Here is a 144,179-nt window from a genome sequence, read left to right on the forward strand (position 1 = left end):
GATCATTTCTTCAGATATGGCTCTTGTCAACTATACAGGAAGCTGTCCACATCTTCCTTGAATTCCATATTTATCAAGCACTCTGTCTCTTTAAAGTGTTTCTCTAATTTTCAGGGGCTTATGGTAGGATAATTGTGCTATGAGGGTAAGAATTTGGTCTCAAGAAAAAAGAAAATACACTAAAGTTCACATCTGAATTCAATGTACAGAGTTGTGTGTGTTGGGGCATGGGAGACTATGTGTTAAGGAGATTAAATGATATTGAAAAATACATCCTGGTTAATTAAGGGTGAAGATGGGTGTGTTCAAGGATGGAGATCAGGATTGGTAAGATGGAGGTCAGGTGAGTTAGGGAGGGAGCTTGGGATGGACAGGAGTAGAGGTCAGTAAAGGCTAGGATGGTGATCAGAGGTGGCCAGAGGTAGAGATCTGTGCTGGCCAACGGTGGAGATCAGGGGTGGCCAAGAAGGAGGACAGTGTGGCTAGGGGTGGAGGCCTGCGCTGGTCAGGATGGAGGTCAGGGTGGCTTTAAGAGGCTGACAATGCATAGAGGTCAGTGTTGCTAAGGACACCTTAGCTAGTTGTGATCTGCCATCACATCTTAGTTGTCTTCTTGCTTCCTTCAAATACTATCTTTTGTAAAACTTTTTCCTTTTTTTTTTTTTTTGCCAGTCCTGGGCTTGAGCTCAGGGCCTGAGCACTGTCCTTGGACTTTCTCAAGGTTAGAGCTCTACCACTTGAGCCTCAGCACCACTTCCAGCTTTTTTTCTATGCATGTGGTACTGAGGAATCAAACCCGGGTCTTCGTGCATGCTAGGCAAGCATGGTACCACTAGGCCAAACTCCCGGCCCACTTTTTCCTTTTTTTTTTTTTTTTTTGCCTAGTACTGCCATTGTACTGGGGTCTGACCCTTGGGCCAAGGGAAAAGGGAACACCTTTCTTTGGACCTCTGAGTTTGAGTGGTAGAGCGCTAACAGGATGGGATAGTTTCCTTCAGACTTGAGGGGTCTAGGATCCTACAAGGGACCTCTGGAGTATTCCACAAAGGAGTACATTACCCCAAGTGCAGTGCTACTTGGCTTGATTGCCTGATTTAAGCCCAGTTGTCAAAGCTTATTCCCTACTTAGGACACTGCTTCTCCTATGCTTTGTCTCTTTTGTACTTCGGCACTCGGCTTGCATTGTTTTGACCTCTTAGTCTCATCCTTTCAGGAGCAGTTACGGGCATGCATGTTTTAGAAGTCCTCACCTGCAATTTTGATGGACTTAAAAAAAATCCATGTCTAGCATTTGTTGATATTTTCTCTGTCCCAACACTGTTTAAGTCTCTGCTTTATGATGTTAATCCTCACTATAGTTCAATAGTAGTTGGCACTATCATTTCTATTTAAGAGAATGTAGGTCTGAGAGATTCAATAGTTTAACCTACATCAAATGGCCAGACATAACAAATGAAGATTTGAACTCGTTATGTTCAGTGAGCCTGCCAGACTCTTGTGTTTGTAACCAAGCGGAAGGTGGGTATTTGGCTCATATTCCACATTTTCCAGATGGGCTTTAATATCAGAAAGCTCGACTTTGCATCCTTGGTCTTCTACTTTCTGTGATGAATCATCAGGCCCCTGTTTCCTTGGTTCTATAATGGGGGCATTTACAGCTGAACTAAATTTTTGCAGGAATTACATGCTAGCAATAGGTTGGTGGAATGAATTGAAAGTGCCACTAGTCAATTTTTACATGGAAACATTTTTTAAAGCATTTATAGAGCTCATCTACAAAAAAGGACTTTGGGTTGGCAGGGGCTGTGTTTGATGGTGGGCAGGGGTGAAATGTCTGATGGAAGGCGAGTGGCAAGCCTTGGGTTGTTTCTATTTCTCAGATGATGCTGTAGAGAAAAAGGCCAATGAAAGACTCTTCTGTCTCATGCTCCATTTTTACTTCTGTCCCACGGGCAAGTCTCTATCACATCTAAACAGCCTGCTTGATAGCCACAAAAGTTAGAAGCTCACTGGATTCATTGCTACTAAGGGACAGGGTAAATCTTTGGATGGTTTATCATACCATGGCTCTGCTACTCTGATTATAGATTGCTAAATTCATCAGTAAACTCTCTGAGAAGACAAGGTGGAGGTACCCATTTTGACAAATCATACCATGTCTCCCTGTTCTTGAGACTATCTCACTCCTCCATCTAGAAACATCAGAATAGGCTATCATGAGGCTTCTATTGGCCTCAAAGATCCAATATACAGAGCATATTTCTTGGCAGGATTATAGTTTTGTTTCATACTCTGAAGGGTTGGAAAAGTCTATGGATCATGTATTTGCCAAGTGTGTGGGTGGGCAAAGGACACATGCCTGCAATCTCCAGACCTTCACAAACTGTTGATGGGAGAGGTCTATGTAGATCTGCCTTTTTTACAATGGTACTCGATCTTAGCAAATGGCATTTACTCATCAAAGTGTCCATATCAATGGGCAGGCAATGAATGTTAAGTCACAATAATTAAGTTTAATGAGAATTAATGGGCTGTCTTACAGAGTGGCCTCGTTCCCTGGGTTGCCTCCTTACCTGTTGACAAGGCATTGCCTGGCTGGTCCCATTCATGTCAATCCCCTGTTTATGGGATCACCTGGGTTTGTCCTTTCTCCATTGCACATTGTCCTTCCCATCTGTCCTTAATATAAAGGTAGTTTCCTGCCTATGTCTTTTCCTGATATATTTGCCTGTCTTACTTTTATCCCTTCATCCTTCTCTCTTCCACATTTTTCACTTCCTTTCTCTTTCTCCACGCTTTTCTTTCCCAACCTTCTTGGCCCAGAGTCTTTGATGACAGTTTTGCTTTAAGAAATGCCGGATCCCTAGACTTGGCCTGGCACAGTGTCATTATTTGCACTGTTGTTCTATGAGGGAGCCATTTAGTTCTCAAAGACAAGAAGCCAGGAAAGCAAGAATGTTATAAACAGAATATATATCTTAACCCCTTATTTTGAAAACTTTAAAACAAAAACAACTTTTGTTTAAGGGAGTAGAATGGGTTAATTGTCTGTTTTATGAAGCACAACCCAATCTATCACTCCAGACTATTGAATATAATTCTAGGTATAAAACAGAGTGAGAGCTTAGAGTATGATCATTTTTTTGGTATTTGGTAATAGCTTTCTCTCTGATCTTTTTGTATGGAACAAACCCGGGAAGCTATCTTTTTTTGTTTTAGAGGGTTTTCAAAATGTTCAAAACATTTATCTCATAACTCCTGCCCCCTACCCCCAATTCTTCTTTTGCAGTCAGAATCATGATTCTGCCATAGGGAAAAAATATGGCAGTTACTAGTAGCTAGTGTATGTGTTTCAGAAGATGGAGGAAGTTGTTCTAAGGTGATGATGATAAGAGGAGAAAAAAAATGCCAATGATCCTGACGTATTCTCATGTTGGCTAAATCTCCTTTTGGATACCACAGACTCTATCTTACACAGAACACTGAGGAAGAGAGGCGACACCCTCTATGCTAGAGGGCAGACATGCAGCTCTTCCACACTCAGGCCTATGTGCGGGGATTTCTAATCCCACCTTCCCACACAGGCGGAACAATAATCCATGCTGGAGTCCCCAAGGATGGTAGAATGTCTTCAGTGGAGGCAGACTGTATTTAAATGCAATTCGCCTCTCTTTAGGGGGTCTAAGAAAAGCCACCCTTAGATTCATTTGCTGGGAAACACTGTCTGTGGGACTGAAGCTGCAGACACAGAGGTCGTGGTCTTGCCAAAGGCTGACTTCCTTTGGTGCTCTGTATGCTGTCCTGAATGGCAGCCGCTTCTGTGGGCAAATAGGATGGTCATCTCTGAGTTTGCTTCAGGCTGGGACCCTTTGTGGGTGACTGGCTGTTCGTGCTTTCCAGAGGCAGGATGGGAGGTATAGCGTTTGGTGGGAGGAGGGCTGTAATTCTGAAATCTCACGGTTTTAACTTGCTGCAAGAGAAAGGAGAGCAAAGAAATATGGGTGAGGCATAGACTTCAGGGTCTGGGTTTGTGTTGTTTTGTCTAAATGTATCCCCAAACTCAATAGGCTTCACGTGTGTGGCAGCCATTCTGCACATGTCTGTATGTCCTCTTAGCTGTTAGCAAGAATCCAAGTATGAAGAGAACCATCATGGTCAAGAGAAAAACGAAAACAAGAACTATGATGGGGGCAAGTCTTAGATGCTGAGGATGTGGAAGCACATTTATTCCAGCTGGGAAGGGGAAGTCAGAAGAGGTTCCCTAGAGGGCCTGAACTGAAGACCAATTAGAAATTGTCTGGGAGAAACTGGGTAAGTCAAAGCTCGTGAAAAATGCCTAAGGTGAAAGAGTATGGATATGATCTCTTCTAGAAAATACAAGTGTGCCTTCTCCATTTCCCCTCTGCCTTCCTTAAAATCTCTTTCAAGGCCTAGCTCTTCCTGTAGCTTCTCCCCAAGAGTTCCTTAACAGATTTCCATAATGATCTTCTAAGTCAATGTGTAGCTTGCTTCCTGGAAACCTGCTGGCTCAAAATCTTTTTGTTTTTGGGTGTATGTGTGTGGGGTGCTAGGTTTTGACCTTGGGGCCAATGCAGTCTCTACTAGCTTTTTCATTCAAGGCTGGCATTCTACCACTTGAGCCACATATCCATTCTCAGATTTTTTTCCCTGATTAATTGGATATAAAAGTCTCATTGACTTTTTTTTTTCCCCCAGACTGGTTTCAAATTTCAGTTCTCATATCTCAGTCTCCAGAGTAGCAAGGGATTTTTGACGAGTTTATTTCTCTATACATTTAGACTGGGAGACTGCATTTAAAAAGCCCAGGATTTCATATGTCTCTTTAGAAATTCCAAGATAAAGGATTAGTCAGAGTTCTGCATTCCTGTTATACCAGCACTCTGGTAGGACAAAAGTTTAAGGCTTTAAGGCTAGTGAGGGTTAGATAGAAAGGTCAAAGGTAGCCTGCATTACACAGAAGACCTTGTCTCACTGAAACACCTATGCCCATGATGGCAGCACCTGGCTCACACAATTCCTCCTTGAGACTGGTAGTTCCCAATGTGCTTGAAGCCCCATTTTATCCTCCTTCCTTTCATTTGCCTAGCCTGTAATTTATATGCCTGGTAATTAAAGTATAGGTTCTGGCCAATCCATGTCTTACGACTTAATAATGAAGTGTTCTGTGGTATTGCCTGGGAATTCTTTCTCTTTTTTTTCTCTCTCTCTCTCTCTTTCTTTCTTTCCTTCCTTCTTTTTTTTCCCATGAAATTTAATCCTTGTGTTTCCAATTGAGAACCCAAATTTCATTTTTCTTTTCTTTTTCTTTTTTTTTGCCAGTCCTGGGGCTTGGACTGAGGGGCACTGTCCCTGGGCTTTTCTTAAGGTTAGTGCTCTGTCGCTTGCGTCACAGCACCACTTCTGCCTTTTTCTATGTATATGGGGTACCAAGGAATCAAACCTGGGTCATCATGCATGCTAGGCAAGCACTCTACCACTAGGCCAAACTCCCGGCCCCAATTTCTTACTTTTTGATTCTTAAGCTACCAAGGTTCTGAGGGGTTACAAAATATGGTCTAAAGGTTTTATATAATAATTTGAGTTATTAGATAATGAGGTACAAGAAAACTGTAAATTTTTTCAATACCATCAGGCAGAATTAGAACTTCCAACTTTTATATTAGTCAGCGCTAACTTGTGTCAAATCCCTTTCCCTGTAAGCTTAGAGTACGTCCTTGAGAGCATCAGTTTTTATATCAGATTCTATGCCAGGCTCTTACGTATATGGGGAAGTGTTCTTTAACTCCCCATGCTTTTTAATGGCACACAGCTGTAATTTAAGCACTTAGGAAGCCGAGATGGGAAGATTATGAATTTGAGACTGCCCTGATCTATGTCTCAAGATTCTGGCAAAAATCATGTCCCTCATAAATGAAGATTAAAAGTAATGCCTACTTCAGAGGGTGGTTGTCAGAATTAAATGAGCCAGGACATGTGAAGTACTTAGTACAGTAGATGCCAGGTTATTAGTATTGAGAAAATGCTTAACAAAGAAGAGGAACCTATACTCCCTTTCCATTTTGAGGGGAGAGGGATGTGGGATGGTCGTGTGGGGTGATGGTGGTAGTGATGTTGCTGAATTTAGCAACTAAAACACAGCAAGAGTATCGCTTGCTTTCCTTCACATTACCAATCTGATTCTATCATCCCTCTTGCTTCAGGATGTTATAAAAACCCATGTCACTGGGTGCTGGTGGCTCACGCCTGCCATCCTAGCTACTCAGGAGGCTGAGATCTGTGGATTGTGGTTCAAAACCAGCCTGGGCAGGAAAGACTATGAGACTTTTATCTCCAATTAATCACAGAAAAATCTGGAATGGTGCTGTGGTGCTGTGGTGCTATGGCTCAAGTGGTAGAGTGCTGGCCTTGAGCAAAAGTTGCTTAGGGACAGCGTCCAGACCCAGAGTTCAAGGCTCAGGACCAGTATCCCCCCAAAACAACCCCCCTCGTGTCTTCCAATGTAAGAAGCTCTGGACTAGAAATGAACAGATCTGATCTCTAACTTAGAGGTCATAATAAGGAATTACCATTCTGGGTCATGCTTATGTCACTTAAATCCCCTTATATCTCAATCACCTCTTTTATCTGATGAATAATTATGCATCAAGTCTTGTGGATTCTTACCTCCATTTTATATATTAGGAGAGGGGGAAAAAAAAAAGAGTTCTAGAAGGGTGAAGTGTTTTGAACAAAACCACCCAAGCCAAGTTCTAGAATTCAAATCAAGATCTGTCTGATACCAAAGTCAAGTTTTGTTTTGCTGTCTTTTCCAGGGCACCTCTGGGCCTCAAAAGAAGCCTGTGTTCCACACCTGGGCACCTAAAGGAGGAAGGTGTGGGAGGTGTGAGGGTCAGAGTGGTTGAGTGTGGGGATTCTTCCAAAACTGCCGTTTTGAGTCTTTGTGCACCAATGCTAAAATCTCAGGAGCTCGTGTGTGTGTGTGTGTGTGTGTGTGTGTGTGTGTGCGCGCGCGCGCGCGCGCGCGTGCACAGAGTTACTCTTACCTTTTCAGTGCCATTTCTTGAATTTTCTGGCTTCACCAGGATTGATGGTGGGGCGGATGCGGGTGGTTTGTGTAGAGGCTCATTCCTGATGGGGATTTCTTTGCCTTCCAGGATGAGGGAACCGGCTGCCGAGTGGATCCTGCTGTCACAGCCTTTGCCGATGCAAGTGTGCGCAGGCTCCCCCGTGGCGGGGGGCTTGGGTCCCATGGCCAACAGCATTGCTGAGGGGGGCGTGGAGGCCCCCTGCGGTGGGTAGAATTGGAACTGTGGAGGTCGGACCAGCACAGAGGGGCTGCGCCGGAGGGACCCCACCACGAGGGTGGGGATCCCGGACTGCATGGGTCTCTGCAGCGAGCCATCTGGGGGGATAGGACAGGGATTAGCCACAGGGCAGCAGGTGAGCTGCTATGTCCCCATATCCCAGAAGAGCTAAGGGCTTTCCTAATTTGACTGGGTTCCCATTCTCCCTGGGTCTTTCAAAGGTGACCTTGGGGTGTGTGTGTGTGTGTGTGTGTGTGTGTGTGTGTGTGGTGTCAGATGGTTTATGACTTCCATTTGACTTATCACACATCACACACACACACACACACACACACACACACACACACACACACACACACACACCTACTCTTTCCCTCAAGCCCTTTAAGGAGGAGAGGGAGGCACAAATGTAGCTTCACAGTGAGACAAAAGTTGGAGACAAGGAGACCAAAAAGAGAGAGCAGGAGACAGAGAGATGGCTGGGGTTCGAATGATGGGGGAGAATGATGCATTGTATCCACAAATTGATATGTTGTGTTGAAACCCCTTTGTACAACCACATAAGGATAATAAAAAAAAATCACAGGATGTAATTAATGTAAGGTTCTATCTAATCAAAGGGTTCAATAATATTAACAAAAGAGGAAGACAGAGACAAGGGATGAAGAAACAGGCAACTGAAAAGAATATGAGGAAGAGAAAAGGAGAGGAGAGGGACTCCAAGCAGCTATTTCCTGTAGAAAGTTCTAGAAGCTTTAGACATGGGGTGGTGGGGACAGTCCTTGGGGGTGTGTTGCAGGGGGAAAGGTGACTGGCAATAACAGTTCATGTGTGTGCTAAGCAGAGCCCCCACACAGAGGTAAATTTGGAGACCTCTTACACCAGTTTGGTAAAATGTGAATGTGCTTTGCCAAGTGTCATGACATCCTGCCAGAGAATCTGGCACAAATCCTATTAGCTACCTGAGACTCAGCTCCTCATTGGCAAGCTGGAGATTAAAACAGTCCACCAAAGGGCAGATTACATCTTCTGAGCACTCAGTGTACCCAGCGTGTCATGTATTTGTTAGCTATCATTTCTGGTAAAAAAAAAAAAAAGGCTAGCAAAAAGTCCAAGAGTTTGGTTTTGCCAATTTCTCAGCACCTTGTTTTTTCCTTTTTTTTTTTTTAAAAAAAAAATTGACAGTCTTCCCTCAGTGAAAAGATTCCATTCCTTCCCTTGAAATTCTCTAAAGAATTTCAAATGATCCTCATTCCTTTAACATATGTCTTGTAGATGGCCTAAAGAATTGAGGGTTCACTACCTTCTGGAGGCAAGTGAGAGATATCCCTAAGAAGCAGTGTGGGCCATTTCTGAATAGACTCCCCCAGCGTTTCCAGAGCTGTAGGGTAAGGTCCCAGCTGGAGATGCTCATCTTTCCTGACAGTCCCTGGATGCATGTTTGGATCACAGTGGTCTGTATCTAGCTCAGAGGGCCTGTGCAGCCTCCCTGTGGCTCTTCAGCCTGATCTGAACATGAAAAACAGAACCCTCACTAACCACAGTCAGCATTCGCAGTTGCAGCAAAGCAAGCCAGACACATTCACACAAGCCTGACCTTTCTATTTAGACATTTGTTGTGACACTGACAGCCCCGTGAGCTGTATATAGTCAACTCTCCTGTCATTTCTCTCTGCTTTGGGGAGATGGATAGCTTGACTAGTCTCACCTTGGGAAAGGAGGGAAAGGAAAAGCCTTCAGGACTTGGGATGTCAAAGCAACACAGGCAGGCATGTCCTTAGGCTCCTGGAAACTGAAGACTGAAGAGGTGAGTGGCTTGTGCAGAGTGGCTACAGGTTACTTATCTGGGGTATGTTGAGAGGCAGGGTGGAAGAAGGAATGGGAGGCGAAGGCAGGGGTGAGTGAGTTGGGTGAGTGAAATAGCCACAGCCATTTCACTGGTGTGTGAGGTCTGAGGAAGCCGTCAGGTAAAGACATGACATAGGATATTGGCTTTCTAGTTTTGCAGAGGAATTTTCCAGGCTAGTCATTTGTTCAGATCACAAGAACAATCCTTTGTTTAAACTGCAGAGCCCAGTTTAAATCAGGGAACAGAAAAGAAATCATATTCACCACACTTAATTTGTAACAGATGAAGAACACCTTGATTTTTTTAGAAAAGGATTTTGAACCCTTCCTAGAATTTCCCAAAGTGAAACATTACATAGGAGTTCAACATATTAAAAGATCAAAACTATGAGTTACTTGATCAATGAGCTATACCATTGGAAACCTCCCCTGTATATATCAGTGCATATCTGCATATTGCCTTGTATAAATTTATATATACTTTTGTAATTTCAATCTACACATGGGAGACAACATGTACCCTTTTTCCCTTGAGTCAGACTTATTTCACTTAATGTACTTTTTCCCAGATCAAGGGAAGGTGGGTAGTTGAATGGAGAGAGAGGAAAGGCAGATGCCTGCATACTACTCAATGCATATATGTGAGAATGGAACTGGGTAGATTGACGTGAGGGGTGAGATTGGTAGACACAGGAAACAACACCATTATTTGAGATGCGTTGTGCTAATAAATGGACATGTTGAATTGAAACCCCTATGTACAACTACTGAAGAATAATAAAGAAGTAAATAACGAAAGGGATAGAAGTGACAGTTCTGTACGGATTGTCATAGGTTCAGGCAGGCATCACATAGGAAACAAGATCCTGATAGTCCTTGGAGAAGCACAGAGCCAATGGCATGGTTTCTCTTTAGCAAAACCCCTTCTTAGCTGTGTTGCCCTTCTATGTTGGCACTCAGGTTGCTTTCTTCCCACCAGAGCTATTGTGCCCTTCAGTAGGTCTGGCTTCAGCCAGTAAAGCAACCCAGTACACTTGGGATTCACTTTGCAGAGTGCCATCTTAAGGGTAAGACTCAGTTGTGGTGAAAAGCCCGACGTGTCACTCACCTTTCCCCATCACTTAGCGCTAGGCACGTACCTCTCTGCCACCACTTACTCTTTCTCATGCTGCTCCGCCCCTTCCGAAGAGACCCTTGTCCTAACGTTCCAGGGCTGGCTGTGTTCTTCACAGGGTTGACTACCGCGGTAGGTACAAAGACGGATTTAAAAGAACGGCTTTGGCGGGGATCACCTTCTGAAAAGCTGCCTTGTGAAGACACAGAGGAGGTGGATAATGTCCATGTGGTGTAGAGACCAGGCCTCCGGGAGTCTGGAAAACTAGAGGTCTTTCTGATTGTTGCATGTATGTTTTTGGAAGAGAAAGAAATGGAGAGAAAACCAAAAAGTGTTCAGTTGAGAGTCCTAGTTAAAAAGAAAAAATCAGCTCCAAACCATGTATCAAAGACGGCCATCCTCACCTCCTGCCTGACATTCACACTGATTGTCAACTGCAGGGAAGTGGGCGCCACCTCCCACTGTGTGTGTGTGTGTGTGTGTGTGTGTGTGTGTGTGTGTGTGTGTGCACGAGTGCATTCACACCAAAGGCAAGATCCACACTCATCCCGGCTGAACTTTATCTTTCACTGTGGCTCTTCTCACTCCTCTCCCTACATCCCTTCAGAGCATAAAATCTTACACGTCTTCATTTTACTTCATAGTAAACTCTTTTATTGACTCGCTGGCCTTCCTATTAGATTCCGAACTCTTGAAAGGGAGATTGATGTGGCTTGTTTTATAGCAGGTGATGACTATTACATGCCTGCTCAATGGCTATCATGATTCTTTCAGCACCCGTGTCAGTTATTTAGGCTAACAAAAATGGAGAGCCAACTGTGTGCCAGGTGCTGGCCAAGTGCTTTGTTCATATTATTAATATATGTTCTATATGAGAGCTTTCTGAGTAATATTACCAGTGTCCCAATTTTATAAACTAAAACAATTACAGAAGCTAACAATGATTTGCCCACATCATTTCTAAGCTGGTCCTCTGCCCTTACCACTCACTGAGTTATACCACCTCCTGGCTAGAGTATTGTTTATTGCTAGAAGGAACATCATTTTATTCTCCCTGAAGAAAATGAACTTGGGAAGCTGGTGGCTTGTGGGTTCTACACAGGCCTTCACAGGGCCCTCATTCTTGAGCCTTCACTGCGATTTCAAGAACAGTTTGTGTGTGTGTGTGTGTGTGTGTGTGTGTGTGTGTGTGTGTGTTGGTACTAGAACTTGAACTTAGGACTTCACACTATTGTTTAGTTTTTTTTTTTCTACTCAAGGCTGGTACTGTACCACGTGAGCCACACTGCATCTGGTTTTTGTTGTTGTTGTTGTTGTTGACATAAGAGTCTTAAGAATAGCATTAACGTGTGATAAAACAAGTCTCCTGGCCATTGTCGCTAGCCCGCAATTTCCTGAGCTGCATTAGCTGTGGTTCACAGTCCGTGCCTTTCTTTTCCTTCTACCAATTCAACTCCAACACCACCTCTTCTCCCAAGTAATCCATAACCGCTGTGTTGGTGAAGTAGGCCTCTGCTAACTTCTCTGGGAGTAAGGAATGTCAGCAAGGCTCTAGCACAGAGCTGTCCTCTTGGTTCCCCTCATTTTTCCTTCTGCTTATTAAAAAGTGATTAATAACTTCCATTTTATTCAAAAGTAGTTTAGCAGTGAGCAAGTGTTAGAGGAAGGTAATTGGTTAATTGTGGCCAATGCTATCAGAAAAACCATTTTTTTTTTTGCAGTCAATTTCTTTCTAAATGAATGCATGGACTGAGAGCATGCCTGCTACAGTGCCCAGCCTGTTCTAGTCCCTGTGCTGGTAGGGGTCAGGGAAGAGATGTAGAGCTGTCCACCAGTGAGAAACCACATTGTTTTCTGGAGATACAGCTGAGGTAGTGGAGAGGAAAGCCCTGCATGGAATCCCAAGCCCCTTCTCTGGGTACTGCAAAATACATTAACTAGAAGAAAGACTAGATGCTGGGGCCATTGGCTCATGCCTGGCATCCTGGCTATTCAGGAGGCTGAGATCTGAAGAGCACAATTTGAATCCAGCCTGGGCAGACAAATCTATGAGATTTATCTCCATTTAAATAGTAAAAGTTGTTCAGTGGAGCTGTGGCAGAGCTCAAGTGGTAGAGCACTAGACTTGAATGAAAAAGCTAAGGGATAGGTCCTAGCCTCTAGGTTCAAGCCCGGCACAAAAAGGAGAAGGAAGAGGAGGAGGAAGAGAAGGAGGAGGAAGAGGAGGAGAAGATAGGAGAAGGAGGAGGGGGAAGAAAGAGGAGGAGAAAAGAAGGAGGAGGAGGAGAAGAGAAGGAGGAGGAGAAGAGGAGGAAGGAGGAAAAGGAGGAGGAGAAAGATGATGAAGAGGAAAGTTTGGCTTCAAAATTATTTTCAGCAATAACAGCTGCAGCAAGAACATAACAGATAATTAGAACCAAGCAAGCCTTATCTCACCGTCTCTTCATTGAATGATTGTTTATGGACCAAAGTATTACCTCATTTTGCTGAGCTCAGCACTGGGCCAGATTCCAGGAACTCCTAACTCCTAAGTGTCCCATTCAACACTGTGACTAGGATTTTTGGGAAAAAGCTTAGCACTTACCTAGTACTTTCTTCCAACATCAAAGCATTTTGCTAACATGTTACTTAATTAGTCCCCATGAAACCCTAGACCTGAAGATGTTATGATTCTGGGTTTTCCCAGAGGAAACAGAAAGACATTGTGGGTTTATGTGGGAGAAGTGGATGTTGCTTTTGATTTGCTCCACTGAGCAGGTCCTTGTGTCCTCTTCTTGGTGTGAGACATTAGCTCTTAAATAACTTTTCTGCTATACAGAAGGGGCATTAGAAATAATGACTCTGCTGGGCTCACCATGGCAACAGCCTCCTGGTAAGGAGAAAGTTTGACTTTGACCACCTTTGTAGAATCTGTGTAGAGTTTAAGGCCATGGAGTGGATACCCTCCTTGCTTTCCTCCACCTACAAGGCAGCAGGCTGGTGTGTGTGCCCAGGAAGGCTGCATGAAGGAGAGCTATCCTGGCTAATTGGGAAAAAGGGAATTGATGGGGGGGGGGCGGACAGGATGGGAAGGAAAGGACTTGGAAACAGGATCCAAGGAGGCAGCAGAGGGCCCAGCAGAGGGTTCTGCACTGGAATTGCCAGGCGGATGCTGCTAGTCGAGCTGTCACCATGAATGACCTTCAAGCTTCCTGCATCCTGTCCTTGCTCATCTTTCAGAGTTCCCAGTAGGAACACAGCCTGGTTAAGCCAGGGCTCTGGCTATGAGGTGGACTGAGAAGAAAAAGGGGGAGATTCAAACCGAACACCAGAAAGCATTTGGATGGCTGGCAGGTGAGAGCTTGCCTGTTCCTGTGTGTCCCTTGAGCCCAGAGATATTCTTTAGGATTTCATGATGGTAGATATTTAATTGTTGTCAACAAAAGCTGGAAGGGTTATTGTCACTATCTTGTCTGAATCAAGCATGTTTGATACTTACAGATGCTTACTTATAGCTGGGTGTCAGTGGCACATACCTGTAATCCTAGCTACTCAGGAGTCTGAGATCTGAGGATACGGTTTGAGGTCCGTGATCAGAAAAGGCTGAAAGTGTGTCTGTGGCTCAAATGGTAGAGTGGTAGCCTTGAGCAAAAAGAAGCTCAGGGACAGTGCCTAGGCTCAAGAGTTCAAGACCTAGGACTGGCTAAAAAAAAAAAAAAGCTCACTTGTTGTATCTTAAATTTAAACCCTGGCATTTTGCATTTTGGTCATTTCCTGTTCGTAGTTAATCCTCAAACCCTGACTGGTTCAGTCCATTATAGGATGATTCTAATAAAAGTGAAGGTTTCAATGATCAGGAGTCCCCACATTTTAAACCTTGGCTGAGAACTGCACTGTGTACCACAGGCAAAGTACAGAACCATCACTCCTAATAGAAAACAAACTCAAGGGATGGGAAACAAAAGCTGTCAAAGAGCTGAGAGGAGCCCTGGACATGTAGCCCAGCCTACTAGTTTCTCACACAAAGGACAATATTTGTCAGCCCTGAGAAGTGGGAGAAGGAAACTTCCCACGGTGGAAAGGGTGATTAGAATGAGGGATAGCTGCACCCAGAGAGACAAGCTGAGCACCTGTCATTGTGACCAAGATTAGTGGAGATGAAACTTCCTTTGTCTCAGAAGGGAAAGACACACCGAACTCTGCAATCCTCTGTCATCTAATAACCTCCAGTTAGTTCCTGTCAGGGACTTTTTCCTGGGAGTATTGCTTCTTTGTAAGGAAAACTGTGCATCAACCTTAGTAATCTCTTCAGAAATGCCTGTGTTCCGCTTTCTTTCTTTCTTTCTTTCTTTCTTTCTTTCTTTCTTTCTTTCTTTCTTTCTTTCTTTTTTCTGTCTTCTTTCTGTCTCTCTTCTTCTCTTTCTTTCTTTCTTTCTTTCTTTCTTTCTTTCTTTCTTTCTTTCTTTCTTTCTTTCTTTCTTTCTTTCTTTCTTTCTTTCTTTCTTTCTTTCTTTCTTTCGGCAGTGGGGCTTGAACTCTGAGCCCAGGCACTGTCTCTGAGCTCTTCAGATCAAGGCTACTGCCCTAATCCTTGAGCCACAGCCCCACTTCTTGGTTTTCCAGTGGTTAATTGGAGTTAAGAGTCTCCTGGACTTTAGTGCCAGGGCTGGCTTTCCGATCCTCAGATCTCAGCCTCCTGAGTAGCTAAGATTAGGCATGAGCTACCTTGCCTGGCTGTGTTCAGATTTCTGTGAGCTGAGAGGAAGAGATGGGCCAGTGGTTGTGATTCTGATATTCTTTCTTCTGTCTGATATGCCACCATCATCAAGAGAAGGCTCTCATGCCAGCCCCAGGCCATGATCCCGAAGGGATCACTAAAGCAGGAGAATTGTAAACCACGGATGGAATTCCACATGCATTCTGGTTGGGGTAACTATATGTTATGATTTTCCCAGGGAAGTCCTCAGTGTCTGCCTGTTCAGAAATGCCTTCATTTTCATGATAAAATATATGATTAAACCACGTACCAGCGGCACACGCTATGGTAATCCAAGATATTCAGGAGGCTGAGATCTGAGCATCACAATTTGAAGCCAGACTGGGAAGAAAAGTCCCTGTGAGAATCATCTCCAATTAACCACTGAAAAACTGGAAGTGGCACTGTGGCTCAAGTGGTAGAGTGCTAGCCTTGAGCAAAAAGTGGCTGAGATAGTGCCACACACACACACACACACTATAATATAAATTGTGTATATATGTAATATAATAAAATATTGTTATAAAATAATATAGATAGTATTGTATATTTATAATATCTATATCTGTAGTATCCAAGCCTGAGTTTAAGCCCCATATTATTCAGAACTAGAGCTTGTGTGTATGTGTATATATATATATATGTGTATATTCTATGCTATATAATATATATTGATATCACACTGGAGTACACTGAGATATATGATATATATGTATATTCAGTATATATGAATAACTCTTACTCTCATGGTTCTTGACGGCATAATGAATATTTTGGGCTAAAGTCTAAAGTATGAACCCAGGCCATGGGTTGGGCTGTGGACAGTACATGTTCTATCTCAGGGAACAAACACTTAGAATAGTCATCTCCTTGCCACAGTTATGAGATCATTCCCCATCCTCTCCAACCCTTCCCAGCTTTGCACCTGCCCCCTTAATTCGTTGCAGTGATTATTTACCCTCTGTTCTATCCCTTCCCTCTTTAAAGATTTTAGAATGATTTTAGATTATTCTACCACAATGATCTCATCTAATGTTAGGGCTTGAAATGCTATCTCACTACGCAACTCTCTTTCAAATGTTAGACTAGCACACTCAACTGCTTACCAACATTTTTACCTAGATAACTAATCAACATCTCAGATTCCACCTACTGTGGACTAACCTTCTGCTTCCCCTAGGCCTCAAAACTTGCTCATCTATACTTTGCATCGTTGCCTTCCCAGGGAAAGGAAACTCTACCTTACTCATGTGTACACACATGCCTGTACCGAGGCTTGAAGTTAGGGCCTCACATTCTCCCTTGGCCTTTTCACTCAAAGCTGGCCAACTCCACCACTCGAGCCACCTTCCACTTAAGACTTTTGCTAGTTAATTGGAGACAAGAGTCTCATACACTTTTCTGCTTGGGCTGGCTTCAAATCACATTCCTCAGATCTCAGCCTTCTATGTAGCTAGGATAACAGATTGTAAGCCACTCTCAACCTGAGTAAAGAGCCTGGACTCAACCTGAAGTCCTCCATTCCTTCACATCTGCTATTTGCTCTCTTAGAAATCCTGCCTATTTCTAACTCCAGGATTTTTCCTAAACTCTAAGCATTTAATGATCTCTCTGGTGGTAATTATCCTGATTCACTTCACTGTCACCGCTCCTCATCCTCTCCACTAGTTTTCTGCTTCCATCTCAAAGACTATGGTTAAATACTAGTTAGATCCCATCACTCTTCTGCTCAAAACTCTACAGTAAGAGTTAAAACTAAATTCCTCATTGTGACCTAAAATATTCTAGATGACCTGGCCCCACTTTACCACCTTGACTTGGCTACCGCTAATCTCGTGCTCATTTGCCTTCATGTTAGGCAAATTCCTAGCCACCAGGCCTTTGTATTTGCTGTTCCTTTGGCCTGGAATATACTTTTCTCAAAGATCCACCGGAACCGTCTTCTCATTGTCTTGATTCTTAACTTTCAGCATGGCAATCCTTACTCAGTCTAAAATTGTAGCCCTCCCCCACAAATTCTATCCCTCATTCCTGATTTTTCTTCTTAGATCTTATTAACACACTGCATATATTACTTACTTGTTACCTATTTATTTTATCTTCCCCACTTGACTATAAGCTTCTGTGGGCAGGCATTTTCTGCATTTTGTTGACTGATATTTCCTCAGTTCCTGGAAAGTTACCTCTCACACATTTAGCCTCTGTAAGTATTTGTAAAGTAAGAAAATAAAGTATAAGTTACTGAAAATTTCCCCCCTCAAGGCTAGTGCTCTACCACTGGAGCTACAGCTCTACTTTTAGCTTTTTGATGAACAGCAGGAGATAAGCATGTCATGGATTTTTCTGCCTGGGCTGGCTTCGAACTACAATGCTCAGCTCTCAGTAGCTAGGATTACAGGTAAGATCCACCAGCACTTGGCTTATTGACATTCTTAAGCTTTCCTAAAAAACAAATCCAAAGAAACTTCCATGGAAACAGATAACTATGATCTTCAATCCTATCTTCTATTTCGTTGAGAAATGTTTTTATATTACTCTGGGTCTATAAGGACAGATTTTGCCCGTATTCTTCCTAACATGGAAATCCTCTAACTCACCAGCCAGCCTGGCTGGAAAAATCAATGGCTCAGAAAATGTAAGTATATCCTTTGGTCTATTTCAGTGCCTTCTTCTACAGTTAAACGGCCTCCTTGTGCCTTACGGTTTATTAAGATCCCTCCATCTCGGTCTCCTAAACCAGCTGAGGTTTTTCTGTCCATTTCTGTCTGCTGCCCTCAGCTTTTTCTTACCATCCTTGCTGCCCTCCTCAGGCCACTGCCCCACCTAGATGAAGGTTTCCCATACTAGATAAGTGATGTTAGCTCTGACCACACATCCTGTCATTTTCCTTGAAGTTGTGACTCTCTTCTATGTCATAAAGACAGAGTTTGATGTATGGTGTCTCACTGCCTCCTGGTTTTGCCTGGACTGTGTGTGTGGGGGGGGGGTAGAGGAGAGATGAGTTGTGAGTAGCTTTAGGGTCCGTGTAGATTTATGGCTAGTTTGAGGTGGCAGGACAAACTGTGAGTTACTGCAATGAACAGGAACTTCAGGAGAGAAGAGTTTGGTTGGGTGGCGTTTCTGCAGTCTAGCTGGTGTTTGATCTGGGGTATGGATAGGCAAAGGTCTGAGTTCATGGAATCTCTGCCTAATGGTCTTGCCTTGTCTTCCAGTAAGGTTCTCTGACAGACCACTGGAGAGGTCATTTGACCACATTTTCTCATCATTCCACTAGATCGAGTATGGGGGGGGGGAAGATGTGCTGTGGGAATCCCAGGATTGATACAATCAAGTTCTCCATGAGTTACTTAGTTTTGCATTTCAGTACCCTCATCTATACACTAGGTAAAATACATAATATGCATACTATATAAATAAGAACATATAAATACGTAATATATAGAAATATCTATAGTGTAGATTCTGAGGCTTGGCCAATGAGTAGAAAGTAGAATGAGGTGAAAATGCTTGTCAACTCTAAGAGCTATAACAAAGATACTTTTTTTTTTACTATGTACTTTTTATATATAAAGATTTAAAATGCAGAACCAGAGGTTCAAGTAATAGGGCTCAAGTAATAGATCCCCAGCACTGAGTGGAAAAAGCTAAGCAAGAGTGCTGGCCCAGAAAATAGGGGGCTGTGAATGTCAAAGCCATCTCCTGGTCTATCCCTTGGGAAGCACTGAGTCCTCTATCCACTCAGCCCAGAGAGGGTCTCTGGTAGGAGGAAGATCTGAACTCCTGCCCAGTGCCTGAGATTGGAGGGGATGCACTTGAAGATGGGAATGACATAGCTGCTTGGGGAAGATGCCGACTAGACCAGTCAAGGCGAGATGCCCTGCTGCCAGCCATCCTGGTTCTTCCCCCCAAACCTGATGCCTTCTCCCTTCTGCAGGTCCAGTTTACCAGGGCTGGGCACTGAGTATGAGTGCAGGGCTACAAACCTGGAGACTCAGGGAACTGGTGAGGGAGGAGGGTGACTGTGTCTGTGTTGGGCACAGACTAGTGAGTGGCAGCGGGAGACAGACTCTCAGATCCATCAGCACACATGGAACTGGGTGCCAGTGACTCTCACCTGTAATCTTAGCTACTCAGGAGGCCAGGAGGCTGAAACCTGATGGTCCAGCCTGAGCAGGAAAGCCTAAGAGACTCTTATCTCCAATTAATTACCAATAAATAAATAAATAAGAAGCTGACAATGGAGCTGGGGCTAGCTTTGAGCAAAGAGTGCTAGGCTTGAGCAATAAAAACTTAGGGATAGTGCTCAGAAGCACCACACACACACACACACACACACACACACACACACACACACACACACACACACACACGCTGCAACTTGGATATGTAGGGCAGATACAATTGGAACAGCCTAGCTGAAATGGTGCCGGAGGGAGCAGATTTCACTCTCCTTACCTCCCCACTCCTCCAGAGAGCATCACACAGGCACTTGAACTGGCTTCAGATGGAGGATGGGCTTGGTAGCTAGAAATTACTAGCAGAAAGGAGGGTATCTCATCCTGCGAGTTGTGATGATCAGGGTGCTTTGGTATTCCTCCCAAGAAAATAGTTACCACCAGCAACCCTTGGAGACATGAGTGATGTGCACAGAAGCCTCTTGGATCCACTCCTGGGACTGAGAATGAGGACATGTTTGAAACCCAGGATTGGCTGGAGGAGCTAGCTGAAAATATGTTAGGAATTAGGAGACAGAAGCCAATTTTGATTTCTTGGCATACAGTGTGTTTGTTCACCGGATACATGATGAGATGAACAGGAGTAGACATTCCAGTAGAGATAGGAAATTCTATAAACCACACAGGAATCAATTGGGTACTGTCGAGGTATGACTTGAGAGTAAGGATGATAGGATATAGTGAGGCTAAGGAGCCATAACTAAGTGACCAAGGCATTAAAAGATTTGCTATGCCTTTTTAGATGCAGGGGTCATCAAGATATGGCCACAGGCTAGATATTAGCAAGTCCTTCCAGGTCTTCAGGACTGCAGAGGTTTTTTTTTTTTTATAGAGGTTTAGGAGTGTGTGTTCATATTCAAGTTTGTTTTCTGTCCCCAGTGCTGTATTTGTTTTACAACAAGCAACAAGTGGTTGTGATCTAACATTCGGCATCTGAAGAAAGACAACAGAGCTTGTGCCACGCTCCATCTTGCACCCTGCTTGTGGTTTATGACCTGGCAGTTTCTTTCTGCTTTTGTAAAACAATGAGCAAAGATGCCATCGTTTTTTCTAATTTGTGTATGTGTTTGGCATGATTTCCTTTGGAAGTAGTAAAAGAATTTGGGGGATGGGGAGGCCTTTTTCCCTCTAAATGGGATGATCCAGGAGTGGGGTGGTTCGGTGGCAGGAAGCTGGTAAAGATGACCTCTTTGTGGTAGCACCCAGCTTGGGGGATGGGGTGGGATTTTTACTCACAGGTTAGCTGAGAGGTGTTGCTGGGAGCTGGGCATGCTGACCATGGCTGTCGCGTGTCCTGGGGAGGCTGGCACAGAATGGTAAGTGTTGACCTACACAGACAGAAAAGATAGCAAGCAGAACTGGTAAGTCTCTTAGGGCAGGTGGCAGCGGTAGCAAGCATGGCTGCCACCAAAGGGCTTGACACAGCTAAAAACTCCAGAGTCGTGACCATAATAATTTCCCTGTGGGTTGTGGGTAGAGTGAGGTGGAACAGACTATTTTATAGCCTGAGCAAGTGGCACGCCAGAGCCACAGGAAGATAGCGAAGACAATGCAGGGCAATTACAGGCCCTGCCTGACTCTTCGTTTTAGCCCTGCCCTGCCCTGCCCCAGTCATCTCCTGGTCTACTCTTCTCTCTCTGGGAAAACCTGCTCTAAAAAAATAACAGGACAGCTAATGTTGATTCAGAACTTAGTTACTTACCAGGCAGTTTTGAGTGCTTTGTAAGTATCAGCAAATTTAATCCGTAGTAAAGTTAGCTTATTAATCACCATTTTGGATAAGAAACTGAGGCCCAGAAGGGAAGAAAGGTATCAACTTGCAAAAAAATAAAGTTTAAAATCGACAAGTAGGGTGCAGTAGCTCACGCATGGAAGCGTGATCTCAGGAAGCTGAGATCTGAAGATCAAGATTTAAATCCAGTCCTGGTAAGAAAGGCTGTGAGAGTCTTCTCTTTAATTGACCAGCAAAAAGGCAAAGTGGAGTTGTGGTCCAAGTGGTAGAGCACTAGCCTTGAGCACAAAAGCTCAAGGACAGCATGAAGGCCCTGAGATCAAGCCCCAGGACCAGTACCAAAAAATAAAAAGGTAAAAAAATAAAATCAAATAGTCTCAGATCTGAGCCAACACACATACAGACACATAGTCAGTCACACACAGACACAGAGGAACACATACAGACACATACACAGAATACACAGACAGACAGATATGCACACATACAGATGTCAGCTTATCCAGTGGCTTACAGAAGAATAATGGGAGTCCCTTTCATTTCTTCAGGATAAATGAAGAATACAGTGGAGGTATTTAGGCTATTACCTAACCTGATGCGGTGTTTACTCCTTTGTCTGAACACCTCAGAGATCAATGGTTTCCTTGTTCGTTTACTGGACTTTAGAGATTATGTCAGTATCAGTTGTCATGCTATGTCTTGTGTGGTCCCTATGAGCTTGTAGCTTGAAGACTGTTCTGGGGCCCTGAGGATGAATGAAACCTAACCATTACAACACATATGTCTACCTTTCAGGATGTCCACCTTTCAGGACTACTAGAGAATACTGAGGTGTCACTTGACACTGATTTTTTTTTCTGGTGTCCTTTTTTTTTAAAAAAATGGTTACAGAGGAGTTACAGTTTCATAAGTCAGGTAATGAGTATCTTTTTTTTATGGACAATGCCACCTCTTCCTTCACTTTCTCCCAGTTTTTCCCTTCCATCACCACCTACAAGTTGTATAACTCATTTCCCATAGAACGTCTAGTGAGTACCACTGCTGCATTTGACACTGACTGCTGCATTTGCTGTGTGTATTTGTGTCAATGATTGTGTAAGTGTTTTGGGGGTTGTGTATATAGGTAGTAACACTCTGAGGATCTAGTTTTAGGATTAGAAAGCCATTTCTGTCAGATAGTACTAAGTGCTGACAGGAAGCAGGATAATTGAAACTCACATACAGAACTGGTGGAAATGTAAAAATGGTGCAACCTCATTACAAAACAGCCTGGCAGCTCCTCAAATGACTAAATATAGCTACAGTAGGTCTACTCCTCATTCATCCAAGAGAAATATAAAACATAAATCTAGGAGACCGGGAGTTAGTGGCTTAGTCCTGTTATACTAGCTATTCAGGAGGCTGAGATCTGAGGATCATGGTTTGAAGCAAGCCAGAGAAGGAAAGCCTGTGAGATTCTTTTTATTTATTTAATTTTTGTTTTATTTTTTATTGTCCGAGTAATACATAGAGGGGTTATAGTTACATTCACAGATGGTAGTAGCTTTACTTCTCACACATTGATGCCCCTTCTTCGTTGTCCCCATTTCCCTCCCCTACCTGCTCCCAATCATCTTGTTTTCCTCCCTTCTTCAATTAATCACCCAGAAGTCAGAAGTGGATCTGTGGCTCAAATTAGTAGAGCACTGGTCTTGAACAAAATAGTTCTGAAACAGTGCCCAGGCTCCAAGTTCAAACCCCACAACTGACACAAAAATAAATAAATATGATGCCATAAAATGTATACACATACGATTACAAAATCGTTATTCACAATAACTAACAAGCTATCTAAGTGTCCACCAGTGATGAATGGATAAACGAAATATGGTATATTCATTCAGTGAAATCTTATTAGGTTATGAAAAAGAGTGAAGCATTGATGCATGGTGAGGCCATTGGTAAACCTTGAACACTTTATACTGAATGAAGAGTCAGACATAAAAGACTATATATTTATATGAAATATCCAGAAAGGAAAAATCTAGAGATGACTAGATTTGTGGTTGCCAGGGTATGGGGGCTAAGGAACCATGAGAATAATACAGCATAGGATTTCTTTTTGTGGTAGTAAAATGTTCTAAATTGTGTTCAAAGTGATCAACAGCATCTGCAGATAGACTAAAAATAGGTGGATATACTGAGGTTGGCTATTTCTAATGAAGCTGCATATATACCACACTTCTCAGCGATCTTACAGGTGAGAGTGAAAACACACAACCACACAAGACTTAAATATGAACGCTCCTAGCATCTTCATTTTGCCCCAAACTGTAAACAAACTAATACCAACCAACTGCTGAATTAATAAACTGTGATAAAAGCACAGAGGAATATTCCTTGATGACATAGGCTATGGGAATATGAAAAATAGATTATGAATGTGCAATATATACTTATATATAATCATATATGACACATATAATTATATATAACCATATAATATCCATTATGTTTTATATAATTCGATTTATAATACATAAAATATATGGTTATATATTTATGGTTAAACTTTATGCATGTAGAGACACATGGAATATGGTTAATATAACCATATAGTTAATGAACCATATCTGTTCACATAATGAACAGTGCGTGTTGTGTGGGTGGCAGGACATATCCAAGAGGCTTTAACTTGGCTTAGCCCTGCTCTTGAGTTGGCCAGGGAAGGAGATGTGGGCTTTGGGCAGTTAGCAAGCAACCCTCATGATATGGGTACCTCAGTGGGAGAGAAACAGAGTGTAAGCCTATGGATGTGGGCTCAGCCAGTAAGCAAACTGCAGGCAGTGAATGAATGATGGGAGAGGCAGGAGAAAGACCTTGAAGGAGAAAGGCAGGGAAGGGAGACAGCATAGAAAGTAGGCCCACTGGATGAATGAAGACACCGGATAGACTGCCCACTTGTGAGGAGTGGTGTCTGCTCCTGTCAGTGTGATGGGAGGCAGCAGGCAGAAGGCCTAAGCTTCCTGTGAGAACAGGCCTGGCACATGGTTCCTCTCCTTGGGGTCCATTGTGACCTTAGAGGCCCATGTCACAGGGTGGATTGAGGCTCAGCGTGAGGTCCTATAGAACTTGCCTGTGTGCATCAGCTCTTCCAGTTTAGTGAGGGTAGCAGCCAGGGGAGGGGGCCGGACCCCCACCCCATTTCCTTACAATGATGACATTTCTCTTGTCAAGTTCTTATGAAGATCTACAGAAATAATCATGGAGTGACCTAGCAAAGGCTTGGCATATTATAAGTGCTTAGAAATGTTATTTAGAAGTTGGGTGCTGGTGGCTCACTCCTGCAACCCCAGCTACTCAGGAGGCTGAGATCTGAGGATTGTAGCTCAAACTCTGTCCCAGCAAGAAAGTCTATGAGACTTAGCCCCAATTAACTACCGAAAAGCCAGAAGTAGAGCTATGGCTTAAGTGGTAGGCCACTAGCCTTGAGCACCAAAGCTTAGACACAGTAAGCTCCTGAGTTCAAGCCTCAGGACCTGCATGTGTGATATACGTGTGCACTGTCCCCCCACCTCCAAAATATTACATTGAGTAGCAAAGATATCAGTTACTGTGTAGGGTAGAGATGGACCATTGTGTGTGTGTGTGTGTGTGTGTGTGTGTGTGTGTGTGTGTGTGTGTGTGGTGTATGAGACAGTCCTGGGGGTTGAACTCCAGGCCTGGGTCCTGTCCCTGGGCTTTTGTACTCAAGGTTAGTGTCATTTCAATGTCATTTCATTGGGTAGTTAACTGGAGATAAAGAATCTCACAAACTTCCCTGCTTTGAACTGTGATCCTCAAATCTAGAGAGGCTAGTTGCTATGCTCATGTGTGAGCCACCAATGCTCAACAGAACAACCCTACAAGGGCTTGCATGGGGTTCATGACCCAAGAACATGTGGATGTCAGCAAGTATTTGTGGTAACCATTCTCCTCTGTTCTAGAGGAAATGTTCCCCTGCTTTCCAAAACCTGAAGGTGGCTGTCTCCATTCCCATCCCTGCGGTGACACCCAGCTGTTTCCTCCAGGGCTTTTTTTGCCTTTTGGTAAATTTATGGACCTGGTGATTTCCCCAGGGAATCTACTTCAAGTTGTACATTTAGAATTCCCAGTCACTCACTGGGGCTTGGAACACATGGAATGCTTGCTCATGGTTTTGAGAATGGCTGTATTTTAGACAAAGATAAATGGGGTGATGGTTGATAGTTTATGTACCAACCACTGGGAAGGAACTGGAGTTGATGATCTGCCTATAAAGTGAAAAGTGAATCCCTTCTGTAGATCTTTTTTTTTTAAAGAAAAGTCTTGGGCACCATCTTTAGTCACTGTGACATGGGGACTTTATTGAGATTGGGCACTGTCATAGGGTCTGTGGTAACTCTAATGAATAAGACACACATTCCTAGGCAGAGCTCTTCTGGAAGTGGTTAAGTTCGCTATTACATAAGCACAGTGCTTATTGGGATGGGAGAAACTCAACATACTCTGGAGAGCAGGAGAGCTTTGCCTTGACTTGCCTTCCAAGGACTGCTTTTCTCACATGCCTTATGAGAGAATCCTTACCTACAGGTTCTCTTATCACTACCCTAGTTTTATAGGAGATAAAACTACAACAGACAATTCTGTGATTTCCTGGAGATAGCCAGAAAAATGAATAATCAAGCTGGGACAGAAGAAAAGACTCTAGACTGAGAGCATAAAGGTGATCCTCAGAAACAGTGCAGAGAGAAGCACTCACATTCAGACCTCCGTGGGTAACAGGGTTGTGTATGTGTGGAGTGACACATGTGCCACCCACAAAACACAATCCCAGAAATCTCACCCTTGTGTTGTTTATCTTCATGGACGTGGGGGCCACCTTCCCTGTCCTGTGTCTTCTTGAACTATAGATCTGACAGCAAGTGTCAGGGTGGCTCAATTTTAGTATGTTTTTCATTCCTCTTCCTGGCAGAGTTGAAGTGCTCATAGCACCAGAGCTTGTGCTGCCCGACTCTTCATGGCTTTTCTTCATCAAAGCTTGCGACCTACCCTGTTCTGTATGGCCAAGGAACAGTCACGTAGTGTTATTTATTGGTTCTAAGAGTAAAGGCACTGTCTGTGGGAGAGAACTCACTGATGAGCTCTCAGTCGGCTCCTTTAAGTCCAACTCGACTCTACACCAAAGTACGTGGATAGGTCAACACAGGTGAGATTGGAGAACACTGTGAAACTACCAGACTTACAGCTTCCATGAAGCCATCAAAGCTTAGCATTGTCCCTGTGATCTGTCTCCTGCTTTCCTTTCCAACCTCTGCTCCCTTCACTCCCACCTCCCTTCCCTTCAGCCATGAGTTATTTCCTAAGCTTGACATGAAAGGGAATCAAAACAACATGACCCTCTTAACTTGTGTGTATGTGTATTGGTACTGGGGCTTGAATTCAAGACTCTGGGCTCTCTCTTAGCCTTTTCATTCAGGCCTGGGACTCCACCATTTGAGTCACACCTCTATTTTTGTTCTTTTGCTTATTAATTGGAAATAAGAGCCTTATGAACTTTTCTGCCTGGATGGGCTACAGACTTCTTCCTTCATTAATTTTCACCCCATTAATTTCACTTCTCCTCTGTTTCTTTCCTTTGTTACTAAAATCTTTACTTATAGACATTATACATAAAATAAGTACATAGTTCATGCATCAGTTAAATAGCAATAACAACAACAGTAAAGCCAACCTTTGTAGCTAGAAGGCATATAGAGGCTTTCTGTCTGTTGTTTATAGTTTCCTTACCCCAGAGGTAATTATAAGACTAAAATTTATGTTCTTTATTCCAGTGCTTTTCTATGGCATTTTTACCCTTTTGCTCTACATTCTTAAACATGGTATAAGTTTTACCTGGTTTTGAACATTGTATGAATGAACTCACAATGTATACAGTCTTGCATCTTTTGGCTTAAGTTTTTCTGTGCATTTGTGGCTAATTTTCAAAGATTTCTCATATTTCAGGGTAATATACCAACATTTAATCACTCTGTTATTTATTTTTCATTTATTTATTTGGACTTTTTTAGTCTAGAGAAGTTATGTGCAATGTGCTATGAAATTCTTGTGCACATCCCCTGTGCCCATATCAATAGCACCTTTAGGTCACATATCTGGGAGTGGAAGTGACAAGCCAGAGGGTATGGCCTGCTCAGTTTTATTAGGTAATAACAACTAGTTTCTCAGTGTGGCTGTAACAATGTATACTACCACCAGGAACAAATAACTCAGGTTATTTTACAGTTTGGGCAATATGTGGTAATACCCAGCTTTTTATTTATTTATTTATTTTTATTTATTTATTTATTTATTTATTTATTTATTTATTTACCAGTCCTGGGCTTGAGCTCAGGGCCTGAGCACTGTCCTTGGACTTTCTCAAGGCTAGAGCTCTACCACTTGAGCCTCAGCACCACTTCCAGCTTTTTTCTATGTATGTGGTACCAAGGAATCGAACCCGGGTCTTCATGCATGCTAGGCAAGCACTTTAACCACTAGGCCAAACTCCCGGCCCAATACCCAGCTTTTTAATATCTGCTGATCTGGTTGGTATGAAATGTGGTTTAAGCTCCTGTGGTTTTGTGTTATTGTGGTTTTCAATTCATTTCTCTGAGTGCCAATGAGCTTGAGGGTTTTGTCCCCCTTTGAACTGAGGCTTAAAATTATGGCTTACGTATTGTCCCTTAGCCTTTTCACTCAAGAGTGGCACTCTATCATTTGAACCCCCATCTCTACTTTCAGTTTTTTTGGTGGTTAATAGGAGATAAGAATCTCATGGACTTTCTTGCCCTGGGCTGGCTTTGAATCTCACCCTTCTGAGTAGCTAGAATAACAGGCATGAGCTACCAGTGTCTGGTGAACTTGACTATTTTTCTATGGACCATTCTTGATATATGAAATGCCTGTCCATGATCTTTGTCTCCCCTAACCCCTTGAGTTATTTACTCATTTCTTATTAAACTGGACTTGGAATATTTTGGATATAAATTCTTTATATATATATTTTATTGTAATTAATAGAGGAGTTACATTATGTTCAGCAGATAGAAGGTGCATTACTTCACAAAAATTGATACCCTTTCTCATGTCTTGGACCCCATTTCCCTCCTCACACCCCTGTTCCTCATCTTGTTTTTCCCCCTTCCTTATCCTATCTCAAATAACCAAATAAACATACATACAATATATCAGATAACAAGGTGAAATACTGTAACCATATGAGATAACCCAGGGACAGCAAAAGAAATGAGAGATAACATAGTACATTAAGGACAACAATCACTCATTATATGGCTTTTGTTTGGATATGAATTCTTTGCAGCTTATATAGTTTTTATTCTGTGATGTCTTTGGATGAGCTGAGGTTGTTATTCTTAATATAATGAAATTTATAATACATTCCCTTATGGTCCATACTTCTGGAGAACCTTGAATAAAAGTATTTTTTTTAATCTCAAGGTCATAAAGATATACTTCAAGATTGTCTTCTAAAAGTTTTATAGTTTTGCCCTTCATATTTAAGTCTTTATTCTATCTGGAATTGATTTTTGACATGGGAGGAATCCAATTTCATCTTTTTCCACATGGGTACTCAATTAGCCCTGTGCCACAGCTCATCCCTCCTTTGGTTTGCAAAGCCTTCTGTGCCATAAATCAGGTCTCTGTGCTACATGTCTGTTTCTGGGTTCTCCACAATGTTCTGCTAGTTAATAGAAGCTCTAAGCTAAAGCCATCCTGCCTTAATTACTATAGCTCTAAAATAAAATTGAATGTCTGCTGAGGGAGGTCTTACTCTTCACAGATTCCATGTTTTCTTCCTTCATTAGACATATTGTGATATCTTGACCCTTGATATTTTGTTCCTCCATTGGAATTTTAAAGTCACTTATTGAATTCCAGAAAAACAAACTAGCAAATAAACTCCTGGGAATTTATGAATATATTTGAGGGAGAATAATCAACTTTCAAGTAGTCTTCTTAAACAAAAGCATGGCATAAATTTCCATTACTGTGTGTCTTCTTTAATGCCTTTCAATGGCGTTACATATCTTTTTCTTCCCTCCCTCCCTCCTTCCCTTCTTCCCTTCTTCCTCCCTTCCTTCCTTCCTCTCTTTATTATACTCTGGGCTGGATTTGAATATGATCCTTCTGCTGGAATTTTAGGCATGTCCCCATGCCTAACTTGGTTCCACCTCTTTAATGGTCAGAATATTATTCTAGAGGCTTTCCAGGAGTTGTCTACCAGGTGTAAAATGCTTTTGACAAAACTCTATCTGTTAGAGATAATTTTCAGAAGGAGCATTTTTCCCCCTAGGATCGTCTGCTGAGATAAAATGTGAAATCTGGAATATGTGCACAAGAATCTTGAAAACCCGAGTGACATGGCCCCTTCAACCATCACTTGTAAGTCCTTGAAGAACTCTGGAACCTTCATCTTACTCATGGAGAACCCTTGGATACTGTGTCTGATGAGGCAGACCTTATGGGTACCAGTCTCTCATGAGGTGGACTTTTGCAGCTCCGTAGGACAGTATACAGCATGACAAGGAGAATGTCTGTCTGACCTAGGCTGGAGTTTTGGCATTTAACTTACTGGCTGTGTGGGGCTCAAGCCACAATTCCTCAGTCGTCAGTTTCCACAGGGCTACAACAGTAGTAGTTAGATCACGAGATCCTTGTGAGGACTCAATCAGAAGTCTCTGTGAGGTGCTCTGAAGTTTGTGGGCTCCTATGAAATATCTGGTAAGTGGTTATCACTGTGCCTACCATGAGATACAGAGGCGGAAGATGGGGCTGCCATGGCAAATGTATAAAGGGAAGGAGAGATGCCTTTCCCAGTAAAGCTGGATTTAAAAAGGAAAGGTTCGAAATTGCCCAGATTCCCTGTGAGGGTATGGTAGTGATGTGTAGCTGAGCTCTTGTGTGGAAACCATGTATTTATGGCCTTTCTTTTCCAGTGGGAGACTGGGGTATTCTCAAGCATTTTGAGACTTTCATGAGAGAGTAGAGTCTGGTTCTTTTCTGAGGCTGTGTTCCGTGGTTGTATCTCGGGATAGAGCAGAAAATCAAGCCCAAACCACCAAGATGAAAAGCTCCCCCCTGAGCTGGATCCTTTGGTTGGGCAGAGGATGTGCTCTGCCCTTCCACACCAACTGCCATTGTCTTCCTCATGCTATCCTGAGTCCAAGGGCCTGCTACCTTCACAGCAGGGTCTGATGGTACTGGTATTGGTAGCATATCCTTGAAATGCCAAATCTTAATTACAGCACTTGTCTTCCTATCCAGAATGGTCCACCTGATCATTGGGCAATAGTTACAAATCAGTCTTCTTATGGGGTGGGTCTCATGAAAGTCTGTAAAAATTTAAATAAGCCAAGTTTTTCATGGTGTTAAGCTTGTTTTGGGTCCAAATTCACAGAAGATGCCTACCATGCATCTACCTGGCACCAAGCAACCATGCCAAGCCTGCTATCTCTTTTAAGCTATGCGTAGTTGCACATGCCTGCAACCCAAACTACTTGGGAGGCTGAGATTTGAAGAACTGAAGTTCAAGGCTAGCTCTCAAGCAAGAAGTTTGTGAGATCACATCTCAATCAATAAAAAGCTGAATGTGATGGTGTGTGGCTGTCCTGCTATTCGGGAAGCTTAGACAGTAGGACTGAAGTCCAGGCTCTTCCTTGGTGAGCGGGGGAGGGGGGAAGGGGGAGGGAGGCGGGGAGGGGGAAGCAACACCCTATCCAAAAAAATAAGAAGAGGAAAGGGCTGGGGTGGCATAGCTAAAGTAGTAGAGCACCCATCTAGAATGTGGAATGCCGCGAGTTCAAACCCCAGTATGGCACACACACACACAAATCCCTTCTAAGAAGTTCAGAGAGCCAGGAATACTTCAATAGCATCAAGTTCATCTTAGCAATCTTCACCAAATTTACTTCTTGCAATATTGTCTCTTAATTAAAAAATTTCAAAATGTATCATAAAATGATAACTATTTTTGAAGAAAAGAGCAAAAGTAGTCCCACTCTTCATGTTATCAAAGTTGTTGTCTCTGTTTCTTGTAAGCAAATTGAGTTCCTTCAGTAAACAAAGGATTTACAGTCTTAAAAAGTCTCTCTCTCTCTCTCTCTCTCTCTCTCTCTCTCTCTCTCTCTCTCTCTCTCTCTCTCTCTCTCTCTCTCTCTCTCTCACTTTTGCCAGGCCTGGGACTTGAACTCAGGGCTCCGAGCACTGTCCTTAGACACTTTTTGCTCAAGGCTAGCACTCTTCCACTTGAGCCACAGCACCACTTCTGGCTTTTTTTTTTTTTTTTTTTTGGTATGTGGTACCTAGGAATCGGACCAGGGTCTTCGTGCATGCTAGGCAAGCACTCTACCACTAGGCTTAACTCCCAGCCCCAAGTCTGACTCTTTTGTAGTATCTTGGTATCTAATACTTCATCAGAAAATCTACCTTTCCCTTTCACGTATTTCATGGGAAACCATTAGAAAACACCTTCCACTTAGGCTGAAATCTTGAAAGATCATATAATAAATATTCCATCTTTACAAGGTTAATAAAACATGGATGTAAAATCCACCAAAATCCAAATTTCCTTTCTAGAGACAGACTCAGGAGCTTATAACAAGTGACATTGCCAAAGCCATCACCTTGGCCCTTTCTGGATAGAATATTGTTGGCTTTCTGTGATTCTATAGAACCCAGGAGAAGCTTGTCTCTCATTTGACTTAAGCAATTTGGATTGGTGACTATCACACGGCTCATCTCCCTTCCTGCCTAGAAGGCCCAGCTTGTGTGTTGTGAAGACATTGGGCCGTCCTGTATAGACAATAGTATAAGCTCCCAGAGCATTGCACTTGATGGGATAGGAAGGGAGAAGAAAACCTTCCAGATCATCTGTTTCTATATGTTCTCATATGTTTATCTCACTGGGCTAACATATAATGAAGACATACATTAAGAAGGAGAAAAATCACTGGGTACCAGTGACTTGTGCCTGTAATTTTAGCTTTTCAGGAAGGCTATAATTTGAGGATAGTGGTTGGAAGTCAGCTCACGCAGCAAAGTTTGTGAACATCTTAGGTCTAGTTAACCACTAAAAGGCCAGATGTAGACTCAAGTGGCAGAGCACCAGCTTTAAGTGAGTGTTCAGGCCCTCGGTTCAAGCCCTGATAAAGGTGTGCGTGTGCACATCTGCACGTTGCCCAACCCCATTTGGGCACATTCTTAGAACAAATGTAAATTTATGATCACCTCCCTGCTATAAAAATAATATTGCCCTCAACAAGAGTGTGTTGAGACTACTAAGGTCAGAGTTTAAATTAGGATGTAAAAGAACAATCTCATAAGAAGACCTTGGTAGCACAAACAATTGGGGCGTAGGGCCAGGTTATTTATTATTTTTTTTCCTGGACATTTCTTAACTCTGCTTCTTTTCCCAGTTGATGACTTCCCACAAAAATCTTTTTTTTTTTTTTTTTTTTTTTTTTTTTTTTTTTTTAGTTTTCTCAAAAGACAGCTAAGGGGCCTGTGCTTACAGATTGTGATTTGGGAATGTCTAGTCCCTTCTGGGGTTCTGTGATACTGGTAGCAAGTGTTCTGAGTGTCTCAGTTCTGAATGAGGCAATATAAAAGTGAGAAAATATAGTTCTTGTTTTTATTTTGGGGTGGCAATTGGGGTTTGACCTCAGGGCCTTGTGTTTGCTGAGCCCTAACCCAGCCTTATTTCCCTGCTTTTAAAGAACTGTGTGATCTCACTGATTACAGCCAAGATGGTAAAAATCCACCATATTTCTAAAATCCCCACCACTACATGAGTTCATGTCTACAGAATACTTGCTCGGGGCTACCCGTTCCTGTGTATTTCCTGTTCTCATGCAATCTTCATAAGAGACCAAAGGATTAAGTATATCATCATCAACTTCATTATCATTTTATAAGATGAGAATGTCAAGGCAAAAACATCATCAAATAACTTGCCCCAGACTAGAGAGCCAGGGGGTAGGTTGAGCTGGGATCTAAACTCTAACAGTCCCACTCGAGATTTAGTCTCTCAGTGCTGTTTACAACACCCCTGGCAGCCCTACTTGCAACACCACTACAGTTTGGAGGTAGAATCCAAGGATGCTGGCTGAAATGGCTGGCAGGCTTTCAGACAGCAGGGAGATGAGCTTTTCTAGTTGTCCTTCCTTTGCTTGGCTGAGTTGGGGTAGATTTGCCAGCTGCTGGGAACCCTGTGAAGATGCCTGAGAAATCAGACAGTGGTTATTCCTCTCCTAGAGGTTTGATGAACACATAATGACTTTCACAAGGCATGGGTACCTGAGTTTCAGGCTGAGTTTGGTTCTAAGTAGAGGCTTGTCAGAGCCTGAGAGAGAGTGGTGGCAAAATTTGGCTTGGTTCATACACAATGTGTAAACTGCTCTTGGACAAAACAGAGAGGTCACAGGTCAGGAAAAACAGGCACACCCTGTATAATGGCCAAGTATGATTTCTAAGTATTCATTAGATGAATCTTGAATTATCCAAAGCCCCTGGCTTTTGAGTCCCGGTATGTGAGGGCAGAAGGGAAATTAAAGACCATCTATTTTCATTCCTGAGCTTAAGGTCACTGAAGGTCACTGGTGGGGCCAGTCTGTTAGCCTAGATCTACCATTGGACAGCAATAGAGTCCTGGCAGTTGGTTGGTTTGCTTGTTATGTTTTCCAGGTTAGGTTGCAGCCATTTCCAACAAGTATTTATGTGTGTGCGCGAGCGCGCGTGTGTGTGTGTGTGTGTGTGTGTGTGTGTGTGTGTGTGTGTGTGTGTGTGTGGTGTAAGAGAGAGGAGAGATAAAGTGAGAAATACCAGGCCCATAGTTCAAACTCCAGTATACTCTATCTCTTGAGCCACAGCTCCAATTTTAACTTTTTGGTGGTTAATTGGAAATAAGAGACTCAACCAACTTTCCTGGCCCTGCTGCCTTCAAACTGTAATCTTCAGGTCTCAGTCCCCTGAATAGTTAGGATTATAGTTATGAGCCACTAGTGCATGGATCCAACAAATATTTATTGAACTTTCCATGCCTGGCTCTGTCCTCATGGATCTTAAATAATAGTGAGAGAACAGGCAGAGAACACACACACACACACACACACACACACACACACACACACACACACACACACACACACACACCAAGTGAGGAAACACTGAATAAAATACATTTTGTAAGGAAGCAGAAAATCAGGGATAACCATTGTGATTGCTTATGATTCTGTCTTTTTATCTGGTTAGAATGACCTAGGCCTTGAAGTTTATCTAAAACTAAAACTATTGTTCTTGGGACCCTCAGCTTTGAGGCATGTCTCCACCTGTAGCAGGTGGAGAGAAGGGACTGAGGTTACCTCAGCCAAAGGTAGTTTTTTCTTTATTCTGTAGGCTATAGTCTTGGAAGCATGGTGCATTGGCCTCAATTCTTGGGTGTAGGCAATTAATTCTGTCCTTCTGAAAGAGCCCAGATCTAAAATAGTCATGCCTGGATACACCCTCAGCAAGGGAGAACATTGATTAAGCTGGAAATCCCCAGGGGTGGCAGGGCAAGAACAAACAAGGCAAAATGACTCGATGAGCTGAACTTGGCATTGACATCAAGTTTTCTGCTGTATGAAGCATCTGTAGAGACCCCAAAGATTGCATTCACTTGTCACTCACCCACCCCTTCCAGACCTTCATTGACTGACATACTTATTTGCTTATTCAGTTCCACATCATTAAAAGGATCATCTCATAGACACATTCACACTAAACCCAGCCTTCCCTCCTTCCTTCCCTCCTTTCTTTCCTTCCTTCTCTTATTATGTTGAATGACTTATATATACAGGTATACATACATGCATAGGTTTTCACTCTGTCAGTCACAGATTCAACTCTGTTGGTTAAAGCCTTTTCCCAACTAGGCTTCTAGGCTTCACACGGGAACTATCAGGGATACATATGAATGAAGAGCAGTAAGGCAGCACTTAAGTAAACTCCACAACAAGGTGGGAAGGGAAAGGCAGCCCCCGAGGCATAGCTCATTTGTGGAGGGCTCACCAGGTGCCTTCCCAGATATCCTGTGTTGCTTCTCTTCTCCACAAAGCCAGAAGCAGGCAGACGTAGATCCTCATAGGGTATTTTGAAGAAAGAGAAAAAGAATATCTGAGCCCAGGGCTTCACAAACAGTTTTCTGGAAAGGTCAGAGACTATCATTGGCTTTCATTCAGTCCATATCACAATGACCTGGCTCTGCTGGTGTGGGCCCAAATCAGCCATGGGCAATACTTTCAGAGAGCCCAGTCCAGGTATTGGGGAAACTCCATCACTAATTAACCAGCAAAAAGCTGGGCTTGGGGCATGGCTCAAGTGGTAGAGGGCCCTCTTAGTAAACAACCCAAGTGAGAGTTATTATTAAATAACAACAACAACAAAATGAACCTGGGACTGGGATATGGCTCTAGTGGTCAAGCACCCACCTAGCAAGTGCCAAGTCGCTGAGCTCCAACCTTAGTAGTACAAAAATAAGCTCCCAAACAATGAAACCTAGCTGAGTACCAATAAACCTTTATTTTTTGGACACTGAAAGTGGACTTTCATATAATTTTGATTTGTCATGAGGATTGCTCTTCTGATATATTTTCTCCCAAGCCATAAAAACCATTCTTAATTTGCAGGCTGCATTTGGCCCTAGGCTATAGTTTACCAATCCTGTTTTAGATCAAAGAAATGAAAGACCTGTGCATATCTCCAGGTGCCAATAGCAGAACTGGTTTGCAGTGGGTGCTGCTTACAATGCTTGCTTTCTCTGCTTGTGCAGAGAGGTGAGGGTAGAAAGGGCCTACACTGGGCACAGGGAAGCAGAATGAGTATAACAATTGCATTTTCTATCCTCACTAGTTTTCTGCCCCTTGAAAGAAAGGCAGGCGGACCACTAAACTAATGGACGACCTGGGATTCAGCATATGACTGGTTCCAAGCTAGTTAGGATATGCTTCCAGAGCGCACGCGCAAGGCCTGGCTCATTACAAGAGCACAGTAAGTGGAAACCGAATGAATGGATGACTGGCCTTGTAGGCCTGCTGTAATTTTGGACAGAAGCACAACAGCAGTGGATCTCTCTGTGCAGTGTGACCTCAGGCGGATGCAGGCAGTGGAGAGAGAGGCAGGAGCTCAGTTAATGGCTTGCATTAAGCCCTCTGTCCTCAGAGTTGTCCTTTCCAGCATGGGAAGACAGGCTTTCCTAACTGAAGTGTGTTGGAAGCAGACAAACAGGTGTCTGCAATATTCTTGACTATGTAGGCAGGTTTTATGATACATGCAGTTGTGCAATTTTCCACCCCAGCTTGATTGTCTTAAGGGTGAGAAGACAGAGAAAGATGGATTAGTATATCTCTCATAGCTTGTACCTTAAAACACAACCAACTATTTTTGTTTTAAATGAAAGAAAATGGCCCACTGTCTTGAGATTTCCTCTTTTATTTATTTGTTTATTTTAGAACATTGTGACTCACTAAAATTAAAATTCCTAGGCCTTCACAATTGAAATGTTATGCTACTCTTGTGGTCCTGTAGAAGCTCCCACTGAGAAAGAAGGTCTGGTTTTCCAGCTTACATCTAGAGAGGGTAGGCTACATAGTAGCTTGTTTGATAAACAAAACTGAATTATTTGCTTAAAAAAATGGATGTATGTTCAACCCAGCTAGGGACACAGAATCACTGAATCTTAGATAATGGGCCTTAGTGAGAATAGCAATTATATGGCACATGTGCTCCTCTTCCTACTCTTGAGCTCTTGATAGACACTGCTAATCAATCCCATTATTCTTTCCCATTGTGTTGACTGGTGCATAGGTCTCTACTAAGTTATGCCTGTGGACAGCTGAGACGCACGCACACTTATTGTTGGGTGGGTGGGAAAAGAGAATGGGTTTGGAAAACAGTCAGAACTTGAGTCTGAATTAAATCCCTAAGTATACTTGCTGAGGAACTTAAAGCTACTTCCTTAGCTTCCCTAGGTCTCAGTTCCTCCACCTAAAGTGGAAATAAGAGCTGGATGTGATAGTAGACACTAGTAATTCCATCTATAACAGAAATGGATCTAGAACGTCTTGATTTAAGGCTAGCTTGGGCAAAAAGTTAGGAGATCTTCTCTCAAGAACATCTTCTCTCAAGCTAGGATTACAGAATCCTAGCTATACAGGAGGCTGTGGTAGAAAAATCATAGTCCTAAGGCTGGCCTTGCTCAAAAAGTCTGATCCTACTTGAAAAGTAGTCGAACCAAAACGGGCTATTGGAGTGACTCTATTGTTATTGCCTAATGTGCAAAAGGCTCTGAGTTCAACTCTCATCCTTCAAAAAAAAAACAAAAAAGAAAGAATAATGTGTATGAACAATTTTCAGAGGTTGGGCACCAGGTCTGCATCCCTGAACTGAGCCTGAGTGGAGACTGGATCTGTTAGCAATCCACTTAGTCCCAGGTCTCTTCAATGATTGCAGCAGGCCTATGGAAAGCCGTATTCATGCTCACAGACAGAGACTGGATACTGGCAAACCACACCTTTGGAAAGCTCCAGGCTTCTCTAAAGCTCACACTTTCTTCTCACACGTTTGATACAAAAGGTCTGTTCATAGGCCTTGCCTTAGCTGCTACTAACTCTACATCTACCATATTCTTGATCCAGTGATGTTCAACTGGTAATGTTTTTGAGCTCAGGGGATATTTTCAATGTCTGGAGATATTTTTTATTGACTACCCATGGCGGGGGGAGGGGGTGGTGTCTATAGACAGCTAATGGCTGGAGGACAGTGATGACCTCAAAAACTCTACAATGCACCAACAGCCAGCACAGCCAGGAATCATGTGGCGTGGGTGTGAATGGTGCTAAGGTTGAAAGACCTTTTGTGTGCGCATAGATTATTCAATACCAACTGGTTGGTCTAAGTAGAAGAAACTACTAGCTTCTCAAATATTGTCCTATCACATAATCAGCATCATCATCATTAATTTTAGATACTGGGATTTGAATTTAGGACTTCAAGCTTGCTTGTTCTTGCTCAGTTGGCACTCTGCCACTTAAACCACACCTCCAGTTCAGCTTTTTTTTTTTAAAGTGATGGAGTCTTGAAGATATTTCTGTCCAGATTTGACCATTTTCCTCCTGATCTCAGCATCCTGAATGGCTGGGATTACAGGTGTGAGTCACTGGCGCCCAGCTAATTTCCTTAATTTTAGGTGATGAAAGTGCAGTCTTTTGGCTGGGATCGCTCTGCCATGTAAGTCCCGTCAGTGCTGTGCACATGTCCCTAAGTGATCTTCCTGGCCCCCAGTTCACTGCCACCACACTACTTTTCATTTTCTTGACCTTCCATTTCGCTTTGTGTTACCTGTTTTTCCTCCCTGCTAAGTTTCCAGTGCTCTAGGTTCCAGAGCTAAGTCATCTGAGACACAAGCTGGGCCTTGCTCTCTTTCACCCAGGCAGGGCTGGGTCTGTCTCCTTGGTGGCTTACCTGCCTGGATTAATTGGGCAAAACAATGATGTAAAGTTGAACCTCTCCTTGCAGAAATGCTGAATCAAAGAAGCAAGCAAGATTAATTACTAACCCTGCTTAGTCACCAGAAACCAGAGAAGAACCTTTTCCTCCCCCCACTTCCCCTGCCCTCCCTGCAGGATCCTCAGCAGGGCTGAAGATCTAACTTCTGCATTAGCAACCAGAGGCCTGGCACAACTTGGCACGATGCCAGTGTTTTGCACACTTGGAACCTTGTAACGAGTAGTTCAATATTTTATGGGTTCAACATGGTATGTGTCTCCCTGGCCAACTTGGAGGGCCTCAAAGTGCAGTGGCCATGTCTATCTTGTTACCCTTGTCACCTGTGCAGCTCCGTGTTTGTTCCATCCTTTTTGCTGACTGGTCACATGATGCACTGGGAGGGGCTTTGGAAACCATGCTTAGGGCCTGCTACAAGCTCTGGGCCCTTGGTAGATAAGGATAGGAAGAGCTAGAAGGTACTTACACAGCAGAGTGGGCAAAGCACTGGCTGGGGCTTAGTCTACCACTTGGCCTCTTTTGTCCCATGTCTTTTTTTTTTTTTTAATCTACATTCACTTATGGCTTTCCTCATGTAGCTTCCCAAGGGATTAGAGCTGAGAATCTAAACTAAGTGACATTTCCCTATGGGCCTTCTGGATACTGGTCAAAAGCCCTACTTTCTTCCAGACTTCTGAAATTATTCCTACTCACTGGGAAAACAAAGGAGTTTTTGGAAGCTTGTGTTCTCTGGGGCTTGCTCTAGCATCCTCACAAGTGGGTGGCTGGAGCTTCCATCTCAGCAAGAGGACCGTGGGGCTGAGGGATGGTTTAACCCAATAACAGTGAGTGATTTAGTGCCCTTTTACTGGGCCTGTCACCACTGTCGAATTATTATCTCATATACAAGCACTGCTCAGCCACTCAGAGCTATCATCAGTGTCACTCCACAAATTTAAAAACTGAAGCTCTGAGAAATTAAATAACTTGCCTGTGGTTCTAACAGTGAGTCTGTTCCCAGATCTTCATGATCCTAAAGATCATAATCTGCAAAGCTCTTGGTTTCAGGGAAGGACCTTGCCCTACACCTTCTGGGAAGGTAAGATACCTCTGGAATAGCTGGAAAATACAAGCCAGGTCAGTCAGGTGAATATGTGCTTGAGTCAAAGACGAGAAGAATCCCTACAAGAGCACCATTAATTAAACAAGAAGAGCACTTCTCCCATTATGTATCTTTAGAGGGTGCTGTTAACTAATTAAACCACCCAATACTCTGCCAGATCAATTCTGTCATTCCTATTAGCAAATGAGAACATGGCGGCTCAGACAGGACAGGAAGCTGAGACTCTCTTAGGCCTCACTGGTGATGTGTCCAGCACATTTCCTCTTGTGTTGATCATTAGTACAAACACTGGTCACTGCACCTGAGACTCCTGCTCCAGGATGAGGCAGGAGGTTGGATATTATAAGTTCCTTCAGTCTGTTTTCTATTGTGATTAGTTTACTTGATTTGGGGAAGACTTGATCTGGGAAGGATGTGAAGTTCCATCTCTGACTCTTCTGAAAACTACTTTCTTGGCAATCCTGAGTAGAAGGCTCATGTAGATTTTTTTTTTTAGAAGACATTTGTCTCCTTCCCTTAAAGTCAGGGGTTGTCCCAGTCAGGAACGATGGCATTCCAAATACTCTGCTTAGAGAAAAATGGGGAACACAAAAGCAATGGTTGTTAAACTATTGCTGCTCCTTGCAAAGATCCTGCACGGAAAGACACGGCCTATTTTATAGATGGAGACAACGGGGCAAAATAGGCACCATGCTTGTTCCAATGCCATTTAGTTATTTGGTACCAAAGTCTCCACATAAAGCTTTTGGAAGTAGAGCTGTGGCTCAAGAAGTACAGCAGCAGCCTTGAGCAAAAAAAGCTAAGGGATAGAGCCCATGCCCTGAGTTCAAGCCCTAAAACCAGCATATGAAGGAGGAGGAAGAAGAGGAGGAAAGGAAGGAGGAGGAGGAGGAAGAGGAGGAGGAGAAAGAGGCTGGTAATCCTAGCTACTCAGGAGGCTGAGATCTGAGAATTGAGGTTCAAAGCCAGCCAGGGCATCAAAGTCTGTGAGCCTGTTATCTCCAATTAACTACCACAAAACTGGAAGTGGCTCTGTGGCTCAAAATGTAGAGAGCTAGCCTTGAGCCAAAGAGCTCAGGGATAGCACTCAGGCCCAGAGTTCAAGCCCCAGAACTGAAAAGAGGAGGAAGAAGAAGGAGGAGGAGGAGGAGGAGGAGAGGCAGCAGCAAGAGAAAGAAAAAGCAACAGCCGCTTGCTTCACTCAGTCATTTGATTTACATTTTTAGCTTCCATTTTGTACAGAAGAAAATGAGACTCAAACCAAAGCACAACAATAATAAGAACAGACTACCCAGGTGCCTTTGGCCTTTCCTGTATTAAGTTTCTACTAGTCTGTGTGATAGCAGAGATTTCTCATTGCACTTTTACCAATCCGGTAGTATTTCTCTTTCGTGCCTTTCATTTTCCCAGCACAGGAGCTTACCACTAGTATGTAAACCCACATTTGGAAAACTAAAGTCATTGCTTAATCACACATCAGCTTTGAAGCCATTTCTTTTTCAAGCTGAACAAATTCGGGCCTTTTTTTTTTCCTCCTGTTCTTGGCCCAAGACTGGAAGTCAGGCCTCAGGAAGGATGAGGGAGTGAGCATGTGGCAAAGAAGCTAGGACATGGAGGCCAGCCCCAGAGTAGTGATAAGGATGTAAACAAGGAGACTGGCACGGGCAGGCAGAGGAAGATCAGTCCAGCTGGCAGTGGCCAGTGGAAAAAGGGTTAGCAGCTAAGTTATGGCAAACATGCCAGGCAGAGCTGTATGACTAATGAGTACTGTCTTTGAGCTAGAGGGGTAGTCAGGCACAAAGGAGGGAAGGACGAACTGACAGAAAGAGGTGGGGAGAGGTAGACTCCCTGACTTATGTGTAGGAGTGGGATTCCAGTGAGATAACTTAAAGAGAGCTCATTAGCCAGACACCGTGGCTCATGCCTGAATCCTAGCTCCTCAGGAGGTTGAGATCTGACAATCACAGTTCACAGCCATCTTGGGCAGGAAAGAATGAGAGACTCTTATTTCCAGTTAACCACCAAAAAGAAGCCAGAAGTGGAGCTGTGGCTCAAGTGGTAGAATGCTAGTCTTGAGTGATAAAGCTAAGGGACAGTGTCCAGGGCCCGAGTGCAAGCCCCAGTACTGGCACGCATTTTTTCAAAAGCTTACTGTGTAGCAACATGCTAATACTGAGCTCCCAGAAAGCAGTACCCAGTATATAGATGCGGTGCAGCTTAAAGTAAATTTAAAAGTGATGACTGACTTGGAAAGTCATTTCACCATCCAGCATGAAATAATGTTCAGCTCATTAGGAGAAAGGTTGATGGGAAACTTGGTAGTGGATGGAACAGACTAAGAACAGTTCCGTTTGAATAAATATCAATAAGCAAAGAGAATCAATTAGTCATTTGGTACCTCCTGAGGTGTTATCATATGTACTTAATCCTTAACAGGTGTCAGGATTAAAAGCAACAACAAAAAAATGGGAAGTAATAGATGTTTCTTTCCATTCTGAGGATTGAGACGAATGGATATCTACATGCAAAAGAATGAATCTGGATCCCTAACCTGACAGTATGTCCAAGTATCAACTCTAGCTGGATCATAAATTTAAATGTAGAAGATAAAACTATAATGAGATGGGTTTGGTAACTTTTTGTTTGGATTAGCCTTGAAGCAGAGATTGCTTCCCAATCAGCTGGATTACAGGCATGAACCACTTCTCTCTCTCTCCCTGCCTCCCTCCTCCCCACCCTATTATGGTTTGAATTCAGGGCCTTGTGCTTGCTGGGCCCTGAGACCAAACTCTCAGCCTTATCTGCTTTTGTTACTTTTCCCAATCGGGTCTTGATTTTTTCTACCCAGACCACTTTAAGACTTCAATCAATTATTTATACACTCAGTGTAATTGGTATCTATCACTGCACCTAGCTTTTTCAGATGGGCCTTGTTAACTTTTTGCTGGGCTGGCTTCAAACTGCAATCTTCTGGATTTCTGCCTCCTGAGTAGCTAGGATTGCAGACATGAGCTACTATACCTGGCTCCCAATAGAAATCTTTGAAAACAGACTAGTTCTATTATCCAAATAATAGAACTAAAAATTAATCAAAAATTAATCCATTAATGAATGGATTGAAGTTTTCAAAGGAAATATAAGTGGCTAATAAATACATGAAGAAATATTTCATATCCTTAGTCATGAAGAGAGTAGAAATAAAAATGATACCCAGATATCAAAAAATGATATTCATCTCAACTCAAGGATCAAGATGTGGGGACAAAGGAACCTTTGTACTGCTGGAGGAAATGCATATTAGTGCAGCCACTATGGAAATAAGTATGGAAATTCCTCAGGAAACTTAAGATAGGACTGGCTATGACCCCCACCATAAACTCTTGGGCATGTATCTAAAGGAATGAAAGTCAACATATAAGAGAGACACTTGCACATCCATGTTTATTATAGCACTGTTCAATTGCCAGGCTATGGAATTACCTTAGTTGCCCTAAACCTGATGGAAACATAAAATATATGTAATATATACAAATGTATACCAGTATACATAATAGGTACCTAATGGAATATCATTTATCCATAAAGAACAATGAAATTATGTCATTTGTAGGAAAATGGATGGAACTGGAGATGATCATATTTAGTGAGGTAGCCAAACTCAAGAGAAACCAGTATTTCATGCTTTCACTCATATAAAATCTAGACAGAAAAATGATAGTGAGAATAATGTGACATGAATTTAAAAGAAAGACTGATGGGAGGAAAATCAGTGAGTGGGAGAATGGAGAGGATGATGGGGTAAATATGATTGAAGTACATTATAGATATGTATAAAACTAGCATAATAAAACTTTAAAAAGAGGGAGGAAGGAGGCTAAAAAAGAGTAATGTACTATTCTTGCTTCAATTGCTGCTAGCTACTCAGGAGGCTGAGATCTGAAGATCGAGATTCAAAGTCGGCCTGGATGGGAAAGTCTGTGAGACTCTTATTTCCAATTAACCACAGAAAAAGCCAGAAGTGGTTCTGTAGCTCAAGTGGTAGAGTACTAGTCTTGAGCAAAAGGAACTTAGGGACAGCACTCAGGCCCAGAGTTCAAGGACCAGGATCGGCAAAAAATAAAAATAAAAATAATATACGTGACATTAATTTGGTCCAAGTACATTATATATATGTATGGAAATATCATAAATTACTTTATACAATTAGTATAGGCCATAAAAATGTTAAAGTCATGGCATTTTACGCTTAAAAATAAAAAGGAGTATTTAGTAGTGGGAAGTATGCTTGCCCAAATAATAAAACCTGAAGTGGATCAAGCCACTAGATGTAACTACCAGTTCTCAGGAAATAAAGGAGGAAGGAACATACTAAATAACACTTCAAGGATGCAAGATCAGTATCTAGAATGTGGAGCTTTCAACAAGACAAATGGACATTACCAGGGATAAGGGGAGTATTTAATGTACAGAATAAAAGAGACTTTAGAAATGAATTAATCTGGGATGGATTTATGGCTCCAGTGGTAGAACATCTGCTTACCAAGTACCAAGCCATAAGTTCAAACCCAAGTACACATAAGAAGGAAAAGGAAAACAGAAAAATAAGTGAAAAACAAACAAAAACAGAGTCGTGTGCTGCTTGCTCATGTCTGTAACTGGATCAGAGGCTGAAACTTGAAGATCCAGTTCAAAGGCAGCCTGGGCACAAAAACTTAGGACTCTTTTTTTTTTCCTCCTAACTAGAAAAAGCCAAAAGTGAAGGTGTGGGATGTATGACTCAAGTGTTAGTGTGCTGGCCTTAAGCAAAAAAGATAAGGAAGAGCTTGAGGTACTGAGTTCAAGTCCCAGGAATGGCATGTATCCACACATGTGCAGGCACATGCACACACAAAACAAAACATGAAGTGTCTACCTTATTTAGATCATATTTGAACAAACCAACTATAAGGCAAATGTAGAAATTTGAATATGAACACTTAAGGTCTTCAAGACATTTGTGTTCATTTACAGATTTTGATAGAGGTATGATGTTTTAAATATATGAAGCGGGGCGATTGTGGTTTGAACTCAGGGCTTCATGCTTGCTTGGCAGGTGCTCTATTACTTAAACTACATCCCCAGCCCATGTTAAAATACTTTTATTTTCACATATTAAGTGAAGTAAGCCAGACTCAAAGGAACATAGGCTCAATGGTTTCCCTCATTTGGCATAATCAGTAGAAACCTTGGGATCTCCTAGCAGAGGTTTGCAATAGAACAAAATCTAGATACATAAGGCCATATAGAATGAAGCTAAATGAAAGGACCTCCAGGATATAGAAACAAAAGCCATGTAACCAGTGATTGTTGTCCTAATGTACTATGTTATCTGTCGTCTCTTTTGCTGTCCCTTGATTATCTCATATTGTTACAGTATTTCACCTGGTTATCTGATATATTGTATATATGTGTAGTTGGTTATTTGAAGTAGGATAGGGAAGGGGGGACAACAAGATGAGGGGTGGGGGTGGGAGAAGGAAATGGGGACCAAGACAGGAGAAAGGGTATCAATGTTTGTGAAGTAATGAACCTTCTATCTGCTGAATATAATGTAACCCTTGTATTAATTACAATAAAAATATGAAAAAAACTTTTATTTTTATTTTTTTGCCAGTTGTGGGGCTTGAACTCAGGGCTGCTCAAGGCTAGAGCTCTACCACTTGAGCCACAGCACCACTTCCAGCTTTTTCCTATGTATGTAGTATGGAGGAATCAAGTCTAGGTCTTTGTGCATGCTAGGTAAGCACTCTACCACTAGGCCACACTCCTGGCCCCTTAAATACTTTTAAAGAAACATTTACTGAAATGTTTATGAATCGAAGTATATGATATCATGGCCTGGTTTTAAAATAACACCAGTGGGGAGCACGTGAATATAGAGAAACCTAGAATGTAGCAACAGTAAAAGTGTCAAAGTAGCAGTCAGTACCACTTTGCATCTGGTGATTCCTCAGTGGCCCTGTGAAACTGAAGTCCAGAGTTGTCACTGGTTCATCCAGAGTGCCACCCCTAGGATGGGAAAGGGCTGTCAGGAAGCAAAGCCATGATTTGTTTTTCCACACAAAATGGATTTCCTTCCTTCCTTCCTTCCTTCCTTCCTTCCTTCCTTCCTTCCTTCCTTCCTTCCTTCCTTCCTCCCTCCCTCCCTCCCTCCCTCCTTCCTTTTCTTTTCTGCCAATCCTGAAGCTTGAACCCAGGGCCTGGGCACTGTCCTTGGGCTTTCTCAAGACTAATGCTCTACCACTTGAGCCACAGCACCACATCCAGCTTTTTCTGTGTGTATGGTAACCAAGGAATTGAACCCGGGTCTTTGTGTATGCTAGGTGAGCACTCTACCACTAGGCCACACTCTTGGCCCACAAAACTAATTTCTAGGTGGCTCGCAACAGGTCCTTACCCAGAGGCTCTAAAGTAGAGGCAGGAAGGGATGTTTTGGTCTTGTGTTGCTTTCTGATGCCTGCCAGCATTAACTGAGATTTTATGAGAGTTGCTTAAGGATTGGTCTTCATCCAAGGGGAATATTATTGAAAATTGAATAAAAACATTTCAAATACTTTGAGACCCTATTGAAGGTACTATGGGGACAGATAGTCATGTGTGGCCTGAGGGGAGAACCATCCTTTTAACAGCTCCTTCCCCTTTTCTACCATGACTCTGAGACTACCGGGTTCTAGTACTCTGAAAATATCATTGTCTAGGAGGGATTTGTTAAGTGAGAAATGTGAAATGAAAGACATTTCATAGCAGTATCAGAATATCCACACAGGATTCATTTATCTCTGCAAATTATCTCAGAGGGAGGACTACCCAAGAATCTGAAACATCACTTTATACTGAGAGGGGGTCCAAGGGAAAAAGAATTATTATTATTATTATTATTATTATTATTATTATTATTACTACCAGTCCTGGGGCTTGAACTCAGGGACTGAGCACTGTCCTTGGGCTTTCTCAAAGCTAGAGCTCTACCACTTGAAACACAGCACTCTGGCTTTTTTTTTTAAATGTATGTGGTACTGAGGAATCGAACCTGGGTCTTCGCCAATACTAGGTGAGCACTCTACCACTAGACCAAACTCCCAGTCCCAAGAATTATCTTAATACTAAGTAAAGGCCATTGCTCTAGGTGCTCTGAGCACTATCAAGTGAGGCTAAAAACATCCCTATGGAAGATAGAAAGAAAGGAACCACTGAAGAGGGTCTCAGCTATACTAGTTCAAGCTTCCAGAATACTGCAGACATGGAATTAAAAATGAGCTAGGAGACCGGGAGTTTGGCCTAGTGGTTAAAGTGCTTGCCTAGCATGCATGAAGACCCGGGTTCGATTCCCCGGTACCACATATATAGAAAAAAGCCGGAAGTGGTGCTGAGGCTCAAGTGGTAGAGCTCTAGCCTTGAGAAAGTCCAAGGACAGTGCTCAGGCCCTGAGCTCAAGCCCAGGACTGGCAAAAAAAAAAAAAAATGAGCTAGGATTGTAGATTTCAGAATGCCAGAGGAACATGATAGTTCCTCTTCCTAGGAGCTGTGAGAAGAGCCTGGAGCTACCATGCCACGCTAGCATGGGATGGAAGAAGGCAGAGAGGGAACCACATTTTTTATACCAAGTTGCTGCTTGTTTGTTTGTTTATTTAGCAGTACTGGGGTTTGCACTCAAGGCCAAATGCTTACAAGGCACGTGTCTTACAACTGAGTCCCACCTCCTATGGATTTTTTTATTATTTTATTTTTGTTGTTGTTGTTGCCAGTCCTGGGGCTTGAACTCTGGGCCTAGGCACTGTCCTTGGGTATTCCTCAAGGATAGTCTCTACCACTTGAGCCACAGCACCGCTTCTGGCTTTTTCTAAGTATGTGATACTGAGGAATTGAACCCGGGTCTTTGTGTATGCTAGATAAGCACTCTGCCATTAGGCCAAACTCTTGGCCGAACAATGGTTATTATTTTTGAGATAGGACCTTGCTTCCTGCCCAGGTGCACACGTGAGCCACAGTTCTGCCTATTGTAACTAGGTTGCTATGTGTGTCTCCATGCATGGCGCTTGGTCAAGAAGGGGTCTTCTAATCTTTTCTGCTTGGGCTGACCTTGAACCTGGATCCTTAGCTTCTTGAGAAGCTAGGATTACAGGTATGAGCCATTGGTGAGCAGCTATGACTTTCCCTTTTCTTCTCTTAGCTTCTGTTTTATTTTGGAGGGTGGTGGTGGTAATCAGAAGCAAAAAAGATGTTGGCTGAGTGAGACAGCAATAGAAATGAACAAAACAAGCATTCCTGTTGTGAAGAAGTTTTCAATCCGGTGAACCTGGCAATAAGATATATACAGGACATGAAAATAAAGAGGACATTTTATATATTCTATCATCATATTGGTCATAACACAAATAGGAAAAAAATGTACTGGGAACACAGGGGAGAGACATTAGTTCTATAGAAGTCAGATGGCAAGAGTTTTATTCAGGAAAAAGTGTGTGGTCAGGGCTCAGGCTATGGATATAATTGCAATAGGGGAATGTGCCAAAAATAAATTCTAGTATAAATAGCATTTATTTGTTCAACAAAAATCTGCTCACTGCCCAGGATAATGTAAGCACTGTGTTGGGTACAAAAGCAATGAGGTAATCTCAGATACGCTACCTTTAGGAATGTCGAGTAGATCACTGTAATTTTTGTGCATGTGTGTGCATGCATGTGCATACATAGATGTGAATGGATGTAGAGCTAGGGTTCTGGAAAGTGGACTGTAATCAGGTTGTATATGCCCTAGAGTGCTGTATTAAGAACTGCTTTAGGGGTCAGGTGCTTTGACACTTTTCTCTTTTTTCCTTACAGCAGGTGACTTGACTAGTTTGACCAGCATCAGTCTAAGACCTTCTTGAAGCACCATGGGACAATAAACAAGGGATCCCTTTTCAACATTTTATCAGTCTATCATTTGTCATGTTAATTTTGGAGTCTCTATTTCACTTAAGTTCGAGAGTGGAGTCTTCTACTTTAGCCAGTCCCAACTCCACTATAGCTAGCCATTACTTATTTTTTTAATGTCTCAGACTGTGAATTTCTTGATAACAGCAATTTAATCTTGATGTCTTCAGCACTATCTATTATGAACCTTTATACCCAGTTGGTAGTTCAAGTGAAAGCTTTCTTCGGAAGCCAAAGACATAGGACACATTTCTTTACTGAAAGGCGTAACAGGAGAGATGACAGAAAGCCTTAAAGTAAAAAAAGATGAGACAGGCCAGGCCTAGTGGGAGAGTGCTTGCCTATATGCATGAAGACCTGGATTCAAGTCCTCGGTACCACATACACAGGAAAAGCTGAAAGTGGTGTTGTGGCTTAAGTGGTAGAGCACTATCCTTGAGAAAAACCCAAGGACAGTACCCAGGCCAAAAAAAAAAAAAAGAAAATAAGAAGAGACAGAGGCTGGAGAGAGTCTTAGTATAAGCCACATTTGTATAAGGTGTTGCTTAGTGCAGTGCAGTACGAAGAGCTTATGCTTAAGAATTAAGAATTAGACAGTTATGGGGCCAGGAGTTTAGCCTAGTGATAGGGTGCTTGCCTAGCATGCACGACAACCCAGGTTCGATTCCTTAGTACCACATACATAGAAAAAAAAAAGCTGGAAGTGGTGCTGAGGCTCAAGTGGTAGAGCTCTAGCCTTGAGAAAGTCCAAGGACAGTGTTCAGGCCCTGAGCTCAAGCCCAGGACTGGCAACAAAAAAAGAATTAGACAGTTATAACATCAATCCAGACTACATAAATTTGACCAAATTGTTTTTCTTTTGTGGCTTTACAAAATAAAAATATGACTGTTTATCTTGCTGTAAGGTGCCTTTCCTACAGAGCTCCTACCTCTTATTGGGAATGATGTCTGCTCACGAGAGACTGGAGCAAGATATCTGTCTATCTATCTATCTTATTATTACTATTACTATTATTTCTGTCTTATTTTGGTAGTTGAACATCTGGCACTTAGTGTGGTTATTAGAATGTTGTATATTCAATGGATATTTACTAGTCAAAAAGACTTATCTGATCTGGCTGTTTCTACAGGAACTTAATTCTTCCTTCAGTTTTCCTACCTGCATGTCTCCACCTGCCCAGATATTTAAGTCAAATGTCTTGATTCCTGGACCAATTGAGCACCTGGTATGGTTCAGACAATGTGGAGTGTAGGTGGTTCCTGCTGTGTGGGAATTCAAGGAGTTAGACCAAACCACAGCTCTCAAGTGTGTTAGAGAAAAACAAAACAATACAAAAACAAAAGGAGAACTTGTCATTTGTTCGACTTTCTGTTCATTTTGTGAGTTTAGTTCCTTCATGGGGTGTGTGAGTACGTTCTGACAACACCCAGACAAACACGGAGAAATTCTTAATCATCCAGAACCTGCCAACGCCTCCCAGAGCCCCTGAGAATAGGCCATATGGATCCTTCAGAATTCTCACTTGTGTGCAAACTCAGAAAGGCTAAGATTGTGTTACATTGTTTTGAATCCCTCTAGGCTTCTTCCCTGCATCCTCTCTGTATGTATGGTAAATGAAGAGGAATAATAATTTAAAAGGCTCTTGGTGAGATCTTTTTGGTGAGCAGACTCACAACTGAGTGAACTAGATTATTGCCGAGTGTGGGTTGTACTTTTATACATCTAAGTATCTAAATCCAGGAAGACTTTGAAAACTTAGGTGATTCTTTGGCTTTACATGAATTATTGAAGCCCTGTTTTAAAGTGTGTGCGTTATAAGAACAACTTTTGTCACAGTGCATGTATGTTCTTGTAAAATGTATTCAGAAAGGGTGGTTAGGAAGTTATTCTTATGATTGCTAGGGGAGTATAATGGAGAACATGTGTGCGTGTGTATGTGTGCATGTGTATGTGTGTGAGTGTGTTCAGGTGGGCAGGATTATCGTAGGCAGCTGAACAGTGCAATAAAACACCAAGTGTTGTAATAGGAGATTGTTTTCCTCTTAGACCAGCACACAGGTCTTTGAAGAGCCCTTGACTCTCTCCTTCTTCCTTGTCTTGTTAAAAAGGGATTAGAGTCCAATTAAGCCATTTAAACCCAAGGTAGAAATTCATGTTTAGAAACAAGATCTACAGCTTTGTTACAAAAAAAATACATGAGGGCAAGTTGAAGTTGTTCTTTCAAGTTGCCACCTGCATGGTTCCAGAGAGTATTTTCATCTGAACACCCAACACATAGTCCTTCTTAATTACTTTACCTCATACCTCCACTCCTTTTCAAGTGCCCTTCAAGATTAAATAGCCTCATGCTGTTAGAAGGACTTCGGCCTCTCGATTGCCACAACACACTTGAGCGCATCTCTCCTTAGTTGGCAATCCGGTGGCCAGGGTTAATCATGAAAGTAGCATTAAGAATTGATGCTTATTGAGAACTGTGCTTTGCCTGGCATCTTATGTGCTCAACACTTAGGACCAGGAGCTCATTAGGCGCTCCAGAGGAAAACACATGGGCTGGCTTCCTGGCTGTGGGGATTGGAGAGCCACTCCGGCCATCACTTGCTTTCTTGCTTTGCAAGATGGCTACATTGTTGCCTTCATGACATTGTAATAATTTCTGAGCAAGGGGTGTGCATCCTTTTTTGGAACTGGGCCTCCTAAATGATGATGCAGTCCTTGCTGAGAACACTCAATAACCTGATTCCATTCGCTCTCCTTCGGTGTGGTACCTTAGTGGCTGGTGATGACAAAATCTACTCTGGAAAATGGATGGTGTTCCTAAAGAGACAGGAATCATGCCATAGCACAGCACGAACAAGAAAATGAATGAAATGACACTATTAACACTCTTTGTGGGAGTGCAACTCGTTCAACCACTATGGAAAGCAGTATGGCAGTTCCTCAAAAGACTAAACATAAAACTCCCCTATGACCCAGCAATTCCACTACTTGGCATTTACCCAATCGTCCAAAAACAAGGACATACTAAATCCACTAGCACAGTGATGTTCATTGCAGCACTATTTACCATAGCAAAAATATGGAACCAACCCAGATGTCCCTCAGTTGATGAGTGGATCAACAAGATGTGGTATTTATACACAATGGAATTCTACGCTGCTGTCGCCCCATTTGTAAGGAAGTGGAAAGACTTAGAAAAAATCATATTAAGTGAAGTAAGCCAGACTCAAAGGAACATAGGCTCAATGATTTCCCTCATTTGGCATAATCAGTAGAAACCTTGGACTCTCCTAGCAGAGATTTACAATAGAACAAAACCTAGATACATAAGGCCATATAGTATGACGCTAAATGAAAGGACCTCCAGGATATAGAAACAAAAGCCATGTAACCAGTGATTGTTGTCCTAATGTATTATGCTATCTCTCATCTCTTTTGCTGTCCCTTGGTTATCTCATATTGTTACAGTATTTCACCTTGTTATCTGATATATATATATATATATATATATATGTGTGTGTGTGTGTGTGTGTGTGTGTAGTTGATTATTTGAAAACAAGATGAGGGGCGGGGGTGTGGGGAGGGAAATGGGGAAAAAGACATGAGAAAGAGTATCAATGTTTGTGAAGTAATGCATCTTCTATCTGCTGAATATAATGTAACCCTTCTATTATTTACAATAAAAAATATATGGAAAAGGAAAAAAATGAATGAAATGAATGAAACTGAATGAATGAAATTGAATGAATGAAATGAAATCCAGTTCCTATAGGCAGTACATGTGACGTTAGTCATATTTATGCAGAGCAAGAACACACTATGCATATTTTTTACTTTAGCAAGTATGAAAATATCAACTATGCAACATTTTGGAGGCTGTGGTACTGGCCCGTAGCCTCCTGCAACCCAGGAATCTGTCCTTACCTGCCCGGCAGAACTGATGGGGCCATCTGCCTTCTCTGTGTGTTGGGTGGTCATGGAGGGGTTGCTGGAGCTGATAAGCACTGGGGTGCTGATCTCGGACACATGGCGCCCCGAGGGAGAATGGACCATTCGATTGAGCGTGTTCAAGGCAGTAGTGATGGAGAACTGGCCGGTGCCCTTTCTCCTGGATCCAGAGCCTCTTCGGAGGGTGGCTGAGGTTGGGGCTTTGTCTTTGGGAGCTGAAGACGCCAGGGAGAGGTTTTTCGTGCGGGATGACTGATGCCCTTTGTACTTCTCTAATAGGTGTCTTGCAGCGAGGTTGGGCTGAAAAGACAGAAATTCCTATGAGAAGTTATACTTGCTAGTGTCAAGCCAGCAGCTGAGCTTTCCTCCATGCCAACCAAAAGCCTGATCACATGCCACTTCCTTTGGTCACTGGCAGATGGCCACTTCCTGGTGGGTATAACAACTTCCTTTATTTATTTATTTATTTTTATCAATTTCAAGTTCAAGTAAGAAACACAATATATATTTTAGGCTTGAGACGGATTGCCAACACACTCAGGATCCTGAGTCTTTATGGTACAGTCTTTTATCTTTTAATCATGGTCTTCTTTTTTTTCTCCCTTGTTTATGCCTTTTAGTCAGTAGTATGCTAGTAATAAAAAAATAAAGGGTAGCTCTATTTGTAATGTTTCCAGTGTACCAAAACCCCTAATACTTTTAGTATAGAATTGGCAAGCTCCACTCCACTGCTGTATTATAGTCTGTTTTCTCTATTAGCTTGGCCCCATAATGGTCCCTGTGGTTCTTTTTGTTTGGAAATCTAAAATACATTGGCAAAACAAAAGCTCATACAAACTAACTCTTCAATTTCAGGAGGATTACTTAAATTTCCATTATTATAATTGTCATCAATTGTTCTCTAAAACCCCATCTTCCTCTAAAAATTCAACTATAGAAGTTAGAAAGAAATATTCCTACTTAAAAGTATTTTAAATGCCAACATGCAAAGGATTTAAATAGGCAAGATAAAAATATTTTAAAAGAAGAACTAATGTTTCTTCCTGCCTCTGGTTTTGTCATGTGGAGAAAAACTCAAGTGGGGAATGGGTTTCATTAAGTTCCACTTTAAAGACAAATAAGTTGAGACCCAGGAGTGATATAAATGAAAGAGCTAGCAGGCAAATGACTAAACAAGGAACTCTCAGATAGTGATGGGTGTTCTAACATGGTAGATGGGTGGAAGTGGCTATTTTAGGTTGAAGGTCTAGGAAGACTCTCAAAGGTGACATTTAAATGGAGATAACAGATAATAAGGAGAAATGGCAAGTAGGACAGTTATAAGCTGCAGGAAGTCTCGTGGAATGAGCTCATCCTATTTGAGTAAAAGGACAGAAGAAAGAAATGGAGAGGGATGGGTCAAAATAGATTAGCAGAACACAGTAAGACAAGAGGAGAGAGAGAAAGGGGGGAGAGAAAGGGAGAGAGAGAAAGAGAGAGGGAGAGAGAGGGAGAGAGAGGGAGAGCAGCAAGGGCAGGCTAGATCCCATAAGGGCCTGGGAAGATTTTACATTTATTTTCAGTGTAATAAGAAGCCCTTGGCCAGGTTTAGGTGGAGGAGTGACAGGATCTGATTTACGTTTTGAAGAGCTCATGTTACAAGTTGGCAGTTTCTTAGAGTTAAACACATACTTAGCATCTGACCCAGCAATCCCACTCTTATGTAATTACTCAAGAGAAATAAAAACTTAGACTCATTCACTGTAAATGCTCTTCTTTTTCTTTTCCTTTTTCTTTGAGAAAGAGTCTCATCACATTGCCCAAGCTAGCCAAGTAATCTCAGGGTTCCATATAGTTGTGAACAATGGGAAATAACCCTAAATGTCTTTCTGCTATAAGGAAGGAAAGCCTCTGTGGTTCATCCATGCAATGGGATGCTACTCAGTGATGTAACAACGAATACACAAAACCATCTGGTTACATCACTGTTTGACTACGAATATTAAAGAAGTTCCATTGGGTGTGATCCCATTTTAGGACCAGGAAAGTCATACGGACAGAAAATGGATCATTTGTTTCCAGATAATGAGGTTCAGAGAAGAACTATCAGGAATAATGGGGATTGAGATAGTGGGGACTGAAATTAGTCTGTATCTTATGGTGTGTGCTTATACAACTGGATGCATTTATCAAAACTTAGAGAACTGGATTTCACAACTCCCCCATTTATACACACACACACACACACACATAAACACACACACACATTTTTTGTCTTTGTATATGAATAAAAAGCTTATTGTGGTTGTTAATCAGAAGTGCCAGGAGAAATAGGAAGACCAATAAGGAAGATATTGGAATTTTTCAGGCGGGTTCTGATATCTGCCTGGACTGGCAACAGTGCTTTATGTTTCTCTACAACACCTGTCCCTTTACAGTTCACCTTATAAGATAGCAACACATTCTTTTCTGTTTCTTTGTGTGTGCCAATACTGGGGCTTGAACTGGAAGCCTGGGTGCTTTCCCTTAGCCTTTTATTTTAAGGCTGGTGCTCTACCACTTGAGTCACAGCTCCACTTTTGGCTTTTTTGTGTGGCTAATTGGAGATAAGAATCTTATAGACTTTCCTGCTTGGGTTGGCTTTGAACCACAACCCTCAGACCTCAGTTTTCTGAGTAGCTAGGATTACAGACATGAGTCACTCACTGGTGCCCAGCATAACACACTCTATTGAATGCATGTGTCTCATAGATATTCACAGCTATAATGAAATAAATTCTTTTTTCCTTTTTCCTTTTTTTGCTTTGACCTCATTGCTCTGACCCTGTGAGCCTCACTATTGGGCCTTTCTGGGAATGACCTTGACAGAAGACCCCTGTGACTGTTTGCCTGTCCTCTCAGTGTGGTTACTTCTCTGTAGGGAGGAGGCTTGCAGGTGTCTGGAAGCAAGATCCTTGAGGTTCAGGGGTCTCAGCAGGCCCCGATGGAAATGTGCCTGCAAGAATGGGCAGCAACTTGATGTGTGTTTCATTGCCTCTTATGCAGGAGCAATTTAAGAAATCAAATGATACTTTACTAGACTAATTCTATTTATGAAATAGTACCCTATCCCCTTCATAAGAAAGCCTTCCTTCGGTGACATTCATCAAGATGCTATTGTACATGTAAATGGATTGGTTGAATTGAAACTCCTTTGTACAACTACTTAAAGATAATACAAAAATGAATAAATAAGAGAATGGATGCAGAAAAAGAAAGAAAGCCTTTCTTTTCTTCTAGTTGCTTCGCATGGCACTGGTAATTCCAGACTTATTTAATGAGTTTTCAGCAAGTCCTAGTCTTAATAAAATTACTGGAGTCAAAATTTAAGTGCTGCTTGAAAAAGCTCAATTTAGATTTCAAGTAATTTTTGAAAATCAGGCTCCCAGATTAGAGCAAGCACTTGATTATCTTTTCCCCCTCATAGAAATTAGGAGAACAAACGAAGCAATGGCTAGTTTGATGATAATTTGGAGGGTGCTTTAATCACTAATTTTGGAGGTAAAGTGGTAGACAGAGTATCCAAATGAATAATCATTAAATTAGAAGTTTTGGTTTTTTTTTAAAAAAAAGTTTCAGAAATGAGTAATAAATTCAGTGGTGTCATTTCCCCTATAGCTGTAAGAAGGACTGCAAAATAAAGTAGAAGATCAGGCAAAAATTCTCTCTTTTTTGTAAGGACTCCAATGAGGTGCTATTGTATCTGATCTCTGTCTTAGGAGAGGGCCATATCTCCCAGTCATCATCATTGTTCCTCAGGTTTTCAGACCCAGAAAATGGCCACACCACTGATACAGGATGTGAGTTATCCTCTTTGAATATTTCTTATCCTCTGTCTTCCACTCCTGCAATTTCCTGTGAAGTCTTTGAAAATGTCCTTTGTTATCTACCTCTTAACCAAAGCCACTAACACTGAATTGAGCCATGCGTTAAGTAGCTACTCTTGCTTTTGTTTTTTTTTATTTTTTTATTTTATTTATTTATTTATTTTGCCAGTCCTGGGCTTGAGCTCAGGGCCTGAGCACTGTCCTTGGATTTTCTCAAGGCTAGAGCTCTACCACTTGAGCCTCAGCACCACTTCTGACTTTTTTTCAATGTATGTGGTACTGAGAATTGAACCCGGGTCTTCATGCATGCTAGGCATGCACTCTACCACTAGGCCAAACTCTCAGCCCTTTCCTTCTCTTTTTTATGAGTATTTTTTTTTTCATCAAAGCCAGATGTGGCAATGCATTCCTAGCCCTTTGGTTGGGGGCGGGGGGAGTTCTTTTGGTCCATGCAAACTACATTGTCTTCTCCTGCAAGATGCCTGTACATGCTGCCTCTGCTCTGAAATAGTCCTTCTGCTCCCACCTGTCTAACTCTAAGCATGTCTCCTGGCTCAAGTGTCATCTACTGAGTTGATCAAGGTAAGCCGTCCATCATCCCTCTAATAGTTCTCTGTACTCCAGTATGCATCATTCACCACATCTGTAATTACTTCAATATCTGAGTCTATAGTCTTAAAAGGCCAAAAACATCGCCATCTTGAATCTTTACTTACTGCATGGCTCAATACCTGTCAGTGGCTTAGATTAAGAAACAGAAAACAAAGGACATTTCCAAAGATTCCATAGGAAATCTCAGGAGTGGAGGACAGGGGACAAGAAGGACACCTCATGGTCTGATACACGTGCCTTGATCAATGGTGTGGCAATTTTCAATCGTGATCTAGGATCTTTAGAAACTCAGCAGAGGACCTGATTCAGGAGGCACTCAGTGAGAAATTACTTGAGTACAAACTCAATTTTCTGACTACATATTTAGAACAGTTTACACTGAATGCTTTCCTCCTCCTCCTCTTCCTCCTCCCCCCCCTCCTCCTCCTCCTCCTCCTCCACCTCCTTCTCCTCCTCCTCCTCCTCTTCTTCCTCCACATCATCTTAAGTATTGGTAATTAAAACCAAGGCTGATGCATGCTAGGCAAGCACTCTACCATTACAGCCTTGTGTCCAAGTATTTTACTTGTTTTGTTTTTGACATAAGGTCTCACTAACTGCCCTGATTGACCTGAAATTCATGAGCATCTGTGATTCCAGGTCTGAACCATCTTGCCTAGTTTAATAATTGAGAAAGGTCTTACTGATGTCTTACTAACATTTTGTCCAGTCTATCCTTGAACAGTGATTCGCCTAATGTCTGCCTCTGAACTAAATGAGACTATAGGCATGTGTGACTATACTCAGTTGGGATCTAAAATTTCTCTGACAATTTTTAAATTGCATTTGATTTATTCACTTGTTACACTATTTGTTTGACTTTATTTATTTTGCTGGTGATTCAACCCAGATTTATATACATGTGAGGTAAGCCTTTATTATTAAATGAAGCTCTTATTTGTTAGCTAGCTTATGAACTACAACAAACACATGATAAGGTGCAGGGAGAAGAAAGAAAAATCATGAGTGTTCAGCTAGTTGTAGAAATATATATATATATATATATATGCCATACTGGGGTATGAATTCAGAATTCAGGATTAGGTGCTCTGCCATTGAGCACTGTCTAGATATACGTGGATAACATGTGCCATCTTTCCTTGAGTTTTGGGTTAGAGCTGAAACAAGCCTTATGTCAAACAGGAATTTCTGTTAGGCATCACTGGGATATGTAGATATTTCAAGGTAAGGGAAAGAAAAAACAACCCTCACATACCTCCACAAACAAGATAGGGAAAATGCCCACTTTGTCTCCTAGCTTGCCCTCTGCCCAGTTCTCGTCCACTCTGCTGAGCACAGTGATGATGTCATCCTAAAAGAGAAGGTCACGTGGTCAGCCTTTGTCTTCAGCTTCCAGGTGGTGAAAATGTCCAGTGACAATCAGTCTGGAGTAAGGTACAAGCCATGTAGCCCTTGAATGAACTGTCTAGGATATCTATTAACTAAAACGAACTTTCTTCATAACCAGAAATAGGTCATTAGGACTATAAGAGAAGTAGAACTCATTTGGAGGCTCAATGAACTCTGGTAGGAAAACTTAGAAATGTTCATAATTTCAGTCACCAGCAGATTCCCAGATTCTCCTTAAAATTCATCTGGAGAAATTAAAAGTGAAACCATCAAGGAGATACATTTGAGCTCAACAAAGAGAAAAATGAACTTCAGTTTTGAGGACTTTTCCAGAACCTATTCAATTTCATGTTATCAAACATACAGCAGAATTTATTCAACTTTTTAAATTACAAAAGATCATATGTAAATTTGTAGAAATACCTGGAACTATAGATAAGCAAAATAAGGGGAAAAATTTTTTATCTACAGCAATAGAGAGACAACTATCATTCACAGCTCCGTTAACACATTTCCCCTAGATTTCTGAAATATCAAGATAAAAGATAATATATACATATATATGTAAGTATTGATTTTTATTTTTCTTCAAAAACATTCATGCATACATTAAAGTGCATAGATTTTTTAGGTGTGAAGCTAAAGGAATTTTGATTATAACCATAAAATCCCCATCCAACTCAAGGTCCTGAGTCCAGGGTCCAGGGGTTTGCTTTGTGTCTTTTCCTATCCCTAAGCAAAATAGTACAATTACTTTCACTTCTTATACTTGCTTGTTTTTGTACTTCCTAAAAATGAAGTCACTGTACAGATGCAATGACTTCCTACTTAATACTTTTTCCTGTTAGGGACACCTTTCCACGTCCATACATGCTCATCAGGTCCTGTCTGTATCCTTGTCCACAAAAGACTTTCTGGGGATATAAAACCTCCCATCTCATGCTCCTAAGTCATGTATATCAATCTTAATCTAAAACCACTCCTATATTAGGCATTTGAACTTTCCTTTGTCTTAGTATAATTTGCAAAGTTGTATTTATAGTTGATGATGTCTTTCCATTCTATAAAACCATAAACTTCATGTGTACAAGACCAGTGTCTGTGTGGCCCACTTAACATTGTAGTACTCCTTCAGTGGATATGCAATGAATATTTCTGGAATTATATTGATGCATGAATGAGGAACGGCACACATGAATAAATGTAAGAGTAATAGAAACAGAAAGCACTAGGCAAAGAGCTACTTTGGCTGGGGGATCTTGCGTGTCCTTTGGATATGCTCAGTGAGTTTAAGACAACCACAGATTTCCTAGTGAAGCCTCAGCATTCCACAGCCCTCAAAATTAGCCACATTCTCTCTTCTAGTCCTTTTGTCATAATTTGCCATTGATGTATCTGTTTCTTCTATCAGACTGCTCCATGATGCTAGGGACATTGGCTTGTCACTTTATTCCCAGTGGCCGACCTGACACTCAAGGAGTGGATGTATGGAGTGTCCCAATTTGCAAATTGCTGGTAAAGGTCAAAGAAGCAGATAGTGTTTCCTGCTATGTCTCCAAAGCCCAGTGTTTAATGTCTGGCACAAATAATGTATAAATATATGCTTATATGTATGTATAAGTGTATGTGGAGTTGAAGCATCCCTCTACCTGTAGCCTAAGTATAAATTTATAGTTTGGTCTATAGAAAGATTTTCCTTAGGAGTCCTATTCTGAATCATGTTATTAATTATTTTGGAATAGGTAGAACAATAAATTTATCAAATTTGAAGGAATATGAACTAAATCGCATTTCTGATAGTGTTATAAGACAAAAGGTATTTCTTGGGCTATTGTAACAGCTCTTGCACTATATTAGTCTTCTTATCATAAGTAGTAAAGAATGCAAGTAACTCTAGCCTTATTTTCTGTGGCAGAATTTGAACATATGGAATAACTAATTCTGAATGCCCAAGGCTTAAGATAGTTTAGATTTTTTAGGACTATCCTGTAAGCAGTGAAGAATTGTGCAATAAAAACAAGAGGTCAAAAAAATCTTAGAGTGATGAATGTGCTTGTATACTATTATCTTGTAAGTGATTATGTGTAAAGTTAGGATTATGTTATTATATAGTGAATACTATGATTACAACAAAATAAAATGTCACAGATGAGTGGAATTATGTGAGAAGATTAATCAGCAAAAATATCCTTAATAATAAAAGTAAGGGAAGGGGTGGGTTGGGAGGGGTGACCAAGAATGATAAAAGTGGTGACGTTAATGAAGACATCTTGTATTCATAAACTGCTTGGGTGAATGACAACTCCTTTGTACAACCACTTCAAGATAATAAAAAAGAATATCCTTATGTGTCAAAGAGATAAAGATTAGAGTTTTGCATACTACATCATTAAACTTTGCTTTAGTTTCTGTCTATATATTTGTTTCTGCTATTACTCTCCTAGGAGGGCAGGAAATGAGGCTTGTTCCTTTTGTATCCCCAGTGCCTTCAACGAATATGTGACCCAAATGAGATTGTAGAACAAACGAATGAATGAAAGTATGGATACTTACTTTTGTAATTAAAATAGGAAAAGCTTAGAGATTTCCACTGAAGTTAGAACTGTACACACACAGTAGTTAGTTGTATATGCACACACACACACACACACACACACACACACACATACACACACGAGTGTTACCTTGAGGAAGGTCAGGCAATCCTGGTTCTCACCCTTGCCTTTGTCTCGTAGGTCAAAGTTGTAGAGGGCTCTGCAGAGAGGGGGCGGCTGGGGCAGCTGCTTGATGATTTCCACGGAGCTGACTGGGAAGATTCCACTGAGCCCATTGATCTCCCCCTGGTACCAATGCTCATCCAGTTGTTTCCGAAGGAGAATAATGTCTCCCTTATTAAACCTCAGGTCACCAGGATTCTGCCCTCTGTAGTTGCATAAGGCTTTGGCTCGAGGCACCTGCCGAGGCATAGACCAATAAAATACAAACTTAGCTTTGAGGCTGGAGAAGGAAAGGTATACTATTAAGAGTGAATTATGAAGGTCATTCTATGTACTAATTGTGTGTGTGTGTGTGTGTGTGTGTGTGTGTGTGTGTGTGTGTGTGTGATCATCTATTTTAATGTAGGTAGGCACTCATCCCCATTTATCAGAGTGACTGACCAAAACACAGAGTTGTTTAGGTACTTGGAGGAGGTGACAGTCCGGAAATAGCAGGTTTGGGTTCTGAACTGAAGCTTCCAGGTGCTATATCTCCATTCTCATTCACCATGCCAAGAATCAGCATTCGGGATTGACTCTGTGAGCCTGGGTGGGTGGGTGAATCTGGATCTGCACTGACTTGAAATTTTGGCTCCACTGTTTCAAACTTATGTCATTATGGTTGTTTAATCTTTCTTAAACTTGTAATCATTTATAAAATGGGATTTTAATGGCATACCTAACCTATTGAGGTTTTTGTGAGGAATAAATATTCATAATGCAGTTGCCACCTTTCCTTGCATATAGTATATGCTCAATAAATATCATCCCTTGTTGTCATCATTTGTAATGGAGGGCTAATGACACTGGTTCTGCCTACTCGTTAGTACTGATGGGAAGAAAATGGAGATGCAAACCACCTGAAAATATCAAGTGCTGCCTAAGACTGTGGTTTGTCTGCAGCCTTTTCTAGAAATTGTAAATCTCAGAGAGTTTAGATCATTAGGAAGTTCAACTGAGAGAAAGAACAATTAGTTAGAAATCAATCATTGATTAAAAAAATCTCATAAATCTTCACTTTTGTCAAATTGGTTGTCTCTTGGAATAATTAATTCAATCAAATGCATTTTTTTCTAGTCGAAACTGGTTTTCTTACTCAGAAATGGTCTCATGCTGGTTTTGTTTGAAATCAGTGTAGCAATCTGAAAATTCCCCCAATCGGAATGGAACCCAAAGCCTCTCTGTCTGCTGGGACTGTATTTTATGTGGGCTCTCTGAGCATAACGTGGTTTCCTCTCATGGTGGCAAGCTTGCATAATGGCATTTAGGTCTTCAAGGATCTTTGAGTCCACAAGGCTCTTTTGAAAAGAGAGTTCCACTCATGAGAGGTAGAGACAAGACCTAATATCCTTTCTCTTCTAGGGGTGGAGCTGGGGATGCAGTGAGGAGACTGAGGGGCTAGAAAACCATAGGAATAAAGTCCAGATCCTGGGGAAACCGGTGCACAGACAACAAGTCACGTGGAGTTGGTTGATAATGTATTCATATAATGGGAAACTGTAGTCTTTGCTAATACTTATCTATGACCGTAGCCATGTCACTTATAATGTATTGTTCCATGTAATAGAAGTTCAGAGCACTCACATTTGCCAGGTGCTATTGGCTTATACTTATAATCTTAGCTATTCAGGATACTGAGATCTAAGAATTGTGGTTTGAACCAGCCCAAGCAGGAAAGTCTATGGGATTCTCATCTCTAATTAACCAGGGAAAAGCTGGAAGTAGAGCATACACATACAAACACACACACACACACACACGCACACACACACACACACACACACACACACACACACACACACACACACACTTACCTAAGCACTAAGGAATATGCTAGACGCTTGAAACAAAACATTGAGTAGTTACTTCCAAACAGTGAGATTTTTGAATAATTAAAAAAATGACTCTTAAGTGTTCAGTTGTGTTTTATCACGTTTCTATGACATAATACTCACATCATCTATTAGACAATGATCAAGACATATTGTAAGCATAAACTAACACATTGAGACTGATTTTTATCTTTCTTCATCCTGTTGTGTGGAAAGTAGCTTTGGCTGCCATCTTGAATATTTAGCCTGAAGATCACCTCTGAATAGGAGAGGAAGAAGCCAGTAGAAATGCCATAACCACCTTGGACTACACAGCTTCCAGATTTTTGTCTGTAATTTATGCTTGTGGACTATCATTTTGGATTCGTTAAGGAAAAGAAAAAGAAGGGAAAAAAATGAAAGAATCCAAGGCCCTTTGGCTTTGCCTAATTGTGAATATACCTATTGTTGATAATTTTTGATTCATCTTATCAGAAACTAGCATCTTTCCCAATTTAATCATTATACTTTGAAATGTGGATTTATTCTAAATTCTAAAGATTAGGAAACTGGGGATCAGAAATATTAATGATTGCTCAAGTTAACATAGCTAGAAGGTGATAGACTTAGGATATGAACTCAGGACCGTTCTCAAACCCAAGTTCTTTAACCACTAAATCAGGGTTTTTCTAAAAGAAATTTGTCATTGATCTGTACCAGAATGCTGAGAGATTCTAAAAGTACAAATCCCCTAACTCTTTTCCTGATCTAGATGATCAGAATCTGTAAAAGTGGGATTTTTTTAATAATATTTTTTATTGTAATTAATAAAAGGGTTACATTATCTTCACCAGATAGATGGTGCACTAATTCACATACATTGATACCCTTTCACATGTCTTGGTCCCCATTACCCTCCTCCCTACCCCCCATCTTGGTTTTCCCCCCTTCCCTATCCAATTTCAAATAACCAAATACAAATATATCCAATATATCAGATAACAAAGTGAGATACTGTAACAATATGATATAACCAAGGGACAGCAAAGGAGATGAAAGATAACACAGTATATTAAGGACAACAATCATTCATTATATGGCTTTTGTTTCAATATCCTGGAGGTCCTTTCAATTAGCTTCATACTATATGGCCTTATGTATCAAGGATTTGCTCTATTGCAAATCTCTGCTACTAGAGCCCAAGGTTTCTACTTATTATGACAAATGAGGGAAACCATTGAGCCTATGTTCCTTTGAGTCTGGCTTACTTCACTTAATAGGATTTTTTCTAAATCTTTCCATTTTCTAACAAATGGGTCGATGTCGTTCTTTCTGACAGCAGCATAGAATTCCATTGTGTACAAATACCACATCTTGTTGATCCACTCATCAACTGAGGGACATCTAGGTTGGTTCCATATCTTTACTATGGTAAATAGTGCTGCAATGAACATTGTTGTGCTAGTGGATTTAGTATGCCCTAGTTTCTGGATGGTTGGATAAATGCCAAGTAGTGGAATTGCTGGGTCATAGGGGAGCTCTATGTTTAGCCTTTTGAAGCACTGCCATACTGCTTTCCATAGTGGTTGAACGAGTTTGCACTCCCACCAACAGTGTAGTAGTGTTCCCTCCTGGCCACATCCCCTCCAGCATCTGTTGTTATTAGTTTTCCTGATTCTGGTCATTCTAACTGGAGCGAGGTGGAATCTTAGCATTGTTTTGATTTGCATTTCTTTTGTGACCAGAGATGTTGAGCATTTTTTCATGTGTTTATAGGCCATTTTTGTTTCTTCTTCAGAGAAGACGCTCTTTAAATCTTTGGTCCATTTTTTAATGAGATGGTTGTTACTTTGGAGATTAGTTTTGGAGTGATTCAATTTTTTGAGCTGTTGATATATTTTAGATATGAGGCCTTTGTCTGTTGTATGGTTGGTAAAGATCTTCTCCCACTCTGTAGGCTTCCTAATTAATTTACTAGCTATGTCCTTTGCCATACAAAAGCTCTGCAGTTTAATGCAGTCCCACTTATCCAGCCTTTCTCTGATTTGTTGTGATTCTTGGTCTTTATTAAGAAAGTTTCGACCTGTGCCAAGGAGGCCTAGTGTATCTCCTATTCCTTCTTGTAAAGTTTCAAAGTGGGATTTTTATAGTGCCAATTCAGTTGCTATGATTAAGTTTCTCCAATACCCAAGATTGATGCTACTGGCTTAAGTTACACCACATTTTAACTCAAATGAGTTAATGCAATGGAGTTTTGATGTAAACTTTGAAAATTGATAGTCTACTTTCTTCTGTTCCTTCCCATAAGATGTTGACAATGCAAGTGACTTACATATCTTTTTTTGGGAGGGGGTCAAGGGGCTTGAACTAAGCCCGGGCACTATCCCTGAGCTCTTAAGCTCAAGACTACCACCCTACCTTGAGCCAAGCCCCACTTCCCGTTTTCTAGAAGTTAATTGGAGATAAGAGTCTCAGATCCTTTTGTGCCCAGGCTGGGTTTGAACCTTGATCCTCAGATCTCAGCCTCCTGAGTAGCTAGGATTACAGGTGTGAGCCACTGTGCCCTGCTTGACTTACATATCTTAATGACTAGTGAGAGAAAGTATTAGACCAAAATTGTATGAAGTTCTTAATTTGCTCTGAAGAGCAGGTCTAGCTGCCTGCTTTCTTCGTTGTCTTCTCCCCATCAGCACAGGCAAGTATTGGGGGGCAAAATGATAAATTCTATATGTAATATGAAGATGATTCTTTTCATCATCTCTTCATTTTGGATGATGAAGCCCTTGGCATTCTCAGTTCTGTATTCATACTTATAGGAAATAAGTGCTTCCAAGTGCAGACAAGGGTGAAGAGAAGAAAGGAGGACAGAAAAAGGCAGAAGGACAGAAGGGAGATGAGCGAGAGAGAGACAGAGAGAGAGAGACAAAGAGAGAGAGAGAGAGACAGAGAGAGAGACAGAGACAGACAGAGACAGAGACAGACAGAGAGAGACAGAGATAGAGACTCTGTGTGTGTGTGTGTGTGTGTGTGTGTGTGTGTGTGTGTGTGTGTGTGTGTGTGCGCGCGCAAGAGAGTGAATGACTCTGAAGATAGAAGTCCACAATTATGGGTATTCTGCCAGACTATTGAAAATGTTTTAGCATTGTATGAGCTCCAGATTTTATGCATTATCTATAACTTAAAACCCCTTTAAAGTATCCCAGGTGGTATTTTCACCTGGGATTGTTCACCACTAGGCCAAACTTCTGGCCCTCAGGAAACAAGTTCTGAGATGGTTGAATGTCATCTAACAAGGTCAACAGTGTATGGCAGGCCCAAGGTTGGACTTAGTCTTATTTGACCTTAAAGCCCCAGTGCATCTGTCAAGCTCATTGTCTTCCACCCAGAGAAAGTCACCTAGTATGTTTTTTTCATCATGAAATTCATTGAGGGCTGTTTTGTAATCAAAATCTGAATAGAGTGTGAATGCAATTTGCTTGCTGCTGGCTACATTAGCATGAATTATTGAACTCTAGAGCTCTCACATGAAAGTTAAGCACCTGAAGAGACTCAGCTGGTTGATTCTATCTGGTCCTCAACTGTTCTCTCCAGGGAAAAGGATTCCACATTCCATATCAGCTATTACCCATTATTGATGGTAGCAGTTTTTAGCACTTATTTATGTTTTCTGCCTCTGCAGGTACAGGGGTGAGGAAGGGCTGGGAATGTGGCTTAATGGTAGAGTGCTTGCCTAGCATGGATGAAGTCTTGGGTTCAATTCCTCAGTACTCTATACACAGAAAAAGCAGCAAGTGGTGCTGTGGCTCAAGTGGTAGAGTGCTAACCTTGTGCACGGAGAGGCTCAGGGAGAGCCCAGGCATTGAGTTCAAGACCCAGGACTGGCAAAAACTAAAAGTAAAAAGTAAAAGAATTTAAAAAAGTGCTGTGGAGGGGCCGGGAGTTTGGCCTAGTGGTAGAGTGCTTGCCTGGCAGGCATGAGGACCTGGGTTCGATTCCTCCGTACCACATACATAGAAAAAAAAAGCCAGAAGTGGTGCTGAGGCTCAAGTGGTAGAGCTCTAGCCTTGAGAAAGTCCAAGGACAGTGTTCAGGCCCTGAGCTCAAGCCCAGGACTGGAAAAAAAAAAGTGGTGTGGAGCCAGGCATGGTGGTTCAATCCTGTAATACTAGCTACTCAGGAGGCTCATATTGGAGGATCAAGGTTCAAAGCCAGCCCGGGCACAAAATAACCTGAGACTCTTATCTCTAATTAACCTCTAGAAAATGGGAAGTGGGGCTTGGCTCAAGGCTAGGGCAGTTGCCTTGAGTTGAAGAGCTCAGGGACAGTGCTCAGGCTCAGGGGCAGGGCGGTAGCCTTGAGCTGAAGAGCAGAGGGACAGTGCCCAGGCCGAGTTCAAGCCCCATGACACACACAAAAAAAGTGGTGTGGACTCGTGGTTAGATTATTACCAACCTTTATTCTTGGTTTGCAGAAAGACAAGTGGAAGCTTGTGTGTGACTAAAAGGCTCTGTCCCTCCCTTCTTTCTCTTCTTCCCTTCCTCCCTTCCTCCCTTCCTTATCTTCCTTCCTCAATCACTCCCTCCTTCCCTTTTCTTTCCTTCCTTCCTTCCTTCCTTTCTTCCTTCCTTCCTTCCCTCTCTCCCTTCTCCCTCCCTCCCTTCCTTTTCTTTCATATTCAAAAATCTTAGGGTATATCAGTACAGTATGGAAATTGTTTAAAAAACTAGAAATAGAGATATTGTATATCATGCTGCTATACTATTACTGGGTATATATTTAGTAGAAGAAGTGTTAGTCAGTACGCAACAGCGATCCTGCACACCCATGTTTATAGCAACTCTGCTCACAATAGTCAAGTCAAGGTGTCCAGTGGCTCATCAGCAATGGAATATCCAATGGAGTATTATTTAGTCATAAAGAAGAATAAAATTCATTTTCAGGAAAATAGATGGAGCTAGAGATTGGCAAAACACATGGCTGAATGCCAGGGGCTCACACCTGTAATCCTAACTACGTGAGGTTGAGATCTGATGATTGTAGTTCAAAGCCAGCCCAAGCAGGAAAGTCTAGAAGACTCTTATTTCTGATAAACTACCAAAAAGCCAGAAGTGGAGCTGTGGCTCACTAGACTAGAGCACTAGTATTGAACAAAATACCCTCAAAGACAGTATCCAGGTCCTAAGTTCAATCCCCAAGACCAGAACACACATAAAAATACAGTATCCAGGGTCCACAGTAGTAAAGTTATGTGTTTGCTTTGCAAACAATCCCTTTTCATCTTCCCATAGATGCTCACAACACACAGGGTTCTATGCCCTAGGCCAGACTAAGAGAATTCAAATGCTCCTGGCATAGTGATTTGTTATGAACAGTTGTAAAAACGCTGTAGGCCAATGGGTATCTTCCTTCAGTTGCTGAGAAGGCATAATTGATTTATTAGTTTTGACTCATGAGTCTTAAACCTGTACTTTGCTCTCTTTGTACAACTACTTAAGAATAAAAATTTTAAAACCATTGTAGGCCTTGGACTTCTAGGACAAAATGTAGTGATTTTGGTGACATTTCTCAACTAGTAGACACACCTCATTGAGAAAAGCTGCACACATCATCAGATCTAAAAATAAAGTACAATAGTTGTCTTAACCTGTTTTCTGTCGCTTTGACTGAATACCACACACTGAGTAATTTATAAAGAAAAGGAACGTGTGTGTCTCATGGTTTGTGAGGAATGGAAGCATGGGGCTGGCATCTGGAAAGGGCCTTCTTGCTGAGCATGGACTTAGATACAGGAACCCCTGGTTAGAGCGAGCAAGCTAGAGAATGCTCCTTTGGTAACAAAGCCACTTCTGAAACAATCCATTAATCCACAGATCCATTAATCCACCCCAAAGGGCAGAGCCACCATGAGGCAACCACTTCTTAAATGTCCTACGTGGTTCCAGCTGCTGCAACTGCACAATGGGGATTATATGTCAGTGTGAATTTGGTAAGGTCATTCTAGCCATGATAATGAATAATGAGGTAGCTAGAGCCATGATGACAAAATTTGAATCCCTGAATGTAGTTATTCTGAAGGATATACAGTTAAATGAAATCATATCCAAGTTATTGTTTCGGACTTAAACAACTTGGAATCATTTTTTGGCACAAAACTCAACAATTTTTAAGGAGCCATGCCAATAGGTATATCTTGTCTTTTTTCTTCTCTTCTTTTTTTTAAACTTCTAAGACGTTTATATCAGGCAAGCCGAGGTATTTATTTTATTTTATTTTTAAATTATCTTTAGAGTGGGCGTGGTGGTTCACACCTGTAATCCTAGCTACTCACGAGGCTGAGATCTGAGGATCAAGGTTCAAATCCACCCTGGGCACAAAAGAACCTGAGACTCTTATCTTAAATTGACCCCTAGAAAATGGTAAGTGGGGCTTGACTCCAGGGTAGGGCGGTAGCTTTGAGGTGAAGAGCTCAGGGACAACACCCAGGCCAAGTTCAAGCCCCACGACCCACAAAAAAAGAAAAAAAAAATTACCTTTATGGGTCAGGAGTTTGGCCTAGTGGTAGAGTACTTGCCTAACATGCACGAAGACCCGGGTTTGCTTCCTTGGTATCACAGACACAGAAAAAGCCAGAAGTGGTGCAGTGTGGTAGAGCACTAACCTTGAGAAAGCCCAAGGACAGTGCTCAGGCCCTGAGTTCAAGTCCCAGGACTGGCACCAAAAAATTATCTTTAAATAGTTGTACTAAGGGATTTCCAGTCAACATCTTATTGAGTACAATGTGTCTGGATCAACATTGCCTCTTACCTCATTCATTCTTCCCACCTGTCCCACCTCACCCATCCCTCCTTACCTGGCTGCACCATTACACATGCCCATTGAACATCACTCCTCTCTCCAATCCATTAATCCTGTGTTTCTTTTTTTATTCCTTTTTCTTTCCCACCACTTGGCCACAAAGGTAGACTTAGTCACAGAAAGTGTGCAGATGAGAGAGGAAACTCACACTCTGGCTTTCAAGCCACAGGGCCAGGAAGAAGGTGTCTAGACATTGGTCATGGTTTTGTGTCCACTCTGACCAATGAGGTGTGAGGGGAAAAGGTTCCAGGGGGCAGAAGTTCCCTCAGCCAGGTCTTTTAGTGAGAAGGTTGTGGAATGCCTGAACATCCCAAGGCACTGTGCAACACGAGCATGCATGCCATCAGTTGTTCTTTGAAGTTATTAATAAAATAAAAATAAGCTGGGCACCATGGCTCACGTTTGTAATCCTAGCTTCTTAGGAGGCTGAGATATGAAGGTTGTGATTTGATGCTAGTCCCAATAGGAGTGTCTATGAGACTCCTACCTACAGTTACCCAGCAAAAAGCCAGAAGTGAAGATGTACTCAAGTGGTAGACCATCATTTTGAGTGTGCACGCGCGCACGCACACACACACACACACACACACACACACACACACACACACACACAGAGCTGGGGGACAGTGCCTACCTTCTGAGTTCAAAGCCTAGGACCACTCCCATACAAGTAAAAACAAAAACAAAGTAACAATTCCTAAGACCTATTCAAATCCAGAAACAACAAAACTCTACAATAATGAAATATACAAATAGTAGAACTCATACACAGGAGGAGATCCCACTGCCAGGAGCCAGTGAGCTCATTTCCATTGTAAAAGAACCCAGGGTGTGGATCAATAAGCCTGTAAGGAAGGGAGTAGGGCTTGGAAGCACAGCAGAATCAGCATAGTGACAGGGGAAAGGTGTGTGAGAACCTGACCTGTGGCTCTGCAGAGTGTGCTTTGCTGTGTATGGGGACTTTCCCATCAATAGGTTGGTTTTCTACTCTTGGCATCAGGGTGGGGCCCAAATCAACCTGCTGAGTGAACGGCTGACCTTCTGAGCTCTTGAGTCACTGGAGAATGGAGCTCTTACCTTGGTATTCACTAGGCTATGGATTCTCTGCAGCTGGAGAATTCAGGTTTGAGGTCTGAAGCACCTCTTTACCTCTGAGCCTTGGATACAGGCAGCTGTTTAATGAATGCTTGACAAATGAATGAATAAATGAATTGGTGAATGACTCAAGAAACATCTAAGAATTGCTGTTCCTGGAGGAGAAGGATGCATGTAAATGCAATATTAATGATCATGGCTGGTGATAATTATCTGAAAGCAAGATGTATTGGTTGAACTGGAAAAATAAATGCTCGTTTTTCAGTCATATTTTCCAAACCATTTCCAGTTTATAAAATCTGGTTTCTCTCTGAGGAGGGATCTCTACTTCACTGTTGGTGGGAGTGCAAACTCATTCAACCACTGTGGAAAGAAGTATGATGATTCCTCAAAAGACTAAACATAGAGCTTCCTTACAACCCAGCAATTCCACTACTTGGCATTTACCCAATCGTCCAGAAACAAGGACATATTAAATCCACTAGCACAATGATGTTCATTGCAGCACTATTTGCCATAGCAAAGATATGGAACCAACCCAGATGCCCCTCAGTTGATGAGTGGATCAACAAGATGTGGTATTTATACACAATGGAATTCTATGCTGCTGTCAGAAAGAATGACATCGCTCCATTTGTAAGGAAATGGAAAGACTTAGAAAAAATCATATTAAGTGAAGTAAGCCAGGCTCAAAGGAACATAGGCTCAATGGTTTCCCTCATTTGTCATAATCAGTAGAAACCTTGGGAGTTCCTAGCAGAGATTTACAATAGAGAAAAACCTACATACATAAGGCCATGTAGGATGACACTAAATGAAAGGACCTCCAGGATATAGAAACAAAAGCCATATAATGAATGATTGTTGTCCTTAATGTACAATGTTAACTCTTATCCCTTTTGCAGTTCCTTAGTTATCTCATATTTTTACATTATTTCATCCTGTTATCTGATATATTGTATATATTCATAGTTGGTTATTTGAAGTAGGATAGGCAAGGGGGGAAAACAAGATGAGGGGAGGGGGTGCGGGGAGGGAAATGGGGACCAAGACATGAGAAAGGGTATCAATGTTTGTGAAGTAATGCACCATCTATCTGGTGAAGATAATGTAACCCTTTTTATTAATTACAATAAAAATATATGGTAGGAAGACACTATTCACTTAAAAAATCTGGTTTCTCTCTCTCCCCCTCCTCTCTGTCTCTCTCTCTCTGTCTCTCTCTGTCTCTGTCTCTCTGTCTCTCTGTCTCTCTCTCTTTCTCTTTCTCTTTTTCCACCCACCCACCCATACACACCACGCACGTGTACCCCAAGAGTTGTTGTATACTCACACATGCTTAGGAAATACAGTGTTAAAATCAGAAGGTCACATTAGGTGGTTTTTTTTATCCCCTGATCTGGCTTTTCAGAAGTTGTTCTTCTGCTTCTGTGATTTGTGTTTTGCATCCAGATTGCCAAACAAGGTTAGCAGACTACACCCAAGAATGCTGAGTAAGCCCATCATAATTTCATTCTCTTAGTGAGGTCAACAAGTTGTCCTGGATCCTAATTTCCTAGCTGACACTTAACCAGCAAATCTACTCTGCCTCTCACACTCAGTGTGTGTTGAAGCAATGGTGTGTGTGTGTGTGTGTGTGTGTGTGTGTGTGTGTGTGTGTATCTATATCATATATATCATATATATCTGATATATGATACATTGTAAATATATATATATATATACTATATATTACATATACACTTTATATAGTCTGGTCTGCAGTTGAATGTGGAGACACCACATGTCTCCCTTTCCTTCTTTACCTATCTCCTGCTACTTCACTAGCACATATGACATTCCTTTCTTCCTCTTCACCAAGACATAAACCACTCAGGATATGCTAATCACTTTCACTGCTGACTTCTGCAGCAGGAAAAGGCAGAGGAAATGGGAATTTATAGCATGTAAGTGGCAGAGGAAGGCAGCTCTTAACTGTCAAGGCCTTCTCAGAGATGCCATTAGCATACCTTCATATTTTTCTCTTAGGTGAGTGCCAAGTTCCAAAGATATTCAGTGAGATAGTACTGAACTCCCGGGAACCAAAGCATTCCTGTTGATCTTTCTTTCTGGGAGGTAGGGGAGGATACAGGGCACTGAGGCAGAAGGCAGAAGGGCGGGAGGTGTGTAGGAGCTCGGTCACTCAGCCTGGGAGATAATTCTATTTCCTCCTGTTATTTCTGTTTAAGGAATGAACTTTTCCAATAGGTGTGGTGTGTAGTGGATGAGTCTTTTTCCAGGTGGTTTGAAAAATGGATCAAATCCTCTAGACAGAGAGGAAAAATGGCCTCTATCGTAGCTTAGGAAAAAAAAAAAAGGTTGGAGAAGCAGCTCAGCCGGCAGAGTGCTAACCAACGAGCGAAAGCATCAGGTATTGAGTTCAAGTCTTCACCTCTGACCAAAAGAAAGAAAGAAACAAAGAAATTTTGTTGCTCTAATCTAGTTTTCTCCCCTTTTCACCTGCAAGTGAAAGATTCTGGAGCTGATGGAGGTAATGGCTAATGACAATATGATCCTGATAAATCACGAGTTATTTCTGAGGCTTTAACTCAGGGCCCGGTTGCTGCTGATGTCCCTGATCATTTTTCTTTCTCAAGGCTAACACTCTAGTACTCGAGCCACAGCTCTACCTTCTGTTTTTTTTGGTAGTTCATTGGAGGTAAGAGTCTGTGATCCTTAGATCTTAGCCTCCTGAGTAGCTAGGCATGAGTCTCTGGTGCCTGGCTGAACAAAGCTTTGTTAAGGTGAAAGACTGATGCTTCAGAAAAATCTTTAAAATACTTCCCAAATAAAGAGAGTCAAGTAGATAAAACCACACTGGCAAAATCATGGCAACTATTGAATTTGAGTCATAAATAGAAGTAAGCTCCTTATGCTACTCTCTCTACTTTTCTGCATATGGTTCTCCTTAGCATTTCCAGCAGGACAGGAATGCCCCCTGGAAAAGATGACTTTGAACAGAGCTAGTGAAGTCAGGATTTCCCTCTCCTGTCAACAAGTTACGTAGTGATTTCAAATAGTTTACTTATTTGTACTATAATTTTGTGATCCCAGAGGAAAAAGCCTGGTTTCCCTCGTGGGAAACACCAAGCCCAGAAAGTGAGAGTTCTTCCCTTTCAGTTTAACTTTGTTGAATCCAGGATTTCTCACCACCAGAAATCTGTAAATCTGTACTTTTGACTCCTCCAAATAAAAATTCAGAATGTTCTAGCCAGGTGTGCTGATAGCTTATGCCTGTAATCTTAGCTACTCATGAAGCTGAGATCTGAGGATTGTGATTCGAAGTCAGCCTGGAAAGCCAGAAGTGGAGCTGTAACTCAAATGGTAGAATGTTGGCCTTGAGCAAGAAAACCTCAGGGACATTGACTAGGCTCTGAGTTCAAACCCTCAGGGTTGCACAAAAATAAAATAAAATAAAATTGTGAGCATTTATAATTTCTACCAAATGGAGCAGACATGACTTCAGAGAAGCAGCTTCCTGTCTATGTTCTGAGTTGAGCTGCACAGAGCCAGTTAACACCTGTATACTGAAGGGAGGCTACTACTTTGCTCTGGGCAACATCAGACCAAATTTTGGGAAACCCTTTGAGAATCAGGGAAATGGAAAGTATCCATGATTATTAAGCTATACAGATATTCTAGTAAAAAAAAGAGAGTCATAGTGGAGGAGAAATACCAGTTACATGGTGAATTTGCTCATAGCACATATCACATTGAAACCCCTCACTTTGCACATGAACTGTTCACCAATAGTAAATGAATAAAACATGTTAAAGAGGTCTGTCAGCTTTCATCAGAGGTCACACTTCACTGTGGGGTAGAGCAAAGTCTTTCTTATGAAGTATGAGATATTGCAGCTCCATCTCTTCTTCCATAAAGTCCTATATCCAGGCAGATGGCAATATTTTTTGGAATTGTCTTCTATATCTCCTACATGTGTGTCTTCAGAAAGCCTTTTCTGTCTCCTCTCTGCCTACGCTAGCGTGGCTCTCCCAAGTCTTGGAGCTGTTTTCCTGAGGAAACAAAGCTCTTGCCCTGCATTTTGGGTACTGATTCACTTAGCTGTCTGTATAGCTTATAAGTTCTGGCTCAGCATGCACTAGGACTTACTCACCTTCACGTCCTCCATTCCTGACAAAATAATGCCATTCACTCACACATTCGACAGGCCAAACCTTTGCCTTTATGGGGTTTTTGGCAGCAGCTAATAAGCATTCATTTATCAATGCCATCCCACCTCAAGCTTATGACATTTTTGTCCACATTACCTCTGACATGAAAGTACAACTTACCCAACTCATCACTTTCTTGACACTTGGGAGTATCCAGCCTGCTGGTGGCACAGATACTCCATGTTTCTAAGCTATCTTTTTTAAAAGGTGCCATTATTTTTAAATGCGTGTTATAGCTACATCTCAGTTTTTCTGACAGAAATCTGCCCGAGAGACTCCTGTAGTTGAAGACACTTCCTTTTCCCAACATGCCCTTTGCCCTGGGTGTCTAATCTCCACTGCAGGCAACCACGTTGAGGGATGGAAATGCCAGCTGGCAGCTCCAGCAAGAGAGCAGGCAGGAGCAAGGAGCTATCTTTTTCCGCCTATTCAGAACATTAAAATCCAAGGGATGGCTGGCCACACTAGCCAAAGAAAGCAGCTTTCAGCAGCTGTTGATCTGAGAGGCTCCAATCTTCTCTGTATGAGCAACGTGTCATTGACACATGTCAGGGAAAGGGTTGGCCTGAGGGAGGGGCCCTGTTGTCCTTGTTCCTCAGGGCTGGCTTTCGGTGGGACTATTTCATGTGGCAGGCGTTAGAGTCACTCTCTAACATGCCAAAATCTGGTTTTATTTTGTTGCTCTTGTGGATATATGTTCCTTTAGATGAATGTTCCTGAGGTGTATGTTTTTCTTGTGACTTTAACACTCAGTGCTGTGCTGGCAAATCAGCTCTTTTTCAGAAAAGGCTCACTTGCTAGCACGTGCCAAATTTCATGGTGTAAGTACTACCAACTTGTCTACCAAGGCGACAGCACCTAGTGTGGAGCTGGGAAGAGTCAGGCTCTATTGCTTCCAATAGGTGAGAGAAATGGAGCCTGACCCACCATGAGATTTTTCTTGGTGGCGGTGATGGTGGTGGTGGTGGTTGTGGGCCTTGTATTCAGAGCCTGGGCACTGTCTCTGAGCTGCTTTTTTTTTTTTTTTCCAGTCCTGGGCTTGAGCTCAGGGCCTGAGCCCTGTCCTTGAACTTTCTCAAGGCTAGAGCTTTACCACTTGAGCCTCAACACCACTTCCAGCTTTTTTTCTATGCATGTGATACTGAGGAATCAAACCCGGGTCTTCGTGCATGCTAGGCAAGCACTCTACCACTAGACCAAACTCCCGGACCCCTGAGCTTTTTTTTGCTGTAGTTTATCACTCTATTACTTGAGCCACAGCTCCACTTCCAGTTTTTAAGTTCTTCCTGGAATATTCTTTCTGTGCACCACCCTCTTCCTCTCCTGACATACTGTGTCTTTTGGGTCTCAGCTGAAGCAGCACATCCTACAGTCTTGTGTGGGTAAAGGACCTCACCCTCTTATTTTTGTGACTTTCTATCTCTCTCACCATAGGATTTATGAAATGGTGTTGAAGTGGCTCAGTTGCATCCTTGTCGCCTCCATTGGATTGTACATTTATTGAGGACAGAAACTTACCAGTTCACCGATTATCTCAGTGCCTAAGATGAGGTCTGGCCCAGTCGGTATTTTTAGAATAAATGCATTTGTGAATGATGTCCTACTCACTAATTCCCCACACTCTCCTACCCATAACACTCAAATAGCCAATTCCCCGTAAATTGGCTGAGATTTTCCACAGGAACGGTGGGAAGTTCCTGCAAGGATGCACTGCCTGGCAGACACAGCTCCCCTGGGCTTTGCAAAGTGTCACAGAAGCAAGTCGAAAAACCTGTTAAGTATGGGAGGAAATGTGCTCATTACACACAAACGAAGACAAAAACGCTGGCGGAAGAAGCCTCCAGAGACACCTGCAACTTCCAGGAAAGTCTGAGTGCGTATGGATCTCCTGGAAACACCTTGCAGATTAGAACTAATTCTCCCTCTTGGAGGAGGTTGGGGGAGGGTCAGAGCAGGTATGAGGGTGGGGGTGGGTGCTGACCTATCAGCACAGAACCTCACACATACCTGAAGCACTCCTTACAAACACCTGGTCATCCTCTGCAAACCCAGCTCTCTTCAAAAACAGGCAAAAGATGACTCTGTCACATTATTAGTTACTTTCCTTATATTATCTGAGCCTATAGATGTTCATCTTTGCTCTTTAGCATGCATGAGAAAAAGTAATTGCAGCCATGGAAGCCCTGCTACCTGACAGAACTTCTGCTGTCATGGAGACATCCGTTCTATGCTCTGCTGTGAGATGGGCCCAAGGCTTGCTATGTGGCTAGGACCACATGTTTTATTTCAAACAAAATTCCTTATTGCATACAATAATAATATTAAGGGGAAGAAGCTCATTGTAATAATTACAAAGATACAGGCAGTGTACTTTGAACAAGTTCATCTCCTCTGTCATATTTATTTGCCTTTCCATTAATTTAAGTGGAAATAGTCAAATGTGGCTATGAGCTACTGTACCAGATATCCTAGCTTTAAATCACTGTTGGTTATAAGAAATGCAGAGACTGAAGTACTACAATGACACAGGTATGCAATAGGAAAAATGCAGAAAACGGGAAATTGCAAGACAAGTGATCCAAGTGGAAAAGCGAAGAAAAGAAAAGGGAAAGGAGGGTCTCTGGGGATGAACCTAAAGACTGAAGGATTTAGGGGACATTTCAAACAAGTACAGTAGGTGGAACTGGTGATTTCTGACTCTAATAGCTCCCTTCAGAACAATTGTGTAACTATTAGAGAAATTTGAACACTGGCTGGATATTCAATAATATTAAGGGATTTTTTTAAGATGTGATGATGACTTGAGGTGCTGTTAAAAATTTGATTTTATTTTAAAAGATATCTACTGAGCTAGGTGCTGGTGGCCTGTATTTGTAATCCTAGCTATTCTATCAGGAGGCTAAGAGCTGAAGATTGTGGCTCAAAGCCAGTTCAGATTGGAATGTCCATGAGATACTTATTTCTATTAAATCACCAAAAAGTCAGAAGTGGAGCTGTAGCTCAAGTAGTAGGGGGCCATCTCTGAGTGAAAAAGTGAAAGGAAGTTTTTGCCTGTGCCTATGAGTTCCAGGGCCCAGGCTCTGAGTTCAAGCTCAGACTCAGCACAAAAATAAACAAAAAGTATGTAAATAAATAAATGTACCTGCTGAGGTATCTGCAAATGGCAGAGGCTGAAACATAGCTGTGACTTAGTTTAATCCAGCAGGGAGTGAAGGCTACTGGGACTAAGGGACTAAGAATGATCTCATATCAGTCACTGTGGAAGGGAAACACACATAGGAATTCTTGATTATCATTGCCTCTACTTTTATATGTAGAAATTTTTTTTGTGTGGGCCATGGGGCCTGGACGCTGTCCCTGAGCTCTTCAGCTCAAGGCTACTGCTCTACCCTTGAGCCAAGCCCCACTTCCCATTTTCTAGAGGTTAATTAGAGATAAGAGTCTTGGGTCATTTTGTGCCCTGGCTGGCGTTGAATCTTGATCCTCAGATCTCAGTATCCTGAGTAGCTAGGATTACAGGCGTGAGCCACTGTGCCCAGCTAATGTAGAAATGTTTTAAACAAAATTTTCCCCAAGTCATCAGAAGTTGGAAGCTAGATTTAGCGTATAAACTAATAAGAAAATATGTTCAGCAGTATGCAAATGTATACAAATGTATTAACTGAAATAGAATAGATTCAAGGGAGAACTCAAATAGTATAATTCCTTAGAAAGGCAAAGTCAACGTTCAACAAAACAGATCACCAGGAAGCGACTATTCAAAATGTGTAGAGTGGATTCAAGGGAAAACGGGTAGACTAATGAAGAGAAGAGAGGGGAAACGCAGTCAAGAACCCAACATCTATCCTACAAAATTAAGAGGACCAGGGAAGGGGTTGGGGTAGGAAAGATTAGTGAGAATGTTGAAAGGGGTGACTGATTCACAAATGGCTTTGTTAAATGGCAACTCCTTGGTACAGCTTCTTAAAGATAATTAAAGGAAAAACATCATCAGAAGAATTATCAGTGTTGCTGAAAATCTGGGCAGTCAGGTACTTTCTTTCCTTCTGGAAGGAGTTTGGGAGATTAAAGTGATTTGGGTTTCATAGTCAAGATTTAAACTAACCACATGTTGCCTTAAACCCAGGAATCTTTGTTTTAGGAATTTCTCCTGCAGACATATGCTAGAAACCATGTAAAAACTGTGGAGGGCAGGGAGTTTGGCTTAGTGGTAGAGTGCTTAGCATGCACAAAGACCCGGGTTCTATTCCTCGGTACTACATACATAGAAAAATGCCGGAAGTGGTGCTGTGGCTCAGTGGTAGAGCTCTAGCCTTCAGAAAGTCCTAGGACATTGCTCAGGCGCTGAGCTCAAGTCAAGGACTGACAAAACAAAACAAAAACAGAAACAAAACCTGTGGGGTGTAGGACTGTTTAATAGAGAAGATTTAGAAATAGGCTAAACGTCTGACTATCATAAATAAATGAGGCTAGGTAACCATTGTGGAAGCCTGCTTTGAAGAGAAAGATTAATTTGGACTGCCTTTTAGAAGATGTCTGGGATGTATATTTCGGTTGTAAAGTAAAGCAAACTGCAAAGAAAAATATGTATAATCTGACTCCATAAAAGCTATCTATGTGTATGGACATGTATATCAATGTATAAGCACAGAGAATGCCAGGAAAAACATAAGTCTAACTAGGTGATTTGAGGAGGGGGAAGAGCTCACAACTACTACAATGAGCCTTCATTGCTGGGTTAACTGTGGCTGTTAATTGGCTGTGGCTCTTTCTGTATATATTTATCGCCAGGAGTAACCAACAGCTGGCTCCAACGTTAGGCAATCTGGCCTGTCTCCCAGAAGAAAAGGAAGGTGGCTTCATTTCATCAGCACAAAAAGCTCATCCCCACATCCAAATGGAAGAGACATTCAGGAAGAGACATTCACACAGTGTGATAATAGCCATTGGTTACTGAGCACTGTTAGATCTGGTCTTAGACATCTCTGATCTCATGGGTTCTTGAGTCAAATTCAGATTCTCCCACTTGCTAGCTGTGTGACTTGAGACTAATTATTTCAACTCATTTTCCTCACATATGAAATGGAGGGAATAATAGAACCCATTTCATGGTTATGAAATTTCAATAAAACAGTGTGTATTCAGTAGTTGGCAGTTTTCCAACTTAATAAGTACGTAATGAGGTCCTGTTATCATCATTTCTTCACTACAGCCTTCCAACAACACCCATAAAGTTAATACTATGATTATTTAGCCATTTGACAGATGAGGAAAATTGAGTCTTAAAGACAGTCGTGTGCTGGAGTCAGCTTCCATGAGATTATGACGACCAATTGTTATATTTTCATGAAAACTTTTAGTTGGCTGACATCATGTTCATAGCTTGAAGGGAGCTATAAAGAAAGTATTTACATTATGAAAACACACATCCCAGTTGTTAAACATTTAACAGTTTAGAATAATTCAATAACTTGTTTAAGGCCCATGGCTGGTGAGTAGAAGAGCTAGGGATTGCCCATTTCCTAAGGAATTGTGTGGATATGTACAAATACATGTTGTTTGAATAGATCCCTCTTTAAAGTAAGCCTTATCTCTTGGTCAAGGCTACTAGGATAATGCTTGTCAATATTACATCTGCAGATCTGGTATGCTTAAATACCAAGGTGTATTGGAAGTCTTGTTAAACACTTGGGCCCATCCTAAGTGTTTCATGCAGACCTATCTGGGGTGCAGTCCTAGAATTTGCTTTTCTCACCTGTTCCCTGCTGTTGATCTGGGGCCACAAATCTGAAGCATTTGCCTGGGAAGCATTGTGAAGCATTATGCTGCAACTATCAAGGGATTCGACAGGGGACCATAGTGGTAAAATAGCAGTATTTCCAGAAGTTTGAACACAGGAAAGCAAGAACCAAACCTTGGTGTTCTCTCTCCTGTTGGCACCCCGCCACAGTTGGTCCTCCATTTAGCTCTGGCTGGCATCCCAGGAGCCTGAGCCTCTTCCCAGCCCCCCCCACCCCAGCAGGAGGCAAGTGAAAAAAAGGAACATTTCAAAGTCTATCTTTAAAGCTTGGCAGAAAACTGCCCTATAATTACCTTAAGTGAACTAGTTACAATTTCTCTCATATTGAAGTAGGATTATTATGGGATTGCTCACACAGTCCTGTGGCATTCAACTAATGAATTTATAGAGTTTTTTTTCCCCAAACACCCTTTTCTTTGAACACCTTAAACTATTTCTTGTCTCTAAGTATTAAAAAAATACCAGGAAGGAAAATAAGATAAACTCTGCATTCATATTTCTAATCAGAATCTGTTTACCTATTGATGTGAATGCAACTTTTAGAATAATTTATTCAGCCTAGTTTTCTCAGAATCTGATGTTTTGTAAACACAAAGATGAGGTTGAGGGGCTAGAAGTTTGGCCTAATTGTAGAGCGCTTATCTAGCATACACGAAGAGATCAGGGATTGATTCCTCAGTACCATATACATAGAAAAAGCCAGAAATGGTGCTGGGGCTTAAGTGGTAGAGATCTAGCCTTGAGAAAGCCGAAGGACAGTGCTCAGGCCCTGAGTTCAAGCCCTGGGACTTGCAGCCCCCCCACCCCAACAACAACAATAAATGATGAACACATGAGCACAGTGGATGTGGAATTATACGGAGACAACTTGGGAATTATACACAGAGACACTATAGCAAAGAGATGGAAAGAGAAACACAGGGAAGGGAAAAGGAGAGAAAGGAAGGGAGAAAAATAAAAGGGAAAATAAGAAGGGAAATGAAGAAGGGTACTGATCGTTAACGCCCGTAATCCTAGCTACACAGGAGACTGAGATCTGAGGATTGAGGTTCAAAGCCTGCCCCAGCAGGAAGGCCTAGAAATGCTTACCTACAATTAACTACCAGAAAACAGGAAGTGGTACTGTGGCTCAAAGTGGCATCACTTGGATTTGCTTTGTTTGGTTCAGGGACGCAGAGAATATGAGTCTAGAAAGATAAATTCTTGCCAGCTCTTGGATTCAGAGAGTAGCTTGCTTTCTTTCCTTTCCACCGCCCCCCTTCTTTCTTTCTTGTCTCCTTTAGTGTTTTCTTTTTGCAGTGCTGGGAATCAAACCTAGGGCTTTGCATATGTTAGGCAAGTGTCCTATCACCAAGCTATATCCCCAGTGCTGGAAAATGAATTCTTGCAAACAACTGAAATCCTGGTTCCTTGATGGCGAGAACTAAATCTTACGAAGCTTTATAACTATATTTCTGAGCACATAATTGGTGTTTAATAAACCCTACAAATGATAAGGGTTTCTATAATCAGTGATTTACAAATCATTATTGTCTGTGAACTTCCCACTGTAGACCTGAGGGTGTCATTTTTACTTTTATTTATTTATTTGTGCTGGTGCTGAGGTTTGAATTTTGGCTCTCTCCACTCTTAGCTTTTCTCTGCTCATGGCTGGTACTCTATCATGTAGGCTATACCTTCACTTCTGGAAGGTTTTTTTGTTGCTGTTGTTTTGTTTTTGCTGATTAATTGGAGATAAGTCTCATGGACTTTCCCATCCTATCTGGCTTCAAACTGGGATGTTCAGATTGAAGATTCTTGGGTAGCTAGGATTACAAATGCCTAACTTCATTTCTTGGTCTTTTTATTTTATTTTATTTATTTATTTTTTTTGCCAGTCCTGGGCTTGGGCTCAGGGCTTGAGCACTGTCCTTGGACTTTCTCAAGGCTAGCACTCTACCACTTGAGCCTCAGCACCACTTCCAGCTTTTTGCTATGTATGTGGTACCAAGGAATCGAACCCGGGTCTTCGTGCATGCTAGGCAAGCATTTTACCACTAGGCCAAACTCCCGGAGCTTCTTTGTCTTTTTAAAAATTATTTTTATTATTTACTTTTTATTTTTTAACTTTTTTATTGTTGGGATAATGTATAAAGGAGTTACAGTTACATTCGTCAGGTAGTAGGTGCATTGCTTCTTGCATATTGATACCCCTTCTCATGTTTTGGTCCCCATTGCCCTCTCCCACTCTCTCCTAATCATCTTGTTTTCCCCACTTTCTCTTTCCTATTCATTTCTTGACCTCTTATCCTATTTCTTAAATTGTTATAATACAGGTGATATACAGAGGGATTACAGTTACATAAATCAGGTATGAATACATTTCTTTTTGGGGCCCATTCCCTCCCTCTCTCCCTTTCTTAGCCTTTTTGAGACTCAAGTTTCTTCATCTGTAAAATGAAGGCCAAACAAAATTTACAGTACGCATGTGTGTGCCATCACTGTCCTAGATAATAAGACCAGTGAACAAGGCACTCAGAATTCCAGCTCAAATCAAAGTACAGGCAGCTGGGAGAGGGGCTAAACTAGCTGGCCTGCCTGCTCTGGGTTGGTGAAAGAAGGATGCTATCTTGCATATCTGCAGCTATGGCTTTAAGACCACACATATGGCTAACTAGCGAGGAGGAGTTAGGGTTCTATTCTGTCTAGCCTTCCTCCTTAGAGCAGGTGGTGAAAAACGCTGGTTTCCAAGGGCTGAGGCCAAGCAGTACTTTTGGAGCCATCTCGTTAAAGTGGCTATTGAGAAATGGAGCTCCAGTGTCAGCAAAGGAAGGACAGAGTGTCCAGGAATAGAATAGGACATTACAAATGAGCTGTGAAAAACAAACCCAGGCCCCAGCCTGGCTGCTGGGCCCAGATGTGTTCTTGCAGCACATGAGTGTAAGATACGGCTGGAGGAGCTGTGCACTCTGGTTTCTGAGCACAGCTTGGCTGCAGTGTTTGGCTCTAGGTTCTAAAAAGCTCAGGTGGGCAGAAAGATTCACTCAGTCTGGGCTCCCACTAGTTTTCCTCAGGGAAACGAATCCTGACTGTGACTTGAGTGAGCTTGGATCCAAATTCTTCCTCAATTGAGCTTCCAGTCTTGGCTGGTTCCCTCGTTTGCAGAGGATCTAGTTAACTTACTGTTCTGCTGGATTCCTGGCCACTGAAATCAAGAGACAATACATGTCTGTTGTTTTGAGCCTTCTAAATTTGTGGCAATTTGTTCTACAGCACAGAAAGGATGAATACACTTTTCTTTTTCAATAGTAGTGTTTCAGGACATCCACAATTGACATATATATGCCTTAAGATAAGACTACAGAACCACTTCCATATGTCCTTAGCTGAAAGTTGTAGAAGAAAATTTGGAGTTTAGGGTTAAAATGAAGAGGAAGGAAAAGGAAGAAAGGGAAAAAGGAGGTTAAGAAAGAATAAAAGAGGGGGCTTGGAGTTTGACTTAGTGGTAGAGTGCTTGCCTAGCATGCACGAAGACTGGGGTTAAATTCCTCAGAACCACATACATAGAAAAAAGCAGGAAGTGGTTCTGTGGCTCAAATGGTCATGCTCTGGCCTTGAGAAAGTCCAAGGACAGTGGTCAGGCACTGAGTTTTATCCAGGACTGGCAAAAAAGAAAGAATAAAAGAGAAAGTGAACATAGGTTAGGTACATTATATACATGTATGGAAACATCATGATAAAACCTCTTAACTATGTATACTTTAATACTTCAATTAAAAATCCTGAACAAACATCAAATCTAAAACTAAACAAATGAAAGAAAGGAAGGAAGGAAGAAAGGAAGGAAGGAAGGAAAGAAGGAAGGAAAGAAGGAAGAGATTAAAAGTTGAGTGGGCTCAACTGGAGAAAACTTAGGGAACTGCAGTGATTTTTATAACCTAATGACAACACTGTTTCTTTTCTGCTTTATGGGTCAATAGGGAGTTTAATAGTTTCTTGTCCTTCTCTAAAGGATAAGCATATTTGGGGACACCTCCACAACCCCACATACAACCAAAAGCTGAAAGAGTAAGAGACCCAATAGAATTATTTTGGAGAGAAGCTCAATAGACATCATATTTACGCTCTTTAGACGATGTTAAAAATGGCAGGACCTGGAGAATTCCAATGGTGTAATTCCTTTGAACCAACTAGCTTGCAAGTTAATGAAATGAATAGCAGAAAGCTGAACCATGTTTTCACCAAGGTCAGAGGGAGATAAACGAATGAGGAGCAGAAAAGTAGGTAAATATAGTCCTAATATTCTATCTCTATATGTGAAAATAGAACCAGGGAATTTCAGGAGATGTGTAGGGCTGGAACACAGATGGGGTAAAATGACAGAATGTATGACATTGATTACTATACTCAAACTGGCATGTTGAAGGAACAAAAAAGACAACCTCCTGCACAACTACTTCAAGATAATAATTATTTTGAATGCCCAGGTCCCAAATGATCACATCATTTTCCTGCTCAAAGCTTATCTGCTGTCTGTCCTTTGCCTAATAAAGTCTGAATTTCTTCATGTGGCTCAAAGGCTACTGTAAGGTCTTCAGCTTTTTTGCTCCTCCTTCTTCTGATTTCTGAGTTCTCTCTTGCTTCAGGCCTTTGCACATGCCATTCCTCTGCACAGAAACCTCTTGGCTGGCTCTTCAATTAGCTAACTTTTTCTCCTCTCTCAAGTCTCATTTGTGATTGCATTTACTTCCCAAAGCTGTCTTGACTTGCAAGCACAGGTCAGATGTCTCTCTGTGGAACCCTTTACTTCCCAGCCATATTTCTCATTATACTGCACTTTGACTGTATATTGACATGTTTGTCTCATTTCTCTACTTCTCGACACTTTGAGTGCTTTAAAGACAGGGTTGTATGCTTGGCATTGTAAGCTCAAACTGGGATCTAGGGTGGCTAAATGTCAGCCCAATTTATTCTCAAATTCTCTCTCTCTCTCTCTCTCTCTCTCTCTCTCTCTCTCTCTCTCTCTCTCTCTCTCTCTCTCTCTCTCTCTCTCTCTCTCCCTCCCTCCCTCCCTCCATTTCTCTCTCCCTCCCTCCTTCCCTCCCTTCTCTCTCCCTCCCTTCTCCCACCTCTCTCATCAGTCATGGGGCTTGAACTCAGGTCCTGGATGTTGTTCCTGAGCTCTTTTGTTCAAGGCTAGCATTCTATCACTTTGAACCACAGTGCCACTTCCTGGTTTTTGGTGATTAACTGGAAATAAGAGTTTCATGGACTTTCCTGCCTGGGTTGGCTTTGAACTACAACCCTCAGATCTCAGCCTCTTGAGTAGCTAGATATACAGGTTTGAGCCACCAGTGCCTGGCTTCAAAATTCTTCAGCCAGATAGGCCAACGTACTTGCCAAGATGCCCATCAGTAAGGGTAAAAATAACTGAAGCACTCTCCATGTCTCCTAGAAGGATACAAAGGAGAGAGGAGCAATGGAAGAACAGATACCTACTCTGGAATGACAAGACACAGCAAATGCTAGGCTCAGAGTGACACTCACCCTTTGAGAGGTGGTGCTCAGATTGGGAGAAGAACTAAATGTCCATGCCTGGGCCCCTCCCATGTCTCTGGACAGTCACTAGTGATTATCATGAGCTTGGCTCCCTGGAGACTGACCTGCAGGGAGCAGGTTGAATGTGCTTGGGGAATGGTAGTGGTGGAGAAAGAGGCCACAGACTTCCAGTACCTTAGTTTCTGTACTGACTCCCTTAGGAGGTGGCAAGCTAACTTGCCCTGAATAGGAAAGAGTCTTCGCTATCCTGGTGGGAGGCTAGAAAAGTCCCTGATTTTTTCGTCCCCCCTTACTTCCTATAGACACAGGAAGAAATGTTTGACATTTCTGGCCATAAAAGAAATACAAATCAAAACAACTTTGAGGCTCCACTTCACTCCAGTTAGAATGGCCAGGATCAAGAAATCTAATAACAACAGATGCTGGAGGGGATGGGGCCAGAAGGGATCACTACTACACTGTTGGTGGGAGTGCAAACTCGTTCAACCACTATGGAAAGCAGTATGGCAGTTCCTCAAAAGACTAAACATAGAGCTCCCCTATGACCCAGCAATTCCACTACTAGGCATTTACCCACTTGTCCAGAAACAAGGACATACTAAATCCACTAGCACAATGATGTTTATTGCAGCACTATTTACCATAACAAAGACATGGAACCAACCCAGATGCCCCTCAGTAAATAAATGGATCAAGAAGATGTGATACTTATACAAAATGGTATTCTTTGTTGCTGTCAGAAAGAATGACATTGCCCCATTTGTAAGGAAATGGAAAGACTTGGAAAAAAGCATATAAGTAAGCCAGACCCATAGGCTGGCTTGGTTTCCTTCATTTGTCATAATTAGTACACATCTAGGACTCTCCTAGCAGATGACTACAATAGCTCAAAACCTAGGTACATAAGGTCATGGAGGATGAGACTAAATGAAAGGATCCCTAGGATATGAAAACAAGAGATGTATGATGTGTGATTGTTGTTTTTAATGTACCATGTTATTTCTTTTTTTTGGTCCTTATGGTTAATCTCATGTTGTTACTATCTGACTTTGTTATCTGGTATATTGTATATACGTTTATGTGTGTATTTGAAATAGGGAAGGGAAGGGGGAAAACAAGATGATTGGGAGGGAGTGGGGTGAGGGAAACAGGAACAAAACCATGAGGAAGGGTATCAATGTGTGAGAAATAATGCACCTACTATGTGATAAATGTAACTGTAACCCCTCTACTCATTAGAGGAGTTAAAGACAGCGCCCAGTAAGTACCCCAGGAAGGAAAACAGAGATAGCATAGAAGTAGAGAGCATTTCTTTGAGTTCAAATGACATTTAAACTTCTAGTAGTATTGGCAGTGGAGAACCTATGCAAATGAGCTATTTAATATTCCTGAGTATACTTTCTGGTTTCTAAAATGTTGTTTACAAAGAAGTCTAGACACTATAGAACCATAAAGAAAACACAAGTTTCTTTTGCTTTCTTTTTTAATCCTTTCCATGGACAAGGCAGCTTGGATCCAAAATTTCACCTTTCTGCCTGGAAACTACCACACTAAATGATAATCACTTGCCACATCTGGCTAGTGAACACTTAATTTGTGGCCAGGAAGAATTAGAATACACTGTGAATGAAAAACATATTCTATAGTTTGAAATTATTTTTCACATTAGTATGGGAAAAAGATGTAGTGGAGCTCAATATTTTCTTTTATATTAGTTGTATGATCAAAGAAGATTTAGATATATCAGACTAAATAAAATATACAGCCTATTTAGGACTAGCTCTTTTCTTTTTTCTTTCTTTTTTTTTTGCCAGTCCTGGGGCTTGAATTCAGGGCCTGGGCACTGTCCTTGGGCTTTCTCAAGGTTAGCACTCTACCACTTGAGCCCCAGCACCACTTCCAGCTTTCTCTGTGTATGTGATATTGAGGAATTGAACCTAGGGCTTCATGCATGCTAGGTAGGCACTCTACCACTAGGCCACGCTCCTGGTCCTCCATCTAAATCTTAAGAGCTCAAGACTTTTTATTGTTTTGAGAGGGTTTTTGGATCATATTTATAAGGTTAATTTTTCTTTACTTTGTTGCAAAACAATTCCTCTTACCATGTTTTCATCTCCACCAGTGAAATTTGGAACCAAACCCTAGCTTTCTCTTGTATTCTCAGCATGCAGCACAGTTCTTGATACAGAGTGTGTATTTTAGTTCTTGTCAACCACAACCACTGTCTCCAGGGTTCTAAACACAGACAACAGGGAGTTTTTAATTCAAATAATTTCCATCGGTCTGAAAATAGTGACAACAGTAGCTGCCATTCATTGGATATCTACATTGTGTTATAATTGTTATACACAGTTGTGATCACTTTATTTACATTGTCTTACTTCAACAATCTGGGGGCATTTCTAGAGTTGAGAAAGTTGTTTCTTCAAAACAGATCTCAAATATGTCCTTTCTTTCTCTCTTTCTCTCCCTCTTTCTTTCTCTCTCTCTCTCTTTCTTTCTACCTTCCTTCTTTCTTTCCTTCCTTTCTTTCTTTCCTTCCTTTCTTTCTTTCCTTCCTTTCTTTCTTTCCTTCCTTCCTTCCTTCCTTCCTTCCTTCCTTCCTTCCTTCCTTCCTTCCTTCCTTCCTTCCTTTCTTATTTTTTGCCAGTCCTGGGGCTTGAACTCAGGGCCTAAACACTGTTCTTGGGTTTTCTCAAGGCTAGAGTTCTACCACGTGAGGCACAGCACCACTTCCAGCTTTTCCATGTATTTGGTATCAATCAATTGAACCTGGCCCTTTGTGCATGCTAGGCAAGCACTCTACCACTAGGCCAAACTCTTGGCCTGTGTCCTCTCTATCACCATGGTTACCACCCCTTCTGGCCAGTCTCCCCTGTTTTCACTTTGTCCTCTTCAACCTTTCTCACCAAAGGAGCTAGAATAATCTTTAGAAAATGAGGATTATATTTAAAAAAGAAAAGAAAAAAAGGATGCAAATCATGGCAAGTGCTCACGCTTATAATTCTACCTACTCAAGAGGCAGAGATCTGAGGATCCCAATTTGAAGCTAGCCTGGGAAGAAAAGTCTACAAGACTTTTATCTGCAATTAGCCAGCAAAAGGCTAGAAGCAGAGCTATGACGCAAGAGGTAGAGCACTAGCCTTGAGTGAAAAACCCAAGTGAGAACTCAAGGCCTGAGTTCAATTTCTATTACTGCACACTACATCTCGGCAAATGGATTCGTACTAGTCCTATTTATAGCTTTTCAGTGGATTTCCATTTTTTTTAATCTAAGGGGTCTCTGGACTCTACCTTGCCCAGTGACACCCCTTCCTCTTTGTTACAAGGTCTGAAGTCATGCCAAACAAAAGGCCAGCTTCCTCCTTCCAGATTTCTACTTGGCTTCATAAATACATGCCCAACTTTTCACCCTGATTCTCATTTTAATCCCTTTCTTCTGAATATTGTCCCAGTTTTCCCCTCCTCTTCACTCGTTATTTCCAATCACACTTTAAGTTACACATTTACTTATGTGTTTTACTGGTGAACATCTGCTAGATAAGACTGCCCAACTCTATGACAGACAGTGTTTTTCCATGTTTTTCTCCGAGGCCTACTCTTCTATCTGGCAGCTCTGTAAGTATTTGTTGAGTGGGCAAATGACATCTGAAAAGTTGTTGTAAGCACTGATTACCTTCATTTCTTTTGAGTTTTGAGAGCATCAAGGTATCCAGTCCAATGTGGTATGCCCAAGAGGCAATGCTTACTAAAGATGAAAACAATTGGATTTCTACTTCCTTTTTCTTCTGTTAGTTTAACAGAAAACTGCCACCATGCTAGGCTAAACCAATGACTGCTTTAGCTAGTAAAATAGGGAGGTCTAGGTCATGAACAGCACAGCAGGTCAGCTGACTATCTTTCTACTCCAAGTCCAGTAGAATCATACTGAACTAAGTGATGTCTCACCACTTTCCACTTGAAGCCTTGCCATACAACCAGACACAGCCTGAGGGAAAAAAAATCATCTATAGAATGAGGCAGTGCCAAGGTCTAGGAAGAAAATTGAAACCTTTACTTGTGGTGGCTGAAACAGAATTCTCACCAGTTTTCTTTTTCTTTTGAACATCGCTGTCAGAAACAACAAAAGCCCCCAAATAAATTTGCCATGCCACAAATTCTCAGCTTAATTTTAATCATGTTCTGAAATTTATGTGCCAGTGATTGCATATAGAGATGCCCTTCTTGAATACTTGTTGGTTAAACATGACAGTGGAAATGTGATGTAAAAATCAGTGCTAATAAAATCTTTTAAAATTAAAAAAATAAATTTGCCATGCCTTTTAATTTTTCTCAACCCATATGAAACCCCATCTTTCTAACACAGCAGGCTTTGTGAGAAGGAGCCTGTCTTGGGTGATTTAAGGAGCCAGTCAGGTTGGACACAGGACAGAAGCCAAGACTCTGAACATTTCCCATTTTTGCTGTAAACCCATGTTAACCAGAACTGCAGTTTAAGGCTTCCTAGTGGTATAGAAAAGGAAAATTCCAAGGGATTGAGAGTTGGAGGGAAGGTCCCTTGATATCATTTAATGTAGCTGTATGGCATCAAGGGGTTTAGAAACATTACAAGGGTGGGAAGAATTTGGGAATCTGACAAGCTAGCTAGAACAGTAGTTGATATTATAATAAATTCTCTACGCGATAGGCATGTGTTCTATTTATTTTCAATGTAGTTCTGCTATCTTCCAGCCTTGATTTTTTTTGGTCACCTGCTTAGCTCATCATAATCCTTTCATTGTTTGGAAGTTTTGGTTTATTGAAAAAAAAAAGGAGGTTTATGTCTGTGAACTCTATGGAGTCATGACACCATATAGGACAAAGAGAGGGAGGGAGGGAGGGAGGGAGGGAGGGAGAGAGAGAGAGAGAGAAAGAGAGAAAGAGAGAGAGAGAGAGAGAGAGAGAGAGAGAGAGAGAGAGAGAGAGAGGAGACAGAGAGAGGGAGAGAGAGAGAGAGAGAGAGAGAGAGAGAGAGAGAGAGAGAGAGAGAGAGAGAGATGCACACACACACACACACACACACACACACACACACACACACACACGTAGGCATAGTGGGGTCTAGTTATAATCCTAGTACTTGGGAGGTTGATTCAGGAAAAGTGTGAATTTGAGACTAGAGTGGGTATTGTTAACAAACAACAACAACAACAACAACAACAACAAAGCCCCAAAATGAAACAAGATGAAAAAGAAACAGTTATTGAATGGCATGTGCCCAAAAGGTCACCTCCAACCCTCCTAAAATTTCGGAATGACTCATCATACCCTTACCCTTTTTGACTTCTGAGACAGTTTGAGAAGTTATTTTGTCCCTGGAAAAGTAGGTTTAACTGGTAGCTGACTTTCTTGGTTAACTTTTCTTTCTGGTTGAATTAGTTGTGTCTGCTTCATGTAAAATGATAAAACAACCAAAGCTATAGAATGTGTGGCCCAGTGGCTGCCAGGCTTCTAGTGTTTTGTTTGTTTGCTTGTTTTAGGTCAAAGTTACTAAAATTCTGTGACTATTAATCTTGATTATGTCCTGCATTTTAGGTAGCTGAGAACTTGCATTCTGAAGAATCCTGAAATAGTTTCTTATCTGCCCCTAGAAGCCTGTTCATGTACTTCTGCTTTTCTCCCCCTCTTCTCAGTCCTGAAAGAGTCACAGAACACACCTTTGTGAGCACATTCTAATGAGTCTCTCCATCCTTAGATCTATTATCAACTCGGAAGACTATCACTGTGGCAGCTAAAGATGGACCTCTCAGGGTTTTCTTCAACTACAAACTCGTTGGAATAGGCATGAAAGAAATAAATGAGGATGGATGCAGGGATGCAATAGTTCCCGAGAAATCCCACTGTCTTGAAGAACGTTCGCAATTCCTCCTCTTCATTTGATCTCCATAGGCAGCTTTGCAAACGTCAAGGCTGGGTGGTATTCACTGTAGGAGGATGTGTTAGCAAAACTCATTTCAGCATCTGTATAAAATTTTCCATCAGCTGCTTGCTGTTATCTAATACGGTGCTATCAGGGAAGCTCTTTGAGGGACTGCACTTCAGACTCCTGCCCTGGTTTGCAATGTAACTGAGAATTGTATTTGCTAGCTGCTTTAGCCTGTTGGGTTCTTTTTGATCTGAGTTTTGACCCTGATAATGTATCTTTAAGTGCCAGTAGCAATTTTACATCCTGTTAATATTCTTCCTAGGTAAGAATCTCATTTTCTATTTCAATAGACTTTTATTGGTAAAAAATGTCAGGTTCCACTTTTCAGAAACATTGTAACTCTTTCTTGAGGTGAAGATATTGGCAACCACTGGCTCTGGCCTGTGACTCCAGCTATTCAGAAGGCTGACATCTGAGGATCCCAATTCAAAGCTAACCATGGGCAGAAAAATCCCTGAGAAGATCTCCAATTAACCAGCAAAAAGCCAGAAGCAGACTTGTGGTTCAAGTGGTAGAGAACAAGCCTTGAGTGAAAAATCCAGGCAAGAGCTCAAAGCCCAAGGTTCAAGCCCCTGTACCAGCACCAAACAAAACAAAAACTAGTATTAGCTCTAAAAGTTGAATGGAAGTGAGGCAGGTCAGCCTGCTCATCTTGAAACAGAATTTCAAGGAATAAATAGTTCAGATTTAAGGAAACTCGTAGGATATAGTACTTTAATTCCACCACAGTTTTGTCAATATTAGACACAAAGAAGTCTTGGGACTTAGAATCAGGGCTTCTTTGTTAAGAAGAACAAATGATTCTGGACCATTAGTCTAGCAATATTAACTAAGTGCCAGGCACTGAAACATATGATGATAAAAGAGACTCTTTTCTGAAGTGGTAGAGGTAGAAGTAGGTAAGTCTGAGCTGTTTCCTGCCATGTTTCTTAAAGCATTCACTTGTATTATTTTTTTCCCTAGTGCTGGGGCCTAGATACTGTCTGTCAGCTCTTTTTCTCAGGTCTAGCACTCTACCACATGAGCCATAGCTCCACTTCGATCTTTCTGATGATTAACAGAAAAAGGAGTCTCACAGACCTCCCTGCCCCAGCTGGCTTCAAATCATGATCCTCAGATCTCTTAGCTCCCTGAGTAGCTAGGATTACAGGCATGAGCCACCAGTGCCTGGTTTTATTTGTGCTTCCCTTGAATGCTGCACCTGAATCTCTTCTCTATCGTTGGGAACTCATACTCTTAATGTGTTTTGGTGGCTTCTGGAATCTGCTTCAAAATTAAGACCTTGAAAATGCAAGCCGTATCCGCATTGCTTTCAGCTAGGAATCTAGGTTTTGTTAATTAGTTGTACCTGACCTGAGTTCCCAACTAGAAGAGGACCAGAGAGGATCCACAATCACAAGAACTTGGTCTTCTGGGGACATTTTTCTCCTTTAGGATGGAGTGCAGTCAGTCTTTCCTACTCTCCCAGACATTCAGTGAGCTGTCTAATAACCTTTTTATTAATCCTTCCTCTGCTTAAATCTTTTGTTTAATTTGCAATGGATTTCGTTGTTTGCTGTGAGCCCTGGGGGATTCACCTTCTTCAGACCCCATCAGGAAGCCTACAACTTACAGTTGGAAAGTGGGAGGCTAATAGATACAAAGAAGTCAACTCGGAAACACACTGATCTTCTAGAGCTGTCTACATCCTTGAAGCTATGACACCGGCGCTCACTGTGAACTTTCCCTTTCTATGAGCTACTTTGAAGTCATTTTTGTCACTTGCAATGAAGAATACTGGCAAACATAGATGAGAGCAAATGAATAATATGTATCGGGAGTCTCAAAAAATGTTCATCCCTCTGATCTGACAATCTTCTTTCTATTCATTGGAAATGCTTTTAAATGCTTAACTCAAACCCAAACTGGTTGCTCAGATTGGACAAATGGATACCCAGGGAGTGTGAAAAGGGACATTTGCTAACAGTGCATGCTCCTCTTTTACATATATACACCTTTTGTGTTGCATTTTTAAAGTTTATTTTTATTGCTGCCTTAGTTTTTTTTTCTGCCTCACTTTATAGCTTGCATCTTGCCCTCTTCTTACTGCCCTGGGACACTCTCAAAAGTAGTATAAACTACTATTTACATTGTGTGTGTGTGTGTGTGTGTGTGTGTGTGTGTGTGTGTGTCTGTATGCTTAATGAGAGATAAGAGTCTCACAGACTTTACTTCCTGGGCTGGCTTTGAACCATGATCCTCAGTTCTCAGCCTCCTGACTTGCTAAGATTATAGGTGTACAGCGTGTTAATTTGCTTTTGAGACCAAATCGTAATTGCACACCCATGCTCAGTCAGGCCCTGTTACAAAACACACATGATCATATTTCAAATGGGAGTTTTTAGGTGCAGTCTGATTTGGCCTCTGACCCAAGTTAGGGAAACAAATTCTAACAGCATGTGTAAGAGGCCACTGTATAAAACATGAAGTGTCCAGACAGAGTCTGAAAGCCAGTTTAGTGTCTGAATAGGTTCACTGACAAACCAAGTGACCTTGGAAAGTCTACTCTTTGAATTGTCTTACACTCCTCATTGGTATAGTAAGATAGGAAAGCAGATGTCTTTTATAGCTTTTGCAGCTCTCCCCACCTGTGTTTTATGATTCCTTATCAGGTGGCATTTTAAAAGAAAGTTCACAAAGAGTTTGGTTTAAGAGTGCCTTAGTTGAAATACCCAGTCCACATCCGTCTTGTGGGGAAGACTTGGCTTGGATGTGTTCTTCTTGGAGGAAAAAAAAATCTTCCCATGTCTTTACAGGCAAGTCTTGTGAACACTCCCAAAAGATGTCAACCTGACTTCACCTAGAATCTGCTTCCAGGCTGGAGGCAGGCAGTGGACTCAGTCTCTCAGTTGCCTGGGATGACATTTTGATTCAACAGGATCCTTTTGCCATGTTATTAACAACCGTGTGACATAGATATAATGACTCACTTGGGGAGGAAAAGAGTTTTTGTTTTTGTTTTTTTTGTCTTGCGGGGAGAACTGAATTCAAAACACCACTTTTCAGTTGTAATGCGTCCTCTGCCTGACAACACCCTGTTGATAAATACCACCGAAGAGAACAGCAAGAAACACATTAAGAGATGGTGATCTGAAGTACATCCCACCTCACACTTTGAATTCTACCACAGAACCGCCCTTCAGCCATCAACTCTGGCCTAAATCCGCTTAGTTTCTTGCTTTTGCTTTCTCTCAGCCTTAGTCTTTTTGCCTGTAAAATGGAAGTAATGTAATAGAACCTGCATACCTGGAGTTTGCAAAAGTTAAATGGAGTTCGTGGAGTTAGTGTATTGAGTTTCAGTAGGGTCAGTGGTATATTCCACGTGCAATAGCAAAGTCTAGTGTTTGTTTCTACTTCCTGATTTGTGTTCAATCCAGCCACTTCCCTCCATCCCTGTGCCACTGTAATGCGGCCTTACTCCAGAGACTCCAGTTGGTCTTTTACTTCTATCCTTATCCCTCCATTGCATTTTCAACCTAGGAGCCGAAAAATCAGATGAGATTACCCTAGGCTTTAATCTTGAACTGGATCTAGAGTTGAAACTCATTTTTAACTTTAATTTCTTGGTATCCTCAACCTTCCTCTGCACCTTATCTCAGGTCACTGAGCTCATCACATTCAGGAACATTGGTCTTCCTCAGGGTTTTCCCACTCAGTTTCTAGAAGTTGGAACTTAGCAGTTCTCTTAAATTCTGGGAACAAGTTCAGAATACTCTTCCTAGATGGAAGTCAATTCTTTGCTATCTGTGCCCTGGGTTGTCTTCGTCTTCTTCAGGAATAGCGCAAATGCCTCTTGCCCCTAGAGAAGCTCTCTTTGACCTCCTTGTTCAAAGGTCATCTACCATTTCATGCTCTTGCTTAGTTTGCTTATTCAGCAAATATATCAGTCAGTGATTGTTTTGGCTACTCTGTGTGTGAGAGTGAGAGACAGAGACATACAGAGAGAGAGATAAGGAGAGAGACACACAGAAAATTTGCTATTAGTTCTGTGCCCATATCTTTTCAGAGCCTTTTTTTGACCATTTGTAGGCTATTCATTTCCGGTAGCTGAGATCTGCAATTCTGTTGGAAGCTTTCCCTTTCTAGAACCCCAGGGACAGCTCTTAACCAAAGACTGACAGGTGTACGGATGTAAAATAGCTTAGCTCTCTCACCTCTTATTAGAATGAGTATGAAGTCTCAGTTTTACCATTTCTCAGAATTATCCTCCAAGGATTAAGCTTCCGTGCCTACTGTAACAAATGGTTTCACCACATATACTTGAATTGGCCCCTGTCTTTACCTTATATAATGTGCTTACTACCAACTTGCTCTGCCTAAGTCTCACATAATCCTTTTTTGTTTGTTTGATTTTCAAAGGTTCTGGGGCCTTGACTTTATTAGGTAGGTGCTGTATCACCTGCTAGTACCAACACACTCAAATTCTCTTGAAGCATTCAATCCTTTTTTCATGCTCTGTTAACGAATGCCAACAATATTATTGTTGTTGGCATCATCAAATTTATCCCAGTAAAATATGCCTTTTTCTTTTTTAAAGATAAGGATTTCCTGTATAGTTCTGGCTGGACTGAAACTCACAATATCACTAGGTATTTGGCCTCAATCTTCCTGCCTCCACTTTCTGCGTTCTGGGGTTACAGGTGTGTACCACCACACCCTGCAGAATCTACATTTTATAACTACCTTGCTCATGGTTGTATCCTACTGCCTGGCTTAGTGTCTGTGCTTAGTAAGCATTAAATACAGATGTGAGTAATGAGTGCAGGTGGTGGTTATTATAGAAATGAGTTTCTTCTGTTCACTGGGCTTAGTTTATACCAATATTCCACATGCGTGCACAGAATGTGAAATGTGCTTTATCAAATGTAAAGCCAAAAATATAATTTTTGTCTTTTATATTGCTTTCTGGAGTAGCAGGACCGTCAAGGTGTTGTCTAAGTTTCACTGCTTTCATATAGCTCTCCAGGAGGACTAGAGTGTGGCCAGGTGCTACAGATATGAGCATGAGATTGTGTGAGCTTCTCTCTGGGAAGCTGCGGGGAGGACTAGAAATGGGGGAGGTGGCTGACTGGCTGGCTGGGATGATCTTAAAAATCACTTTCAAAAAAATCATATTAGGGGCTGGGAGTTTGGCCTAGTGCTAGAGTGCTTGCCTAGCATACCACATACATAGAAAAAAGCTGGAAGTGGTGCTGAGGCTCAAGTAGTAGAGCTCTAGCCTTGAGAAAGTCCAAGGAGAGTGCTCAGGTCCTGAGTTCAAGCCCCATGACTGGCAAAAAAATTTAAAAAGAAATCATATTAAGTGAAGTAAGCCAGACCCAAAGAAAAATAGGCTCCATGGTTTCCCTCATTTGTCGTAATTAGTACACACCTAGGACTCTCCTAGCGGAGGATTATAATAGTGCAAAACCTAGATACAGAAGGTCATATAGGATGAGACTAAATGAAAGGATCTCCAGGATATGGAAACAAGAGCTTTATCTTGTGTGATTGTTGTTCTTAATGTACTAAGTTATTTTTCTTCTCTTTTTTGCCCTTTGGTTAATCTCATATTGTTACTGTATCTGACTTTGTTACCTGGCACATTGTATATATGTTTATTTGGAATAGGAAAGGGAATGGGAGGAAACAAGATGATTGGGAGGGGTTGGGGAAAGGAAATGAGAACAAAACCATGAGAAAGGGTATAAATGTGTGAGAAGTAATGCACCTACTACCTGATGAGTGTAACTGTAACCCCTCTATACATTACCCGACAATAAGAAAAAATCACTTTCAGATACTAAATACAAAGGATTTAGAGGACTGCTACACTCCCTTGTGTGTGTTTATGGTAACTGTATTTTTGAATAGCAAGATTTAAGCTAGTAACATGACTTGAGAGGAATTCACTAAGACTATCTAAAGGAGAGAAGATGTGTGCCATGCATACATAGTCTTTGCCAAAAGAGGTAAGTTGATCCAGAGGTACAACTGAATTTGTCCAGTTTTGCATTGGCCATGCAATTCTCTTCTCTCAGTCCTCAGCCTTCTTATCTGTAAATAGGTGTTCCTTTGGGGATTAAATAAGTTCTTTCAGGTAAAGTAAGACCTCTTCTACAAGGCCTCAAACCTTTCAATTTATACCTTTCCTTTAAGAACATAAAGGCAAGTATTTATGTTACTTCTGCACACTCCATAAAATCATCGATTTGAGATGCTGGAACCTTGAGACTCAGAGAATTTGTGACTTTCCCAGCCATAGTAATTGCTAAGATTCATTAGGCACTAAGATATATTTCATGTCATGTGGGTAGTTTTCAGCTAAGACAGGACTGGATTTCAGGCTCTGTTTTCCTATACCACAGTGGGCCATTTGCCCATCTGGATGACAGGTTTCTTTATGGAATGGAACATCAATATTTCGCTCTGATTCCGATTCTATTTCAGGAAAAGTAGACTAGTTCTGGACCACAGCTCCTGATAAAATCTGTCCTCCAAATACCTCTTCTTTGCCTTCCATTCCTATTCTCTTTCCACCCTATTTTTTTTCTCCTGTCCCTTTCCTGTCTTTTTCCTTCACTACCTTCCTCTTCTCTGCTCCCCCAACACAGCTTCATTTTTCTCATATTACTCTCTCTTCACCTTCACCCACCATGGCAATTCAGATCCTTACATTTCTGTCCATAGTACCTAGTTAAGATGGATCCTGTCTTTAACACAGGGCTGGGTTTGCTGAGGACTAAGCTGTGCTCTGGAAGCTTATCACCGGGTGCCAGCAGGAACCCGCCAGCAATAGCAGATAGTGTAGGACACTGCAGGGTTCCAAGAACACTTCATCCTGGCTCTGGTCACCTTGACTGACCCAGTCAATGCCCTGTCCTTGTAATCAGGCAGCTCTTGTTTAATTACTAGCCCTCCACTTCCTAGCATTTGTAGACTGGGAAAACACAAGGATTATTGGGAATGGTAAAAGAAGATACGTTTATTTTGTGTGGTGTCTAGAACATAGTATTGCTATAGGATGGTAATAAATACTTAGGTGCTGATTAACAATTATATCCACCTCTTTTCCCATCCTTCCCTACCCCCGTCCCTCCCTGCTTTCCTTTATCTTTCATCCTACTCCCAGAAATGCCAAGAAATGCCAAGCTCTGTCTCAACCACCAAGACTGGATGACATTATCCAAAAAGAAATGTACTCATGGGATGGTGGCGAGGTGGGGGGGGGGAGGGAAATATACTCATTACTTGACTTATGAAATGGTAACTCCTCTGAACAATACTTTAATAATAGCAATAATAAATAAATAAATGCGATGGAGACAATTCTCTATTCCATTAAAAATTTAAAAATCAATGAATAAAAATTAAAAAAAAACATTTAAAAGTCCTAGTCTTTCAAAGTGTTCAAAAACCAAAAACAAGACAATCAAAAGAAATGTGCTGAATTACAAAAGCATCCACTTTCTGATACAAAAGAGAGTCAGAGGAGGCAATGGAGAAGGTTTTTTTTTTTTCTTTTTTTTTTTCCTGTGAAGCCATTGGTTCCTGAGCCCTGTATCCTGTTCATAATCTCCCAAAAGGAAGAAAAGAACCTTCCTTCCATTCTTCTCATACTATTCCTTCCTTTTAGCATGAAAATGATTTGTCTAGTAGACCTCTCCATTCCACGAATGTGGCTTGCCTCTCTTGCTCTTCTAGTGAGTGGAAAGTTTTCTCTTCTTTTCCCTCAATTTCTCTGCCATTCCTGTTTATTAAACAAAAGTCTACAAATAAGATTTATTGTTACCTCATCTTTCTCCTACTCAGGCAGCTTGTTAATACTGAAGATAAACACTCTTCCTGAACCCATCCCTGCAGAATTCTATTCCTGTGTTGTTCCCAATGATCCTGTCACATTGCCTTGGCAACCAATAAAAATACTTGGAGGAGAATGGTGATATCATTCTGAATTCTGCAAAAAATCCAGGGCAACCTACTCCGAAAGCATACCAGTCACCTGATGCTCTCCTTATGATCTGCTTCTATTTTTGGTTGAGTTCTTTTTACTTTCCAGTTACCCCTAAAAGCCCTGAAAGAAACACACAGCCTTAAGTTAAGAAATACTCTGGTCAACAGCCTCACACCTGTACAGGCTCACACCTGTAACCCTAGCTACTCAGGAGACTGAGATCTGAGGATCACGATTCAAAGACAGCCTGGGTACTACAAAGCTGTTAGACTCTTATCTCCAAATAATCTCTAGAAAATGGGAAGTAGGGCTGTGGCTCCAGGGTAGGGCGGTAGCCTTAAGCTGAAGAGCTCAGGGACCATGTCAAGGCCCACAGTTCAAGCCCCATGACTGCCCCCCACCCCACAAAAAGGAAAAAAAGAAAAAAAAGAAATACTCTTGTCAGCCAGTTAGGGACAGGTAGGATACTGGGGACATGATACACATTGCAGCTTCTTTCTTCAGGGGAGGAAAATAAGGCTGGTTGTATTTAATTTCCATGTCTTGCAATATGCAAGCTTTATGCATTCAATAATTAAGTATTCGGTGAGAGTTAGTCACAGTTCAGGTACTGTGTTCAGTACACAGAGCATGACACCTTCTTTTTTATTTTTTCCAGTCCTGGGGCTTGAACTCAGAGCCTGGACACTGTTCCTGAGCTTTCTCAAGTGTTCAGCCATGGCACCACTTCTGGCATTTTCTGTATCTATGGTACCAAAGAATTGAACCCAGGATTTTGTGCATGTTAGGCAAACATTCTATCACTAGGCTATACTCCAGGCCCCAAGACATCTTCTTACCATTTGGCCCAATCTGAAAGTGTCTACGTCCAGCCTGTCATGTGATGTGGAGGCTACCTGGAAACATTCCCAGCGCAGTGGTGGCTACAGCAAGACTGGAGCATAGGCTTCAGTCAGCTACACAGGGGCAACTCTTTGATCACCTGAAGGACCCCATTCTTGATTTCTCCAATGCTGGCAATTTAGTTCCTTCACGTTGGTAGCCACTTTCAAGCATTCTGGAATAGATTGTTTTTTCTTTTTCTGTCTCTAGGCTAAAGCTTTCCTATTAGTTTTGCACAGGAGAATTGTGAATAACCCCAATTTTTTTCATATATTTTTAAATTGTAATAATAGAGGAGTTACAGTTATGTTTGTCAGATAGAAGGAGCATTAATTCACACACATGGATGCTCCTTCTCATGTTTTTGTTCCCATTTCCCTCCCCCACCCCCTTCTCCCAAGTGCTCTTGTCTCTTTCTCTTGACCCTTTATGCTGGGCATATGAATGTCACATGCATAGATGCACCTCCCCAAATCAATGGTATTGTGGAGCCAGAATTCCACACCCAGAGAAGCTGCTTCTTCATGTAATCGGAAGTGTACAGTCCTAAGTGTAGTGGCTTTCCACTACGCTTAGGCAATAGGAATCAGAGCACCTGTCATTTTAATAACGTTCCTGAATACTCTCACAAACACAACAGGGATGGTCAACTTGTAATCCCATTCCAAACTTCGTTTTCCTAATAGCCACACCACCAGAACACAAATACATACATGTATATGTATATGTGTGTGTGTGTGGTGTGTATGTGTGTGTGTGTGTGTGTGTGTGTGTGTGTGTGTGTGTGTGGTGTGTGTGTATTGTGGGTCATGGGGCTTGAACTGCCCTTTGGCTCTTCAGCTCAAGTCTACCACCCTACCCCTGGGCCTGAGCACTGTCCCTGAGCTCTTCAGCTCCAGGCTACTGCCCTATCCCTTGAGCCACAGTCCTCTTCCAGTTTTCTGGTGGTTAATTGAAGATAAGAATCTCATGAACTTTAGTGCCTGGGCTGGCTTTGAACCACAATCCTCAGATCTCAGCCTCCTGAGAAGCTAGCTAGGATTACAGGCGTGAGCCTCCACACCTGGCTTTTTTTTTCTTTTTTCTTTTTTTAATGCTGGAAGTGAAGCTGGTAGTCAGGGCTGAGCACTGTGCCATAGCATTTTTTTTTTTAACTTCAGGCTGGTGCTCTGCTACTTGAGCTACAACTCCACTTTCAGCTTTTGGCTGGTTAACTGGAGATAAAAATCCCATGGACTTTCCTGCCCACGTTGACCTTGAACTGAACTATGAGCCTCAGATCTCAGTATCATGAGTAGCTAGGATTACAGGAGCGTGTCGCTGGCACCTGGTACCTGTGGTAGCTTCACACACCCTGATCATTTTTATTTTTAAGATCTATTAACTACATCACACCTGCTAGTTTTCATGGCCACCTTCCTCAGAGACCTCAAAGACTAGAAAGTCTTTGAGATAAGGATCATATTTCCTTTACTTTTGTTTTCCACTAGAGTGCAAACAAAAAGTTAAGCATCCTGTTCAAAGGCATCCTGTCCATGCCTGCAGGATGAATGAGCCCATGGGAAATGAGCAATCTAGCAATGCTGACTGAGCTTAGCATTGGCAGACCCTGTGCAGGATCTTCACTGTAAGAATTATCTTCTTTTAGCTTCCAATGACACTATGAACATTAGGATACCATGTTTACAGCAAGGGGAATAGCAATATACTTAAGGTAAGTGCAATAGCACTTTAAAAGATAAAGCTACCAGGATGAGTACAAGCAGATAGTTGCCGTTACCTCGAACTTGTTTTCTGCCAGGTCCTGGACTAAGCATTTTTGTAGTTATTGTCTCATTAAATCCTCCTTATAACTTTGTGAAGTGAGCTTTGCTATTTCCCTTTTATAGCAATGATGCTTCTGAGTTGCAATGTTAACTTACCCAGAAACATGCAGCCAGTACACATGAATGCAGATACTCATTATCCTATTTGCTTATCACATCAGAAGCTTAATCAGAAGCAGCAGAAAACTGGAATATATAGTTACAAATGACACTGAAGCTGAGTGCTGGTGGCTTACATCTGTACTCCTTACTTCCTAGGAGGCTAAGATCTGAAGGTTGTGATTTAAAGCCAACTGAGCCAGAGAAGTTTATGAGACTCTTTTCTCCAATGAATTAGCAAAAAGGCAGAAGTGGAGCTTTGACTCAAGTGATAGAGTGCCAGATGAGTGGAAAGGCCAAATGAGAGCATGAGACCCTCAGTTGAAGCCTCAGTCCTGGCACAAAATTACTGACTTTCTTTATTGGAAAAGAATTAAATATCTATGTATCTATGTATACACATATGCATCTATAGTAGCTGAGTGATTTGTACGTGTACTCATGTCTACATGTAAGTGTATATGTGCGTATGTATATATGGAGACATGTATAGACAAACACATGCAATCTACATACTTCCATAGCAGGTGCTGAGGAATGAGGAGAATGGGAAGTTAGTAGTGGGTACAGAATTTCACTTTGGAAATATGACCCCGGAGATAGATAGTGGTGATGGCCACATGGCAATGTGAAAGCTTTTCACCATGATAAATTATATTTGTAGAAAAGGCTAATGCAGTAGATTTTATACTCTGCATACTGCACCACATGGAAAATACTGAGATTAGGGTCTTAGCAGAGTGAGAAGTACAGAAACACATTGTGACGTGAGAGGCTGAGAGGCTGCTTTGCTTTCGTGGTGGAAGCCAGGTCAATCCAGAAGTCACACTTCTTTTAGGGCCTCTTCCTTCCTGTTACTAGTCTTTCGGGGACTGAGTGTCAGTCAGTGAACTTGTAATCATGCTTGTCCTCCAAGAGCAAAGGAACTCAGGGGATTCATGATGATGTTCTTCTCCAGCTTAGGAATTTATGGGTTAAGTAATTTTGAACCTGGACTGCTATTTTCCAGGGATGATGTCTGTCACCCAAAAAAGTATTTAAGGAGGTGATTCATGTCAAAAGTATTTGAGTCACCGCATGCTTTGTGCCTAACATGGAATACTTGCTCATACCCCACATAGCTCTGTAATGGCTCAGCTCTTGAAGGGCTCATTTCTGCATGAAGAGTTATCCTGTGATTCCATAGAGTGCACTCCACACAGGAATGTGTTGATTCCTCTACCATTCAAAAGGGGTTTGGGGGTTCCAAACAAGGGGTAGATTTTAGGCTAGGGAAAAGGATTGGAGACTGATAAAGACCTGAGCTGAATGTAGCTACAATTTGAAGGCTGGAACCTGAGCTCAAAGCATTCATTCCTGGAGTGAGTGAGCTTTCAAGACAGAGCTTGGTTTCATAGCAGGTACTCAGAAAGAGTTTGTGGGTGCTGAAGCTTCAGAACTGAAACAGAGTAACCCTGGGCAGCTGTAGAGACTCCAGCCCAGCTGCAGAGACTCCAGCCCAGCTGCAGGGAACTGCCCTGGAAGAGCCTTGTTTTCCTTGCTCTATCCACTTACTTTCAGTGCTCTGGCTTGCATTCCTAAGGGCTAAGGTTATCAGTAACCCAACCATTTCAATAGAAAAGAATGCCTCTGGCTGCCTGAGACATGAAGAGGGCTCCTCAGTTTCCTCATAAGCTCTACCACTTACTTAGATCACAGATATCTTGTTTGGCTGTACTGACTACACCAAGTGGCTGTAGATGCAGCTGATAGGCCCGGTGATGGCATGTAACCAGTTTGGCCTGATGGCTGTTGGAGAGACTTCATTACAGACAGCCAGTGACACGCCTTGTCCCAATGGTATCTGGCCACCCTGATAGGAAGGCAGATATCCAGTCACCCTGTCTCTTCTCCACCTGTTTCTTTCTTCCTCTCTACCTTCCCTTCTAATTAAACCTATCCCTGCCCTGTCTAGTCTTTCTCAGTACCCACATGCCCAGAACAGAGACTGCTTGCCTTTTTTTGTTTGGTTGTGGGGCAGAACTCTGGGCCTGGGTGCTGTTCTTGAGCTCTTCTGCTCAAGGCTAGTGCTCTGTCACTTAGCCACAGCACCACTTATGGTTTTCTAGTTGTTAATTGGAGATAAAATTTCACACTTTCCTGCCTCGGCTGGCTTTGAATTGCAATCCTCAGCCTCCTGAAGAGCTGGTGGCGTGAGCCAACAGTGCCAGGCCCAGAGCCTGCCTTTCAATCCCTCTACTTTATTCTTTCTGATCACTAAAAACACTCATTTTTAGGAAGTTTCTTTTTATTGACCAAGTTTTACTTCCTCCAAAATGAACAAACTTACCACCTGACATCTTCCTATTCCATAATTTCAGGAGTTTATGACTTCTTTGTCTTACTGAACATTAGGGAGTTACAATTTGTATGCAAGATATAGTCATTTTAGCCTGATAAAATTTGATGAGCCGACATGCTATCACATAAGCCATCTTCATAACTCCTCATATTACTATAGTTTATAATTTTATGTTTTTGAGAATTTTGTGTAAATGAGGCAAAGTGTACTGTTTTAGTAAGGCACTCCCTTTTGCACATCTCAGCACTTCTTTCTTTCTTTCTTTCTTTCTTTCTTTCTTTCTTGCTTCTTTCTTTCTTTCTTTTTTTTGTGGGTCATGGGGTTTGAACTCGGTCTGGGCGCTGTCCCTGAGCTCTTCAGATCAAGCTACCACCCTACCCTTGAGCCAAGCCCCGCTTCCCGTTTTCTAGAGGTTAATTGGGGATAAAAGTCTCAGGGCCTTTTGTGCCTGGGCTGGCTTTGAACCTTGATCCTCAGATCTCAACATCCTGAGTAGCTAGGATTATAGACATGAGCCACTGCGCCCAGCACATCTCAGCATTTCTAAACCTGGATGTATCTTGCCACGAACATCTAACATTGTGATCCTTTTCTTCCCCAAGGTTTAAAAAAAACAGACAATCTATCTTTCAAGGAACATTATCTAATGATCAGTATGCAAATTCCTAATTTAGACACAGCCACATATACCTGATGGTATATATATATATATATATATATATATATATACATGTGTACATGTATGTATATACATGGACACACATGCACATGTACATACATATACGTGTGTGTGTGTGTGTGTGTGTGTGTGTGTGTGTGTGTGTTGACTAGCTAGTTTGCCTCTTAGACTGATTGGGACAGTGAGTATTGGGAGGTGCGATCTTTACTTGGCCATTATAGGTTACCATAGCAACCATAGCTGGAGACTGGTAGGAACTAATAAATGCCACAGAAGGTAATGATATTGAGTTTCACAGTTGATTTAAAGTATCTTTTGCCTTATGACTGACCATGTTCAGTCTAAAACAGCATCTCCCAAATTTTGTTTCACAATCAATTAATATTAGAAAGAGAGCAGGAAAGGAGTGAAAGGTGCCAAAGTCACTGAAGTTTTGGAAATGTTTCTTATTATAATCTCCCATTTAGAGATTCATAATTCATCACTATGCTAAAAGTTTCTCAAAAGACTTGCATCAAGATTCTGAAGCCAAGTGTTCATCTCTGCTTTAGTCTCAGGTGTATTTGACTCCGGAGCCTACCAAGTGAAAGGACAGCCTAAGATCTGAGTGTGAACAGAAAGAAAAGGAAAGGCTAGAGGGAAGCGTGGCTTGAGTGGCACAGTGCTTGTATAGCCAACTTGAGGACCTGAGATCTAGTTTCAACGTGGAAAAAGAAAGAAAGAGAAAGAAAAAAGGAGACAATAAATATGGAAAGGAGAGAAACCTGGGTATCAGCAGCTCATGTAATTCTAGCAACTTAGGAGCTGTGATCAAGAGGATCTTAGTTTCAGGTCAACCTGGGCAAAAGATTTCATGGGACCCCAGCTTACACAAGAGCTAAGTGTGATAATAGCTGACATGGCAGCTGTATAAGAGCTGAGATGGGAAGTACTGTGGTTCCAGGCCAGCCTGGGGTAGAAAAAGGGTTATTTGATCCCATCTTAACAGAAAAAGTTGGGAATGGTGGTATGCATCTGTCATGCTAGCTACTGTGCAGGACTACAGTCCAGGTTGGCCCAGGCATAAATTTGAGACCCTAGTCCAAAAACAATGCTGGAAAAATGGAACATCTACCCAGCTAACACAAAGCCCTGAGTTCAAACTCCCAATATAGTCAAGGATAGGCATACACACACACACACACACACACACACACACACACACACACACACACACACGGGAGAAGCAACCAAGTGTGGTTTTATTTGAGCTGTTCTCCACTAATGGGACCTGGGTGGGTTGGGTGAGAATGCTTTTCATGAGTCACGGGTTGAGCATGCACTTTCCCTCACTCCAAATCTCTTTATAGTATGGCGGGATATGGCAGCCAAAACACACACAAAACAAAGAAACAAAGAAAACAAGTAAATATTCATTGACTAATCCCATAGGTGACATCCAGCCAATGGATGAGGTGGAAATTTGAGGTTGAGTAAGGTGAACCTCATGCCCCGCCCATCCTGTTCTCCACCGTCCCAGCAGCATCAAGCTGTGTGTGGCTACAGATCTTTCACCAACGAGAAACTGAAGACTATCTGTAGACTATCTGGCTCCCCAATGCAGTTATGTACTCCCACCCACCTGCAGGGGTGACTCTGATTACCTGAAAGATGGTAATGTTCTTCCCAGAAATGGCATTGACCCGATACCCAGAGGTGAAAGGAAATCTGAGTAGCCAGTTGGCAAGCTGGTAGCCACTAAAAGAAACATCCAACAGTGTACTTTCCTCCTTCCAATATTACTTGTGTTTTGATGTCTTTTCCTATGAGTTTTAGTGCAGCAACACACTTGTGGAACTACCCCAGGGTCAAAATGCAGAACTACTCTATCACTCTATAAAATTCTCCTTGCTACCCCTGTGTGACCCTATCCTCCCTCAGCCATGACCCTGATGTGTCTCCTATCATTACAGCTTTATCATTTCTTAATTCTCTTCCCTTTTGAAAATTCATGAAATTCCTTTGTTCAATTTTTTTTTTGAACTCAGGGCCTGGGCACTGTCCTTGGGCTTTCTCAAGGCTTGTGTTCCACCATTTGATCCACAGCTCCACTTTCAGTTTTCTGGTAGTTTATTGGAGATAAGAGTCTCATGGACTTTCCTGTCAGGGCAGGCATCCAGTGGTGATCCTCAGATCTCAGCTCCTGAGTAGCTAGGATTATGAGTGTGAGCCACTGGTATCCTGCTTCCATTTATTATTTTTTTTGTTTTTGCATATATATCCCAAACTCCAGTACCAGTAGATGTTCTCTGTTGTGGCTGTTTTGTTATTTTCTATTGCTAACATCTCTTGGCCTTAGGTAGCAGGCATCCACACTAAGCTATCTCATTTTTCCTCAACAATTGTCTTACAAAATATGCTCCCATCGTCTCTGTCTCCACTTGGCAAATATGGAAGCTGAGGATCTGAGCAGCTGAAGTGAGTTGCCGAAGGCCTCATAACTAACAAATAATTTGAATCTCAGCACAAGCCTAACTAACTCCATTGGAATATTTGCTATTAGCCATGAAAAGTAAAATTAAAATCCTTGAACACTTAGCAATAAAAGGAAGGGCACAGTAGCTAGGAATGGGCTTCCTTATAACTAAGGATTTGGAGCCATATAGTTTTTAATAATAAATGTTTAGAAACATGAGTGAACCTTGAGAATGATTTGGGTCTCCTGACCTTTCAATCTCAGCCTCTACCTGTCTTCCTCCACCCTGCCACTTTTGGGTGTTGGTGTCCCAGGTGGCACCTATCTGGCGTTTGGAGGGGGCCTTGAGATGATTTTCATCCTCATGCAAATTAAAAAGACCAATCCTCTGCATCACAGCTTGGAACATAACATCTGAGACCCAGGATGGAGCCAGGCCACCTTCTGGTTTCTACCCAATCTCAATTCCCTAAAGTGCTTTCTGACCTCGTTTTTCCCTCCCAGGTTGCTTGCAATACCAGCTGGGAAAGTTTCTAGGGCAAAGCCACCTGGTCTGTGTGCTGGTGGCAGGTATGTTCTTGTTGATACAGGGTGAGTAAGACGGGAATGTGTATGATTGGCATGATGCTTAACAGTGTAAGGAGAAAGTCCAGCCCTGCAAAGCCCAGTGTGGCAACATTCATGCTGTGGAATAGGGTAAAAGGCAGGAGAATAGAGTGAAAAGTAGAATCAATGATGCTTGAAAAGTAGACTAATACTTGCTCTGTGTATGTTTTTCCCCTAGAACTGGCTATTTAGTGAAGTAAGGTAAGTTAGGGGTTTTTCTCCTCCAATCAGCTAATAGCTCCCTAAAAGTCCTGAAGGAACTTTGAATCTATAATGTGCTGGAAAATCATTTATCTGAATCATGGCCACAGATCATCCAGCAGAAAATGGAACTAGCAAGACCCAAGAGTGCCAAAAATGGTCTTGCAGTGGGATTTGATTAGTCCGATAGTGAAAAAGGTGTGGACTTTAGAGTAGAAAGTGTTGAGTCACTTCAATAACAATCTCAGCTAATATTTCTTGAGCACTTACTATGAGCCAGTCCATGTGCTAAGAGCTAATTGATATGAATCATCTCATTTACTCCTCACCACAACCCTCTGAGATAGGCAGGCTATTATCTTCCATTTATACATGCAGAATTGGAGGCCCTGAGGTGTAGATGCCTCACCCAAAGTAAACTGCCATGGAGAGAGAGAATCAAGATTTGAATTTTGATAGTGTTCAAAGCCTGCAAATTCTCCACTTCTCTGCTTTTATGGCCCACTCGAATTGAGAAATACAAGGATAACAGAGTGAAAAGGAAAAGGCGATTAGGTCTTCACCGAGGAACTCATAATCCTTTGGAAGGTGTGCAGAGTTCCTTTGGCGTGAAGGCATTGTAGGGAAGAATAAGAAGCAATGAGATTTGCACTGCCAGAGGCTCACCAGAATGTGCCAATCTTCCCTGTCGGCTTGAAATAATTGTGCATGCTGTACAAACCTGCCGCCATTTCTCAAGTTTTCATTTTACACAATCAGCTTGGGAGAGATTTAGATGTGTAGGCACAATGGGCTAATTTTTCTCTCTCTTGGGCTGGCACTGTGAGGTGTGACTGTTGGTTCCACCCTGGCATTCTGATTGGCACAAATACATCGGCTTTCTTGAACCAACAGAAAGATCTGGATGAGCTTGTTTTTCTTAGACGAGCCTAGCTGAGCAGAACAGACTTTGGGCTTAAGAAGCTCAAGGGTAGGAAGTTCAATGAACTCTTTCAGAGTACTGGGTTATCAGCAGGTCCCCTGGAAGAGGTGTTTTACAAAATAGGTACCCTGTGACAACAGGTTATTTGTGCCCTCTCAAGAGAGTACTTTATACTTAGTATTATCCTGACCTGGATAATTTAATTTAATGATAATACCTATTCTGTTCTTCTACAAGGGCTATAACTCTTCTGTGTCCTATAGAATGAATGTCTCATGCTTGGCCAGGCCCAAGGAAAGTCAATGGTAATGTTTACTATGATAATGATCTCCCAGCCGCCTTTCATCTAACCCTCTCAAAGTGCTTTGCAAACACTAATTAGTTAAGCCTTACAATGGCTCTCTGTTTCCACAATGTGTTTTCCCATTTTACAGAATGTTAAATGGAGACCAGGTCAACTTTGGGTGGCTTGCCCAGAGTCAGGTAGGCAAGTTTATATGAATGATAATGATGATGTTTTGCATATGCCTGGCAGATGTTTTCTAAGGTGACAGAGTGTGTGACCAAGATCCTTTCCACACTCTCCTGGAAGAAGAGGGGAGATGGGATCGAGAGTATTCCTTGTTGTTGGCTAGCTTGGGATAAATAGAGGCAGAGGGAAGTAGTAAGTCAGGAGGATTTCACTGAGGGTCTAAGTTCACATTTGTGACTTGCAGATTAGAAAAGACTGTTAACATTCTGGGGCAGAATAAAGAGGTAGCACACAGACACCATCTTTATATCCTGGGATGGGCTTGTTCATATTTCTGTGGAGAGAAGCAAAAGGAAGGAGAGGAACACTCCATGACAGGATAGCTCAGGAATTGTAGGAAATGCAGTGGTGATGGTAAAGGAGATGTTTCAAGCTCTGCCCTTTTATTGAGCACCATTACTAACCAGGCTGCGCTTAAAAGCAGGAGCCCTTTGATGCTTGCTTCTGTGTTTCGGCCTCATTCCTTGCTTCTGTCTAGAGCAGTTTGGAAGGTGGGTACAGATATAACACAGGCAACTTTGCCTGATGTTTTCAGACCCTGTAGAAGAATCCCAGGGACTCCTTATTTTAATGGCTTTCTCTTACATGTCCAGCTCTCAATCCCACACCAGGGGCCCTGCATATTTGCTATGGTTTAAAAACTTGGTAGTTACCCATCCATTTGTCTTAGCAACATAATCACATGGAAAAAGATGAAAATTGGAACAAAAGTACATTCAGGCTGATAACAGTTCCTTTGTGAATGATGACAACACTTTGACAGGGAAGTCAGACTTTCACAAGGCTCCAGTGGACAGAGGTTGTTTGTACTTAAGAATTCAAGTGGAGAGCCAGGCTCAGTGGCTCACGCCTGTACTCCTAGCTACTTAGGAGGCTGAGATCTGAAGATCAAGGTTCAAAGCCAGCTTGGGCACAAAAGAACCTGAAACTCTTATCTCCAATTAACTTCTAGAAAATGGGAAAAGGGCCTTGGCTCAAGGGTAGGGCAGTAGACTTGATTTGAAGAGCTCAGGGATAGTGCCCCGACCAAGTTCAAGCCCCATGACTCACACACACACACAAAAATCAAGTGGAGAAATACAGATTTCATGGTTTCCTTCATTTATAGTAACTAGAATGTCTATGATATTCCTAGCAGGAGATCACAATAGCCCAATCACTAAATGCATAAAACCATATATAATGAAGCATGTCAAAATGAACTTCAAGAATTGGAAAAGAGAGGTTCTTATTATGTCCTGTATGCAGGTATTTCTATCTTTTTATTCTGTTTTTAGTTTTCGGTATTCTTTGTCTTGTATATAAGCTTATCTGTTCCATAGAAGGGAAAGGAAATCACAGAAACAGCAGGACATAGGATGAACTAATGAAACAACGATACTCACTAGACATATTATTGAGAATGAACTTACCATTTGGAGGGGGGAGGGAAGTGAGAAAGGGTAAGCAAGAGAAAATTTGTGTGTGAGGTGGGTAGGAAACAGTGTTTAATAAGAAATGTATGGGCCCGGAGTTTGGCCTAGTGGTAGAGTGCTTGTCTAGCATACATGAAGACCTGGATTCAATTCCTCAGAACCACATACATAGATTTGGAAGTGATACTGTGGCTCAAGTGGTATAGCTCTAGCTTTGAGAAAGCTCAAGGACAGTGCTCAGGCCCTAAGTTCAAGCTCTAGGACTGACAAGAAGAAAGAAAGAAAGAAAGAAAATTACTACCTTAGTCATGTAACTGTAACACCCCTATTCATCACATTTAAAATAAAATTTTAAAAGTAGAAATTGAAAAAAAAAAAGAATCCAAGGGAAATTCACTAACTCTGGAGGCATGTTTGTGGAAAGTCTGCCCCCTAGCCCCAGTCTATCTTTGTCGGCTTTGGAGATGCTGATGAAGCCTAGACCAATGGAAAGACCTAAAAAAGGCCACGTGCCCAGCCTTCTTCTGGAATATATTCTTTCACATAGCACAACAGCAATTAAAATATCTGCAGTGAGAAAAAAATTACACCATTGTCCTCTGACACCAATTTTTGAGTATTTATACATACCCTACCCCATGGCATGCTTAGAGTTGCAGTGAATCCAAGAAAGGCTAAGAAACAAGAAAGAAAACTTGAGAAAACTTCCAAATGCACACAAATCTCCTCCTGTGTGCGGAGAGTCTCTTACAAAACCCTTGCACATACTACTCCTCTTTAGAGCAGAGCCATGTGATCCTGATGATGGAATTAAGCTTGCTTTAGGCAAGTCTTCAAAGAATGCAGTTTTGGTTTTTGAGGTATGCCAGCAATCCAAGCCTCAACTTTTGTGACCAGTGTGTGATCCTAGCTCCAGAAGTCACAGTGCGAATAATCCTGCTGGGCTCTTAAGGACAAGATCCTTCTCTAGAGCCAAACCCTCCAAAGCATCCCAGAGAAAAAGACCTCAGAGCTCTTTTGGGAACCAACGAATGGATTCCCCTTGATATCAGGCACACAAGGCCTTCTGGGCGATCTGTGACTGGGTCTGTTCATTTGCTTGTTTTGAGTAATTAATGTACTTTTTTTATTGCAGCGCTGACATGTCTATTGTTTTGGTCTGTTTTATGCCTTTTGTAAAGAGGAATCTGCAGGGCTCTCATAGCACATCTGTTGTGTTTTGTGGCCCTTCCCTCATCAATCACTCCACCCACCCACCCACACACACACACAGTTCCCTCTGCAGCTCTTGGGTGCCAGGTATCTTGATAGCTTTGAACAGATTATGAACCAGCGTTGTCATAATAGTGCCTTATTACAATGGATGGAAAGGCAGATCTGGATAAAATTCAAACAATGCATGACTTTAAAAAAAATTTAGGGGAAAAAGAACTCAGCAACCAGTTAGATGTTTGTTTTCTTTTGCTCTCTTTCTGGACATTTTCCAGGCACTGTTTTGGCCTTAGAGCAACAGAAGTAAAAGATCAAAACAATCACCTAAAACAGGCTTTCCTCTGGGCAAGAAGTCAAAACTTAGGAAGCCTTTAGAAGTTCTCACAAGAAGTGTCCGATGGATTAGATAGGCTCAGGATTCAACATGTCTCGGGAAAGTGATCACTGCTCAGGAAACTTATCTCAGAGGAACCCTTGGCAACAATCTACACTTAACTCCAACAACTCTATCCTGGGCCCCCAGGAATTGCACACACAAGCCAGTACACACGATTGTAACAAGCAAGCTATTTCTTACCCCATCCATGTGGATCCGGATGCTGGGCACAAGCCGGAAAGGACTGGCTTGCAGATTTCTGGGGCTGTTCCTGCTTTTCCTGCTCTCCTGTGCAGTCAGCAAGCCAGGTCTGCGGAAGGAGCCTTCTCTCCTGGAACTCTGTCCTGAACGCACTCCATCCAGGAGACGCACCAGCAGCAGGTTGGCTGGCAGTGCCTCGATACTGCCAAACACCAGGGTCCTGCATTCGGGACACCTCAGTTCCTTGTGGGCTTTGAAAATCCTCTGTAGACATGGTTTGCAGAAAGTATGCTGGCAAGGAAGGACTTTGGCTGTGACGTCGAGCTTTTCAAAACACACAGGGCACTCCAGAAGATCAAGTAACGTCAAATCATCCATTTTATTTTAAAACTCCAGTCCTGATCTGAAAGAGCAGGGTCTACATGGTAGGGGCAAGCTGAGCCCCAGGGCCAGAGCTGGGTCTTTCCCAAGCTTCAGAATGCCTGCCTGTTTGGAGAGAGGGAGACAAGGATAGGGAAAAAAAAAAGAAAAACTGTGACTGCTCTGGGAGGTTATGTCCCACCTACAAGGAGGCAGTGTCTCATAAGGCGTTTTGCAAAGTACTTTGTTCTGGAATGAAGCTGCAAATGACTCATTCTGAATCTCTGATTTGGTCTAGCAGGTATAAGGCTCACCTCACGCTTACTGTGTTTGCTGCAGGAATCAGAAGGAGCTTTAGGTGGGACTGATCATTGCCTGTTTGTGTCCTGCCAGGGCCAGGAAAACAGCACTGCCTTGAAGAGTTAGCCAGCAATTCTTTCTAGCTGCAGGGCTTGGAGGGGCCCCTATTCCTGTCTGGGGGAAAGGGGTGGGGGATTGGGGTAGGGTGAATGCCAGCCACAACCCTCAGAGTAAAGCTCTCTCCTCCCCCTGTAGAATGTAATTTCTGTGACACTATCTTTCTACGCCTCCTTTCCCCCCTACATTCCAGTTTGTTACTCTTTGCATCATTGGCAGATAAGTTGAAGTAGGTAAGTGGATCTGACTCATGCAAATATAAAATTATTTTCCCCAGAATATACCTTTCTCCACTGTCTTGTTCTAGTAATAAGCATGAAGAACTCCTACATAAAACATACTTTTCAAAAGTTGTTTTGCCTCAAGTTCTATGCCAGGTACTTGGAAACTTTATTTCTTTTTCTCTCCCTCTTCTCTCCCTCCCTTCCCCTGTCCCCCCCCCACCACCTTGAGTATTCTCAGTTTCACCTGAAGTAGGTAGGAATTCTGGATTGTAGTTACAACCTATAAAAAAATAAGAGGAAGCAGGCGGCAGGTACAGGTCTGGGCGCGTGTGTGGTCTGAAAAAGAATCCCGGGTTTCAGAAACAGTTTCCTTTTGGATGTCTGAAACGAAGTCTCCAGGCTAGAAAAGTCTCCTGGGAAGAAGTCAGCTGCCCCTCACCAGCGCCAAGGCTTGGATGGACGCCAGGGACGGGAGGTTTGGCAGGACACAAGCCTTGGACCCACAGCTACCAGGCAGACAGGACACAGGGGCTGAGAGATGATGGCGTCTCACCTTTCCAAGCCTCCTTTCTAAAGTTAGCGCGGGGTAAGGCACTTGGCTCAGGCAGGGGAGATGCGCAGGCCCTCTGATCTGGTGAGGTGCCCAGCTCTCTGGGCCTCCATCTGGTCTTCTCCCCAATTGTGGCTGCTACTGCTATGAAAACTTCCACCACTCCAGACCTACTCATTTGAAAGGATCGCCTTACCCAGCCCTCTTAACGCTTTCATTGCCAGCCTGCTGCCTGGCACACCTAGACTTCTCTTCCTTTTGGATTTTTCCTTGTTTTCAAGTTCTAGGGAAAAGGCTGTCAGAGAGAACTAGAAAGCCAAGTTGCCCAGGTTATGATAGTGTTTATATTTCCATTTTTTCCCCTGCCCAAGAAGTTATAACCAGCTCAGCTGTAAACAAGCCAAAGTGATTGTTTATTTTGTATTTTTTAAAAAATTATTTTATTGTCAGGGTAATGTATAAAGGGGTTACAGTTACATTCTTCAGGTAGGGGTGCATTTCTTCTCGCATTGATACCCCTTCTCATGTTTTTGTCCCCATTTCCCACTTTCCCAACCCCTCCCAATCATCTTGTTTTCCCCCTTCCCTTCCCTATTTCAAATAAACAAATAAATGTATATACATATACCAGGTAACAGATGCAGTAACCACATGAGATTAACCATAAGGGGAAAAAAGAGAAAAGAACTAACAGTGCATTAAGAGTAACAGCAAAGTGATTGTTTATTTAACATTTTTTTCCCTAAGGGTTTTCTGAAGTTAAATTTATTAATGGTAGCTGTATGGAAAGCCAGCCTTGTGGAACATTCTACTCCCTCAAACAATTCTCAGTTCCTGAATTTAGAGACGAGAAGGATGCAGTCATGTCTTGACAACAACAATAATAAGCAGTGCTATGTACCTACACATTCTTCAGAAGAGCACACGCGCGCGCGCATGTGTGTGTGTGTGTGTGTGTGCGTTTGCACACATGTGTGGTGGTGGTGAAAGCTGTGGTTTGAATTCAGAATTTGTAGGCAAGTGCTCTACCACTTGAACCACACTTCCAGATTTTTGCGCCTTAGTTATTTTAGTTCTTTTTCAAGTAGGCTTTTGTGTTGTGTTTGGACCTAGATCCTCCTGTCTACCTTCTGTGCCGTGCCTGATATACTCATGATATGTTGAGATGCCTCACCATAGTGGTGCATTGTCTGGCCTCAAACTGCAGACCTCTTGATCACCACCTCCCAGGAAGCTACTGTTATAGGTATAAGCCACCTTGTATGTACAGCCTCTAGAGGGAATTTTTATAAATGGGAAATCAATAGTCTCAGTCCTCCTGACCCAAACCTACTCTAATCATTTTCTATCTGCAAAGGATACCTATGCTTCCAGTGTTTAGTTTATCCACCACATGCTGCTGACGTAAGGTCACAAAGGAATCCCAGGGAGTAAGTAAATAATAATAATAATATTACCCAACATTAGGGTAGCCCTTATCCATGTCAAGTATTGTTCTAAATACCTTACCTATATTAACCTGCTTAATCATTTCCACAACCCTAGGATGTACTGTACAGGAAAGGAAACTGAGACAGAGAGGAAAGTAAGTCATAGGTGGAAGGAGCGACAGCCACAGGTGGAAGAATTCTTTGCTTAGAACCACTATATCAGAGAGTGATGTCACTTTAAAGGAAGAGCCAGGTCAAGAGAGCTCAGCCTCACATAGTGGCAGAAAGTGAAAAGATAATAACCAACATTGATCAACCAAGTTCTCTTCCTAGTGAGACAGTTGTCTCCAGAGAGAACAAAGGATTTCCTGAAGTTTCCTGGTGAATGACTTGGGGACAGAATGGGGGCCTAGAAACCAAAATGGAGAATTTTTGTTTCAAATTACATGTTCTGTTTCACAGCAGGGAAATAATTCTTTTTTTTTTCCTGTGGAAAACACTTTGAGTTCTGTGGGAAAATCTTAAGAAGGGACCGGGAAACCTGAAGGCTCAAGTCTTGTTTCAATCTGTCCAAGTCTGTTCTGAAAACTCAAATAGACATAAAGCTCCAAATAAGAGAGGGCATCAAGAGGCATCCATATTTTGAGCACTGAGTCTGGATTTTCACACATTTTAGTTTCAGAGACTGCCTTTAACTCTTTTCATTTCCCTTTGGACTTTCAACAATGTCCCACCCTTCAACTAATTTCCTCCCCCCCCAAGCTTATCCCCCTCAGCTCTTAGACTGGGGTTTGAACGTGGGGGTGGCGGGCTTGCTTACTTGGCATTCTTGCTTGGCTTCACCTCTATCTAGTTGAGCATTTTGTTGGCTTATTGAATGGAGATGGAGCCTTACAGACCTTTTTCCCTAGTGTGACCTTGAACCTCGATCCTTCAGAACTTAGCCTCCCACTGAATGGCCACATAAACACTTGCAAACATCCACTTGCACAGGATTCATGTAGCCATAATCATATTAACAAAACATTTAGGCAGCACTTACTGTATGCAACAGGCCAGCACAAAAATTTTCAATGGATTATTTCATTGAAATCACTTAACAGTCCCATGAAATAAGTGTTGTAACTTCAGGGTTGTGACCTGAATCCAAGTTACACTAACTGTAGCAACCTGTGATCCTCAGCATGATAGCTTCTCATGTTATAAAATTATGTACATACACATGAGTACATTCGGGCATGTTACCATTTAAGTCTACTCATTTGAAAAAAAATAAAAAGGTGGATTGATTAATAGCAGTCCTGAGGCTTGAACCCAGAGCATCAAGCTTGCTAGACAAGTCTCCACCACTTGAATTATGCTCTCCCTGTCATTCCAAGTCCATACACTTTTATGTATAAGTCTATATACACACAATAGGTGATCTCAGAGCCAACCCAAGACCAAATGAAGTCTAACCAATTTGGAGTGTGAGTCTACCTCTTGTAACCTTGTGGTCTTTTCATGTCCCTTTACCATCAGGGATCTCATCCCTGACAAAATGCAACCAAACAAACTCACCCCAGGATCACAGGATAGACTAACAGGTTATACTTTTCTAGAATAGTTGGCAATTGAACAGTCAGATCACCAGGCACCAGTGGCTCACACTTGTAATCCTAGCCACTCAGGAGATTGAAATCTGAGACTCAAGGCTCAAAGCCAGCAGGCAGGAAAGTCCATGAGAGTCTTATTTCCAATTTATTTTTTTTAAGCCAGAAAAGGAAGGGATAAAAAGCCATAAGTGGAGGTATGACTCAAGTGGTAAAATGCCTATAACCCTAGCTACTCAGGAGACTGGGCTCTGAAGATCCTGGTTCAAAGCCAGCCTGGTAGGAAAGTGCGTGAAACTCTTATCTCCAATTAACTACCCCCAAACAGCTGTAATTGGAGCTCAGGGACAGCAAGTTCAAGCCTACAGACCAGCAGTAAAACAAACAACAAAAAGGCTTCTGAATGGAAGACATGAATTCTGATCTTCAAATTTTGTGTTTTGGCAGATGCACTTCAAACTTTTGATTTTAGTTCCATCAGCTGAGTCTTGGGCATCGCCTTGAATGCTATGAGCCCCACTTCTTGCTGCAGCTGAGATGTTCTACCAGATTCGTGTGAGAACTACCTGGCGGTGTCTCTTCTCCAGACCCTGCTGCATAGCTCTTGCCTCGTGACCTACAGTTTCTTAGACATGAGCACACATTGGGAACCCATCCTGTAATCTCAGGTGCTTGATATGGAAGCATGCAGCCTCTTTGTTTGAGGGGCGGTATATGGATACACGCTTTGGAGAAGTTGATCCTCACACTTCACAAGATGCTGTAGAAGGTCCAGTGAAATGAGCACCATTCAAGCCTAGAGATGCGGAGAAAGTGGCTGACACACCAACTCTTATTCTCTCTCCTTCCCTGATTCACTCTCCTATTCCCTAACTCCTAGGTTTTTTTCTTTATTTCTTCTCTCCCTCCCTTGATCCCTCACACCCCCCACCCCCATTCTGGGACTGAGCTCAGGGCCTGAGCACTGTCCTTGGGGTTTCTCAAGGCTAGTGCTCTACCACTTGAGCCACAGCACCACTTCTGGCTTTTTCTATGTATGTGATACCAAGGAATCAAACCCAGGTCTTCATGCATGCTAGGCAAGCACTTTACCACTAGGTCAAACTCCTGGCATCCTAACTCCTATTTTCAAATCAGTTATTTTCAAGGGAGCCAGTCGTCCTTCCAGACTGAAACAGTTTCCTGCGGATCTAAATGAAATGAATCCACAGGACAAGCATGCACATCACTATGGTGGATCAAATTTACCTCTTCCCTGGACTTGTAATTTTAGAGTTGTGTAGACCTGACCTTGCACTCAGAGCCTTATCCATGGCTGGAGTGCCACCACCAGCCCCAGATATACTGCTTTCATTTGACTAGCTCTTAGCCTTTCGATGGTTTCAGGGTCTCTGCCACAGAGTCCTTAGGTTGTAAGCCAATCCTTAAGGTCCTCGGGCACTTTGAGTGGTTGGGATGCATCAGAGTGCTGTGGATCTCTATGCCTCTTGGTCGTCTTGCTTTGCCCTGGATTATATCTTCCTGCTCTCTTCCTTCAGCGCCTAGTATAAATCTGGATATACATTTGGAACATTTAACTGTAGCTATGCAGCTTTACGATGTTGACTTTGCCTACTGTGATTTGACTTTCTAAGGCTATGAAAGGACTTTTGGGATGATTCAAAGAGGAGAATGATGGTAGAAGAGTGGGTATCTTTCCTCCAGTGGAAGTGGGAAGGAGGGCAGAAAAGGCTGCATTTTGAATCGTTATGAGACATCCTACCTTAGAAAGATGCAGTTAACTGTGAGATTTCCTCTCCAGTCTAGGAACATGTGGAGAAGACATGCATGTGTTAGGGGTTCTTGAGCCATCACTACACATAGAAACGCAATCCAAGCTCTCTGCAGAGGCACCCAGCCATTTCCAACTTTCTGGAGACTTGGATTTATTCAGTTTAACAAGGGACAGCCCTAATGAGCAATCAAGAGTGTGCCTTTGGAGTTCAGTAGACATGATTTGAATTGTAGCTCTGCTCATTACTTGGTGGAACAGTGGGATTTGCCATGTATGAAATTAGGTTGCTAATATGACCTACCTCATTGAGTTATGCTGGGGAGTGAATTGAAATGATACACAACAATATGTACTTATTTTTTGTTGTTGTTGTTGTTGGTCATGGGGCTTGAACTCTGGGCCTGGGTGTTGTCCCTGAGCTCTTTGGCTCAAGGCTACCACCCTACCCCTTGAGCCACAGCACCACTTCCAACAATAAGTATTTAATATAGATAGGGTTCCCTCCCTCCCTTCTTTCCTTCCTCCTTCCCTCCCTCCCTCCTTTCCCTTCTTCCTTTCCTTTTTCATTTTCTCTTATTTCTTTACTTCTTTTCCTCCCTTCCTTCCTTACTCCCTCCCCCTTTTCTTTCCTTACTCCCCCACTCTCTTTCTTTCTTCCTAATTGTTTTTTGTGTGTTGACACTGGAATTTTGAACTCAGGTCTTGCCAAGGTTAGCCCTCTACCATTGAGCTACAGCTCCCTCTGTGGCTTTTCCATGATTAATAAGACTTTGGTGATTTGTCTGCCTAGGCTAGCTGCAAACAGGAATCCTCAAATTTAGCCTCCTGAGGAGCAAGGGATATCAAAACCTGGCTTCATTTGCCTTTTTGATAAGCAGATCTTACAAAAGAACAGCAGTCAGAGGATTCTTTTCTTCTATCTCCTGTTTTTCTTTTCTTTTTTCTTCAACTGAGGATTACACTCAGGGCCTCTGGCCCTTGCCAGGCCGGCACTCCTCACTTAACTCATGCCTCTCAGTTAGAGGGCTCTCACTCAACTGGAAACGAAACCTGAACATGAGTAGACGTGTGTACTATGAGTAGAATGTGTAGATGGCTTGTTCTTCATTGACCCAAATGCTCCAACACAATGTACCCCCAAAGTTGATTATCTGTATTCAATTATGATGCCTTTTTGCTATAGACACTATTATTTTTATTAAATTGCCCTTTTTGATCAGGATTTTCTTTTTTTTAACCAGTCCTGGGGCTTGACCTCAGGGCCTTAGCACTGTGCTTGGACTTTCTCAGGGTTAGTGCTTTACTACTTGAGCTACTCCACCACTTCTGGCTTTTTCTGTGTATGTGGTGCCAAAGAATTAATTATATTTGTGCTCATCCTGGGGCTTGAATTCAGGGCCAGGGTGCAGTCCCTGAGCTTTTTCCTCAAGACCAGTACTCCTACCACTTGAGCCATCACTCTGCTTTTGGTTGTTTAATTGCTCATTGGAGATAAAAGTCTGGGCTGGCTTTGAACCCTGAGTCTCAGTTTTCATTCTGCTGACTAGCTAAAAAGTTACAGGCATGGGCTACTGGTGCTTCGATTTGAAATAATTTATTTTAAAAAGGCAACTTAAAAATTCTTCTGAAAATGGAAAAATCTAGTTCATTTGCTGGGATTTGAAAGTAAAAGTAAATGCACATTTAATGAAAGCACCAAAACACCATTGAGTTAAAGTTAAAAAACTTTGAGCCTAGAGTGGTTAGAGTTACAAAAGTTGAATGATTAGCAAGCGTTAGAGAGATGTGAAGGAGTGGTAACTTAGGGAAGGGGTTGAGGGCTTGGGGGTGTCTTATGAAGGTGTGAAGAATTCCTGCAGTGATTGAGAATAATTAGTTTGGGATTAGAGCCCCACTCCCTGCCCTGGGCACTTTAGGGAATTCTGTTCTTTGGGATCCTAAAAGCAGTAAGTAGGTGGTTGCTGGAGGAGGTGAGACCCTATTCTTTGTATGATTAAGAGTCACACCCTCCTTTGCCTCTGGGCATTCTTCTTTGCTTGTTTCTCCGGGCATTCTGAAGGAGAGAATATTGTACTCAACCTGTGTTCTTTCCTCTATAGAAGGCTAGTGACATTTTCAAAGGCACCTGGCAAGGGGAAAAAGTAGGAGAGGTAAGGATGCATTTTATCAGTCTAGCAAGATGCAATGTTTTTATAATCTCGTTCATTGTCTTGAATGAAGTTGATGCTCTCATGTTTATAGCAGGTGACAGTTATTGAGGGAAGTCAAGAGAAGGGGTCACAGGGCTTCTCTGAAGCATGTCTGCCATGTCTTATAAGTCCATAATTCCAAAGTCAAAAATAAAACTTAAAAAGTTTAGAATGGGCTGAGCTCAGTGGCTCACACCTATAATTCTAGCCACTCAGGAGGCAGATGGCAGTTCAAAACCAGCCCCGGGACTAAAGACTGAAACTCTTTTTTTTAAAAAAAAATTAATTAATTAATTTCTTTACACATAACTGAAAGTGATGTTATAGTACATAAATTAGTTACAACTGTGCAGTGATGTGTTGCAAAATAAATTATCTAGAAGGCAGCAAAAGTACATTGTGAATGTATATAAAACCGCAGCATTTGCAGATACGCTCTCTATAGGACTATTGGCTCTGTAGTGTTTCAAGTTACATTCTCAGAAAGAGAAACAAAATGCCCAAGATTAAAGGAAAAAAATATCCAAACCATGTGGATTTGACTCCATTAGAAACGCTATTGGAGAATCCTGGCTGTGTCCCTCTGAGGCCAGGAAGGTGGCAGCCAGGCCTGGCTGGTACCAGCATCCTAGTGTCCCAGCCTGTCCTGAGGACCTTCGTGGAGTGGTAAAGACCTAAACTCTTATCTCCAATTAACCACTAGAAAAAACAGAAGTGGGCTGAAGAGCTCAGGGACAGTGCCCAGGCCCAGAGTTCAAGCCCCACGACTGACAAAACAATAACAATTGTTTTGTATAGTAGCCAACACCACATAAATATAAATATGTCCTTATGACCTACTGGCATACCATTGCTAAAAATGTATTTGAACACAAACAGATATATATATATATATATATCCCAATATATTCTTCACAGTACTGCCTATGGTGACAAGTTTAAAATGCTTTAGTGTATAATGACAGTAGAGTGGGTATACATGTCCAATGTATGGAACTACACAACAATGAAAAATGACTCTTACGTGTAATCCTAGCCACTAAGGATATTGAGATTTAAGGATTATGGTTCCAAGCCAGCTCTGGCAGCAAAGTCTGTGAAATTCTTAATTCCAATTAACCACCCCAGAAAAGACAAAAGTGGAGATGTGGCTCAAGTGGTAAAGTGCCAGCCTTGAATGAAAAGCTAATGGACAATGAGCAGTTCCTGAGTTCAAGACCTAGTACTGGCACAAGAAAAGAAAGAAAGGAATCAAAGAAAGAAAGAAGAGAAAGAGAGAAAGGAAAGAAGGAAGGAAGAATTATGTCATATGAAGGATATCACAATTAAATGAATACAGACACTTCCAAGTTGTATGATTCTAGGTATTTTGAAATGATCTGTAGCTGTGTTATATCATGATTCAAAAAATATGTGACAAAAAGTTAACCATGGTATTCCCAGCTTCTCCATTCCTTGGGGGATGTTGGATCTTGTGAAGTGTTTTTTCTGCATCTATTCAGGTGATCATGTGGTTCTTGTCCTTGTTCCTGTTGTTGTGTTGAATTACATTCACTGACTTATGAATATTGAACCAGCTTTGCAACCCTAGAATGAATCCCATTTGATCACAGTTACAAAAAAAGTTAACCATGGTGAGCTGGAGGGTGTGGCTTCGATGGCAGAATGCTTCTCTCTCTCTCTCTCTCTCTCTCTTTTTTTTTTTTTTGCCAGTTCTGGGTTTGAGCTCAGGGTCTGAGCACTGTCCTTGGACTTTCTCAAGGCTAGAGTTCTACCACTTGAGCCTCAGCACCACTTGTGGCTTTTTTTCTGTATGTGTGGTATGTAGGAATTGAACCCAGGCCTTCGTGCATGCTAGGCAAGCACTCTACCACTAGGCCAAACTCCCGCCCCGGCAGAATGCTTCTCTAGAAACCACAAGACCCTGAGCTTAATACTTAGTACTGTCAAAGTGTCAGTAACACTTATCTCTGGGTATTGAGTTTATTAGTTATGTTCATTCTGTTTATGGATATTTGTAATTTTTTATAATGAATATATTACTAATAATATAGTAGGTTTATTTTTTAAAAAAAGATAATGAAAATAGTTTACATCATTATAGGTTTGCTAAATATTTGCAACTTGGGTATTTAAATCCTATAATCCAAACAACTTACTATTCATCACAGCTGATAAAAATAGCCATTAAGAAATATATTTGAATGCTTCGAAATTGCCCTAAATCAATGTTAATCCATGGCAGATGCTGGGTCTTACAAAAGTGAAGGGCTATAATCAACCATTTCATTACTAACCCATCTTCCTTCTTTACTGTTTCCTTTCTGATGAAATCAGTGTTTCCAGTCAAAACCAGGAGTTGAATGCAGCCTGAATTCTTATTAAATCTCAGAGCAAGTCTGTGCAAAAGCTCATGATTTGCCCAGGTTGTTGGGTAACCACAGTCTTGGACTTTTAATCATACAGAGGAGAAAATTGCACAATGGAGAAGTTTCTTAAATGTGTGGATTTGTCCTATGTTTTTAAAAAGTAATTTTATTATTATTACTAAGGAGGTGTTGTACAGAGGGCTTACCATTTCAAGAATCAGTTGAGTACAATTCTTTCTTTCTTTCTTTCTTTCTTTCTTTCTTTCTTTCTTTCTTTCTTCTTTCTTTCTTTCTTTCTTTCTTTCTTTCTTTCTTTCTTTCTTTCTTTCTTTCTTTCTTTCTTTCTTTTTGTCGGTTGTGGGACTTGAATTCTGGGCCTCGGCTTTGTCCCTGAGCTCTTCAGTTCTACCCTTGAGCCACAGTGCCACTTCCGATTTTCTGCTGGTTAATTGGAGATAAGAGTCTCATGAACTCTAGTGCTCAGCTGTCTTTGAACCATGATCTTCAGATCTCAACCTCCAGAGTATCTAGGATTACAGGCATGAGCCACTGTGCCTGGAGAGTACAATTCTTTTTAAACAATGTTACCCCCTCCTTTGCTTTCTCCCAGTTTTTCCTCCAGATGAGTCTGTGTGTGTGTGTGTGTGTGTGTGTGTGTGTGTGTGTGCGCATGTGCACGTGCGTGTGTGTTTGTGCAATGGAGTTTCAGTTTAACAAGGCAGATTATGAGTCCAGCGGGTCTCGATTAATGTTACCCCTTTTGTTGTTCTCTTTCATTTCTCCTCAATATCTTTCTTTACAGGTAAATCTTCAAGAACAATATGAAATAAATGAGAAACCAATGTTTCCTCTTTTTTTGCACTTTTAAGACAGAATTCTATAACTGACTGTAAATTGCATTTGTTAAAAATAGACATTTTGAGGGACTAATGATAGATTAATTTTATATTATGTGTTATTGACTTTGAAAATTTCCTTTCTCTTCTATACAATCTCTGTCCCGTGGGGCTTGAAGTATTTCTGTGTTGATCAATTTTTATTTTTGCTTTCCTAAACTTTAGAAGAGTTTTAAAGAAAAATTGTGCTGGCACCCTGTGGCTCACGCCTATAATCCTAGCTACTCAGGAGGCTGAGATCTGAGGATCACGGTTGGAAGACAAACCCCAGAAAATTGGAAGTAGAGCTGTGGCTCAACTGAGTACTTGAGTACTTGAGTATTAGCTCAAGTGGAGTACTGAGTACTAGCGCATGTGGAGGGCCTAGATTCTAGGACCAACACCCAAAAGAAAACAAACAAGGAAGGAATGAAAGAAAAGTCATAACTTTTGTGGTCATTTTTTTGCTTGGCCCAAGTTAGTGGTCAGTAAATATTTGCTGAATGATAAGAATGAATCACTTGTGTGTGGAATTCTCATTGAATTCCTAAGAACAGTCAGGACTTAGAATCTGCAGATGAGCTTGGACGCCCAATTCTGCCACCAATAGCTCTGTGATTCTGTGTGACCCATAGTTTGTAGCCTTGTTTGTCAGTGTGGAATCAGTAATAGATACCTCCCAGCCTTGGTGTGAGAAGTGAATTTCCTGATGCGATTTGGTAATGCTTGGAACAGTGCCTTTTGTGTACTAAGTACTCAACAAATCTCTCTTCAAAGGTAGCAGAGGAAGAATCATCATCAAATTGTCAATAGTAACTTGGGAGAAGTCCGTTCTAGTCCCAACATTTAAAAGAAAAGTAAGTGTTGCAGGTTCTAGACCATTTGTGTTTTATTAATCTACAGGATTGCAGAGCATAAAATTCATTTTAAGGAATAGGCTTGATTTAAGATAAGTCCTGAGTAATTTGAGCTCAATTTGTGATCAATGAAGAACCCTGAACTTTTCAAGCAGGCAAAATGAGATCAATAGTTGTGCTGTGTCCTGACATTTCATTTTTATTTTGTCTTTAGCTATTGTTTTATCTCCTGAACCTTTTTTTAAAAACTTATATTGTGGTTAAGAAAAATCAGCTCAGGAGTCAGATGGCCTGGGCCATTGTATTAAATAAGTATGTGACATAAACAACTCTCTGAAACACTCTTTACTTGGTTTTCTTCTCAGAAAAAAGAAGGATGGTCAATAATAATGTTTAACCCACAGGGTTATTGGGAACATGCTTGGAGAAGAAGCTTGTAAAATGCTTCAAAGAGCATGACACAGAGTGAGCCTTTGACGAAGGTTGGCCATTATCCTCTTTCAGGCCTCTTATTATCTATTATGTTGCACCTAAAATACAGTTTCAAACAGCGCAACACCTGGTTTCTTTTCCTGGAGCAGTTATTCACTCTGCTTTGGCCATTGCCCGACTGTCAACTCACACAGTAGCTGCCTGGAGGCTAAGGCTTCCATGATGAAGTATCACCCTATAGAAGTTTAAGAGGGGTGGGGTTGGCCATTATATCTAGAATAAATAATAACAACATTGCTTTGCGCCAGAATCTGAGCTCAGAACCATAACCCTGTAATTACCCACCCCCCCATCCCAGCTGGCAGACCGAGAAAATGAAGCCTTAGACAGGGAATTATCTCATTTTATTTTCATGCCCAATCTTTGACTGTGAGTTACTTCTCAAATATATTTAAGCCAGGCACCTGAGACTCATACCTACAATCCTGAGATGTAGAGGATTATGGTACATTTATTTATTTTGCCATGTCTAGCTCTTTGACTTTGTGGGAGGAGTAGGAGTATAGAAGTATGGTTCCTGAAGAAGGCTATGGGGTGGGCAGTTCATTTCTCCATGCCAATTTCCAGCACATCTTGTCCTCGCTTAGGACCATGGCCCTAATTCTAAACTAACTTCAATGTTTGGCAGTATGAAGATGTTAGGGAACTGAGTGGTTATATCTATGATAAGGGAGTTACACAGAGGAATACATGGCTCGGGCTGTAAATTTGACTTGGATATAATGAAAAAGAGAAGGCTGCAGGTTAGGTCAGAACAGATATGAGTGTGAAACCATCAGCTATCATTGGTGGGGAGGAGGTGGAATTGTGTGGGCAGGTCCATGGATTTTCTGAGAACAGCTGGGAAGCATAAAACTCTTCATATTGCTTCCGAGTGCCTATTTATTTCTCTGTCACTTCCACACCTAGAAACCCTATGGAAGTGTCTTAGTCATGTGAAATCTTTTGATTTTGGGGTGTGTGTGTATGTGTGTGTGTGTGTGTGTGTGTGTGTGTGTGTGTGTTTGGTCATGGGGCTTGAACTCTGGGTCTGGGTGTTGTCCCTGACCTCTTCAGCTCAAGACTAGTGCTCTACCACTTTGAGCCGTAGCACCACTTCCAATTTTCTGGTAGTTAATTGGAGATAAGAGTCTCATGGACTTGTGCACAGGCTAGCTTTGAACCATGATCCTCAGATCTCAGCCTCCTGAGTACATCTGGCTAAAACATTTTGATTTTTATTTTGTGAAAACTAATAGAAATATATATATTTTTTAATTAGCCAGGTGGCAGTGCCTAATGCCTGTAATCCTAATTGCTCAGCAGGCTAAGATCTAAGTATCATGGTTGAAAGTCAGCTCAGGCAGAAAAATCTGAGACTCTTTTGTTCATATATTTTTTATTGTAATTAATAGAAGGGTTACATTATATTCACCAGATACAAGGTGCATTACTTCACATACAGTCTGAGACTCTTATCTCCAATTACCACAAAAAAAAAACCCTGGAAGTATAACTGTAGCGAAAGTGGTAGAGTGCTAGCTTTGAGCAAAAACCGCTCGGAGAAAGAGCCCAATCCCTAAATTCAAGCACCAGTACCAGCACAAAAGAAAAAAAATACATATACTCATATACACAACTTGGGGTATCTCTGACAATCATATTATAAGCTACATCAGGAAGTCATTTTTCCTTGCCTACTGTCTATATTGCTTTATGTTGGAGTTTTTGCAATACTTAAACCACTTTAGTAGGTAACATGCCTCCTGCTCCAAACACCCACAACATACTCAGAATGGCCTTATGTTAGGAAACGCTGAACTGAACTGAGCTTTCAGATTCCCCCAGATTAATGGTAGTTTTGTGTTGTTTTATTTTGAAAACCAATCTCAAGGAGTTTCAGTTTGTGAATTCTTGGGCTCATCCAGATTGTGGAAATCAGTTCTTGTGCACAGAATTTTGGATAAGGATTTCTGCAGTCTTCAGTTGTTCCTGGCCATATTGAAAGCCCTTTCAAAGTTGTTGGCTTCCCAACAGTGACAGTCCTCATTTCTGGGATGAACCTGGAGCTTGTGGGAAAAAAATGACTTATCAGCCTGGTATGGTGGCATGCATTGGTTATCTCAGTTCTTTCGGAGACTGAGGTAAGAGGTTCATAGTTGGAGGCCAGTCTGGGCAACTTAATGAGCCTTTGTTTCAAAATAAAGTTAAAATGAGATAGGGGATGTTAGCTCAATGCTTGCTTAACATTCACAATCCTTGGGATCACACACACACACACACACACACACACACACACACACACACACGAACAATTAGATGACATTATTCACTATCCAGCGATGCTTTGGGTGCATTCTGTATTCATAGCTTTGTGATGAGCCCTGACAACAAAGCAGTACTTCGCATGCGCCTATGCAGAATGGGACTATTTTATACCAGTGTCAAGCACAGTGTGAAGAGGGTTAACACATATTTCTTTAGCACCCCACTTAGAGGGACTCCCTCTGTTTGCTTAGATGAGGGGTTGGTTCATGAAGAATTCCTAGAGAGGAAAGCTGGGATGAGGTTTCAGGGATGAGTGTGAATTAGCCTGGTAAGGAAATAGACAAGTGACGCTAGCCTGAAAGTTCAGTGGTTGCAAATACCTGGGGCCCTTGGGAAGTATCTGCATATTGTGTCTGGGCAGAGGCACACAGGAGTATCAAGTGTTGGGGGCTAGAGTGAAGTGCTTAACAACCAGGGACATTCAGGCTCCATCCTCAAGATGAGAGGAGGGTGGGGAGAGAGAGAGAGAGAAGAGAGAGGGAATCATAAATCTTAAGCTAAAGAGTGATAGCAGAGAGTGCTTTTAGATGTGAAGATGGTTATATATTGATGTCAAATATTTTCAGTTGGAGTTCTCATCTAATATTATTTATTTATCTTTGTATTGGTACTGGGGCTTGAACTTGGGCTTGGATACTGTTTCTTAGCTTTTATTCCTTTTTTAACTCTACCATTTGAACCATACCTCTACTTCTGGTTTTGTGGTAGTCACTATTTTTCCTTCCCCTGACTGGCTTTGAACAGGCATCCTTAGATCTCAGTCTCCTGAGTAGCTAGGATTACAGTAATGAGCCATTCGGATCTAGATTATAAATTATTAAAAAAAACGAAAACAAAACCCAAACAACAGGAAAACCTAGCCAGCTGCTGGTGGCTCATATCTGTAATACTAGCTACTCAAGAGGCTGAGATACAAGGATTATAGTTCGAAGCCAGCCCAGGAAGGAAAGTCTATGAGACTCTTATCTCCAATTAACCATCAGAAAACCAGAAGTGGTGTTGTGGCTCACAGTGGTAGAGCACTAGTCTTGAATACAAAAGCTCAGGGACAGTGCCCAGGCCCCTGAATTCAAGCCCCATGAATGACAAAAATAAAAACAAAATATAAAAATATAACCTACATAACGATGTCAGGGAGAATGTAGTGAATTATAAAATGGGTCTCCTTTGTGTTACCTATTTCATGGCATGTCACACACAGAGCCTGCAAGTTAATTCAGCTATCAGTTGGAAGGTTGCTGGCAAGTGTCAAGCCAGCTTGGAGGGTGTATGTGGGGAGCTAGCTAAGACATTCATAACATTAAGATAATTCTCCTTGCATATTGCTAACTTCCAATTGGCAATATAGCCTGTTCTCCAATCATTACTCACCAAGGGCCTTGCTTCCCCAGAAAGGTTGATGAGTACTCAAGTAATAGGAAGAGAATAGACATGTTCAGGTTGGTAAGAACTTGCCTCCTCCTGTCTCCTGAGGAGAAAAAAAAATTGGTAGCTTTTCAGAGGGGAAGAGGGAACGATGGAGTGAGCTATCCAAGAGATGGGTTTTCAGCCTGAAAGCAGCTCATCTCATTTATTCTGCCTATGAGTTCAACCTTGGTTTCTGGACTTTTTTTTTTCCCCATAGGAAGGACATTTTTAAAATGTGTATATGTGCCCCAGTCTATGAGGATTTTACAAACAGACTAAGCAAGAATTCAAATTCTACGCTGCAACTTACTGAGCTGTGCGAGCTTGAGAATGTTGCTTTCCCTATCTGATCAGATTTCAGAAAGCCTGCCTGGCATGGCCTCTTGTGACAAATCAAGTGAGATCAGATATTCATGCATAATGCCTTGACTTTCCAGGCTACCATAACGCATGTCCAAAGCTAGTTTGCTTGTAAGCAATAAAAACTTTTTGTTTACTGTTCTGGATGCTGAAGATCAAAGCAGTGGCTCTGTGCCTGTGCTCTGATTCCCAGGGATAGTAAGAGGTCTCTTGGAAGTCTCTTTCATTAAGCCATTTATCCCATTCACTGGGGCTCTGTCCCATGACCTCCTCTCAGTCCCTCACCCTTACTTCATGATACCATTTCCTTGGAGGGAAGAATTTCAACATAATGATTTTGAGGGGTCACAAGCACAAAACTGAAGTTCAATAAATGTTTCTTTCCTAATTCAGAACTGAAGCTATTTTGTTTGTTGTTAGCATGGGGAATAGCTATTTGTCTCGCTGGCTCTCTATCATGCTGGTGTGTGTGTGTGTGTGTGTGTGTGTGTGTGTGTGTGTGTGTGTGTGTGTGTGTATGTCTGTACTGTGGCTTGAACTCAAGACACTTAGCTTTTCTGCTCAAAGCTGGTGGTCTACCACTTGAATCACATCTCCACTTTCCAGACTGCTTTGGACCACAATCTTACTGTGTCAGCCTCTTGTGTAGCCATGTTATGATGTTTTTATCAGTAGGATAAAACATGCTTCCAGAGACAGTAGCAGAATGGACTGTGTTTCAATCCACCACTCACTCAGAAAATCGTATTCAATATTTTTATAATGCAGACATCTTCTTTCTGAGAACCATAATGCCCAGTAGTTCCTCTCCTTCAAGCTTAAAATGAGGCAGATGTTCTCAGACTTGAGAACGTATCAGTTATCTGCAGAGCTTCTCTTAAAAACTGCTAAGCCCATCCTTGAAGTTTCTGACTCAGACAGTGTGGGTGCCTTAGAACACACATTTCTCCTCAGTTTTGGGGTGACATGGCTATGGTGGTCTACTTAAAGCACTTTAGCAGTGTCCTGCACACCCCTGTAAGCCCCTAAAATTCCAAATTTTAGAGAAGGAAGATAGTACCACTTGGCTATAATAATCCTGATATTAGTGTCTTTCTTTTGTCAAGGATTGATTTTCATTTTTCTGGAGAATGAATATAAATACTGAGGAGGAGGGATTTAGTGTTCTAGGAGCTTAGGATATTTGAATAATGTAGACCCATAAATAAAGTATCTAGGGACTGGGACTAATGGAGTTACGTCACTGGCCCCAGTGAAGTATGTCTTGGTTTAAAAAAAATGGACTCAGGAGCACTGTTGTACCTTATAAGACTTTGTAGCAGATGATGAGGGCCTGTTTGAGGGAGATTGGGCCAAATGACAAAGAAACTTCCAGAAGGTCAGAGTCTTGCGTGGTGATTCATAGAAAGCATCACCACCTCCAGGGATTTGAAGTATGAGAAGAGTGGCTCTTCCCACTGAGGAAATCATAGGCCCTGACTCTTCATTTCAGGAGGTTGGTAACGATAAGGGCACAGTGACACTTCTGTCATGTAATGAACAGTCTGAGTTACAGATCCCAAATTAACAGCTTCTCCTCCTCCCTCCCCACCTACCCACATCTGTAACCTTGCCTTGTCATTGTTTCTCAGAGCAAGTGAGTAAAAAAATGCTCCTCAGATCAGCCAATTCTTCAAACACAAAAGGGCTGGGCAAGGTTAGGAGTCTTATTTGTTAGGAGTCTAGGTTCTGGGGCCAATCTCTTAACTTCTTGGCTTGAAATAGGTGCCCTCAGCAAGTTGACAATCATATCTAAATTGTCTTGGGGAGCAGTATTTATTTCAAAGGTTCTTGGAAGGGTTCCTTAGATGTTCTGGTTTGACTCAATGACAATTACTGTTACCGTATGTGTGTGCGTCTGCTCAAGGCTTGACCATTTGAACCAGTGCTTTACTTTAGGCTTTTTGATAGTTGGAGATAAAAGTCTCATAGATTTTCCTTCCTACGCTGGCTTTCAACCTTCTCCTCAGATCTCAGCCTCCTGAGTAGCTAGGGTGACAGCATGAACCATCTCTACTCAGCACTGTGGAGGATTTTTAATAGCTCATACTTTCATTATTAGAATCTGTTCTTCAACCCTTTTCTCAGCTGCTACTTTTCCAAAATTACCCAGAAATATTAAGTTGGTTTGTGGAACCTGGATTCTTCTTTCTCCCTGATTTGTTTATATAACCTTGGACTGAAAGAGAAGGAAGGAGTTTATTTTATGGGGCTTGGAGGAGGAAAGAAGGAGGGGGGAGGGTAGACCAGTAAAATTCTAGGAGCCAGTGTCTACCACAGGAACAAATTCCCAGTCTCTAGAAAGCAAATATTAGAGCCACAGGCTGGAGGTGACATGAGAGACTTAGCTCAGAGCCAAGGTGGCATGTGCCAAGCTGGAGCCAGTGTGTGCCAGTGAAGCAGTGAGGACAGAAGAGAACTTGTGTCTCTGTGACTTCTGTTCCTGGTCACTGGAGTTAAGGAAGCCACTTTGTAATGGAGGCCACCACATCTGTGAAAGGTGGCAAGTCCATGGAGATTTGAAGTTAGCAGTAAATACTAATGATGAACTCAAGGAGACCTTTGCCTGAGGTTCTTTCCCTGAAGGAGGGTGATCTTTAAGTCACGGGAATGTGAGTGACTGAAGTTACCCAGATCAGCTCAGGTGAGATATGAGGACATTTCAGGTGACATAGCTGAAGTGGGCTGTGCAGTATTGGGCACACAGGAAGCACCAGGGACTGGCAAATGTTGCCAGCAGTTCCCTGACATCTTGACCTTTCACTGTGCCTTCCAGATGGAGCCAGTCTCTACTAGGATGATTGAAAAGATGGGAGAAGTCCCAGCATTCCTTCCAGAAAGTTCTTTAAAGAATGCAGGTTGGCACTATGGAAAGCAGTATGGCAGTGCCTCAAAAGGCTAAACATAGAGCTCCCCTATGACCCAGCAATTCCACTACTTGGCATTTACCCAATCATCCAGAAACTAGGGCATACTAAATCCACTAGCACAACAATGTTCATTGCAGCACTATTCACCATAGCAAAGATATGGAACCAACCTAGATGTCCCTCAGTTGATGAGTGGATCAACAAGTTGTGATATTTGTACACAATGGAATTCTATGCTGCTGTCAGAAAGAATGACATTGCCCCATTTGATAGGAAATGGAAAGACTTAGAAAAAATCATATTAAGTGAAGTAAGCCAGACTCAAAGGAACTTAGGCTCAGTGGTTTCCCTCATGTGTCATAATCAGTAGAAACCTTGGGCTCTACTAGCAGAGATCTGCAATAGAGCAAAACCTTGATACATACGGCCATATAGTATGACACTAAATGTAAGGACCTCCAGGATATTGAAACAAAAGCCGTATAACGAATGATTGTTGTCCTTAATGTACTATGTTGTCTCTCATCTCTTTTGCTGTCCCTTGGGTATCTCATATTGTTACAGTATCTCACTTTGATATCTGATATATTGGATTCATTTGTATTTGGTTATTTGAAATTGGATAGGGAAGGGGGGAAAACAAGATGAGGGGTGGGGGTGGGGGGGAGGGAAATGGGAACCAAGACATGTGAAAGGGTATCAATGTATGTGAATTAATGCACCCTCTATCTGCCAAATATCATGTAACCCTTTTATTAATTACAATAAAAATATTTAAAAAAAGAATGCAGGTTGGGTGGGGTGGGGTAGCATGTTAAGGTCAGTCAAAGTCTGTTTTCCTTATCGGAACCTGGAAGGAAGTATTTACTTTTGAGAGGGGAGAATATGCCTAAGGTGGCAGGAAATGAGATGATTCTTGGCTAGATTTGCAGAGCACTGTACTCTGAAAAGACCCTGGGTCACACCCTTGCTTGTTTATATTTGAATTGGGCTATCGTTGGGCAATCATGTAACTCCCTTCACTGTAAGAGAGAACTGCCTGCCCTACCACCTACTTAACATAAAAGTTTCTGCGGACCATAAAGTTCTATGAAAGAAATGAAAGGCAGGAGTTTTGGCATGGCTGAAGAGGAAGGATCCTGACTTTCAGCCAGAGACGTCTGTTACATTCTCATATAATGGAGACTAGAAAGGGAGTTCAGGGGTAGTGAAGAATGAGCAGTGAGTAGGTATGCCTGGAAATCCTGGTTGTTTATCATCTGCTCTGGAGGCTGGTCTATGGAACCTGAGTCCAGTAGCCTTGTCAGGTGTCATTAAGTCTGTTCTGAGGAGACCTATCTGCTCTCCACACTGCTGTGGTCTTTTGTCACGGCTGCTAGGCTGCAGACTTTATATCAAGGCATATGCAGTATCTTTGTTGTGTAGACTGGAGCATAGGACCTAACACCCACAGCTACCCTGACAGTGTAGATGGGGTGATTCAGTGGCAGGAGTGTTTTTGTGTAGGGATAATGGTTGTAATCTGTATTTGCTCCTTTACTCATTCTCTCATCTTCTCAAATCTCCATACAGTGACCCACAGCTCTCTGGAGATTGGACCATGAAAGCTTAAATCATTCTAAATAGTTCTAAAACACAGAAAGCCCTGAGACAGAACGGCAGGAATTGCTTTCCTCTGTGACCTGTTCATGCTCTGGGAGAAAAAAAGAGACTGGAGAATTGGTCACTGGAGATAAGTATTTTCCCTGGGGAAAATATGGACACAGCAACACCGGGCAATACCATTTCGTGTCTGAAAAGGTCATGCAGAGGCAGGTGGGGAGGGTCATCTCACTCAGGAAACACTGCTGCTTCCCCCACCCCAAATAAAAAGAACTAAGAACTTACAGAAAAAAAAAACAACTAGGACTGAAACAGGTGATTTCTCTGTTTTCTGAAATCTACAGTCAGACAAAGGATTGGTGTCTATTTTTTGCTCCCAGAACCTCCTCAGGTGTCATGACACCTAAAATGTGATGATGGTGGTGAAGATGAGAGCAGAATGACACGTGCAGATCTCTTACCATAATTCTGCAAGGTTGACTGTAATCTCTACCCACTCTGTAGATGTGGAAAGGAAGGTTCAGATGGGGCTAAGTGGTTTCCTTTTCCTCCAAGCTCTCCTTAATCTGAACCTAGTGTGTTCCAGGTTTGACAGTTACCCACCCTCCTACCCTCTGACAGCCTCCTTCGGATGATGTTGAGAGGCTGCAGATTTGCCTTGGAAGTATTTCCTATGCAGTTCAGATCAAGCCCTTCAAAGTGCAGGTTACCAAGTGTGCCGAGCATTGCTTCCCCTCCCTATCCAGAGCTTTCTCAGACTCCCTTCAAAATTTTGCTTAGGGCCTGATGAAGGAAATGGGACAATCAAACAATAACATAAAGACCCCAAGGTCTGTCCCCAATCATCCATAAAACAAGCTTCCAAAGCCTAGAAAAATGTCAGTCTAATGTTCTTGTTCTAAAAGCTCTGGCTTCCAGGGCATTCATTTCCCCTAATCATGAGGTTTGTTGTTATTATTCTACTCTAATGATGGCAGCCTTGTCTTGAGGATTCTTGTCATCTCTATTGCTCATCCCTGGTGACAGACACAGGCGCAGTGAATTTGTCACTTCCTTTCTTTTCTCTTCCTTTCCTGTCGTATCCACCCCAGCACCAGCAAGGGTTCAGGGCATGCCCCCTTCTTCCTCAGCCCCCTTACCTCCCACACAGCACACAGCTCTGTGAGTCCCCACCCCCCTCCAGAGCATCTTCTGCTTCCTCCGTGAATAAGCTCACCTGTTTTTTTTTTCCCCTAATCTCTCCTCAGTGACTTTCTCTGTTAGTGAGACGTGCTCTGAGTACTTCCTCCAGAGAGAATTACATTTTCAATAAGTTGGCATTTCTGAAGATAATTATCCTGCATTCATTCTATTCCAGGCCCATGCTGTGGGCTTTGAATAGATCTTCTCATTCAATACCACATGAGATCAAGTCAGTGCTGATGAGGAAACTGAGGCACAAATGGATGCCTGAGCATCCACAGCTCTATACCATCTAAATTCTAGAGCCTATCTTCTTAGTCACTCTGCTTAAGGATGTTCTTGAAATTTCAATGTGAAAATTGAAGGGGTTAAACGTTCTCTTTGGCTTTTGAGGTTTCGAGCTTGGTGGACCGTACAAAATCAAAGTAGACAAAAATTCAGTAAAGGTCAAGCCAACTAATCACAGAGTAAGCTCCAGACTAAAAATCTTTAAAACTGGGGTCTTTCCAGCTGCATACCTGTAATCCCAGCCTTTCAGTAAGCAAGAGGTGGGAAGATTGTGAACAGCTTCAAATCTTGTCTAAAAGCAAAAGGCCCAAGGCTGAGATCTGAGGATCAAGGTGAGAAGCTAGAACATGTCCATGTGTCCATGTGACTCTTATCTCCATGGAACTACCGAGAAAAAAAAAGCCCAAAAGTGGAGTTGCGGCTCAAGCAGAAGAGAACTAGCCTTAAGCAAAAGAAGTTCAGGGACAGGGCACAGACTCTGAGTTCAACACCCAGGCCTGACACACACGCACACACACACACATACACACAGCCAACCATGACAATTTCCTACCTTTAAGTTCGGGGATGACCTAATTAGAGTCATCATTCTCCTTATAGGTCCTCCTGACACTTCTAGCCCAAGGTTAGCGTCCCTTAGCATTTAACAAAAGACAGATATTCTGGAACAGGAAGCCGGGAGTTTTTATTCTTACCAAGAATCTCTGGTGACCTGTAAGCAAGTCGCCAAGCTATGAGCTAGACTGTTGTCACACACAGTATTGGGGAAGGAAGCTGAAGGCTCTAAAGCAGCTGTGGCTGGCCGTGTGTCCTGGACTGGGAAAAACAGAGCTGCCCCTTGTCGAAAGGGAGAGGCTGAAGTGTAATACATCTTCATGTGCTTGAGCTTATTGTGCAAGTTCAATGAAGTTTGCTTTCGTTATTTTAGGGTGCAATACTGGGAGTTTCAGCTCAGGACCTTAAACCCCTAGGTTGGCTCAAGGCCACTGAACTATGCCTCCAATCCTGTTTTTCTTCTACTGGTTATGTTTGGGATAGAGTCTCTCTTCCTGCCCACACCTTGCACCTTGGCTACAAGCCATCTATTTTTCTCTGTGTGTATGTGCCAGTTCTGGGGCTTGACCTCATAGCATAGGCACTATTTACGCTTTTCTCTCTCAAGGTTAGCACTCTACGACTTGGGCCACAGCTACACTCCCAGCTTTGTTTTGGTGGTGAACTGGAGATAAAAATCTCACAAACTCTGCTTGGGCTGGATTTGAACCATGATCCTTGGATCTCAGTCTCCTGAGTATCTCGGATTACAGGCATGATCCACTAGTGCCTGTTTCTGTTAGTTGTTCATGGGATGACAGGTGCATGCTACTGTGTCCAGATACCCTTCTGTAAGGTTGGACTCTTTTAGACTTTTCTGCCCAGGATGGCCTAAAACTGTGATCCTCTTCACTTGAGCCTTCCATAGTATGAGGTGACAACCTATGTACCACTCACTAAGCCCAGCTGTGGTTTGAAGAGTCTCTTGGACTGATCTTAAACTGCAATCCTGCTCCTTAGCCTCCTAAGCAGCTGAAATTATAGGTGTGAGCCACTCAGCCCAGTTAGACTTAGTATTACATATATATATATATATATATATATATATATCCTTTGAGGGTTTGAGGGGCTGGGAGTTTGGCCTAGTGGTAGAGTGCTTGCCTAGCATGTACAAAGATTCCTTGGTTCCACATACATAGAAAAAAGTGGTGCTGAGGTTCAAGTGATAGAGCTCTAGCCTTGAGAAAGACCAAGGACAGTGCTCAGGCCCTGAGTTCAAGTCCAGGACTGGCAAAAAAAAATCCTTTGAACAAGGATCAGGACTTTGGTTGTTTGTTCCAGACTTACCAGATGATCTGCATTTGATCAGGAAAAAGTTGGAGAGAGTTATGACAATAATGACAGCTGCCTGTTTAGGTATGTTACCTAAGAAACTAGGTTTCTTCTGATTAAATGATGTGAGAAGACGCAACTTTGATAAGACTTTTTTCTTTTTCCCCTCAAGTAGAGGAGAGGCCACCCCACCTATCCTGATATGATCTTCTGTGAAACTCTCCTGCCTGGTCATACTCATTCTTCACAACACATATGAATCAAGTTGCTGGTATCACCAACTCTATCGGGTTCACAGCACATCAACCAACAGGTTCTTCTGCTTTTGATTGTCTGTGGTCCGTCCTTAGAATGCCCTGAAACCTGATGATGATGACTGTACAGGTAGGAAGGACGCTCCTCAAGGGCAGAAAGTACATCACTTCTGACTTTGTTTCACACATCCCACGTGCTCAGCTCTGTTTGTTGATTGATTGGTAGCCAGTCTGTGAATCTACAAATCGTAGCAGATTTTAGTCATTGTATTGAATTGGAGTGTTTAGGTGGGATTGGTATAAACCTAGAGAGTTTCACTCAGACGAAATGAAAAATTTAGGATAGAGCATTAAGGTGTTTTTCATTGCTTTTTTATTTATTCATTTATTTTTTGAGCATTAAGCTTTATTTGATGTCCGAGAGAATCTAAGCCTGTGATCTTCATTTGGGAGTGTTAAAATTACTTTTACTTAATGAAGTGGTGAACTGATGTGAGTATATTGATCAACTTGATGTTTCTTCTGTGCGTGTGTGTGTGTGTGTGTGTGTGTGTGTGTGTGCATGTTGGTTCTAGGGCTTGAACTCAGGGCCTGGGCACTGTCCCTGAGCTTCTTTTGCTCAAGGCTAGAATGCTATCATTTGAGCCAAAGCAGTACTTCCAGCTTTTTCTGTGTATGTGGTACTGAGGAATGGAACCCAGGGCTTCGTTCATGGTAGGCAAGCACTCTACCACTATGCCACGTTCCCAGCCCCTGATCCCAGGCTGCCACCTTCTGTGTCCATGCCCACCTTCTATCTGCTGGGATGGTGAGTGGACCCTAATGAATATGGGCCATTCCTCACATATAGAAGGGACTGTTCAGAAGAAGATGGATGTACATATAATCTGTTATCCTGAATTGAATCCTGGAAAAGAAAAGAGTACATTAATCCTGGAGCAGGAAACCTGTAAAATCAGTTCCGTCAAGTGGAAAGAGGTGATCCACTCTTGTTAATGTCTCTGATGTGATTGTGCTTCTCAGTAGCAGGGGTCCGGAGGGTCATGGGAAGATCTGTACAGGTGTGGTAAATTGTCTGTAAACCGTAAGGTATTCCAGCAGTATGAAAATGGCATGAGGAAACCAGGAGCAAGCTGACTTGCACGTATACAAGAAATTAAAAGAACAAAACATGGTCCCCAAATTAAAAGTTTAACAATAAGGAAAATTAGATAGATACTCTCTGTGTATGTGCTCAACAATTCATTTGGCCAGAGTTACCTCTTAAAGATGTCAATCACAGTGATTGTAAATAGAGATTCCCTCCTTGAACACTTCTATGTTAAACTTGTCATTTAAAATATGATGTAAAAATCAACGTTAATAAATTCTTTAAAATAATAATTAAAAAAAAGATGTCAATCAGCAGTTAGGCACCAGTGGTTAATTCCTGTAATCCTAGCTACTCAAGAGCCTGAGTTCTGAGGATCAAGGTTAAAAGCCAGCCTGGGCACAAAAGGACCTGAGACTCTTATCTCCAATTAACTTCTAGAAAAATGAGAAGTGGGGCTTGGCTCAAGGGTAGGGTGGCGGCCTTGAGCTGAACAGCTCAGGGATAGCACCCAGGCCCAGAGTTCAAGCCCCATGACCCACAAAAACAACAACAACAACCAAAAACTTACCCAATAGACCATACCAGCATTCCTCCTAAAATCTCCCAATGGCTTCCCATGCTGTGAATAAAATCCCCAATCTCCCACCTCCTGTTGTTCACTTATGGCCCTCTGAGGTTCGCACAAGCTTTCACTGGGCTGAGCCCTCTGCCTCTGGCCTTTGTGCCACAGGCTCCTCCTCTGCACATCCCACCCCTCACCACATACTCTGGGCTCCTTTCCCATGTGTGTGTTACTGCAACTCTAAGTAGCAAACTTGCCTGTTCAACAGTGTTTCATGTACCTCTGCTTTGTGTTCCTCAAACACATGATCACCACCTATTGAATCATGTAGATTGTTTAGTTGCCTGTTATTTCTTTGTTTACAATCTTCTCTGTTTGGTGAGGAGTCAGCGGCACAAACCCAGGGGTCTTAACATCCAGAACTTGGACCTAACAAGGGCTTTTGATTTTCAGAATGAATGAAAAATGGGGCATTTCATGTAGGAAGTATAGTTGATGCCTAGGTAGGGTTAGGATCCCTCCTGTGTGTCCATGGTCTCCTGTGGTGCCTCTCCCACAGCTCTTGTTCTGAGGAGTGTTAACTGTCAGCTGACCCTTGTGTTTCTTCATACTGCGCCCTGAGCTCTTGTGGGCCAAATCACCTTATTTACCTTTAGACTCCCCAAGCTGGTACAATGCCTGGCATTAGTGGAGCTCATTAGAACCACTGCCCTGGACACTTGCTGGCTATCTTAGGGAGCTAGTGTAGCCTGTTTTAGAGGGGGCCTGTCTCAGACTATTTTATTCATCTGTGCATTGTAGGGCTGAGCACAGGAACACACTTAGCACTTACTTTTTGAATGAACAAGAGAAGGAATGGGCTAGTCTGGCTATAGGGTCGGGAATGGACCTTGAAATTCAGCCAATATTTAACTACTATCTATAGAATATATATGAAAGAGAGGTGGATCTGGAGACTCAAGTTCATCCTGTCTTCTTCTCCTTTAGATTTGCTTGGGCCTCTTGTCATCCACATTTTCTACAAGTAGAGCTCTCCTTGACTTTGCTGATTTCCTTTTCATTCATTGTCCTGCATCTACTTTTTCCCATGGAACCAACACCTTTCCCAAATTGCAGGGCTACTCTGTAAATCTCCTGGGAACCCTGTTCAACCATCCCTGAAATGTGCAAGGGACACGGAGGAAGACATTTAGTCTCTCCTCCCAGTTATGCAACAATTCTCTGTCTTCTCTGATCTGAGCAAGAAACAGTACAAGAAACATCACTTCCCAACAGCGGGAAGGGCATGTGATATGAAATTACAGCAAATTAGTTCCCCAGATGCTAAGGGTGATGGATGTACCAGGTGATTTCACTATGATCATCAGTACACAATGTTTATCAAATCATCACACACACACACACACACACACACACACACACACACATCTGATGCCTTTCTTATTCTTTTGATTTTAGCTCAAATTGTATCTCCTCTGTCTAAAGCAGGTTTCAGCCCTTGGTGTCAGTGCTACCCAAATAGCTTCTTTTGTAGCACTTATCACAATTTATGATGAATTGTTTTGCTGTAGGAAAGTCTGTTTCTATTGCATGAGAACCAGCTGCCAAATGTGAGTGATGCCAAGAGCCCGGGGAAAAAGGTAGACCCACAATTGCTAAAGTGCAATTTACTGAGCACGTTTGGGGCAGCAGCCAAGACAAGTGGGCCTGACACTGTCAGGCAGGAGCAAGCTAGACAAGGGGGCCATGGGCAATGGAATGAACATACCTGGCCTTTCTCAAAATTACGATCATGGTCAACATCAGTTCAGAAGCAGCTTGGGTAACAACAATTGGCATACTATACTTGGTTGACTATCTTAATGGCTTTGTTTATCCTACGGGGCTTAGGATGCATGCCAGGGTCACTAGCTGGCAAGATGGTGGTTACCATTAGGATGGCATCAATCTCATCAAGCTGGAGCTCTCCTGGTTTATATATCTTTCTTATTGTTTTCCAATTAGATTATCAATAGAAAATACAGCTCTGGTGGCTGGGAGTTTGGCCTAGTGGTAGAGTGCTTGCCTAGCATGCATGAAGACCCAGGTTTGATTCGTTGGTACTACATACATAGAAAAAAGCCAGAAGAGGTGCTGTGGTTCAAGTGGTAGAGCGCTAGCCTTGAGAAAGGCCAAGGACAGTGTTCAGGCCCTGAGTTCAAGCCTCAGGACTGGCAAAAAAAAGAAAGAAATAGAAAATATAGCTCTGTATCATCAGTGTATATGCAATATAGTAACCATGAGCAGTATAAACTATAATATAATTATTCCATTATAATTACTTACTGTATCCTTAGTGGGAGAAACCTATTGGAAAGAACGAAAAAGAAATCTCAGGGTAAGAAAGCATTTTCTCTTTGTTAAGGGACAGGCTGATGTAAATTCACAAAGGTCAAACTACAGTCTGGGGGATCGTGGCCGAAAGAATTACCTCCTCAATGAGACATGGCATGTGTTTCATTAGGTGTCAATTTATGGTTGGCCCCTAGGTTTGAGAAGATAAAGTTTTGTGGCACTCCTTTCCATTCTAGCCTGCCCATATAGTTTCGATTTATTTTCGTAATGAATTCACTTGGCATTTTCCCTCCGGAATCCAGTTATTAAAACAAACTTGCAAGAGACTCCGCTTGCAGGTACAAGAGTGTGGGAACGAAATGAACTCTGAGGTACAATATGAGTACTGATATTGGTTCAGCCATGGCGTGACAGTTAGGATGAGTGAGAGCACTGGGAATCTTGTTAAGTCTCACAATTTAGCACCAGCCTCTGGGAGAAGAAAATCACGTCCAATCATCGTATCCTCTTCGCCTTGTAAATAAATGTGTGAGAGAGGAATTGTTGGTGTGGAGGGGGAGGGAGTGGAGGAAGAAATTGATCCCGATTCCGCCATCATTTGCTGATGGAACTAAGATAGAAGATTCATTGAGAAGGATTTATAAGAAAAATAAATTGAGGTCACAGTCCCAAGGTTCAGACATGTGCTCAGAAAAACTTC

At 42.0% G+C, this 144,179-nt stretch overlaps 1 protein-coding gene across 5 annotated transcripts; it reads right to left on the minus strand.

Annotated features, from left to right (window-relative positions):
* Nucleotides 1-3,616: 3,616 nt before the first annotated feature.
* Nucleotides 3,617-115,857, minus strand: Sh3rf2 (SH3 domain containing ring finger 2). 5 transcript variants are annotated; one of them, XM_090331293.1, is made up of 9 exons: nucleotides 115,741-115,857; nucleotides 114,187-114,672; nucleotides 61,121-61,390; nucleotides 58,303-58,398; nucleotides 52,567-52,890; nucleotides 20,494-20,585; nucleotides 10,331-10,563; nucleotides 7,065-7,423; nucleotides 3,617-3,970 (listed from the first exon to the last, which is right to left on the minus strand). In XM_090331293.1, exons 2-9 carry the CDS (start codon nucleotides 114,562-114,564, stop codon nucleotides 3,704-3,706), a joined length of 2,019 nt encoding a protein of 672 aa, XP_090187419.1. In that variant the 5' UTR covers nucleotides 114,565-114,672; nucleotides 115,741-115,857; the 3' UTR covers nucleotides 3,617-3,703. The 5 variants fall into 5 exon arrangements, with proteins under 5 accessions (XP_090187419.1, XP_090187417.1, XP_090187421.1 ...); XM_090331291.1 differs by having other exon boundaries at nucleotides 10,313-10,563; XM_090331295.1 differs by lacking the exon at nucleotides 58,303-58,398.
* Nucleotides 115,858-144,179: the final 28,322 nt, after the last annotated feature.

This window comes from Megascapheus bottae, chromosome 4, assembly GCF_031878675.1.
Source record: "Megascapheus bottae isolate mThoBot1 chromosome 4, mThoBot2.hap1, whole genome shotgun sequence".
Lineage (NCBI taxonomy): Eukaryota > Metazoa > Chordata > Mammalia > Rodentia > Geomyidae > Megascapheus > Megascapheus bottae.

Coding starts and splice junctions, on each gene's coding strand:
- Sh3rf2 (XM_090331291.1), bottom strand. CDS start 114,564: ATGGATGATTTGACGTTACTTGATCTTCTGGAGTGCCCTGTGTGTTTT. Junction 52,891..58,302: donor TCCCTATCTTGTTTGTGGAG/GTATGTGAGGGT, acceptor CTGTCTTTTCAG/CCCAACCTCGCTGCAAGACA. Junction 7,424..10,312: donor GAGTAAGTGGTGGCAGAGAG/GTACGTGCCTAG, acceptor CTATCCCCCCAG/ATGGCTCGCTGCAGAGACCC.